At 41.0% G+C, this 144,179-nt stretch overlaps 1 protein-coding gene across 1 annotated transcript; it reads left to right on the forward strand.

Annotated features, from left to right (window-relative positions):
* The first annotated feature begins 39,523 nt into the window (after window positions 1-39,523).
* TOX3 (TOX high mobility group box family member 3) lies at window positions 39,524-113,482 on the forward strand. Its single transcript, XM_082005881.1, has 7 exons — window positions 39,524-39,853; window positions 88,397-88,462; window positions 92,382-92,636; window positions 106,953-107,222; window positions 108,574-108,801; window positions 110,157-110,237; window positions 112,339-113,482. The coding sequence occupies exons 1-7, from the start codon at window positions 39,752-39,754 to the stop codon at window positions 113,074-113,076; spliced, it is 1,740 nt and encodes a 579-aa protein (XP_081862007.1). The 5' UTR covers window positions 39,524-39,751; the 3' UTR covers window positions 113,077-113,482.
* The last annotated feature ends 30,697 nt before the right edge of the window (window positions 113,483-144,179 follow it).

Raw genomic sequence — 144,179 nt, forward strand, 5'->3', positions numbered from 1 at the left:
AAACCGTGTTTATCTCAACCCACGAGGTTTTTCCTAATTCTCTCCCCCGTCCCGCTGTGGGAGGGAGAGTGAGCGAGCGGCTGCGTGGTGCTTAGTTGCCGGCTGGGGCTAAACCACGACACCATCCCTAAATGGAGTTGGTAGTACCTTATTTTTAAATTGTGAAGTCAAGAGCTAATTATTGAATTTGCATAGCATATGGTAAGAAACCGTGAAGCAGTTCCTGAGGTGCACAAACCTTGCATTATTAATCCATGGAATTACTGGGGAAAAATTAATCTTACACAGAAATAAAGAATGGTTCTCAGTTCTTACTTATGATGATCATCTTGATACTTGAAAGCCCCTTAATAGCCCATTAGCAACCCATTATAGCGATCTTTCTGCTAAGGTGACCATCTTCTATAATGACAGATATGATTAAAAAGAATACAGCTTCATAGCTTTCAGGTTGGTTAGCAGTCGATACAGAATGCAGGCATTCAAATGGCAGAAAGAGAAGAAATGTGGATTATTCTTTCTACGAACAAGCTGAGGAGAAAGAAAATAAAAGTTGACTAAAGGACAACTAACTTTTCACTATTGATGTATAGTGCAGCCCACAGAGAAACATGTTTTCACATTCTCAAATGTATGAGTAAAAAACTGCAACAGAAAAATTATTATTATTACCAATAAGCAGCAACTGAAGATACTGGCCTCGGCACAAGGTTCTTGGAACTTTTAGAATTATTTTTATCATTACTTCTTTTCTAGTGGAATATTGATGCTGCAAAACCAAATAGGATAGGTATCTATATGGAAAAAGAGGGTATTTGAACTCTTACAGTCAACACAGACAGTAAGAAAGGCTGAAGATTAAACAGTCACAGAAGGTGAAGTAAGCTGCCGAAAGCATGCAGAAAATTAAATATCAGATCTAGAAATATAATCTGGCTTCTGAGTTCCAGTCATATGTCCTATCTGGGTCAAACCATTACCTCTTGGGGGGCAATAGGTCGGATAATGTCTAATTAGCTAATATTTCGAAGTGGTTGGACCTGGGTAAGTAGTGGTAGGACCTAACACCTATACAGAGATAAAAAGGTCCATGAACTCTTACTGGCTCTGCAAAGAGAACTACAAAGTTTTACATTCATAGTTGAAATTGATCTAGGAGAGTATCGGATATTATATAAACACACTGTCTCTTCACAATGTAAAGTCCTCTCTAGTCATAGAAAATAAAAATCTTAAAAATAAAATCTCTATTATATGAAAAAAACTGAAAGCCAACTTTTAAATTTCACTCTACAGGGAACAATAGAAGTCAATCATTGACGCAGAAAAGCTCAAATAAAGCTTTACTTATAATTTACATCCAAACAACTTACATCAAACATTTTCTGAAGGAGAGAGATGTGAACGACTCATTGGAAAGTGTAATCTCGAATAACCCTTGACCCTCCGCGCTCTCATTCAGGCTGCTGCTACCCGCGGCTGTTCATTTAATGCAAAAGCAGCTCCATTCTTCTAAGGAAGACTTAAATCCATTGCATACTAGCATTATTGGGACATGGGATTAACACACTGTAAACAAGATTTATCTTATCACAACTCATAGCAAGAGACGGCCGTGTAGAACCGTAAATTGTCATGAAGCTGTCTCCTTAATCCTTTCTGCATTCACTTTTATTAGATTTCTTACTGCTTCCTTCAATCATGTTTGCAGATTATTAAAAGTAAGAGTTTGGGAAAATGCAGTCTTTTGAGCTGTCAACTTTGACACTGCTGCATAGACGGATGTCCTGGTTTCAGCATAGAGTACATCTAAATAAAACCCCTCCTAATATTTGCTTTAGTATTTTCTGGCATAGCATCGTGTGTAATTGTGCTGTTAGCTGCAAGTCCCCAGGTGAGACTGGAAGTGATTTCATGTCCCTTACTATGGTTTGATGACTTTTATAATACCAGAGGAACACTTGTTTATTAGAATGTCAGGCTGGGAAAACTACCAGGTTAATATTGAAATCACTTTGCTTTGTTAAATTCTTATCTTAATTTCGATTTTAACACTTCAGGGTTTCTGAGTTTGTCAGCAATAAAGCACCTACAGCAACAAAAACAAAGTAATGGCAAGAACAAGGGAATTGCGTTGAAGGCCGGGGAGGAAGAGGAAGCTTGCTCACTCCATGCAGGCATAAGGGAGACACACACGGGATACCATGCTATGATCAGGGTTCTTCCATAACTTTGAGAAGTCATGACTTTAATCAAGAATGGAAGCAAGCAGGCAGAGCACACCTGTATCTCTGGTGCAGCCTTCTCTCTGAAGCTCAGCATGGTCGCTTGAGAGTGCTGCTATTTTTACATCTGTTTGCCATAGCTGCCCGTGGCCTTGTAGGAAATCTCCCTGCCTTGCCCTGGAAGGAGAACACTCCCCCACCCCAGCTTTTGCTTTATAATCTTCTTTCTATTATTCTTTTAAGACAAGATAACAACCCCTTCTCATTTCAGTTTCTCTGCCACTTATGCCAGGAATTCCTCTCTAGAATATTTAATTCTTTGGTCAGATGGCCTAAGTGCCTTCGTGGTGCTCACTTCCACAGCAGGTAGCTAACAAAGCTTCTTTTACTGACAATAAGGTTTTTTCTTTCTAGCTCCTGCATAGCTTTTCTTCTCTAGAAAGCAACAGCACCCCCAGCCCTCCTTTACAGAAGCCTGGGGAAAAAAAAAAAGTATTTCTTCTTGCTTGCTGGGTTTTTATGGGTTTCCCACTCCTTATTCACAGCTGTTCTTCCTCCAGGGTAGAAGACCACCCATGTAAGCACCTTTGCTGTGAGTCCTCAGGCAATTGTTACAGGCTGGATTGCTTCTGAGCCCCATCAAGGGACTTAATAAACCTCCTTACCGTGCAAGTAGTTAGTATATCGTTTATAGTAAGCTGTTAGGAATAATGCACTACTGCTTCAAAATAAAATCTAATTAATCACAGAAGTGAGTACAAGTGAGTAATTAAATGGAGATAAAAAGTATAATTCACACAAATGACTAATTATTGTCAGATTATTACAATTTTCAAAATCTCTCAAGTACCTAAGTCACTTTTGAAAGTGGCAGTGCAGCTCCTGTGTCACTTAAATAGTTCTGGAAATGTTGTACACCATTGAATCTGTTTTTTGTGTTCATGTTGAATGGTTTATAGGTAGCTATCTCTAATAGTACAGACCAGCCCAGTGCTGGGTCGTTAAATATTAGGCCAATGTTAAACTGGACCGACTGAAATGCATGTCATTGCCGGAGAAGGAAGAATAGACGGTTTTACCGTGCTTTGTAGATATATGTTTTTATGATAAATGATATTCACCTGATTTATATTAATTTGAGAGACCAAGAGTGTAGTGGTGTCAGGATAATTAGAGAGAACTATCTTATGTTTTACAATGAACAGAGCTCTGTTTTCTTTCAGGAGTGAGGCCGGGATATGAGAAGATAAATGACTCTGGTACCATAATACATTTGATCAGATTCATTATATGTGGCTTGACACATCTTTGAATTCTGATTCAATTTGCAAAACGGAGAGGGCAACGTCATCTCTTGGGGTGCATTCAAATAAGCAAACCTTCTGGAATATGCATCTTTACCTGCGCCGGGGGCGTATAAACAGCAAAAGATCGAGATGGCTGGCTAGCGTTCCTTGAAGGGGCGTTTTTCCAATGGTGCGCTACCTTAATTTTCACTCGTGCTTTGGTAAAGGTTTTGACATACAAAATCGCATTACTGCCTGACTGCCCTGCAAGGAAGTTAGCACAAAGGATAGACTGAAGCAGGCATAGCCTCCTAGGAAAGAGCAAAGCCCAGGCGGCATTTGTCTTGTGTTTGCTCATGGAATTGAAGGCTGGTGCTGTATCGGATGGAGGAGCGTAGCTGAGGGGTGGGGCAGGAACTGGAGTGGGATGCTCTCATGAGCTGGTTAGTCCATGTTTAGTTCCCTGTGAAACCTCGCGGGGATCTTGGGCACAAGAGCAGATCCCGGAGCAGAGCAGGTCTTTGGAAGAGAGGAGGCACAAATCTGTCTCCTCCTATTTCTGCCTGGGCTAGCGCTGCACGGGCTTTAGCCCCAGTTACTCCCTGGTCAGATTTAGACTATGATGCCGTGACACCATGTGAAGCACGTTTAGGAAACTTAAAAACAGCTTCTGTTAAGGTTAGGTTCATGTGATAATTGAACAGTTTGAAAAATTCCTTGCTGGTTTGTTTGCTGTTGCACTCAGGCACACCGGGCTGTATATACTATCGGCTGTTTAATGTACCATTACGTCTACTTGCAAAGAGGAATTAAAGTAATAAGGCAAAGAGACTAGCAGTTAGGATAAATCAAAAGTAGGAGTTGCGTCTATTTGGTTCTTCTGCAGTGTAAAAGGAGAAATTACGGTGCCAAAAACATTAAATCTTAATACCTTTTATAGAATGCAAGCTTTAAGAAGAGAAAAGCCATGGTCTTCACAGTGGAAGTAGAAGGAATGAGAAGACTCAGTGGCAAAATAAATCTTTAAATGAAAAAAACTGTTTCACAGTCTGTTCTTGTTACCGTGCTTAGAAGATACTACAGAGGCGGAGAAGGACCTAAAAAGAGCAGTCTGGATCAGTTCAGGGATTTGAGGAACTTAATTACAGAAAGGGAAATCAGGAAAACTAAATCCATGAAAAATGAAAATAAAAGGTGACTCTACTGATATATTTAAAATCCAGAAGGAACAGAAAGCATTGGTATTACAAGACACTCTGTACTTGTGGCAAATACAGGTGGTTGGGGATGTGAATCACTGCTGGAAAAAGGTCAGTATTAAAGAATTAGGGACAAATTTATTTACATGTGGAATATAATGGAAAAAGAGCAAATAGAATAGAAGAATCTGACAATGCCAAAAGATGTGTAGTAAATGGAAGAGGAATTAGCAAAGTATAGAGAGGAAAAGGTGATGTGGGTCACGGTTGTTACATTAGGGGCTAGCTGAAGCTAAACGGGGTAATGCATTGCCTAGTGTTGTATCAGTGCTTCCTAATGTAGTTCCAGCTGTAAAAAATGATCTGGGCAGCTGGGCCACTCCCCAGCATTCACTGTGATGCCTGGCTGCTGCTGCTCTTTTTTGACTTCCATGTCCATAGGCTTTTTCCAGACTCTTTCCTTGGTTGGAAGAGCAGTGAGCAGGGCTTAGCCGTACTGGGTCCAGGAGAAGCCTTTTTGCCTCTAAAAGTAGCATGGACATATTTTGCTATGTCTGCTGGAAAGCAGCACGTCTCAGAGACAAATCATGAAATTGCAGTCTCAGCTCATTTGAGAAGGAATATATCTTCCTAGATGGACGTTGTGGATGCCAGGAAAATTTGGAAGCGTGAACTGCAGACACCTATGCTAACATAGGAAAAAAACACCTTAATAATTAATTATTTAAAAATCTCACCATTTAAAGCTTATTTACAGTCTATGTATAAATGCTGTGAAATATTTCGCATTTCATGTTTCGCCTTCATTGACATATGTTTGATTGTTGTCACCTGGGGTAGGCTAACTTGCACGGTAGAGGATCCCAACTCCAAAATCTTAGACCGTGACTGTTTTCACTAACAAACTACTACAGTATAGCTTTCTGATTGTTATTACTTAGATACGAAGACAAATCAATGGGAAGGTCTGACTCTATCTGATAGCAGTATTGTTAACCCCAAAGCCTCGATGCCAGTTTAAAAAACAATCACACATTCTTAATGAAGTAATAAAAATTGGGTTTCCTTTATTTCCTTTTGATTTCTGAGTACAATTTAGGGAATGTTCCTGTTGCGTTTTTCAGCCTTTTTTCCCCCCAAAAATGAAGTGTAGAAGTATATTTTCTCTTCTTAATGCAAGCAAATCGGCGTGTTCAGTGGGTAGGGCATTCTTATATTTGTGATTCTGCTATGGCCCTGCAGGGTGATTTGGATTAGCAATTTTCCTGTATTTACATGCTTTGCAAAGTAGGTTGAAAGCTGTGGGTGTGAGGTTCTAGAGACCAATCATGTTACAGTGTTTTCCAGATCCAGGAGATTTTCTTCTGGCCCAAATTCCTGATAGGCATATTTCCCGTTCTCTCATGTACACCAAGGAACCACAGGAAACACGGTGTAGTTTTTACTGTCACCTCCCCTAATCCTTTGCACCATTCCTCAGACAGTCTGTATATCTACTGGTATAATGCATTGCTTAGCATTTACCTCTCTTAAGTTGATATAGTCATTACCTTGGCTTCCAGTAGAAGTTTATGCGAGTGCTCCGCTTGTTTGGAAACACTTCATTTCATTTCTCTTCTAAAATAATTAATTGTGAAAATGAAGTCCATATTTTCTATCTCCTGGTCAGTTCTTTTTGGTTAGCCCTGGAATACACCCTTTCCCTCCCAGTGAACAGTATATTTGTGTTTTCCTTTCTGTAACCGGGGAAGACATTTGGAACAGTACCTATTCCTCCAAGTCTTTTCTTTCAGGTTTTTGCTCTGAGTTGGTCTTTACTTGGTTTGCCTTAAATGTAACAATAAGCACTTCTCATAAGAGAGAGTTTCAGAGAATACCAACTATTAACTTTATTTTCCATTCTTCACCCTTATGAAACAGTAGAGCTTCCATTGTTGTTATTAACTACTCACGTCTCTTTAGGTGACAAGGAACATATAAACCATTTTTGAACCCGCTTCTTTAAATCACTGATATTGTTGGTGACGGGAGGGCTTTGCTTCCAAAAAGCTTTTGTTCTCACTCTAAGTGAAATTGCTCATAGCATTTGAAATGGGAACTACAAACTAACAGAGTTTCTCCTTAGCAACTGCTGTCTCTGCCAGTGCACGAGCTGTATTCTGAGATTTGAATATGCAAAATGACTAGGTCAGGCTGTCTTGAGGATATAAAAAATATTGGATGAAGTAAAATTTTGCCTGAAATTAAATTTGCAGAAAATCAAGTATCTGTTATTTAGTTCTAAGCAGATGTTGAAACGGTTTTCCTGGATGCTGTCCTTATAGATAGTGTGTCTTTTGATCTGAAGCCAAGAAAGAAATCTGGATGTTAGTCTGGATTTGGAAATTTTCTTTAAATAAACATATTAGTTAAGTATGTAAATCTGCTTATCATCACTTGAGGAACGTTGCCAGAGTAAGAAACATCTGGAGCTCAATATCAGCAAACTTATTAATTCACATTTTTAGTTTGTTTCACCCAGAGTGTTGTAGGATTCCGGCATCTCAATTGCTTAAGTCAGCTTTATCTAAAAGGCAATTAGTTGTGAGTTCTGTTGTTTACATTTAGACTCGTATGAAATCCACGGAGTATAGTTTTATGGGCCTCGTTACGTAGCTTTCCAGATCTATTCAGAAGTAGGCCAATACACACTGCAGTATGAGTCGATCGGAGATAAAATAATCACGGCTTTGAAACATCGGTGCTTGCTTTCACAGGAGACAGATTCTGAAAATTAATTGTTACCGTTTAGGATTATGAATTACATGGTCTGGTTTATTTATCTGAACTCACCACCGTGTAGTTCCAAGAAAGGATTATTTGACCTGTTCTTGCTAAGGACGTAAGTGCAGAGATCAATACAGCGTTCTGAAATAAAGCTTCCTCAGTTCTACGACCATATTTCCCCTTAAGCTTAAAAAAAAGTTCTCAATCTGGTTCAACTTTAAACCTATAGCAAACCATTTGTATGTTAGAATTTTCAAAACTGATGGATGCTGAGTGTGTTGCTGCGTACTTTTGCTACCATACATAACAGGTTTTATTAACCATGACATGTACCTTGTAGTTACTGAAGAGAGAATGGCTAATGGGTGAAACTTGGTATGTGAAAAGCCTAGCAAATTAAGGAAATGTATTGTTTAAAGAAATATTATTTTTTGGTGGTAAAAAATTAGTATAAATCCCTACACAAAAAGTAGTGTTGAAACTGTGATTCAAAGCCTTAGAACTGCACAAGCAAGCATGGAATTTGCACTCCTAAATAATTATTATGGAGCCTACCTAGTTCCCGTACTGTGTTTGGCTGTGCACTTAAGATGACTATAAAAAAAAAAAAAGGTGCATAAATTTCTCTGTGTATGAATTGCATACACATAATTCTGAAAGTCAGGTAGCAAGACTGATTTTAAGAATATAAATATGCCTTTATTTAATTTTTTGCAGTAAAGTTTGATGATAATGGTATTATTAAAGTAAAGCTTTGTAGACCTGCTGGAATTCAGGAAACGTATGAGCTCCAATTAATATCCTGAACAGATCCAGCCCTTTCTAGAAACTTGGTAACAATGTAAGAGAGTTCAGGTTTGTGCACCTTAAAACTAAAGACTGTTTTACCCACGTGCTCTGGCAAGAGGATATTTATGTTTTGCCTTTGCTCCCACGGAAGAGGACTTCGGCCCATACCAAAGCATTTTGTGAGTTAATTTTTCTCAGGTACTGTAGTTGAGTGAAGTCACAGTCCCGTAGCTGTGGATCAGCTGGTGTTGGTCTTGTGTCCTTGAGCAGATTATATAACAATTTATGATTACGTAGTGCATGATGTGGCATCTGCTGATTAATTCAAATGCGGTCTTACAGACACACCATAATGATCCGTGTTACTATTTTTAATAACTTGATTATATGTAATGGCTTTGGAGCGAGGATTGCTTTGCTGTTGTTTGTACTTGTCATTGTGGAAGGGAGTAGCGATTCAGAGTTTGATTTCCTCGGTGCTGCCATAAAATGAAAGCTAAATAACAATATTAATAATAATTTGGAAATATTTGTCAGGTGGTGACTTTGGTTTCTAAAGATGATTTTCTGTTTTGTTCTTGCTGCTGGTCTGAATATGGAAAGTTACGTTAGGGGAAAAAGAGTTCACCAGTTTTTGATATATTAAAGGGAAAACTGAAATATCTTATGGTGAATCCATGAAAGAACGTTAATATTAACTGAGTGAACAAAGCCCATGGGTATGAGTGTCTATTACTGTTTAAATGATCATTTAAAACATTTAAACATGTTCCACTGTTTTAATAAGTGGAAGTTGCTTCACGATGTACCTGCTGTGTGAGTTAAGCTGTTCCAAGTCTTTTTTCTGACTCAATTAAGAATATAGAGTATCAGTGAATATCATAGATTGATAGAATAGTTTGGGTTGGAAGGGACCTTTAAAGGTCACCCAGCCCAACCCCCTGCAATGAGCAGGGACATCTTCAACTAGATCAGGTTGCTCAGAGCCCCGTCCAACCTGACCTGGAATGTTTCCAGGGATGGGGCATCCACCACCTCTCTGGGCAACCTGGGCCAGGGTTTCACCAATATCATTGTGTCATGGTTTAAGCCCAGCCGGCAACTAAGCCCCACACAGCCGCTCGCTCACTCCTCCCAGTGGAATGGAGTAGAGAATCAGAAGAGTAAAAGTGAGACAACTCGTGGGCTGAGATAAAGACAGTTGAATAGGTAAAGCAAAAGCTGCGCACGCAGGCAAAGCAAAACAAGGGATTCATTCTCCGCTTCCCATCGGCAGGCGGGTGTTCGGCCATCTCCAGGAGAGCAGGGCTCCATCATGTGTAATGGGTGCTTGGGAAGACAAATGCCATCACTCCCAACATCCCCCTTTTCCTTCTTCTCCCAGACGGGGGAAGCTTCCCCCAGCTTTATATGCCGCGCATGATGCCATACGGTATGGGATATCCCTTTGGGCAGCCGGGGTCCCCGCTGTGTCCCCTCCCAGCTTCTGGTGCACCCCCGGCCTGCTCACGGGTGGGGTGGGGCGAGAAGCAGAAAGGGCCTTGACTCTGTGTCAGCACTGCTCAGCAGTGCCGAAAACATCCCTGTGTTATCAGCACCGTTTCCAGCACAAATCCCAGACAGAGCCCCATGCCAGCTACTGTGAAGAAATTAACTCTATCCCAGCCACAACCAGCACACGTTGTCTGTATACTTCTAAATACAGTTGCAGTCTCTCACTAGGGAGTGTGTGCATTGGAATAGAACGTGAGGGCAAGAAATTACTAGCACAGTGTTGAGAAAGTGTTTCCTGTATGAAACACATAGAAAGTGTATTAATTCGTGTCATATCCAGTAATTAAGCATTGCATTACTCTGCATGTCATGTACCTACTTATTTCCTTACAATAAGTTATGTTTCTATATAATAGATTATAATTTTCTACTGGCCAGGATGAAAAAACAGGAGGAGTATAATAATATATATAAAAGTAGTATTTGCTCATACAAGAATGTTTCCTATCATTTGTTTTTTTAAAGGAAACTCAGTGTTGGAGTGAGAAATATCTGTATCCTTATTTTAAAATCCTTTTCACATGCTTCTTAGCATTGGAAAGAGCAGTGGAGTCAAAGTAATCTTCATACTGTCTTTCTTATATACAGGCAAAATACATTCAACAAGGAGAATCACTGCTATTTTCTGTTGTGTTTTTATTTATTTAATGTTATTTCATCTGTGTACAGATGACAGACGTACTGAGTTGGGTTTATGATGTGTCTGTTATTGTGAATCCCATTAACTTCAGGTGAGATACAGTGGTATGCACAAGCTGAAACCTGTTCTTTGAATCAGATTACACCCAAGTGTAGCTTATTTGTTTTTAGGTTAGTTTGGACCCTCTTCTCTTTCTCCTGTCTCCCCTTTCTCAAAAAAGTGAAGCAGCTTACACAAATAGTAGGGGAAAGCTAGTAAATATTACGTAAGGAAACAGTTATCTGAAAAGAAATCTGTGATACAGTTAATAGTTTTTCATCTACTTTGGGCGAAAGACATGAACTGACTAGTGCTCTCCTTGACTTATTTGTTCTTCTGGAAGAAGCATAATAGGAGAAGGTGAGTCATTAGTATGTTAGAGGAAAAATGCAGCTCAGCAGTACACTCTATTTGTGAAGCAGACTTACTGAAACATGTACTGTTAGGAAAATGCTATTGCATAGGCAGTAAAGGTCTAAGAATACATTTCCAGCCCCTAAATGATCAATTGTGTGTGTATAAATGATTGCCAATGTAGCCTTTAGGCTGAAAAGTTTTGACAGAAGTGTTCAAACAACTTCCATGGAGCACTGCAAAGACAAATACTCTTTCTAATGTCATTGGGGCTTACAGACTGTTATTTGCTGAATGAAAATGAAAATGTTTTCACTCACACAGAACACAGAATTTCATCATGTTCCTATATCTCGAATAAGCTGTTGAAAAGGAAGATATTTACTGTAATTCAGAAAGAATTTTCTTGAGTTTTTATGGTGATAACAAGCCCTCTTTCTCTGATGCATCACTCAGCAGATGTCAGCGCTGAAAATGTGGGCCTAAAATGTTTACAGGGAGGTTTCTCTGTTACGTTATTATTTTTTAAAGAATAATAAATAGTGGGTTTTGTTGAATTCAAGGAGGAAATTTGTTGTGACTGTAGAATGTGATTTTGTAAAGGACCAACGTGTAGTAGCAAATAGCCAATGAATCATATTTTCCAAACAAAAAACAGCCTATAAAAAAGATCAAGGTTTATTATGCCTCACTATCAAAGAAAAATGTACCGGCAGGTGCAATGTTAGCAAATTCATGGTGCACTGTTCACTCTTCCACAGCAGATGAATGACTGCCATTGATAGACTGGTCAGACAGACTAGAACAAAATAATATTTATCTTTTGCAGATCAAGGATTCACCTGCTTTCTTTTCCAAGAAGAACATCAAAGCTGGAATGAAGTTTTATTGGATGTGACGCACCTTCATTGTCAAATTGTCAAATGAGCAATGGAGTGACGGAAGGTAAGCTCAGTATTTGCATTAATATTTTAGAGCTAGAAGGCATGGGATTCTTCTGAGCTGCTCGTACTTTTGAGAGCAAGATTGAGCAAGACTCAGTGTTCAGTACCAAGTGACGAGGCCAAATGATTTTGCAAAATTTGCTGCGTGGAAAAAATCCTTTAACTGCTCAGTATTTCTCAGGGTGTGTGCCATGGACTCAGCAATACAGGAAAAAAAACATGAGGTCATCCTTCTGCCATCTTTTCTCTGTCTTGCTGGATACTGTTTTTCTCTATGGGATACCTAACGACTCTTCATGTTTTTCTGAGGGACATTCCTCAGCGTGGTTAAAATATTCTTGAAAACCACAGGTTATCTTTGTACATTAGAGGAGAAGAGCCCATCCACATTGGTAGAAAAGATCTTTGGTCCACATACCCTTCCCCCCAGTTAAAGTGTACCTTTTTAGTACAGGAGGAATGCCATAGTAAAACATTAGTATAAGGCTAGTTTTTGAGGACTATGGATTTTCTTCCACACTCTCAATTTTCTTGACATAAAAAGTACCCTGCCTACATAATGTACTACTTCTGTAAAATTCGGAAACAAGGTAATTCTGAAAATATAAATCTGAGAGCTAGGTCCCTGCTTTGGTTTGATTACAGCAAAAGGTTGAAAAAAAATCTTTGAGTTCTTACTGTGCAGACTAACTCATCTCCTTTTCACATTGGTGTATTTCTTTTATAATACTAAATGTAAATAGGGGCTGGAGAACTGAATCCAGTGATAGCTCCAGTGGGCAATCACTATACTTATAGTAGGAAGAGGCACTAACTTAAAACTATGTGAAAAAAGCAGAAGACAAAGTTGGTCGTCTTATAAACCTAAAGTTATCCAAAGACTTCCAATTCAAACAAGGACTTGCAGAAGTAAACCACTCTTTAAATAAATATTCATTATTCTTCAAAAAAATTAGAGCACTTAAAAAAATTAAGGGGAGAGGTTTTGTTTGCTGCCGTGCTACCTGAAGCACATGGCCTTTGCCATGAAGAAATCCAGTACAGAAAGCAACTTTCTGAGGACAGCTGAATAAACAGAGAGCTAATTGTGTTTCATTTGCAAACTATTATATTTGTGATAACCCTGTTCAAACACTATGATTCTCTACTGTACTTATCTGAGGTAGTTCTTTCTGTGCTGTATGGCCATCTCCTTTCAATATATCTTGTCACATCTCTGATAAAATAGAGTTGAGAGTGATGACAAAACCAGAAACATCTGGGAAATGAAGACAGAAAAGCCAAGTGTCAGATAGCAATCAATGGATCACTTAGGGCAATTATGCTTAGGAAGTGAAAGCAGTTCATATGATGTAATTTGCAGATGATCAGACTGGTGAAGGGAGTCAATGCTGCTTCCCTTAGGCTGTTACGGAGATGTCTGTGCAGATGTCTGTCCCAGAAATGCCACACGTTCAGGAGAAGCTGTCAACTCCCTGAGGTACTACCCACTTATAGAAGAGGGCATATGCCCTGTGGCAGTGCCCTCCATTAGAACAATCTGTATAAGCTACACTGTAAAGAAATAAGCAAACTGGAACAGAATGAAACATGAGCTGTAAAGCGTGGAGAAGTTCTCCTTCCAGTCAGTTTAAGCTTCCTGGCTCAGACCAATATTGACACCTCTCCAGTGACACATAACTTACTCTGTTTTGCCAGGTCTGTCCTTTCCTCTTTGTCCAAATTTACTTTTTTGTCATTTCAACTTAGCCCATTTTCCTTCTCTATGATTTCTAATGCAATTAATTCAGTGATTTTTACTCCCTTTTCACATCATGTCAACTAATACTGTATTTCTCCTGCTTCAGTTTGGCTAACGTTTCTCCTATGCAACAATTCAGCTTTATGCTCCCCCACCATTATTATTTATTAATGGGTTGCACAACTCTTCACCGAGAACCTTGACGTATCTTAAAGACGTTCAATAATTAAGCCCCACAATGAGCCTATAAAGGATGCAATTATATTATCTATTTACCAGATGGCTAACCAGGAACAGACAGAAGTTAGGTAAATTGCCCTGGGTTAAAAGTTGGGGAAAGGCAGCACTGGGAATAGAATCCAGAGTCAGTTGAGTTCCTTTGCCAAAAGCTTGTAGTACTACAAAGTACATATACCAGCTGTTGGGGAATCACTGTGCTGGCCCAGAATTGTCCTGTTCCAGCTTAGAGCTTAAGATCTATTATTGAATAGGTTTTCGAACTCGGTCCTTGCCCTTTTCTTTCCTAAGGGGACAACAGAAACATCTGAACTTGTAAACTTAAAATAAAAGTCTGCCTTTGTTTTCAGGTCTGTCCTGTACAAGTCCTGTAAATTAGTGAGATCTATGCACAGCTGGATTTTTTTTATTCTAAAACGTGTATTAACAGCAAAACTGTTTCAAGAAGAGAAGGTCATTGTCCGTCTGTCAATCTGTCTGTCTACCTATCTTAGTGTGAGCCAGTCAGACCGCCTGTCCACAAGCATCAAAAAGCCAGGCTAGATTTGTTATCTGTGCAACCATCTGGGCTACACACTGAATTCTCTGTCACCATTAAACAGATGAATCACACGTTGTAAATAGCGACTTTAAGGAGTTTTTGCTAGAGCTACTTGTTTTGTGAGGCTGGCAAGTTCTTAAGCAGTCCTTGTAAGATTAGGTCTTGATGTCCAGGTTCATCCTATTGTCATGTGTATGGCCCTCCTCGATATGTAGAATATTGAACAGAATATAACCTGTAGAATATTCCAGACGCAGGTTTGCAGCACATTTAGGGAAGCATTGATATGGGGCTCTAATGATTTTCATGAAGTATTTTAGGATCATTTTCAGTCTTTGGTGGGGGGACAGTGTTACATTGCAGACTCGTAGTCATTTCATGATCAATTAATATACTGTGGTCTTGAAATCTCATTTTAGAGTAGACATTCTTAATCTTGATGCTGGGAATTAATCTACAACGGGTAATTCTTATGATGGACAGAAGTACTGATTCTCTGCTGCAAGAGCTGCAGGCCAAAGCATGATCACTTCTGTAAGGCTGGTTCCATCACCAGGCACTGTGTCCCTGCTCTCACTGTCCTAAACTGCACCGTGCCTGTGGAGGGAGAGCTGGTGTGCAAAATATTGTCATTGTTCAGTTGTAAACATGAAGTAATACCTTTTGGTCCTTTTGCCTTTTTGTTTCTGGTGCCTGCCTTGAACTATTTCTGCGTTCCTGGAAGCTTTCCAGTGTGAACACCGAGGGCAGTAGTCTCCAAGCATTTGGTATTCTCAGCTCATTTCCAAATCTGCAGGAGTTGGTGCGTTCCAGTGCCCAAGGTGGTACCTTGCAGTAGGGCTAGTTGCAGTATCTTGCAGAAACACAGTGGAGTTGCAGAATATCTTTAGGGGCCGTTGAAGGTTTTGGCATGAGAAAGACTGAGTGCTGAAATGTAGATTGCCTTTCCATTTTGTGGAGAAAAAAAAGCTCATCCATATGAAATTATGTTCATAACTGAGGAAAATAAGTTCTTGTTTGTGAAGCAAATGGACAGCCTTTAGAACTGGTTAGACTTGCACATCAGTTACTAGGGAAAAACAACACCTGTGTACAATAATTATTTCTTTAATGAAAGGTTTTCAGATACAGGGTTGAATTCTCCATTTGCAACAATTGTATGCCAGAAAAATTCTGTTGTTGTCAGTGGAATAACTCCTGATTTACACTGGTAGGTGTTAGAGTAAATTAGGTGAATAGAATGTTACGGCAGAAACAGGAGTGTCATTGTTACAGGCGACAGCTTTAACTTTTAAATATATACTTCACATATTCTTACATGATCCATGTCCCTTTAAATGCTGTTTGAGTTAAATTGAGTACAGTTTTATTTCTTGTCTTTGTCTCATGTTTGTTGACTTTTTACTCTCCTTACTACTGTCAAAAACATTTTGATGCTATAAATAAGAGCACGGATTAAATACATTCTTTGTGACAAGCAATGTGCAGTGTATTCACTTCTTTGTTCTAGAAGATGTATTACCTTTTTTATTATTTTGAATCTGCACTCTTCCATTATTCTGAAGATCAGTAGAAGTATATCTGAGACCCAGTTATGAAAAAATTATGTGTCTCTGTGTGTGTATATATATACACATGCATATACATATATATATATATTCTGCTTGTGACAGGTATATATGCTTGCACCTGAAAATATCCACGGTCATACAAACTACAATTTTAAGGAAGTTGCAGGCTCTGTGGTTTTTTTATTTACTAGAGGGGTTCCATATGATGCTGTGATACAAGATCTTGTGTTGTGATGAGATTACATATGATTAATAGAATAACTCAATTAGGCTTTAAGTATTCCGTCTGGCTAAAGAGTTAGGTGAATGAAGGATCAAAACTGGAGAGGTCATCATGCATCGGTTGTACCTCCCTGTGCCCAGGCACTTGAGGACTCGTGTCCTAATTCCTACTGCAGCCCAAGTGTTCTGCAACGTCTGATGTTTTGGTAGGTATGTTTATGATTTACACCGATATGGCCAAATCTTTTTCAGGTATAAGTTGACTTGAGTGAGACTGTGTCTGTTTGCATTAAAAGAAAATTTCACCTGTGATGTGCATTATACCCACTGCACAGGGAGACTGATGCTTTTTGAAAATCTGACCTTGTCACTCCCTGTGGTGCGCAGTACAGTAGGAATTCACTTTCAATAAAACCAAGATACACACAGGAGGAAACATCAAGGGCGATTAGGTATACATTTCAGGTGCAGACAACAAACATTGGCAGACGTTGTTGTATATTTTCAAGTTGTATGTTTTCACCGAATACCGTATTAGGCCCATGATTTGCAGGCAGGAGAAAGACAGAAAAAGAGTCTTTCCCTCTGTAACTGTCTTAGGGCTTTCAAAGTCCAGTGACTGTGAAGTCTAGTCTCATCTCAGGCAATTCTGTCTTGTATTCGTCTTCATTATTGGGCATGCTTCGTATTCTCTTCCTCAGCTCACTGCAGTTTCATTTCTTCATTTTATGTATCAGGAAGCCAGACAAAGTTAGCTCAACTGGGAGCAGAATTTAGACTTTTATTAAGTTAGATAGAAATTATCTCACTCAGTAATCCGTAAAGGTGGTGAGAATTTGTGGGTTTGGCATGATGGTCTCTTTTAATTACTGTGGATTTCTGATCTTTTACATTTCCCTACAGTTTAGCATATAGTTGTGAACTTGCAACATGAGTGTCAAACTCCCCTCTAGTGGTTGCTCTACACAAAGAATAAACATTAATTTAGCTTGATGACAAGTATTTAGTTCTGGACTAAAAAAGATGACAATTCATGTGAGATTCTGATGATTGTACGTAGCAAAATGTTTTGTTTTGTCTTTCTTCCTCTTGTAATGATTTAGTTACTTCACATGTTGAAATACTGTAATTAAAACATAAATCATTGTCAAAGCAAACAAACAAATAAAAACAAACAAAAAGAATTATGGCACTATACTCCGCAAAACGCGGATGTGCCCCTATTGGGGATGGCTTTGGTCCTCTGGATCACTCGTTCCAACAGGTCAGCGGCAATGTCAGGAGGAACAATGCCACTCGCCCCGTGCGACACAACAGAGCCACACGCGGCTCTCTGCTTAGTTGTATTAATGCAGTACTAGTGCTGCAATAATATAAAAGCAAGAATTGAGCAATAAGTGTGAAATAAAGAACTGAGTGTTAAAAATGTGCAAAGAATAGAGTGACTCATTAAGTGTCATTAAGATTAAAGAGTTCCATTTCTTGCTAACAGAGTTCTCAGCAGCAGATTGTGAAACCAGAAATATACTCTACAAGGCAGAAGTTTTTTGCTATGTGTGAAGAGGAAAGATATGGTGAACTTGTATGTTTCTCAGCCATCTGAGCTGTAAATTTGCACCTCTACAATCCTCTCAGAGAATCTGTTAATAACTTTTTGGAAGCTGTTCTGCTCAAATCTTACAAGGCAGTAAGATCGGACCCTGCCTGCACAGGGTCCGTGCATGGAAGGGAAAAAGCCTAGGGATATGTGACTTGGCAAGCTCTTTTGTGGAGGTTTTATTTCCTGGTTTTCAAAAGAAGCCTTCATTCATCCTTTATGTAGATTCAGAATTATTTTTCTGTTTTGACTATATGTCTTACACAGGTACATCTGGTCTTCTGTAAGTGCCAGTTGTGCATGCAGAAGTGGAGACTGTATTTTAAAACTGTAGTTCTTCCAATTTAATTTTCTTATGGTTTATATAGCAGTTACTAATTTTGCCTATTCTCCAGGATAACATTTGGTCAATGCTTATGGTACAGTACCGCCTCTACTTAATTTTATTTAGTAGAAAAAATTTTACTGATAGTGTTATTAGTTTCCTCAGCCTAGAAAAGAGAAAGTGCTATTTAGTAAAAACTTTTGAAACATGTTTTTGCTCACAATCTTGCTGCTTCCTCACAGCTTAGTTTTGGTGATGGTTTGGGTTTTTTTGTTTGATTGGGTTAGGCTTTTTTTTTTTTTTCCCCCTCTTGTGAGCAACTCCGAGTAGTGAAAGGACAGAGTCAACCCTGACTGGCTGCAATAAGCCAAGCACTGGTGTGTGACATTAAATGTACACACTAGAATGTAAGATGCCAATGAAAACAAAACCAGTTCTGGAGAGATAAGGTAATAATGATAGCAAGCATACAGCAAGCATGATTAAAATATACCACAGTATAATACTTGACTAATGGTCTAAAAATACTGCTTTTCCTTAAACTTGAGATTTGTCAGAATAATAAAACAACCCAGCAACCTAGATAAAACTTGGAATAAAGAACCAAAAAAGCACATTTGAAAACATGGGGTATGTTGTTATACCCATAAAGATTGTAAAGCAATAGCTGTGTCAGGTCCTCTTAAAAATAATATGCTTTCATCTTATGTCTTAATGTAAAACCGTCTTTTATAGCAGATGTTCTGGGAGTGCTCCCTCCCTTACGCAATGACAGAAGCATACCAATGCTCCTGGAGAGGTTTACCTTTCAGAACTGACAAGTGTTAAAAGAAAAGGGGGGTGAGAACAGGTTTATAATCGACATCACAGATATGTGGGAAAGGGTTTTAAAATATACTGTGTAAGGGAGAGGAGAAAAATCAGACGCATTAAATAAAATATGTATAAATAGTAACAGTGAAGTCATACGATGATCTTTAGCAAAATAAGCCCCGCTACAGCAGGCCATGAGCAGTGAGAGCCTGCTATTTCTTATGGGATGCAGTGATAAAGAAATTACATACTTATTTGAGAGGAACATAAATAAAGATTAATAGGTTAATGAGTTATTTTCCTTTCATTACTATACTATTGTACTTTATTATAATTGCTTTGCACTCATTTAATTAAATTTGAACTAGGGCCAACACAAGATAATTTGTTTTCCCTGTACTAAACAATGAGTATGCAGATTGGAAGTACTGAAGCAGTAATCAGCCCTCTGTTTGCAACACTTTTCTACTCTGAGTAGACATTATAATTGATAATTTGATTGTTGCAGCACTCCGTGCAATATATTTTAAAGCAACATTAACATAATGGAAATTATGTTGTGTGCCTAATCTGAGTTTTTCACTGTGTAAGTATATGAATCCCATTCTGTAGTGAATTAGGGCACTATCCACTAAACATCCGTACAACCTTTACACGCCTCGTTTTGGAACCTGCTTCCAGTCTCCATTCAGTGTCTTCCCTATCGAGTTATATCACTTAAGTTGAACACAAAAAGAGCAAGAGTCACAAGCTTAAATAGCTAAGCTAAGCATTTCAGTATAACCTGATTTGTTCTGACATAAATCTGTCATTAAAATTAAGTAGTTTTGTATAGTCCCTGTACAATTCTTGCATTGTTTCAAAGGAAGATGTTTGTCCAGTGCATTATAATTTATCTTTCCATTGTCTCTTTTCAGCTTCTGAGAAACCTGGTAGCAACTGACCTAAGTAGCAAAAAAAATTACTTGGCTCAGATATGAAGGTAGCAATTTTCGATGCCTGTAGCATAAACAAAGTCACCTCAGGCTCCCTTTTTTACATTTTTATATATATATTGGACTTACTTAAGAAACAGAGACTATCATTTGTGCATGTTCTACAAGAATTAAAAGAAAGGCTGGGGTTCTGTTTGATCTTGTCTTTATGCCAATCATGTGCCCAACATGCACTTTTAATATGTTGCATCCTGTTGCCCCCAGCACCTGTGGAGGAGTTAGCCTCTATATGTCCTAACCGAATGAAGTCCCGAGAACTGAGGGACAATCCTCAGCAGTTGTGTGCGACCTCAGCAGTCACCAAGGTTACTTTGCCTTTCAAGTGTGGGCCATGAAAAAGAAGTGGAAAAACCAAGTGAAGTGTGATGGCTTATAAAACTCTGCCAACGTTGAACTTTATTTGTTTTCTGACAAAATAAGAGTGGCTTTGCTTGCGTAAATGTTTGAGTCACCTCACTTAATATTTGCCTACTTACTTTTATGGCCTGAAGTGTCCCTGTACTAAAAAGGTGAGTTGTGCGTTTGCAAAATAAGTTCAACTTGTTTGAGAAAGTGTTGTTGAAGAGAGTATTTCACTTACCGTCTTTTAGGACTGAGCTTGCAAAGCCTCCGAAGATCTCTCTTGTGCAAGGAATCCTACTGAAGAATAATCATGATTAGTATTTTGGAGAAGAAGTCATGATGAGGTTAAACATGCCTGTTGGTCTGGTTGGAGAGCACCACCAGTGAGTGCGGAGTGGTCCGGGTTGCCTGCACAGGTGGCTTTTGTTCTGTACCATGTTTCCAAAGGAAGTTTTGAAGGAGACAGGAGGCCCGACTGGCAGGCTTGACTTCACTTTTTTTTTTTTTGCTAATGATTATTTAACATCATTATAAAGCCCAATACATTAGGAGAGATGCCACTCTAACACTGCTGGAACTGACAGAAAATCAGAAGCAGAACAGGAGAAATGAACGGTGTTACATGCATTTAAAAAGGTGTCAGAGAATGCTCCCTGCATCACCAGCCAGCTCTAAAACGACTGATGCTCTGAGAGGTTCCGTTCCTTGCTGTGTCTGGGTCTCTGTTCCTTGAGACTATGGCTATGACACTTTGATCCTTTTAAGCCATGTAATAGGTACTTGAGGAACCCTGACCCAGACAGTCTCTCTCTCTCATACTCAGTTTTCACTAATTTTGATCCTCAAGATCTATTTAAAATCTAGAAGGAATGAGGCGGACTTTGTGTCAGTAAAATGAGACTGAGCTGACTGCCAGCGGTGAGGCACTGTGCGTTGGGAAGGAGCCTGGAAACCAGGCTCCCTTCTGTAAGTCAGGATGTAGAGAGCTCCTGTCGTCTTCATTCAAAGCCTGTAGGCAGGTTTCTTTCCCACCAATAATAGCGCAAAGCACAGGAGCCTTTGTAACTTGTCTACTGTTGGGCCTAACCAAAAAGTCTCTGGAGTCTTAATAGAGGTTGAAATCATCCTCAGTGAAGTTCAGTTTTGCAGTAAAGGCTGGGGTATTTCAGCAGCTTTTGAGTTTCCCAGAGACGGGCTTTGCCTGAGCAAGGAGACATGGGATCCACGGAAGACAGGACAGCATTTAGTCTTCATCTCAGAGTGGTGGGATTTTTCCACACCACCTTAGAATTTGTTACGATGGGTTACGCCTTCAGAAAAACTAATTTAAGTGTCTCAAGCAGAAAGTGGATCATAAGTGCTCTCTCTTTCTATACAAAGCCACTGCTATCAGCCCACAAGGCAAATCCAGGGAGGTTTCTGTTTTCCATTTACCGTACTTTTCGATTGGTTGGTCAGTGGTGTGTATCCTTTTTCAGTTTCTTTATTCCCTCTCTTTCAGACTTGGAATATCATTGCCTGAAATCCTGAGGGTAACATTATAGATTTCTTTTTCTTTCACACAGAAACCTTTAAACATACCACATACCTGAACTGCCTCTCCATCTAGCTTTAATTCAGTCTGGGTGTGTAGCCCAAATCACAGCCTCAACACTACAATATTGCTGCTTTACACAATTTAAAAGGTTGGACTAAAAAGGGAACAAGCCTTGTCATAGGTGCGCATAATAAATATGGCAGGACTGCAGATGTAAGCATCTGAGAATATCTTGATATGAGGTGTTATAACCGAGTTAGGTTATAATTAAATAAAAAAGCACATGGAGAAAGAAAAGCTCTAAAAAACATGAGGATCAAGGAAAGGTATGGATGGAAAATAAAATAGGAGATTTTCCAAGCTAAAGTTTTGTAGCTAGAGAATTATACTTGCCATCCAGCGTGGATATTTACTTGGGATAAATAAAATAGCCATTGAGACTGCTGAAATGCATATATCAATCATCTGTAAGATAAAGCTGGTGGGGAAGATTGAAAGATTACAGAACAAAAGGAAGAGTGTAAGCAAAAGGAACGAAATAAAGGAAGTTTGTGTAAAGAGCTAAAATAAATAAGAGATTTTCTGAATACAAAAAACCCGAGGTCACTGGAGAAAGCAGTAGAGTTTGAGACATTGCAAAGGTAACCTATCTTCGGTTGAGAGAAATGTATTTTTTATACGTGAAATGTTTTGACTCAGTTTTCTAAATGAAGATAAGGATAATACAAATAAAAGACACAGAAACAGAAGAAGAGTAAGGAATTAATATAGACTCTGATACTGACAAAACCCAGGACTTTAAAAAACAATCAGCCCAGTTTTCTGTGAGAAGTTAAAACACTCAGGAGGGGATATGAAGATGCTGAACATGTCATGGGAAATAGTGGCTGGAAATGCCTGATGACTTGACGTATAGTCAAAGACACTTAATTCTTGGCAGATTTTAGATCATGACAGATGATTTGGAATAGTCTGTGGTTACAAAAGAATTGTATAGCAGTTTCCATTATCCTTCTGTACTACGTGCTTTTTTCTAGTTTGCTGTGGAGAGAAGGGCACCAAAACGGGACCAAGTTGAGGTTGGTGCGGAGAAGCAGTGATGAGAGGCCACATCCTCATTCTGTTTGAGTAGGGTATTTAATGGTAAATTTAACAAGTAGAACGGTCGAAGAGGAGAAAGAATCTGCCAAAGCAAGGTCTCTCAGTGCTTTGCTAGTGCTTGTGTTCATCATACCATACATAATCTAGCCCAAATTCTTCTATTAAACATATAGTAAGAAAAATTAGATACACGAGTTTCTGTGCAGGCAATTTTGGGTTGTATACGCTCTTAAGCAATATGTATCCTATTCATCATCATCCCATATCGTTCCAAACACTAGGTGTATGTAAATCCTCCCTAGAAGGAGAAAACAAAAAGATATACAGTGACATTTTTAGAAGGAAGTAGGAGTGATTTTCAGAAGCTGGCTTAAAAATCTGAGAAGACACAATGAACAGTACTTAGGAGAATAGAAAAGACCATGAGCTCACAATCAAGTAAAAAAATGTATAAAATAGGCTTTCAAAGACAGCACAAATCAATGGACAGCAATAAGACTGAAGACTTTTCAACAACAAAAAAAAGGAAGAGCAACAAGAAGAATCATGGCAAACTGTGAAATGCAAAGAGAGGGGCTTCTTGTAGTCTGATATTGGTGAGGGATGACAGTCTTATGGTAATGCTCAAAAGACCAGTCTCTGGTTTTGGTTATTTTTTTAAAAAGTTACTGTACTAACAGACAAGGTTCAAAACCAATGCTGGTATGATACAAGGGCAGAGAGACGTTAGTTATTTGTAGAAGGCAGGTCTGTAGAGGAGAGGAAATTAAGAGGTCTTCTCATTGAAGACCTATTCTGAAGGGAATAGGCGGAATAAATGCTACCAGGTTAGTTGAGCTATTCTGAGATGCAAGAACAAGGGAGTGTGAACTAACAGAAATGTATGGCAAAAATATTTACTGGGAATTTCTTACACAAATAGGGAGCAAGTGCACATATCAAATATTTCACTAATGGCAGCAAGAGGGAGAAATAATTGAAGCAATAATTTAAAGGATTAGTGTATCTAAGGTTTAAAAAATATACACATTTAACATTAGCATGTTTACAGTCAGCTGTTTTCTTTGCAAATAATCACACATAATCTTTTTGCCAGGCAGCTCTATTTTAATAAATAGTAAAAGGTGGCAGAAAAACTTTGAAATAGAAATTGTAATTTAGAGGTGGTCATAATTCTGGTTATTGGAAGTTCTTCTACAGCAATTCCCAGCAGCACAAGTGTGTTGTGTGGAAAGAGGAAGTAAAAATTAGTTCACTAAATATATTTTTGTGTCTACCATTTACCCTGTTTAAAACATGTAGAGCAGAAGGGATTGTGTGATCTATGGGTCATCAGAGGAGTTCTTTGTTTCTTTTAAAAAAAAATTAATTTTACATCTGTGCACAGGAGTACACAAGCATGCACACCAACTAAAATGCAACTCAGGAATTTGCCTGTTGTGGCTCTGAGAACAATTGCGAGAGCACTTTAGGGATGGGTGCTTCCCAAGAGCCTCCCTGTCTAACCAGTAGCTCCCCTTATGCTTCAGCCATGGTCCTCTTCCGGAGCACAGCCCTTAATGGAAAAGTATAACTGAAATGTGAAGTAAAAGGGATGCATACGTGATTTTTTTAGGTTAGAAAAGACAGAGAAAAGCCAACTCCTATTCAAATGGCAGAATGGAGAATTCTGTCTGCAGGTGCCACAGACTGACGTGTGCTCTATTTGTTGTTATACTTAGGAGATGCTCAGAAGCTCAGATGAGGCTGTGTGTTCTTCCTGCAAATGGGAGCCTTTCTGCCAGAGTGATGATGGATCATCAGATTCACTCTACCAGATAGAAAACTTAATCTTGGATAACTGAAGCTCAGGTATCATGCAAGACCACTTGAATTCATCGAAAGATGACCGTCTGTATAGAAGCTGTCAGCAGAGGTCTCTATGGTCTGTCGAAACCTGGATCTTCCATTTTTCCTCGAGAACATGAAGGTGGGCAAAAATGTAAGTTAATAGTAAATGATGAAGCAAACTGAAGAGTGGAAAGTGGTGTATGATTGAAAAGGTGATTGAATATTGAATTGCTGTACGTTGAAGCAGTTAGGAACATTGATTACTGTGGATTTTAAATATTGGGTGGAGGGGGGGCAGCCACTATCCAGGACATGCTTTGACTACATGTGCTTGAGAAATTGAAATACATGTGCATAGCCCTAAGAAACCCTGTAGACTCAGAACCATTCCTGAAACATGCCCGGATTGGGTTTTGCTTCACTCAGCTCATAGAAAAGATCGGATTCTCCCTCCTCCTTCTCAGGCAGAGTGGGTTCCAAATTGGTTCAAATCCCAGAAAACCAGCCTGAAGAATGAAATATTCCTGAATAGAGGGTGTGTGCTGCCTGCGGTACAGATCTGTGCTGGGGCTGCTGCTCTTACGGGCACATCCACCCTGGCTTTAAATTAGGTTGCTCAGCTAGTGATGTAGCCACAGCAGCGCAGAGCCGGCACAGGGCAAGCTGTTTACCCAGTTTGTCAGCCATGGAACAACATTCACATCAGTGAATGCAGTGGAGACATACCCAGAATAAGAATGTGATTTATTCTTTCAATGTGAGAAGCAGCTATATGTTCAACAAAGGCTTCCCTTAGACTAATGGCCAAAGTAGGCCCCAGTGCAGCTCCTCTATAGACCGAGAAGAAAGGATTGTTTGTTGAGGCCCAACTGTCCCCAAAAACCAGTCTGCTGAGTGGATTCCGTCATGTATGAGTTTTCTGCTCGCTTCATTGTCAAGGGTGTTTCCGCAAGCCTGCCATGCACAACATAACTGGGGAATTTACTACAGCACTCGCTGATACAGCAAATAATTCAAAGTCCTGTCACATCTTGAAAAGAACAGATGACTACTATAAACCAGTTTAATATATATAAGATATTGTTTACCGATGGAATACAGGACAATGTGATTTTCTATAGAACCTCTCATTCTCAAGGAATGGCAAAGCATTTAATGAAGGAATGAGTTAGAGTTGTGGTTGTTCAGTCCGGAGCATGGCTGGTTTAGCGTTTCAATACAAAATCATTATGTGCTCAGCAGTAGCTCACAGGGCCATGGCCAGCAAGGGCTGTCGTGCTGAGAGAGGGGACACTGGGCCTGACACTGTCTTTGTCCTCTTGAACTGTTTGTGGTATTGCTTACCCTCTCCTCGGATGGGAACCAGAAGAAGAAAGAAGGAAACTTTTGTTAATTCGTAGCTTTTCCCCAATGCTAGTGACAATAACTTTGACCATGTGGCACCTTTAATAGTTAATTGCAAGGGCTGCAATTGGGTGAGCCCTAGTTTGTATGTAGGAATGCTGTTCTCCACAACTATTTCCTTGGTCAGCGTGTGCATCCTGTATTCCTGTGAAACGAGCATGTGTCCTCCTGTTCCAGTGTGGGTAGCAAATCCTTCCTGAATAGCTGAAACAGCCAAGCAGTGAAAGTACACGATTTGCTTTCCAGGGGCACCCAACTTCACCTGAATCTGAAAGCCATTTATGCATCTAATTCATGTAAACTAATGCTCCTGAAAATTGCTGCTTTTTAAACCCGGTTTATATTATCACTCACTTTGGATGCTGCTTATTTCCAGCCTTTTGGATTGCTCTTTTTATTTGCATATCTCTAGCACTGATTCATGGATGTAACACTGCTGTGTTCTTTGCCTTTCTTAATACTCCGTTTAGGTTATAGTTACAGAAAAGCAAGATCGCTCTTCCCAGCAATGAGGTGTGTCTCAGCAATGTAATGCAAGGACATTCAAGTATGTGATGCAGAGCAAATGGTCATGCTTGCATGTTTGAACTGCACATTAGGATGACTTTGGTGCTTGCACAATTTTCAGTAAACTTGGCTGTAAGTGTAGGATAGGAGTAATTGCTCTAAAAGAAAGGTGATCAGCTGAAGGAGGCAGTGTCAGTCTGGGAAGCTTGCAGAAGAAGGGGAAAAAGTGCATGTATTTAGTTGTCTTAGGTGAAGCTTGGTTATAAAGCACATGCTAGAGCAGAGACCGGTCCAAAAGGGAGTAGAACTGCCGAGCCAGAAGATCACACTGCTCATGCAATGTAAGAAAGTGATTTTGCTCTGTTCTGCTGCCTGCCATCTCTGAATGGCCCATGCAAGTTTTCCATTAGTGGGGGAAACTTATTTAGTTGCACTAGTATTATTATTCTTCTGTCTGTAAATAATACCAATGTGGCACTGAAATTACAGCCTTTGAGATCTATATGGCCAGAAAACAACAGCAGTCGCTTTTGTCCTGTGCTGTTGTCATCAGGGGCACTCAAATCTCTCTCCTTAGTCTGCAGCAGACAGTATAGTTTTTATAATACTCTGGGAACCTGAACCACGGCGTGGGTTAAAGAAAGCCTACCAGAGCTTGCCGAGCAGGTGCACAGCCTTGGATATTGCAGGCAGTGTGGCTCGTCTCTGGACTGCAGGTGCACCCCGAGCCTAGCTCTGTGCGGACGAGGCAGAACTCCAGGAGCAGCGTACCTGCCCAGCGCTGGCCGCGCGCTACCCTTGTACGGGTGCTTTGGCTTACGGTGGCAGCATGCTGTAGGTAGGGAAATGTGGGGTTTCTGGTGGAGTAGCTGGAGGCAGTTTCACTCCAGGATGCCTTGCAGTTTCTCTTAGCGTGCAGCCCTGAGCACAGGCTGACGCCCAGCCTGTGTGAGATTTTGACTTGTTTTTTGTCACATGCCTGATACACTATGCAGGCACTGGCAATGTGCAACTGGCAGGGCACAAAGGTGCCATGGGCAGAAATGTCTGGAATGTGATGGCAAAATGCAAAAAATCTGGAAAGACCTGAGAGGAGGATTCCTCGAGGGACAGGAAGGAGTTTATGGAAGTCACTAGCTACCTACAGTAACTGCTTTGGAGCTGCCAGGGTCCTAGTGTGCATTATTAATGAGGGGCACTGAGTGCCTTTCTTCAGTGTCAGTTTTCTGGTAATTATATAAATACAAATTAAAAAAGAAAAGGGAAACTGTCCATTCAATTTTTCTAATATTTCTACTCGCTGATTGTTCAGGCAGCTTGCAGGTGTCTGGGAGCTTTGTCTTGAATAAATACATAACAATAGAACATTTGCAATATGATTTTCCCCATTTAAGACATCATATATTGAGGCTGTATTAAAGCAGATGTGGGGGAGCTAATAGACTTTTCCTGAGAGCCCTGAATTTGCTCTGCCTGCAATGATACACTTTTTAAGCTGAATTACCACAAATCTTTCAATGAGTGAGTTTCAAGACAAATATGAAACATGTGAATTTTAAGTTACTTGTTGAAGAGTATTCATCTAGAATTTATTGTGCGCAGATAAAAATGAGATTTTGCAGAAGACGATCAATTATTTCCACTTATCCTTCACAAAGAAAAGGAACTACCCATTCTGACTGCTGAATCCAGTAAAAGCCAACTAAAGAAACCCAGTCTACGCATTTCACAACAGTTATTCACAAAAATAGTCACAATTCATAGGCCAGTAAGGTCTCAGGCTTGGAGCATGAGACACGCTAACGGATCCCCTGCTTTGCTCTGCCTGTTCCAGCCCTTGCATATCGTGCAATGGTGGCTCAGCACAGAACCGCAGCCCCTCTCCAGCCCGGGTATTTGCTGGCCCATATATCGTGTGTGGAGCCCCAGAGCAGGACTGGGATCCTTCAGCTCCACAAAAGCTGAATTTCTTCTGGCTGGGCTCAGCTCTCAGGTGGCCGTTGCGCAGGTCTTCCTCCAGTGTGGCTTGTCCTACAGGGCCTCACAGACCAGTAGTTAGAAATGTGAGTGGTCTGGTTTCAATCCGTGTAAGCAAATGCAGATTTCTTGAGAAGACGGTACCCTTAAGGGCTCTGATTCAATCAAACACTTAAGCGTATCCCTACCTTCAGCCGCCTGCGCTATTTAGTTTTCCATGATACATACCTTTGGGGAAGACACATGCTGCTCATGACACTTCGTGAACAGAAGGGCAGGCTGTGTTCATCAACTTATTTTCCCTGCTGGAAATTACTCGTGCAGGTCACCCTTTTACTGTAAAAGCAAGGGAGCAGGAGAGCGTCGGGCCGAGTCCTTAAGGGGGGTTGGTTCTCCATCGCATACAGGACGTGGAAGTACGGGTGAGAGGGTGGGGAGGAAAAGAGCTGCTGCACCCTCATGCTCCTGGGCCCCCGAGCGCTGCGTCGGTCACAGATCCTCCGTGCTGTGGCACGGGCTCTGTGTTCACGCCCTCCCATCGCCGGCCTGCACGAGCCCGCTTTCATGGTGCGTCTCCGTGACCGGGGCGCCTGCCTCCCCCCGCGTCCCGTGGCACTGGCGGCCCCGGCGCCGCAGGGCACCTGCCCTTCGCCCCGCGGGCGCTGCAGCTGGAGCGGGGCCCGCCGTCCCGTGTCCCGCTCGGTTCACTGTGGGCCGAAGAGAAACGTGCGGAGCTGAGGCCTTGATGGGCATCGAGGGCCTCGCAGTTGCCTCAGCAGCCGGATGGATGTCATTGAAAGTCAGAGAAGGCAAAAAAAATCCAAAGCCAAGTTAAGTTTTGGAAAAAGCGTTGTTAAAGAGTCCCTGTTGTAGGAACTGCTTTCAGCGAGATACAAACGCATTGCTCTTTCATTTCTGCAACGGTTCCGAGTTGCTTCATTAATAACAGACTTGTTTTGGAGAGTGACAAGATGGGAACCAGCACCGTAATTACGCGCCGCTCTTTTTGTGAGGACTGCTGTAAAAACAACTGTGTGTTCTCGTTACCTCCAAAGAAAGCAACGAAACAAATTTCTAACACCTTGCCCTCCGTTACAGCTGGACGCTGTTCCAGAATGACATTAGTCATTCAAAAGTGAAAAGGTAACCCATAGAAACGTTATTCAGTAGACCTCATACAAAAGAAGGCATTTCTACTTGCCTAATTAAAGGACAGTGAAAAAAAAATTGCATATTTTTGGCAGTAGTTGTGGAAGTACACTGCTTTTTTTGTCAAAAGTCAGATCATCATAGCACAATCAATTTACAAAAGAAAAATGTTTCCTTTTTCTCCAGTAGGGTAATTAAGAACTTTCTCGCTGATCAATTCACCAAACACTGAAGGAGACATTCTGTGGCTCTTTAGTACCTGGAATTCCTTTTTTTGTTTGTTTTTTTTTCAAAAAAACCAGTAGTATAGGGAACTAATATATACACGGCTTACCTGTGCTCTTTAAATAAAGCAGTGATAATCTTTATCGTGGCGCTCTTGACTTTGTTTCAATATGCTTTTTAATGCAAATTTCCTAATCTAACTTGTAAAACATTTAATATTTAGAATATACTCCTTTAAAATCCATCAAAAGAGGCAAAGCTGCATAACAATGCCTGGTGCTGGAGCATTGTGAGCCTGCTACAAAGGAATGAGGTGATTCTTTCTTTCAGGTCAGAAGGTCAGGCTTCACTGCATTAATTTTGCTGAGTCTCTTTGTTATTTATAACAAACAAGGTCATTTATTTTCATTTCCTTGTTTCTAATTGCATGCATCTCCTTTGGAGTATGAACTCAGTAAACAGGTGGCTGAAATGCTGGGGAAAATGCTTGAAGCTGTTCCAGAAAAAAGGGCATGTCCCACATTGGTAAAGCAATTTGATGAGTTAGAGATTTAGTCATAGCAGGATGTGCACCTGCTTGAAAGCAAACACGCTTCTCTTTGGCACACACAGATACATGCAAATTAAAAGAGATTATTTCACTCTGAATGGTGGGTTGATATTTGATCAAATTTAACATTATATATTTTAAATAAAGCCTTGGTGTATATTAGAGAAATACAATCCCTTTTCAGCTGCTTTTGATTTTTTTTTTTCCACTTCTGTTTGATAAGTATTACAAATGAATGATATTTCTTCACTAGCTGAGCCTACAAAAAGAGTATGTCTCCGGAGGAGAACTTTATCAGAGAATCTTTATGATGAGAACTACCTCCATGCACTGGGAAAAAAAAAAAGGAATAATGAAAAGCTAGGATGTTTGACTGACAAGGAATAAACCAGATCTTAAATTTTTAATTCTAAAAAGAATTCCCACAAATTAAAGGGCACTTATTGGAGTGATAGTAATATGTCTTTTTAATCCAGTAAGACCCACATTTCCATGCAGCCCAAACAGAACTCCTAAATATATTCATGGGCAGCTTTTGCATAGGTAGTCACTGAATTTGCATTTCAAAATACAGGCACTATGTGGCTAAATCTGTGGCTGCTTTGTCCTGAAAGATGAGGTACGTTGTGGACTACCTTGATTTTAGGGACAGTTCAGAATACAGCAGGAAGCAGTAATTGTCTGGCATGACTGAGCTTCTGTTGTTGGCAGTTGACAACAAGTCCAGGGCTGAATCCATACGGGAAACAGAGGGAGCTATTTTAGCAAGACCTTCCATTTCCCCAGAGAATGGGAGGCACCGTGTCCTGTGTCCACAGGCTCTGCGGAGAGCTCTAGGGTTTACGAAACTGTCTCTGAGCAAGGGGAAAATGTGGGAGGAAAGCTGGGGAGATGGACGTGCCACTCCAAGGGACAGTTGTTTTGTCCATTTTGTAAGATTGGGCATATAGGGGGACATTTGGAGGAGGCTCTGCAAGGTCAAGAATCCCCCTGCTCTCCCCGTCATTTGTCTGCAGATTATTTCCTAAGAGCGGGGCAGGGAAGGCAATTTGGTTGTAAGGATTATGCTACAGCTTTCCTTGTTTAGGATGCATACTGTAGCCTTTCTATGAGAAGATTACTGTCCTGGGCTTCTCTTTCCATGCATATGAAAATACACTTTGTAATTTCAGGGAGAAAATATCTTTAAATGGTATGTTGGAGGACAGAAAATATTTTGTATCTCTAAAACAGATAAAAATCCCAAACCTTTCTTTAGCAAAATATTTGTTTCTTGGATGTAATTATAAATGTCATTGTACATTCTTCCTGACTTCAATGCTTATCTTGAAGAGTTCAGTGAAAATAAATTGTTTTCATGAAAGCAGAGAAGCCATTTGATAAACACACTGTCTCAGAAAATTGTTCCTGAAGCAGAGGTCGTTCTCTCACTTTAAAAGAAAGAGAATACATTTTAGAAAACAAGCCAGGCAGCAGAAATAAGCATTTTTTTTGTTTCAGTCAATTCATTTTAAAAAGCAATGTGTAAATCACACAGAAAATTCTGCATTGATTATTTTGACTGCTGTAGAACCCTGGAATAAATGGAGTTGAAATGGACTTATATGAAAGAACATTGCATTTAGTAGCAAGTCGGAGTGTTATTTTAGTACTGATCTTTTAGATTTGGTTTTGTGATCAGATGTTTTATTAAATATTAGCCATTCATGGAAATGAGGGCTGATTCTTTAAGAACAGCTTGGCCCATACTGTTTATGAGCTTGGGGAAATAGTCCAGAGAACTGGATGAAATCTGTCTTCAGCTTTTCAATGTTGAAAACCCAGCCCATTGAAGCATCAAAAAAGAGCGCTCAACTCTATAAACTGAATGTAAGCCTCCTGAATGAAAGTATAGCCGTTCGTTTTAGAGATGTTATTGCAGTCCCTAGATCACCCTTCTAGAAATCTGTTTGTTAATTTTTAATCTGCTGAATTTATGTATGTGTCTATTACTAAGCCCCAAACTCTATTGTACAAGTACTTATAAAAAAGTGTTGTGGTTTTTTTTTCAAGTCTTGGCTAGAATTATGCTGCTATTAATACTGGAGGTGTTAATACGCTCTCAGAAGACTACATCATTAATTAGGAGACCTAAAGGATAACTAATGAGTCCTTTGGAAGACTACTTCCAGTCACTGCATGGATCTGATCTATCCAAATAAAGCTGTATGTCTATAGTCCTATCAAAAGCGGATACATTTTTTGTATATCCTCACATATTCTCTAGCTTTGGTCACTAATTATTTTATCTTATAACTTGTGCTGGTAGAAGGTGATGTTAATGTCACGATAAGGCTCTGTACCATTTGAAAGGGACAGGAGAACAGCAGCATTCTTAAATAATGATTTTTATTTTTAAGGCATGACTGTAAAACTGTTGATGGCTTTTTATCTTAAATCTTGGCAGTGTCTCATCAAGTCCTTCAGTGGCTTCCAAGCAATGACCAAAAGCCCAACCCTTCCAGACCCACCAACAAAAGATGCGCACTGTGGTCACCGAGAGTATACACAGCCACTCCCATGGCTTCCAAGGACAGCCAGGGCACTGCTTCTCCCATCTTCCCAGGGTACCACGCAGGCTCTCAAGGGTAAGTGTGCCCTCTCTTTGGAGAAATTCAGTATTATTGCATTAAACTGACAAAATCACTGAAAGATACTTTCTTGATCGCTCCAGGAACACCACCACATCCTTTTTTAGATGCTTTATAATGAAACATGTTTACCTGAAATATATCAAAGGTCATACAGCTATATGTTGTGTTTTTCAAATTACTTAATAGAATACTGGATGAAATTAAAACCTAAAAACATGTATGAGTGAATCTGGTGCAGATACAAGGATTAAATGTAACCTTTCTCACCTGGAAATACTTTTCACCTATCTTACTAAGACACTTCAGATATGTTTCATTAAAATAATTCTAGTTAGCTTTAGTTCTACTGCAAAGTGAAAGTTTCTGCCCAACAAATTCCTCTAATGCAGAAATTTAAAGACGACTTTGGATTGCTCATGATGAGCATGTTTTTCTGTCAGTAGACATTGTCCTTGTAAATTCCCTTTAAAAAAGTATACGCCAGCAGGGTTTTTTTTCCCCTCTTAATAATTCTTTTACGTTAAAATCAACAAATGTATGAATGTGGAGAGGGCCAGAGGGGAAAAACAAACGAACAGAAACATACCACACAGCTTCCACAAATTTCAACAAATGATATAAATTATATATATACACACACAGAGCCATCTCTAACCAAGTTTTCTTCTCTTGCTTTAAAATGGTATCCCTGGAAGAAGGGAATACATTGCCACAGTTTCCTAGTTTTAGTTAAAGCTTTTATTCTTTAACGCTAATCTAGAAACAACACTGCTCCAGTCATTGTTCTCCTAAAGAAGTTAATTTTTATATTACAGGACAGTTCCTTTTCTGTTTTCAGTACTGCAATCAGTTTGTTTTTCAACGTGGTCTTTATCTCACAATAACTGTATACTAGTATGTCAGGATACTGTAACACTGCAGTCAATAGCAACAGGATATTCACTGTGCCAAAAAGTAATCCTATATTGTCCATTACACACAGGTTATTTTAGAGGGTTGTGGAATACTTTCTTTAAAGCGGCAGAAATCTTTTTGCTGTAACATAGTGCAACAGTATTAGTGGTTGTCTCTGCTCTGTGAACAACTCAAATACTTGTTTTTCTGCTAGAATACGCTTAAAATTGTCATATGTGAGTTGAGGTGGTAAAATACTTCAGGTAAGATAAGAGACTTCAGCAATCCACAAAAACATCAAAGCAGGCACGTGTAAATGTTTGAAAAGCTCAATAATTTTGGTTTTCCCAGTTTCACAAAGTAATGCATTTCCTGACTTGGGCCTGAAAGAAATAGAATTTTCACAAACCAAAAACTTTCAGTTGTGATTGCTTTCTCCCTGCAACACTCCATATTTGTATTTTGAAATAATTATTTGCAATTTTAAGGAATGAATTTTAAAAATGCCTTTTAAAATAAAAAATCCTTTGATCTACAGTTTTCTAGATGCAGCAACTGAGACAAAGAGAAGGTAAATGATCATCTGGCAGAAAGCACTAGACTCCAGTTCCCCCGATTATTTGGCTGCTCCCATCTGCTGGCTGACATTCCCTCCTTTGCTGCAGGAAACATGCTCAGTGACTAATAAGCGTTTATTGATCTCTGCTTGAGATACTTGCTGAGAAATGTAGATATCAATGAATATTTGATCTGAATTAATGCTAAGAACAAAAGTTTTTTCTTTACTGCCTCATTTACACAGGACATTCATGCCTGCATGATCACTTATAAATGCCAGCTGACTCTACAATCTGATGAAAAGGCACTTTAGTGAGATAAACGCTAATGAATTAATATGCTGTTAATCGTACTTCTTCTTAGCCAAAAGTCACCAGTGTAGTTGTTGCTTTGAGGGGTAAGTCAAAATATTATTGATTCTTAGCAGCTGTACTTGATAAGTAGAATATAGGTCTAATTCAAAGCCCATTGCAATCAATTAAAGGGACTTCCTATTGATTCTAGGAGGCTTTAGATTATTTTCTAAACCTGACCTGGTTGGTGCTCTGTCTTTCTTTTCTCCTCCTGTATTCCAGCCTTTTTGTTTTGTGCCCTGTCATCCTCCACATGTGCTCTGGGGGGAAGGGGCTAAGACACTGTTCCTTAACAGGTGATTTCGGGGATGTTGTGTTCCTCCATCTCCTCTTGTTCCTCCCAGTTCTTACAGGAGCCAATAGATGCGGACCCTGCACCGTGAAAATGAATGTCAGATCTTTTTTTTAGTGTTGATTCTGCATTGTGAAACTGGAGTGAAGAGTCCTGGGCCCCCCCTTCTCCCTTTATCCCTCGTTTTCCTGCCCCCTCTCATGTTTGCTGTCTTTTCCAGTGAGGGGACTCTCAGGCCAGGGACACGGGGGTTGCGGAGTTGCAGTCCTTGTGGAGGACTTGGCTGGCTCTCTGAGCGCTTGGATGTTAGGGAGCTGGTGTGTCTGCTCTTACCGCTGAGGTTTCTTCCTGACCCTGCCATTTGCTGGAGTCAATCTCCTCCCAGTGCCTTTGACTTCTGTATAGTAAAGAGAAAGAAAACGTTACCGAGCCTCTGGTGCCGTATCCATGTTACAGACTGGGAGACTGCTGCGGGGTTTGCAAAGTCGTTTGCAGAGGCTGTGAGGGTACCAGTTAAAGGTAAAGCAAATAGGCCGTAACCATTAAACACATTCCCTCGCTACGTCCTGGTACAGAGAAAAGGACTCGCCAGGCTTGTGTGGGAATCAGCTAGGCCTGCAACATTAGGATTTACCTGTGCAAGTCGAAGGGTTTCTGGGCAGCACTGAGAATTTGTGCATGCACATTTTCAAGTTTGTATATGACTGATTAACTCCAATACAATTTCTGCTCTTACATCAGGAAAGCAGTTTGAGTGTTCTTAATGGCTTTCAAAATTGAATTGTCATGATGAGTCAGAAGAAAGTATAGCTCAAGATGGAACAAAGTCACAGTTTGTGTGTTACTGCCTGAATCATAATTGTTGGCATCAGTAGGCATACATTCAGCTCTTTATGGAACAATGCTTTTCAAAAAGTTTCTTTGAAATCGAGGCCACTCAGGACCAGGGAAATTACTGGTGTACTCCACTTACTGAAGATAGATGCTTACTTTCATTAAGCCAGCAGAAAAGAAGGGGATACTTACTCAAAATTGCAAATGCTTCGTAATTCCAACTGCTCTGAAGGAAAAAAAAAATTGAAAGTAGAATTCCAAAGCCATAGTTTTACTGAAGGGCCTTAAAGAGAATAGCTTGAGAGAAGAATTTGTTGGATTCCTTTCAAGTGATATGTACAGAAAGATATAAATACTTTGGCTCATATTCCATCTTTACTGTACTCCTGAGATAAATACATTGTTACTAACAAACAGATTTGATGTCATGTATGTGGATTTGAAGTGTAGCAGAGATTACTCAAGTTTACTTACTTAATAATCATTGAAGAGGAGTTGAGAAAGGAAAACACATGCACTTGCCTAATTTTTTAGTTTGTAAAATTCTCTCTGGCACACTATCACATAAAACTAATATTTTGTTTAAAAAGAAAAACAAGTTAGCATGTATATCCCAGTTTCTCTTCGTTTTCTCTTTAAATCACTCATTAATTTCACTGCAGTCTTACTAGTTCTGAAAAAGACTTAGTTTGGGCACTCGGTAGAGGTGCCGAAGCTAGATTATAGTCAGGAACTGGAATTTTTTTAGTTGGAAGTATCACCAAATTTCTATATTTTAATTTCATAATTGCATAAGTAGACAGTATTTAAAAACTTCTCACCAAACAGTATTTTGGGGATAAGTGTTTTGCCTAGCTGAAATTATTATTATTTTTTTAAATTCTGACTTAGGACATTTCAATTTTACATTAACTTCCTGTGCCGGTGACATTCAGGATGGAATATTTTGGGGTTTTCCTATCGTGTCTGTTCTTTTCTTTTCAGAAGAGACTGTTGGAAACAGTATATTCCATCAGAATACTTAAAATCATCATTATTTCCATCACCATTGTTTGCTTATCTTCTGAATTTAAGATTTCGAACCCAGAGGCGGGAGTTGCCCGCCCTCCACGGCACCTTGGGTGCTTCCCCTCTGCCACCCCCGGCTCCGCAGGCGCCCGCTCCTGGCTGTGGGGCGGAGGCCGAGGCCGTGGGACGGGAGAGGCGCGCTGGGCCGGAGGGCCCGCGGTACGCCTTGTCGGGCAGCCCCTCGCCAGGCAAGGGGGGAACTGTGCGGCAGCCAAAGGGCTCCGTAGGCTGTGCGCTGCCCAGAGCCGTAGACTGCAGCCTTTCAGAGCTCCTTTCAATATGGCAGCGGGACCAAATCCTAAACTTGGAATCATTTGCTGATCATTCCTCACTGAAGCAATTTCCCTCTGAATTCAGTGGGAATACGCTTTCAGATTTCGTTAAAAGTGTAGAGAACCAGAGCGAGGCAGTCTGGAAACACCTGCATTAATAGAGAAGAGCACCTCGAACTTGGTGCCAATGATCTGTTCCTACAGCTGAGAATCTGCTTATTCGAACGGGTACACTTGGGTTTGCAGGAATGTTTGTCGCCCAAAGACTAAAAGCCGGTATTACTTCATTAGCCTTGGTTGAAATGTGTTTGCTGTGCCTGTACGCTACCACTTCTCCATCACTGCTTTGGAGGCATGCTCTAATGCAATGTTGCATTCTAAAACAGATTCAATGTCTTTTTATTTCTAAACAATTTGTTTCTCTCAGGAGCATCAGTAATTTTTGCCACAGGTATGGGGTGTGCTCGTGCGAACACTGTGTGCAGTATGTTCCTCAGCCATTTCCCTTCTAGCAACACGGTAGATTTTTCAGTTTTTTCCCTTTGGTTAAAAATGGTTAACACTATGAATATAAAATTGGATTAGGTACTTGACAGAATATGCCTGTTTTCTTTTCTACTGAGGCATTTACCAGTTCATACACATTTTTCTAGAAAGTTAAATTCTAAATACTCCATGTAAGTAGTGATGTATATCTGTGCTATGTTTAATTCTCTTAGCGCAAAACGCAACTTTAAGAGATCTTTCTTTGCTTCAAACTGTGACACTTCAGCATCAATACTCTGAATAAGGGTGATCTGGTGTCTCTTGTGCTAGCAGGAGCTACTTGTGCCACCATAAATATCGAAAATAACATTTTTAGGAATGGACTTGGGAAGATGTTCCCTTTCTACATTGTAGCTGTTGACTGTTTTACAGCTGGCTCCCAATCTATCCAGACAGCGCAACATCGTGCCTGGACGTGACGTGTGGGGCACTAAGCCCCTGACGCAGCCTTCAGCCACGCGTGGGACTGCAGCACGGGCCCAAGGTATCTGTCCTCGGCAGCCACGGCGGAGATGCAGCGACCCTTCAGAGAAGGCCTTGTTGCTGTTGTACAGTTAAACCTTGTACACTCGTGTTGTCATTGCTATTTTGCAACCAAATGGAGCAAACTGAAAGACAATCTGGGGTAAGTTTCCGGTTGTGTTATAACTGCACAGGAATCGGCCCTAGACCTGAAAGGCAATTCTCTCCCTGTCATAGAAGGGTGTATTTTTATCCTTCTTCCTCACGCCTTGTCTGCAGGGCACAGGTCACGGGGCTAAACTGCCTTTGTACGGCTTTAGTGTCTCCTCCCAAAGTTCTGGAGCAAGACTTTGGGTCGGGAAAGCCCCCGCGCAGGGTCGCAGACAGAGCTGCACCGCGCCTCCGCCTGACTACGAGGGCATGGCTTTGAACCCGCATCCACTGACTCCGAGAGGTCAGGACGGGTTCTGGGGGACAGGCCCCAGTGTTCGAGAGTCCGCTCGCAAAACCTCCCTCCTTCTGCCCCCAGCCTGACGCAGCGAGGCAGCGCCGGCAGCCACTGCAGCGCGCTACCCAAACGCAACAAAAAAGACGGACGGAGAACTGGTGGCAGCGGCGAAAGTTAGTCGCCCAGAAGCTGCCCGGGCCGCGGGCAGGCCCGGCCGCCGCTCCCGGCCCCCCTCCCCGCACCGGCCGGCGGGGGCGGCAGCGGGTGGGGCGGGGCGGGGCGCCGGCCCGGCCGCGGCTCCCGGGCGCGGCGGCGGCTCTGCCGCACTCGGCCCCGCGCCGCGCAGCCCGCCCCGCCCGGCGCTGCCCTGTTGCACCGGCCCCGGGGCCGCTGCCCCCCTCCCCGGCAGCCGTGGGGTGGCTGTGGCGCCGCGCTGCTCCCCGGGCCCCCGCCTTTGGCGGCGGCGGGTCCGTCCGTCTGTCCGTGCGTCCGCGCTGGGCGCGTGGCTCCTTTGTGTACAGCGGCCGCTCCTGAACGCGGAGGCAAAGCCCGTGGCTTGGCACTGAGCTTTTAAAAAACAACCGCCCGCCCCCTCTCTCTCTCCCCCCCCCCCCCCCCTTTCTCTGCTGCCCTCCCTTCTTCCCTCCCCTCCTCCCGCCGAGGCGGACGGGCACCCACCTGGGCTCCGCCGCCCACCCCTTCTCTCCTCCTCTCTTCTCTCCTCTCCCCCTTGTTTACCTGCACTTTTTCGCCGCCGCTTTCCCCCGCCGCCCCCGGGCCCTCGTTCCTCCCCGCTGCTCGGGAAGGCTCGGCGCCCCGCTGCTCCGGTCCCTCGGCGCTTTGCCCCCGCCCCGGGGAAGGCACCTGAAGGTGGATGTATTAACCCTCCCGGCCGTCTCTCCAAGTGCACTTCTTGGACCAAAGCACCGGCATGGATGTAAGATTTTACCCGGCTGCGGCGGGCAGCTCGCTTCCCGGAGACCCCTCCAACCTGGACTTTGCCCAGTGTTTGGGCTACTACAGCTACAACAAGGTGTGTGAATTCCTCGTGCTGCTGCCGGGGCCGGTTCTCCGAGAGTCGGAGTTTGGGGCTACGTCGGGGCGGGGATGCCCGGGGCTGGGGGGTGCCCGAAAGCCCGAGGCGGCGGGGCACGCCCGCGGGGCCGTGGGACGCCCGTCCACGGAAAGTTGAAGGCGGCGAGTGCCCGCGGGGCCGGGAGCGGGCGGGCGGCGCGCCCCTCGCCGCCTCTCTCCCGCCGCCGGCGGCCGCGGCGGGCTCGCCCTGGCCCCCCAGGCCCACCCCGGGCCGCTGCTTCGCCCGGCGCTCGGGCGCTTCGGCTGGGCTCGACACCCAGCCAAGAGCCGCGAGTAACTTTGGGGTACGAATCCTCCTCCCCCGCGGCCAGGGAACAAAAGACGGCTGTAGCCGGTCACTGCTTCGGGCCGGGACGCGCTCAACTTTTTTTCCCCGGGATGGAGCCGCTTGCGGATCCCCGGAGGGTCGGGCAGAGCCCCGAGGGAGCTCGGGCGCCCCTGCGAGGGGCGGGGAAGGGACACCCCCTTCGGCTCCGCGCCGCTCCTCCGGGTGATTCCGGCTCTGTCGTGGCCAGTCCGTAGCTAAAGGATCAACCCAAACAGGAGGGCTGTCTGAAAGCAGCGCAGCTGCTAGCACGGGAAGGTGGCAGCCGCTTTGGTTTGAGGAGGATTGTCAGAGAAGTTGCGGTACCGCTTCGGTCTGTTCACACCTTCTCTGCGGCACGGGTAGTTTGTGGAGTAGACGTTACAGGCAGAAGGGATAGCTATTTCCCAGCGGCTACCTTCGTTTACAAAAATATGCTTTAATGATGGTTTGTTTCAGAAATTACCCAAATTTGAAAAAGGCAAAATTAAGAATGACACTGTGACTCATGCTATTTTGAAAAAGCCTTAGCTGTTTGCCCTGTGATGTGTCAATAGCACATTGAGCTATTAGCAATGAGCCCTCACACATGCACATAAAGATCCCTTTCACACTGTGTTTTTCCTGGTGCTATGTTTGTCCAACCTCTGGGGCCTTTTGTGAGGCACTGTATGAGATGCTGGGGAAAAGAAGGGTGCTGCGCAAAGTCTAAGCTTATGTGAAAATCTGGTGGGGTTTTTTTGGGGTTTGTTTTTTTTTTTTTTTTTAAGAATCCTTTCCAAATGAGTAGATAAAGCTTGATGAACTACAAAGATCACTGTAAGAGGGAGAAATCATGTGGGCTCAAATAAGGAGGTTCAGTAGCTGAAGAAAACTTTCTCCTAGAGAAATTGCTTTTAAATAGATCTCCTGAGCATACTTTTCTGTTGCTCTTTATGATAATCTCCATCTCAGCTGCTGTGATGTTCAAGTTTGTCAGTGTGATTCGGTGGCTGCCCTCCGTTGTCGAAAGGCACAGATCTGCGTTCGCTGGAGATGCAGACCAGCGTTCCGTGGAGCGTGCACAGCTCCTGCCCTGCGCATGCTCGCTGTGCTGAGGCTGTTAGCATGCTGCTTTGTTAGTAGTTAATATAGAAAGACAGAGGAGCATGAATTAAAGATGAAACGTCAACCTTAACTTTGAATGCTGCTAAGGACCTCAGGAGCTCTAAAATGCATAGTAAATGTTCACTGTTGTCTGAAATGCCAACTAATTTTGGAAACTTGCAGCACTTGCTGACAGCATGCTTACTGTAAATTTCACTTATTCAGTAACTTTAATGTGTTATGCACGGTATGCACTTTTGCAGGCTCTGTTGCAGGTTACTGTACAGGTTCGTGGGTTTTTTTAATGTCCAAACTCTTGAATGGCTTATGAAAACCAGTAGCTTATTGTGTCCATTAAGCTGTTGCAAATGCACAGTTATATATAACCTTTTGACTGTAATTCCTTTCATAATACAATGAGAACAGAGCACACATTCAGAAAAAGTCAGAACTAACTAACATTTGACCTATTCAAAAACGCATTTCAGTTGCTGTGCTCCTGAACTTAATTTTGGCAAGTGTCTTGTAGGCCAGGCTTCCAATCTGCAGGAGAAAATATTTTAATTAACAGAGTACAGCTCATGGTGCATGTGTCATGTAACAGATATCTTTGTATGCAAAAGGCCTGATCCGGAGCAGACCGACACGCACAAAGCTGTGTTTCTGTTGCTGTGAGCTCTTGTTTGGTTCAGCTGGGAAAGCAGCAGCATGCTGTACAGGTGTTTCAAGGACAGAAGAGGAATTTGTGAATGAGTTCCTAGAAAGGAGGATCTTAACTGTGTTAATCTCATCTCATTTTCTGCATCGTCTATAACTGCAGGAATCATTGTAAGTTTGCTGGGGTTTTTTGTTGTTTGGTTTTTTTATTACTATTCTGGAAAAAGAGTACATTTATTTTGAAATCTTTCCTCCCTCCCTCGCTTTCTATCCATTCGGTCCTTCTCCCTGTGTTCCTAAGGAAAATAAATGATTACTCTGTGAGGCACTGAGATGACCAGAAGGCAGAGGGAAAAAAAAAAAAAAAAAAAAAAGAGTTGAAATATTTACTCTGCTGAAGTAAATGGGAGAACTGTTATTGATTTTACTGGGGACAGTATTTTACCTCAAGTCTTTCTGAAACTCATTTGAGTATCCTGCCCACTCATCCGTGCCTGCGTCATTGTTAGGAGCTGAATCCATATTCTCCCTGTGACAGTGACATTGCCTGTGACAACTGCCGGGAAGCAGGAAGCGTGGTGGCAAGAGTAACCGCATTGCATGGTTGTATATATGTGCAAAAGCAGAATTATTTATGTGAAATATTCTCTGGCTCGTTAAGACCTGATGGCATATGGCCTACCTGTGGAAAACTGTATCTTGTATCACAACGTCTAAATGAATTGAACACAAAGCCTTTGAGTGCAAGCGCATTGCACCCTGCGAGACGATGCTGTCTTCCACCTGCGTGCTTTAAAGAGGCTTTCCCAGGAGTGCACAGGGGTTTTTTCCCCTTTGTGGGTACAGTGCTGGCAGAAATGTGGCAGGCTGACCCACGAATCCCCAGGCAGGGCTTGGGATCTCTCCTTGCCCTGGGAGCGAGGGCCCAGCGGCGGGAGGGAGCTGCAGCGCGAGTCCCGCGCTTGTAAGCACCCATGCCCGGGAGCTGCCCTGGCCCACGCCTGCGGGCACCCCTCCGCTGGCTTCCTTCTCCACAACTGCTTTTGAAGAGCAATGTTGTGCTTTCCAATTGGTTGTCAATACTGAATAAAGTAGACCTAAGGGTAAGGGATGTCATCTTGGGCATTTTTTGGGAGAGCATTAGCTTTGAGTACATGACAGGCATTTGAAATGGAGTAAAGTACATAAATATCCCTGCCATTATTTGTAGTGCGGCAGTTTCTAGAAGATTCCAGATTGGGATTATTTCTGTTGAGATGGTGTGCAACATGATAAACACGCATAAAGGGTAAAAGAGGAAATAAAGACACAGAAATACGGAGATTTGTCCAAGGTTACACAGTCAGTCACTGACATAATCAGGGCCACAACCAAGGTATTCTGAGATTCAGTCCAGTGGTTTATGCTGAATCTCATTTACTCTAATAGGATTACTTACATGTTTAAAGTAAAGCATGTGCTTAAGTGCTTTGCTGGATCAGGGCCACATTTGATAAGTTTTCAGTGCTGGTGTGAGAGTACATAACTTGACCCCTGCATGTGTCTGCCTGGTGGTGGTTTGGGATAACTGCGATCCACCTCTGCTTCATGGAATTGCATGAGTGAAATCATGGTCTGCCTGTTTCTAGAAGAGTCCTGCTGCAATGTACTAAAAAAAACCCACCAAAAAATAGCTATAAAACCAATAGAAAGTTGAAAGACACCAGCTGTTGTAAAACAGTCGGCTTCTGTTTTGAGCCCTTTTATGGTTCTGCAGATGGAGAATGATTTTGGAGATTTGCTATAGTTGAGTAGTTTTTTCTAAACAAACTTTTTCACTTATTGAGTAAAGTACATGTCTTCTACCAAAAATATTTAGGGAACTACTATTCATCACAGAAAATACATTTCTTTATTAGAGAACCATACTTCTTATAATGCAGTTTGGAAAAGGGGAAAAGAAAACTCCAAAACCTAAACACGTACAGCTCAGTGCTTGAGTTATCATTATATTAAATTTCAGAATCCTTACTTCATTATTTAGCTGTCTGCATTTTATAATGTTTATCTCTTCTACACAGATTATCCTTGAAGGATACAAATTTCAAACATGCGTACCTTTATTTAGGCACTAGCATACATATGTGAATGTCAGAACTTGATGTTTTTGGCTGAAATATTTTGCATTTTACAAAGGAAGCTCAGGAAGGTTATCTTGTTCTTCCAGAGGTAAGGCAAAAACAGCAGTAGTTTAGTAGCATGCTAAAGTGGGGCTATAAGTCATTCCTATTAGTGTGTGTGGTTAGGAAAAAATGGATTACAGTTATGCAAACGATTGAAAATTACTCTTCTTGCAAATTCAGTGTGGCTATATATGCATGGGTTTTTCTTTCATATAGCAGATGGTGTGAGACAATGAGTCTAGGCTGTTCGGATAGCAAGCTCTATGCTCACTCATTACCTGCCCTGCATATATGCTAGTTTACATCTGGGCTCTGCTCTGATGCAGGTGGGGTAGTCTCCGGTGGCTGGAAGCTGATGCGTGTACCTGCAGTCGGACCGTGACAGAGGTGGCTCCGAGTGATGGGAGAGTGCCAGAAAGCACCAAGCAGTGCCCACAAAGTAGAGAGTAGAGATGTGTAAGCAGAGACACAAATATGGGGTTTGCTTTTAAGCAAGGGACTGGGAACTTCTGTTGCAGTATCAACTCAGTGAATGCCCTTGTGTCTTCAGTATTTCCCATTGACCTTCTGGCACATGTGGCAAGTGTGCTGAACTGCTTCTTTCCCAGAACAGCCCTCGCCTGCCTCTGATATCTCAAAACCTCAGGACTATGCAGGCAACTACTGCTGGGGAGCAAAAAAGTTGTCAAAATATTTGGCTGTCCGGTCCAGCACTAAAAATGTTGGATATATGGTTCCCAGTACTTGGAAGAGAAAGTGCGATGATCAGATGAGCGTGTCCACAAGAATACAAATTATAGTTGGTATCCCCACCATGGCTTGCTGTTTTTGAGGAGCAATCATCCCACAGGTTTGTGACATACTTGAAGAGCTAGCTGTGAAAGGAAACCCCGACGTGCCAAAGGCAGCAACGGTGGGAGAGTCTATGTTGCTCAGGATGAGCATGGTGATACTGATTGGATTGTGCAGTGTACAGTTTTGCAGTTGCTCAAGTAATGCAGCTCCTATACTGAACATACCATTTGTTATCAAGACATAAGGAGTTGGTTGTAGACAAAGTATATTTAGTAGAAGTCGTTTTTTAAAAGTATTTTTTAGATGTTTTCATTACAAGGGGTTACAATTGTATTAGTAAGATACTTGTACTAACATACGGTAATATATGAGGAGTTTGAGTTTAATGCTTAGAGGTAGTCTGGAGTACTTACAGTATGTGTGGAAATGAGTAGTGTGTGTGTTTTAAAATAATGATAGTTTACAGCAATCACAGCTCTGACGTGTGCATACCATGCACATGGACACCCATTCACACGCCTGGCTCTAGAGTGAGGAAATACTGACTAAACCCCCTGGGACGAGAAGAGCCTCATTCCCATAGCATCAAACGTTGTACTTCATGCAAAGGTACCGAGTGCAGCCTAACCCTGTAATGAGTTACCATGAATTTCTAATAAAATCTAAAATACACAGAAAATAGCAGCTTATATTCTTCGGCAGATACTTGAGATGAGAGTAGCTTGCGTCGACTGTAAGTTGTGTGACTCATGCGTTGCAGTTTTGTGCACGGTCTGGCAAAGCGAGGCCAATCAAACCGTGATCTTTGGGTTGTGCTGCAGGCTTTTATTAAATTTACAGTTAATACATGCCTATATACTTGTTGAATTCTGACACTCCCTATAAACCTAACTAATGCTATTGAACGATGATAATGTAATTTAAGAGGAGAAGAATTTGTACAGCACTAATCTTACCTTTTTATCTGTAATCACATTTCTACTGCCGTAAAATTGAGTACTGTTATACAGACCTAATGGCAGGGTTGAATTTTCAAATGCTTCAAACTCTTATCTGATAGCCGTCTTCTATACTGTTACCTGTCTGTGTGATGTATTTATAGAGTGCCAGTCACCATAGTATCTTTGCAATGATTGCTACCAAAATTGAGAACTCTGAGGTGAAAATCTAATCAGGACTTTAGATAACAATGTCACTCAGGAGCCTTCTGGTCTTTGCCACTATGCTCCCTTCAGATGAAGACTTTGATGAGATCACGCTTGCTGCCGTGTTATTCATTATTTATTTTTCTAACAAGATTTCTATTTCATATCTTCTCCACTGCATGTTAGCACCTGTCAAACCAATCCAAATTCTGTTTTGAATGTTTTCTCTCTGTTAGTACCTGAAACACTATATTGGAAAATACAGGCATTACAGGGCTGCGGAACTAGCAAAACTGGAAGGGGAGACTGTCGTTATACAACTGCTTCTGCCACAGGTACCTCGCTTCTCCAAACAGAAGTTTCCATGAAGTTTTTCAGACACTTTATCTTCATTTTCATCACATTAAAAATAACTGAGTTTTGTGATTAGAGTGGTGCACACTCAGTTCTGTTGGAAAAGGTGTGCTACTAAAATTGGACAATATTAGTTCATTATTGAAAATAAAAAATGTTTTAGACAAACATCTAATCTAGTTTTCAGTTTGTACAGTTCATGTGCATCAGTTTGCCCAGCAGCCTGCATTTTGTTGTAAAGCCCCATATAAGTATCAAGAGGGGAAAGAAAAGCAGCCCGTTCTCAAAAAGTGCAAGTTGAAAGTATCCCTTAATATCCCTTTAAGTTTGATTTAAAAAACAAAAATCATGGATAGAAGTCTACTTTTTTTTTTTTCCCTTGGCACTTATATCTCAGCTTTGTTTATCCTCATTGGAGACTGATTCCATGTGGGCATCTTTCACTTATTTATACGGTCATTAGATCAGGCTTGCCCTTGGCATTTCATAGGAGAAATTGTTATCAATTCAATGTTTTATATTTGCAGTTGTAAAGTTACAGCCCTTCTTACTGTCTGGGTCACTATGACCATATATTATTATTCCTGACCAAAGACCTGTTAGAGCTAAGACTAAATCTTGTGGAAAAGAGTGGGTTGTGACATAGTGAAGTTAATAATGAAGGGTATGTTGGAATGAAATGCCAGGAGTTGGACTGGCAACTTCTGAAGTAAGGGATCTGTTTGTCTTCTGCTTTTTTTTTTTTTTTTTTGGTGGTTGTTGGCATGACTCTATCTGCTACTGGCTGAAGTGAGAGCTGCAGAGGCAATAGCATGGGTACCTCCTCGCTTTCCTCCTCTGCTTTACAAAGTATGTAATTGATGATTATGTAAAATCATTATGTTGAAGCAGACTATTGCTTGAACAGACACATTTACATAAGGATTTTCTTTTCTCTAATATTCTGGAGAGTTCTGATCAATTGAGCAACCTAACAAAAGGTTGCAAATTTGTAAAATTACCAGTATGGTAGGGTTTGTGGAAAATTAGGTGTACATGCAGATGTTTTTGATCACTTGAAGCAAGTTGTCTTCATCTCTCCATTTGGTTTTCTTCAGAAAAATTTTCAAGAGAAACTCTTCTGTGTTTAGCACTCAAAGTGGATATCGTTTACATTGTAATTCTGTAAACAGTTAATGTGAGGGGGGGACTTAAAAACTAAATAGTATTAGATATGCAAATTAATAAAGTATTTGGGGGGGTGGTTGTGGTGGGGTTTTTTCCCCCCCAAGGAGCCTGTGCATGGAAACTACCTGAGCTGTATGAATCATCCTTTCTATCCCAATGGGACAACTAGTATGTTTAAAGTCACTGAACTATAAAAAGGTTTGTAGGTTCAGGACATGCTTAAACAACACAATACTGATAACTATCTAATTTTGATATGAAAAATTGTGTTAAAACCATGCAAAGACCAATTGCTGTGTAGTGGAGTAGCTTGTTTTCAGAGCAGATCTTGTTTATCTGCCGTTCTTTTCATGCTACTCTTTACAGTTATATAAATAGTTGAATTTTGAATGGTTTAGGATACTGTATTTCAGTATTACTTTGTTATTAATAACAGTACTTTTGTTAAACTGTACTTTTATCAGTAAACTGTTTTGCTGATAGAGGATTAGCAGTCCTCTATTTTTTTAAGCAATTTGCTTTCTTAAATAAGTAAGAATTTGATTAGGCATGGGAAAACAGTCGTTCTGTTTGCTTTAGCAGGTTAATGCTGTTACTTTTGTGGGTTCTTGGTAAGCGTGTGGATGAAATGATGATGATAATAGGTGGTCACGTAAATGTGGGATATCACACTGTTGATTTGTTCTCATGAAGAACTTGATAGTTGTGGTTTCCTGCCACAACCCAACATGGTTCTTTTTTCTCCTATTGTTTTGCTTGATATGGTTTGAAATACATTAACCTTACATTTATTTACAAAAAGCCTACTCTCTACATATGGTGAAATAAACAGAATTTTACAATGCATTTCCTGCTTTTTTTCACAGCAGAACTGTAAGTAAAAACAAGACTGATCTCAGGGCTGTACACTGGACATACCACAAATGTAAACACATTGTGAGGTGCAAACATGAGAGCTTAACTTAGATTTGCACTACAAAGTAATCATTACAGTAAATAATATGTTTATATTTATGTGACACTCTGTAGTTTTCTGAGAGTGTCCAGTAACTGTATTTCAAATGATAAAATGAAGTAATTTGTATCAATTTATTTTGTCTTGCGGAATAATTTGCAAGTGCAAGACATAATTAAATAAAGGGGTTTTGCAGACGCTTCTGCTGTCCTTTCCTTCTGATATTTTTAAAACCTATTTAAAGTTATCTTTATGCTCCCATGGTGGTGCAGCTGAGACCCAAGGAGTACGTGTGGAGTGGTAAATCGGACGTTACGTCATACAAGGCAGCCTGATTTCCTAAATGGTGGCTTGCTTCACTGCGTCCATGAGAGAGAGCTGCCTGTTGTTTATGACGTAGCAGAAGTGCTAGTAAGGAAGGCCACCTTTGTTTTGTTCTCGTACCGTTGTCTAAGAGTTTTTTAACTTAAGAGCTTTGCGTTGGGATCTTGGATGATGTCTGTAAGGTGCGTAGGGTATCGTATGGCTTGTTGAAAATATGTAATTGTTGGTTCAGGGATTTGACAAACTCTACATAGGTGCATTCTCAGTTCTGATCGTTGTCTTACCTTGGTCTTTTTAAAGTAATATTTGAATCAGACATGTGCATCAGCGTCTTCAGTGCAGTGTTTCAGTACCGCATGCTCTCCCAGCCGTCATGCTTTATGGAGATGATGACTTCCTTCTACGATTTTGCCTTTGTGGAATCAGCTTTGTGGGTGCCTTTTCTGTGAGAGGACCCTTGGAGCATGCTCTGCGTCAGCACATTCCGTGGGCAACTTTCCCATGTCCCCTTGGCTCTGCTGCCTGCTTTGGCTTGGACTCGCTGGCTGATGGCACACAGCAGAAACCTGAAATTCTTGGAGCCACCCACAACTGGGACAGAATTTCAGCTGACGTGCAGCTCTGACTGAACAAGGTGAAAGGCAGGCAGTGTAATCTAGGACTAAATATAACTCAGGGAGATTAATCAAAGATCATATGAAAGGAAACATAGTAGTTCTGTTCATTAAATAGCTATTCAAGTAGGCAAACAAACAGCACTTCGGTGTTTTGCATACACAGATTTGTGGTGTGTCCAGTGTACAGCTTAGAGATCGATCTTGCTTTTCTACCTGTAATTCTTCTGAAAAAACAGCTGTACAATTGTATTGTGAGCTTCTGCGTTTATTTTGCCTCAGTCTGCAACTACAGCTTGACCAGTTTAAGTAGGAAAGTGTTTTTCTAAATCTAGTCGGCAGACAACTTGTGATAGGATAGCAGCCTTTTTCTGTCTTCTCTGTTAGAAAGTGTGTGAGTAAGGATGGTGAAGATTGGCTTTGACTTCTATCAGCACAAATACATTGCTGGCAATAACGTCACACAAGTATGCTGCCTATCTTCCTGTATTCTTGTCGCTAGTAAATAGCTGTTTTTCAAGGAAGGTCTCAGAATTTGCCCTTTTGTTAATAGTCTGGCAGAGAGTTTACATACCAGAAAAGAATCCTGATTCTTCACTTGATAATGTATTAACGGGGTGTGGGGTTTGTTTTTTTTTTGAGCTTTGTGTTGGTTTTTGTAATGAAAAATTGGCAGCTGTTACTTCTAGTACATGTCACTAAAGATGCTGAATCAAAAATGTGACTCTTGTACAGTCACACGTTTTTAAAACGCAGACAAAGCGTATTGGTCTGCATCAGCAATAACAATCTTCCACAGCTTGGAAAATGCGGGGAGAGGCTATTTGCTGCTGTGCAGCACACATCGGGATATGTACATCTTCTTTGGAGATCATGGGGCTTCTTATTGCTTATAATTTTGGATTGCTAAATTAACTGAATTCCACTATAGCTCGCTCTCTATCATATTCCATGTAATTTGTGTGTTCATGCAGAATTTTTTCTAAATAAACATTTTTAAGCTTATTCCATTGTAAGGCATAAGTGAGAGACAGTGATGATAAAGAGCTTGATTCGTATTATGACTAACTGCAGGTGAACATTATGTTGTTACGCCTCATTCTTGGTGTTTCTGTGACTCAAAAATAATAATAAACAACTCCATTAAAATACCATTACATTAATAGAGTGAGTGTTTAAAATGCATATGAAAGGATAAAGTCTAGAAATCATAAGACTATAATAGCTATCCATATACTTTTAAGACTGTATAGAGTTATTTGTAGATCTTCTGAGTTTCATTTATTCTCTGTGTGGGTGAGACCTGGTACCAAGCATACACCTTGCTTTCTGCCCCCTGGATGTAACCTTTTTCTTTTAAAATAAGTGTGAAAGTAAAAAAGAAGGAACAATTTCCATGGAGGAAAATCAATTCTGGTCCTTCAGAGTCATCAACTCAGATTGATACCTTGCAGCTACAGTGACTACAAGCAATGCACCACAAATCTGGCACAGAATTTTGGCAGCGAGAAATTTTTGATCTCCTACTTCTTTTTGACCACGGTTTTTCCATTTCTTCGTATTTTATTGAGCCTTGCTGTGTTACTTCGTCTTCCACAGTGCTGTGGAACGAGTCATTACATTCTCTGGTGCCAAAGGAAATGACCGTTTGTTAATTTAGAAAAGGAATAGAGAATTGTCTGTGAAACACCTTAATGAGAAAGAGGGAGTGTGGCTAGGGAATATTGCTAAACTTTTACAATTTGGGGATCAAGTATTTTCAGTCTGCCTGAGTTCCTACACTTCCTGCAGTTCTGTGTGTTGTTTGGTTGGGTTTTTTGTTTGGGGGTTTTTTGGAGAGGGGAGGCAGGGGAAGAGGGTGGAAATACATGTTATTCACATTTAAAGATTTCCTATGCATTTTGGAGAACTGATCTTTGGTTCTTATTTGATGAGAAGAAAGAGACAGGTTTATCTTTGCATCTCCATTCGGTTGGCTTTGGTACCCAGGCAGAGGAGCTCCTATCTGCAGCCTTTTTCCAAAACTCTAGTTGCCAGGGATCTGTGAATGTAGAAACAAGAAATAACAAGATTTTAGATGATGAATCTCAGTATGTATGCTAGAGCAAGGCCAGTCGCTTTATTGATCCCAAGTACTGAAGTTTTCCCTGTGAAGATGATTTACGTTTATCTTAAAAAAAAAAAAAAAAATCAATGAGACAAACAAACTGAACTTTATGTAAGAACTGATTTAAAACATACTAAACTTTTTCTTTCTCATCCTTACTTTCTAAAATCTTCTATGGATTCAAAAGAAATGGGTACAATCCTGCTCTTGCACGTAGGAATATACCCTCTTTGAAGAAGAGAGAGGTTTCTGCTTTTGAATGGAGCTTCATAAACTTGCTGGAAAAAATACAGCTCAGAGAATGTATTTTGAAGTAGTAGTTTCTCGGGCACTGAACTGTTCATTTCGTAAAAGGATAAAGCAACTTCTTTGTACCTGCTGACAAAACAAAGGAGTCAGTTCTGATAATACGGTACGCGGGGACAGGCTGTAATGTTGGTAAGCATTACTCTGGCTGCTGAAAAGCACCAGTTCTGTCGGGCCTCTCACCCTTACCAGAAGCAACACACCTGCCTCACTGGAAATCATAAAAATGGTCTCCAGTTGGTTTTGTCTGTACTTTTGCTCAATAAATGAATCATTATTATGTTTTCTCCAGCTTAGATACCAAATAAAATGAAGCAAAACGCTACATTCAGCTGCTTCACGTTGGGAAGGTGTAGGTAATCTTCATCTCTGAAGTGTGGAAGAACTGACACATAAAATTGCAGGTCTGGCAGCGAACTTGCTTGTGTTTTGTGGTTTTTTTTGTTTTTTTTTTTTTAAAAGAAGTACCTTACAGTTGGAGTATTGATTTTTCTTAAGCAAAGACAACATAAGAGACCTGAACTATCTATGCTTTAACAGTAATACTGGAAACAGCAGGGTGAGAGAGAAGACAGTGTTGTTACAAGCGTGGCTGTATAAACGCGGGCCATGAGCTTAGGCTGGGAATGAGAAGCTTCCAGAGGAGAAGGGTGCTGAGGCAGCCTTCCTGGGATAGCGGGGACGAAGGAGCGGTACTCACTTGTAAGGCTCTCGGTTCATGCTCAATATCATGTACTGTGTGCTTGGCTAAAACAGGGCCCACGGGGCCACTGTCCTTTCAATCTGGTTTGACGTGGTTCTTTTAGGCTTCATGTTTACATTCCTAAACATATGATATTGAAGTTTTGTGATGCGCTCTGTGATCCCGAGTGAGTCTTTGATTTGGACGAGGCAACTGTAGGTGTGATAGTTACTTACAGACTCAACAAAAATTTTGGAGTTATGCATAAAACAGCTGGTAAAGAAAATTCATGTCCGAAGTCTAATTTTATTGTGGAATGCTATTATAAATGAGATTTATGGATGCCGGGGAGATACCTGTGAACATGGAGAGATTGCTTAGTTCTTCCTTCAGAAATGGCGTGCTTTTCCTTGGTGGTGGTGGGGAGACAAAGGCCTTCAGGTGTCTGAGAGAGGTGGTGGAAAAACCCACATCTTGTAGAAGTTTGACAGTCTGTAGAAGCGTAGTATCAAATTTTTAGATGGTTTGTCTTGATGTGGGTGTTTTGACAGTGCACATCAGATAATCAGCTGCTCCCTTACCTCTGGGCTCCGCGCACTGGTATCTGCCGCAGTTCCAAGTTTCTAAAAATAACCTGGTCTCAGGGGTTTGAATGAGAACTTTTGTTTTCAAGAAGCATTTGGACAACGGAACGAAGAAACGCTTCAGAGAGGTACATGAAACATTTGCAAAAATTTGCAGCCCATCTTAGTGTCCGTTTGTGTTCATGAGCAATGCAAACCTGTTTCTCGTCTCTAAAGGTCAAAAAATTGAGAATTATGATAGTGGATATTGTTAGTTTGTCTTTAATCCATGAAGACAGAGCATGTTGTCGTGTTTGTGTAAAAAGTGCCGTCTGCCAGCGCTGTTGTAAATATTCCAGCATAGCAAGAGCAGCTACTACAACTACGTGGTTCTTTGCAGATCTGCTTCTCCACCCCAAGTTTGGACACGTAATTACTCACAGCCTGATCGGTTTGTGTGGCAGAGGGAAAACTCCAGGTCCCTCGCACAGTTGGTATTGTCTGCCATTGTAGGACATAGTGTCTTCATTTTTAAATTTAAGCAAAACTATTGACAGTACCAGTTGTTACTACATATATGATAAAAGTGGAATCACAGTAGAGTAAATTAGGGATTACAGTTAAATTATGGATTGCGGGTTAATATCAAAGGTACATGGGAACGGCATAGTTGCGATCTTTCCTTGAAAAGTCTAGTTTATAATCCTATTTAGGTAGCAAGTTGATACATTTTATACAGCTCCATACATAATTTTATAGAGTATTTGTGCTTGCAGCCATAGTGATGAAATACATATTTTCAGCTAGAGCTGCAAGGATTCTCCTATGTTAGCTTGACTTTAATAAATCAGTAAATTATTTTAAAAGAAATTACATTCTAGAAGAGTTCTTGTATCAACTTTCTGTATGTAGATTAGAAGTTCTTGAGAATGCAGCATTCCCATGAAGTATGCTTTATGCTTTATCCTGTGATGTTCATTTGTATCTGATTTTAGTCCAGCATACAAAAATAACAACATAACTTCTTACCTACCTCTACAGGGAAATTTCTACTGTCCTCTGTGATTATTATTATCTCTTTCTAATTGCTCTTATGAATTTTGTTTGGTGTATTTCCTTTTCCTGGCCTGTTCTGTGATAGCAAAATGTAGGTAGTGTGTTCATTTTAAGCAAAGATTATGTGGTGACTTCCTGGGATGGTCCTCTGGTTGACGTATATAAAATTGAAACTTCCTCCAATTAATTTTCATTGAAAAGTTGCATTAGGTAAGGGTAAAACTGAGCAGAATTTGTACGATAACTAAGAATATCTATAGAATTCTTCAACTGGGGTGGAATTAGCTTAGTTATTGCTTGGAAAAGAGATGGCCCAAACGTGTGGTACAATAGTATGCAACACAAGACAAAGACCTGCTCAATCACAGAGCTTTTTGACAGGCCCTCATTTGTAGCACTGGACGTGGTAGGCTAATGTTTTTTTGGAAGTGATCATTTGGTTGAACCAGTTCCGGGCCTCAGACTCATGGAATATATAGATTAATTATGTAAGTCCAGAAGAAAAACTAAAGAATAGCACATATCCACTAGTTTTGAGTTTTTAAGGGTTATATGGCTCTTCCTGGACACTAGTACCCCCATTTTTAGAGGTCTGATTATTTGCATTTGCAGCATGATTTCCTGGGAATTACTGAACTCCGAAATGTACTTTAAAGATTTGCTGCTGCTTGGTTATAAGGCAGTTTGAGTGCAAAACTCTAATTGTCAGGTTTTATTGCTGCTGTTGCTTAAAATGTCCTGGAACAGGTACATAATTGTGTGCAATTAAAGTGTGATTAAAAACCAGTATACAATTTTTTAAAGAGGTTCTAGCTTTGTCTTATTTTGAAGTGTGAGTTCATTTGTTGGTGGAGTTAAACTTTGAAGCAGGTGGCTATAGCTGATGTAAAAGTTTTCTTCAAAGCCTTAATTATCCAAAGTAATGATTCTTCCTACTTGCATCAAATTGGTAATCAAGTATTCTATCTGGATGAAAAAATGAAAAATAAATTATTTCTTTCTTGTAAAGTGGACTTTAAAAAAGGGGTTGGGAGATCTGTGAGGTTCTTTTAGCATCACAGAACCCTGAAGCTCAATGTCAATACATTTATCCTTGGCCTAATGTATCAAAACCTTTTCGCGGTGCACTGGTTTGAGAGATCCGGGCTGGGGTCTGGCTGGCCGGGAAGCAGATCTGCTGAAAAGGACCAGCGGGGCCTGGTGGATAGTAACATGAATTAACAACCTGGAGCGGGTTCATGGCGGGCCAGAAAGATGGTCAGTCCCTGGCACACTTGGCCTGTGACCAGAGGCTCCGGGGCCAGGACTTGTCCAGCCTGGAGAAGGGAGGACTTCAGGGCACTTGCCAGCAGCCCCAGTACCGGCGAGGAGAGGGAGCCAGGCTCTTCACAGGGGTACATGGTGGGAGGATGAGAGGCAACAGGCACAAGATGAAATGAGAGGTTCGGGCTGCATATAAGGCAGGAAAAAAAAAAGACTTTGAGGATAACGGGGTATTGGAACAGGTTGCCCAAAAGGATTGTCTGCATCTTGATGTTTTTTCAGATCTGACTGAAGAAAAGCCCCAAGTAAGCAGTTCCTGAATTCAGTGTTGCCTGTGCTTTGAGCAAAGGTTGGATTAGAGATCTCCTGCTGTCCTTTCCAACCTGAATGATCCTATGATTGCACAAGGTGAATAGGTAGCAAATTTGGCCCTCCTTGGACTGTTTTAGAAAAACATTTATCGGCAAGAGTGGCCTTGTTTCACCCTTTGCCTCCAAGGTCCACGCAGTGGGAGAGCCAAGCCCTTGTTTCATATGCAGCGCAGCTGCCTTAACTCTGTTGGTCTAGAGTTTGCTTTCAAGTCGAAGAACTAGGTTGGGAACCCCAGTCCTGCAGGGTGTGCATGTGGGTGCTGGTGTGAGAGATGGTAGTTCTAGCAGGTCTAGAACATACGGATTTAATACGGCTGGCTGGATACCTCTCCCTTTGCAGTTGTGCGATAACTCACGACGTCCTAAAAGAAATTGTTTTTGTTTAGCTCCATGTATTCTTGCTGTAAGGGATTGCTCGTTAGAGCCCATCAGTTTGGTTTGGCAGATGTAACAGTGTAGAAAATAACAGTGTGTTAAGACTGTTTCTTTCAAAGTCCAATCTGGAATATGTGTCACTGGTACCTTTTTGTATATGTCACTGGGGTGTTGCTTCTATAATTCATTTTTTTCAGAACTATAGTCATGTGATAATTCAATTTTTATTTTCTGTAGTCCTCTTTAGAAAAAATTCATGCAGAGGAAGGTAGTTCAAGCACCAGAATCTCCTATAAATGCTGTTACTTTTGACATGTAGAAAAAGGAATTACAGTAGCTTAGCGGGAATTTGGAGGTGTAAAGTAGTTTTCCTAGAAAATAAAACTTTTTTGTGGACAACGTCCGTAGAAGGATGTCTCTTGAAGGAATCTTTTAACTTAAGTAATCCCCAATTACTGCAGTCTTCATTTCTTCTTCCTCTCTAGTTTGATGCCAATTACTGGTTGCATGGAGGCTAAAGTGCCCGTGTGTGAGAGGAATGGGCAATGTGGTGAACTTAAAAATTGTAGATTGAATAATTGGATACTTTTTAAAGTCGTAGTTCCAAACTAAATCTTCACAATATGTAATGGTACCCAAAATGTGTGCCCTGAGTGTTTGCACGTGGTAGGGTATATTAGATTCTGCATTTAAGACCACTAGAAGACAGTATCTGATTTACAGAGGCTGGATATTATAGTTGTGAAAATGAAACCCTTTAAAATGTCACATGTCCATGTCCAAACCCTTCCTCCTAATCACCATCTGTGTTGTAGTAGATTAAGCATTGGCTGTTTAGTGCAATCTGAGAGTAGGAAGCGTGAGAATCATCGTGGTAGTGATTCAGTTCATTACTACAAGAGAGCAGCCTAATCAAATTGCTTTGTTTGGGGAGGGGGGACACCCAAACACTACAATTGAAAAAAGCCCTTATGGTTGTCTTCCAAAACCAGAGATTTCATTGTCACTGAGAAAGACTCCAAACACTTAAAGGAGTAGTAGTTTGAAAAGAAAGTATCACCACTTCTCTATCTTAGTACATTTCAAAAGCAGCTTCTTTATTTTTATTACTTTATAATCACATCCATTTATTAATCAGAAAAAATTTGCTTTTCCGGCTTCATAGATGTTAGTCACAGAAGTCCTAGAGAATATGGACCAGGATTTCTTACATCTGGCAAAAACATGGTGCTACCTTTCTGGAAATGACGCTTTCCCTGTGTTCTTTTGTATTAGTTAATAGAAACCCTCCTTGAAAAAGGATACTTGTCAAAGAATGTTTTATGAAACAGAAAAACAGTACTCATAACCCTGTTGGATTCCAAGAGTTATTACATTTTACATCATATACAGTTTATTTTTCCAGATGCCACAGTTCAAAATAATGTATTTTTAATACTACTTGCAGAATTCTACAGATTCATAATAGCACGTGACATGTTAATATCTTCTGTGACATCCTACTGGTCATATCCAACTGTGATAAACAGTTGTATATGCTATAAAAATGACATCTATTATAAAAATAAGGATAATGCAAATGGATACAAACAATCTCTTAAATGTGTAAAGACGGTTACAAATCTTGAATGTTAATCTGAAGGAAAAAAGTACACGCTAATGCTAAGTTTATGCCTTCAGTTAATAGTCCTTTATTCCTCCAGGAAAAAAAAATCAAGCAGCTATACTTTAAATGAATTTAATGAACTGCAAAGACTGACATTTTCACTATAAAAGTCACACTTCATTTAATGAAGTAGTTAAATATTGATGCTGTATTAAAATACCGGCTGAATAAAAATGGCAATATGGTTTTCAAAATAGGAATTTGAGCTGTTTTTTTCTTGTTATATTGAAAATTTCATGAACTGAGAAAAGGGAAATACAGCAGAATATCTCCATAATAAACACAAAGCACTTTGTTGAAATAACATTAAAGTTGAAAGACACAAACCCATAAAAGCAAGGAAATTAAGGCACTGTACTCTTAACTCAGCCTCTTTGTGCTTAAGCACTGAATTCCTTGAACAAATGGATCCAAAGCTATCACCATTCGAACTGCAAGATTTTCTAAAATTCTGGAAAATGAAGACAGATTGCTACCCTGTGCTACAGGTGGCACATAAAAGACCTAGCCATGTGTTTACCCCGGATGAATAGTTATATCATGGTGTTGTTTGATCTTAATTCCAAGTAATTGTGATTTAAGTGCTACATGATTTTGATGGCAGTATTCTGGCTAAGCCATGTTGACTGTCTTGTGGTTTTCCACATTTCCATTGATAATACTTCGAATTTTCAACTTTCACCATAACAATGCAATATTGACAGTGGATAAAGGAATATTGCTGACAAACACGGCTGAGGTTTTTCCCAGCTCCAACACCTATATGACGGTAAAGGGAAAAGAAAACAACAATGAATCTTACCATAGATGTGAGTGGGAACAATGATTGAGTGATGATATGATTGGCTTCACTTTGATGGATTGACTTATGTTGTACTGTACTTCATAAAGCTGTACTAATTCTGCCATCGGGCTTCTGTGTACAGTGAAATACTGAGGATGACATCTTTGGCCTGTTGAAGGCAGTGGCAAAACTCCCATTAATTTCAGCTGTCTCTGATTTCCTTCTCAGTGGCTGACTTGTGAAACAATGGCAAATTGATTTAGTACATTATTACTTTTTTTTCCCCTTGGGAAAGATCTCTACTCCTTGTAAAGTGATTTGTCTCTTGACTTTCATGCTCTTACTCTGAAAAATATGAATTTTAATTCAGGGTAAATATAGTCTCATTTCTTTTCCCTACCTATTATCATGTAAACATCAAAGATGATGGGAGAAAGTGGAGCTATTTTGAAAGTGGTAGGTCATATACACAGTTATATAGGCAATTACCAATAGAAACCAATGATAAGGACTGCAGCTTTCCTGCAGAAGGCTGATGAATTGTTTCTATAACTAGCAGCTATCAGGTGTTTTCTCGGCATGTGCTGGTGGAAATGTGCATTAGGTTTTGTTTGGTTTTTTTTCCCCTTGTATGTAAACAGTTTTTCTTTAAAACAACAACAACAAAGAAAACATTGGGATCTGAAGAATGAATTATATAAATGTATTTGTATTTGGAGGACACGCAGTATTTGTGTTTATAATAGCGAACCTCAAAAATCTTCATAAGATGCTAGATCAGCATCTATTTGCATAGTTATGTCCCCTGGTATTTTGCCACAGCAAGCACTGAAGTGATCTACTTAATAGAACACAAAATTTTGTAGGGTCTTATGTAAAATCACCAAAATTTACCTAGAGTTAATAGAGCATTAAAGAATTTCTTCCTCTCTCAGACATCCTTCCAGAAAAAGGAAGAAAATGGATGTCAAGTAAATGTTTATGCTATTCATTGTCCTTAAGTAGTTCTGGTTCTGTCAGAGCAGTCATGGCTCTTGGTGGCTGATCTCTTTCTGCTTGAGGCAGTGGTCCCACTGACTAGAAAAGGATAAGCTATAACCCAAAGAGAAACACCTGGGGACATGTTTAGCAATCTGTGTCCTTATGTAGGGGAATCTTTAAAGAAAGAATTGCAAAAGGCTCCTGAAGAGATATTTCTATACTGCAGATATTCAATAGTAACATATTAGAATGCTAATATTAAAACTGTAGCAGTGCTGCTGTCTTTAACAGTAGTATAGGGAAAAATGTTTTATTAAACACTAATTTCACTAGTTATTTAAGAAGTAGCTGGCTTTGCACACATTAATCTCTTTTTCTTTTTAATTCAAGGTTGATGGTCTAGGTCTTACGCATTGTATTTATGAATAGGGCACTCAATAACTATGCAAAATATCTATTTCTCCCATGGGAATCTGTGCTTTGATATATTCTGATCCTTATTAAATTTAAACAGGATCAAATTTATACAGCTTTGGCAGAGATTTATTAAAATACACTGAGTGGACAGCTTGTGGGAGTGCAGTGTGCTGTAACAACATATGCCTCTTACCAGAGAATAGTAATTATTGAGGATCAAATAAATCTGTAGGAGGTTAAGTATATATGGAAAAGATATCAATTGTAGTTTTCTACAACCAGACAGAAGCACTGTCTAAAGATTTGTTGCTGTATAAAGAAATGAACCACCCTTATAAAACCCTAAACATTCAAAATGTCATTTACCAACACAGCTAATATTCATCCAATCTTCAAAAAATGTTAATGACATTTGCTCAGTAGCGTTAAATTAATTATTTAGTGCTATTCATCTGCATAAGCAGCTACTGACATTTATACCAAAGTTTTATTAAATGTAATTGAAAACTGTGTTTGTTACAAAGTTTTGTAAATTTCTTTTCTTAATCAGAATCATTGTGTCCTTGGAAAGCAAAATCCAAAATAATGGTTGCAGATTAACCAAAGAATCTTCTTACAGTTAAGTTACGTTATGTAACATCCATCATTCATCCAAAGTTCAGCAATGGTCTGTTTAAGATACTAGATACTTTATGTATGTAGTAGTTTCACTAGCGTAAAAATTGAAAAATTGATAGGTGGGTCAGTAAAAGCAGTAACTTTTGGCATAGCTGTGGTTTGGATGAAGCTTCTGTACTTTGTGATACAATTCTTTAGAATTTAAGAGCTTGAGACGTGTAAGGTGGTAATTTTGTCACTAACCATGGAAAAAAAGACAAACCAACCATCAGTGGGTAGGTGGGGGGCAACAACATATATCCTATCCCCGTCTTCACCACTCCTGGCAAAGAGCTTCAAGATTACGTGTTAAGAACGGAGTATTTGGCGTAATGCATTCAAGTTTGTGAATCTTGGGGAGGTTGTCCTGTGCTTTCAGCAGAGACAGTTGGATGGTTGTGGCTCTTTTGTGGTTTGGATCTTCCGAACAAGTTTTCTGTGGAAGGCCAAAAAAGAAGTCTCTTCAGACACCACACTGGTTTCTTCAGTTACATACGGAGTTTGCTGCCTTGTTTTCCATCAGTCCTCTCTACTGATTATTTCAATCTAGGATAGATTTGGTTTTGAAGCAGTAGTTGAAAATCTGTAATTTTTGTGCTGTAGTAATTTGTAATAAGCCGTTACCATGACTGTTATGAGTTAGGGTTGTTTGAAAGTTAGCGGTATCCAAATAGACTGTTACGTATGTGCATGAGTGTGATTCACTAACACGACCTCTGGGCTTTGCTAGAGATGGTTTAAGCGAGTAGGACTATTCTACTTGCACTTCTCCCTGTGGCATGAAAGGAATGGAGTAATTCCAGCATGAAATGTATTTCTCAGGGCTTATTGTATTAAGAAAGTGACTTTTTAAAGAAAATATGTTTAGATGGAGATTTTATTTGATTTAAAACTAGTATCATCAGAATACCTCTGCATTTTATTATGAATGTCTAGTGAGCACTGTCTAGTTTCTTGGTAAGGAACGTAAAAGATACTAATTTTGGTAAATGTCTTTATCCTTAAGCTATTGTATCCTTTATTAAAAGTTCACTGATTCACGTTGATGTGGATGTGGTACAAATGTAGTTTGGTCCTTATCAATTTTGTGGTGGTTCTTTTATTAGTAGCCCCAGACTTCTTTTGTCCTATGGTTCCAAGCATAGTTCAAGATTTTTCTAAATAACCTAATGAAACCTGATTACTGTAAGCTAGCAAGTGTATTCTCTTAAACTAACATATGTTCTCTTTCTGGCCTTTATTATACAGAAGAAACACTGTGTATTTGTTAAAATAAAAGTCAGGGCATTTGGGTTCCAATCCCATTTCAGTTATTACATTGCTGTATGACCTTGGGCGAGCCGTTTATTGTGCCTGTCCCTCACTGACTTTCTCTATGAAAATAGAGATGATAATATATAGAGACCTCCTGGCAGTGCTCTGAAGCTTAATTCATCGCTATCTGCGGAGGGCTCTGGGAGATCTCTCTAGGCGCTGCTGCACGCATTTCTATACATTCATGCATGTTGTGGCTGTGCGTAACCTATGTTGTTATATATGAAGTATATCTGCATATATAATGTGTATCAGCACGTTTGACTACCGTCCTGTATCGTTATAGCCTATATTGCTGAGCCATCTTGTGAGACTGCTGACATTTTTGTTTCCATTTATGATTATAGTAGAATAAAGATGTAAGAAGTAGGAGCAAATTCTTTTTCTAAAATCCACAGGTGTTTTGACTCAGAATGTCTATTTCTGTGGGTTTCAGGATTTTTTTTAAAAGTAGGTATGCTCTAACAATGTATACATGGATCTTAGTTTACATGGGGTTAATAAAACCTGAATAATTACGGTAAAAAGAGGAATTGCAAAGTCAAATCACTAGAGTAGCAGTCTGCTTACATCATTGTGCAGACAGCAATATTGCATGGCAGGTAGCTGCCCCGTTGTCCTTCTCCGGTTTAAGGCTGTATAGAGTTGAGTAATTGTGGAATGAAACTGGGAATCTGATGTGCTGCAGTCCTGAGAAAATCTTTGTCTCATCTGTTACGTATTTCTCAGTTATGCTTTTTGGTTTCTAAGACAACTAAAGAAAACGCAATGTTTTGCAACTGATTCCTGTTGTGTTTTCTTGGGAATATACTAATTTCCTTTGGTGCAATACAGATGGAGTGCTTTGCTTATAAACATACTTAAGACAGTTTCTAGTTTAAGCACAGGAAATTTATTGTTAAAAAAAGGTAGCTTTATTTGTCGATGGAGACTAGCCATGTTATGCTGGTTTGTGTCTACTTTTATTAAATCTGATAGGAGATAAAAAAAATTGTAAACTTTCTGGGATTTTTGAGTATTTTATAAGGACAATGTTTAATGTCCCAAATCAAACGTATCGCAACAAGTTATTAGGCTATGAATTTATTCATTCATCACAGTAAATCACATTGGCACAGTGGCTTATAAAAGATCATCATCTATATTGATATCTTCAAGGTCAAACAATCACATCGCTTCTTACGTTGAATTGGTGCTACTGTCTATATGCTTTACTGCAGGGCCTAACAGAGAGAAATACTCTTGACTGTATTGAGGGGATTATTAAGGATATATTTTTTTCTTTTTTACTAAAATTTGCTTGACCACAATAGTTAGATGTTTTGCATAATGCAACAAAAAATTGTTTACGGATGTAAAACAGTTTAAGTAATAATTATGTCATGTTTTTTGTGCATGCTCTACGAAGGCAGCGTAAGCTAAAGGTAATAGCCTTACAGTATTTGAAGACAGCTAAGTAAGTGTTCTAAAATGTCAGTGGTTGTGACATTCTGAAAACACTGACTTTCTCTTGAATGATGTCTGTTCACTCCTAGAATCACATTGATTAATTAATGCTCAGATAGTAAAAGTTTTAATTTTGAAGTACAAGACAGTAACTGCACCAAAGACAACATGCTAATTCAAAGGTTCGTGCACAGTTAACAGTGTGCACTGAAATACTTCGTATAGAAACCTAATTGTAATCTAGTATCTGAATGCTGTATTTCTGCAAAGGTAGCATCTTTTGTGCTTTCTGATTTTCTTTTGCCCCGCGAAGTTTTTTTGTGCAATGTTCCTTTTGCAGTGAAGCTAGTTCAGTATGAAAACCAGCGTTGCAAGGCAATGATTTAGAGCAGTATAAATAGTTCTGCATTGAGTATTGGTTCCAGATGCAGATTGTGTCAAAACAAATGTATTCAAAGTCACAGTTTAGAAGAGAAAGAAAATGCAAACCTCTTTAAAACGAGGAGGTGGTTTTTACCTATTAGGTGCCTCATTTTTGGACAGAGGAATGATGCGCAGTGTAAGCAAGGTAATTGATAGTAGTTGAAATATTAGTGCCTACAGTGTATGTGGCATTCTGGAGTTTGTCTCCTGGGCCAACCTCTGTTTCATTCTCTTAGCAAAAATGGCAAGGAGACAAAGGCAACTCCTGTGGCTCTGCTATGATTTATTCTATTGCAGCGCAATTTTCCAGCACAGCAGTTTCTACACTTCCTTCCTCTGTCGTCGGCAACCTTTCGGAAGCTTCAGCGTCACCTTATCTAGCTCACAGGAGTGAAGCAAAAGCTTCTAGCTCTGGACAGCATTGGCTTTCATCTACAGGAAGGCTGCATGTCAGTGCTGGCTTCAGGCTCAATGAGCTCGGTCTGCCACTTGTGCCGTGTGTAATATAAATAAATAGCATATATAACACGAGTTTAAGATACAGACGTTATCTTGCATTGAACATTCCTGGCTTTTTATGCCTTCTCCATGCAGGGCTATGCAGTGGAAATACACCTTCAGGTACTACCTAGATTAAAATGAAACCAGCACCTTCACACCAGAATAAAACTGGATTCAACAGTAGTGGAGTGGGTTCTGAATCCTTACCTGCGTGAAGGAATGGCTCTGGACATCGACTGTGGTCTCACACCAGTGTTAACAGCCATTATTTGTTGGCTCGGAGGGAGCGGCCGTTCTTAAGCTCTATAAACAGTTTATAAAATTCACTAACTCGAAGGCAGTATCACTTATATTTTAAATCATCAAGGTGAATAATGGAAAAAAGTCTCTGTGCAAGAGAATTAAGCAAAAATTTAAAGAACATAAATCTTCAGACTTGGCTTGCTCTAGTGCTACCAGAGGCAGCAGCAGCAGTAGTTGCTGCTCTGTGCACTTGTATGCATGTGTAGGGAGAGGTGTTGAGCTGCACATGAATACTACAGGTACAGCTGAAATAGCTTCATATGACTAATATTCTGCATTGTATAGTCATCCTTGTACTAAGGAAAAAAAAAAAGAAGTCTTAAATTATTTGAGTCGGCCAGATAAGTTACCAGAATAAAATCCATCAGTCATTTCTTATGGGTGGTTGTTTCATTCTGTGATCCTGTAGTGCCAAGAACTAATTCACCAAATAATATTTCTGTCATTTAGAAACCTAAATGGTTTAGACGCTTATACCCTAGTGTGTAGGGCTGAGGTCTAGACAGAAAGTGTCTAATTCCAAAATTATGAGCTTTAAAAATCTCCGCTTCGGTGTTCTTTTCCCTAAAGCCGGTAGAAACCTGCCATTTTTCTCAGAAGTTATACCTAGAAAAAGTTCCTGCGTTTCTACAGGTAGCTAACAATGCCACCACTTTGCAGAAAGCCTGGTAAAGACAAGACCGTGGCTTGATAAGACCCGGATCAAAGCAAAACTTTGTGATTGAGAATCCTGCTTTCATTTGGGGCCGTAGCCTCTGTCCTGGCGCTCGGGTGCCTGAGGTTATGCGCAGGCAGGAATCAAAAGACAGCGCTTCGCAGCTCTGGCCCTAAGCCAGCGGAGGGGACCATGTTTTACACACAGCACTGCTACGCTTAAGCAGCAAACAAGTGCCAGGCTGTCTCCGAAGACAAACTACTGCATCTTAACTCAACCTGTAAGCGTGTGGCTTACTGTTGTTGTTTTACGGTTGTCTAACAAGCGTTAGATAACAGAAGTAGGAGCTTATTTAAAGAGTGGGTTTCTAATCAGCAATTTTCTGTAAATAGAGGCTGTGTGAATATTACTACTACTCTTTTCCTCCTTGATTTGATACCTAACGGGATATTAACATATGACCTGTTGATTAAATTTCGGAGCCTGATTTATCCTTTATCCTTACAGATTTTAGTGCTTTTGGCTTATACTCTTTGCCTTTGGAACAGAAGTCCTTGAAGTTTAGTGTTACCTAAAATCTATATACCCTGTGATGTTAGAAGTTTTATTATTTTCATTAGACGCTCGGGGCCAAGAGCTATAGAGAGGTTAAGTAACTTGATCGAGGTCGTGCAGACTCAGGTGGCAGAATTAGGAATTGTACGTATTTTTTCTCAGCTGTAATTCCATCCTTCCTTTCCAAGTGAGCGTTTCCTGGTACGATGCGAAAACCTACAGGTAACTCTCTTGAGACTGTTGCATGTGTATCAGTGGCTTCCAGGGAAGAAATGAAAAAGCTGCGTTGGACTGTAATCAGTAAAAGTCCCCAGGCTGGTTACAGTTCTCTGGGCTCAGGAGATCGCACTGCAGCATTAAAACTCTTTCCCTCTGCCTCTTTGGCACAAGTTGGATTTTCCTAGGTTACCCCATTTGTGTGTCTGAAGCCTCTCTAACTCTTCAATGAATCATGTTCAAGAAACAAATAAAAGAATGTCTTCCAAGACTGGTGATTCCACATCAGTCCTAACAGATAGGAGAATAACTTCTTGTGCCAGAAAAATAAAAAATTCACAGGAGTATGTTTCCTGTTGGTTATTGCTCAGGGGTAGAGATACTTTCAGATTTCAGTCTAATGTAAATGACACATACCATTGTTTTAAAAATAGCTCAAAATGAGCACACATAGACATCCAGGTTTAGGTTAGCAAGGTTACTAGAGTAACTCTAACAGTAGCATTTTTCATAGGGTATTTGTACTTCTAGAAAAGTGCTTTTACTTGGATTCAACATTGTTTAGGTGCTCTTAATTTTTTTTTTTTCTCTTCTGCTTTCAAGAACAGACCTTACCATCCAATAAGGTGCAAATTAATTTCCTCCAAAATAAAAAGATACCCGAACTACCAGCTAATTGCTTAAGCAATAAAAGACAAAGACATTGCTTTTTGAAAATCAAATATTCTGCTTATGCTTTTTTCTTATGTAGACTTCAAAATACACTAAGCCCTATAAAAACAGGTAATGTGTATGAATGTTTTCCTGAAAAACACCAAAGTGTGCGTTCTGCATCACATTACATAAAATTTGTTACTTGGCATTCAAAATACTGCTTTTTTTCAAGGCAGCTTATTTGTAGCATCTGGATTTTTGAAAATAAAGGATCCATATTTCATAGTCAGTAACATCTGAGGCCTTTTGTAGGTGTCTGGGTAACAAAAACTTGGTAAGGTTGGTGCTTCAGTTCAGCAAATGCCAGAATTCTGTCTTACTCATGTTTGGGTTTTGTTGGTTGGTTGGTTGGTTTTAGCATAGTGTGGTTCCGTGTAAGAAGATGTTCTTCTGTAGACAGTACTTGACATCTTTACTACAGAAATGAGTTTAATGTGCTTTGGAACAGCATCCTGAAAGCGCTTGCTTGAGTGGAATGGGATGAATTGTCCTATCACATTGAGCAAGTGATGGTTAGTGCGTTGCCCAGTGGTGTGACAACTTTCAGGCTTTGGAACTACAGCCTTTAGGGCAGTCTATCTAACTGTAGTAACAGCAGAAGTTAGGACAGTTATCTAAAAGCTCAGTCTTTCAGTTTCATTAGAAAAGGTTAATTATTTTATTTTTCAGAGGTTATTGTTTTGGAGTCATTATTATTATCCCAGAGGTAGTATTTCGTTGTAACAGAGGTTCACCTCAGAAAATCTGGAAGATGGTGCTTCAAGGAGTTATTGTCTTGGCAAGTCATAAACAGATGTTTTGCTTCAAAGCTGGTAGAGTGTGCTGTGTGGAGACGCCAGTCAAATTCCATGTTAACAGAATATTCAAGGAACGCTAGAAAAAGGACCTGTTGATCAGTTCCCCGCTAAAGAGAAGCTGAAAACACCGTGTCAGTGGCACTGTTCTGGAAATGATCATCAGCAACTCCTAGTACAGTGTGTCACGTCTAGAAGTATTATAGCCAGCGTAATAGGTGTTAGGTAGGAAAAAAAAGCCTGAGAACAGTTTAAACGAGCTGTAACAAGAACTCAGGCAGATTAAGCTACTACACTAAATGAGGAAGAGATGCTCAATGAAGTTATATCCTGAGGATGACACGTCAGATGCAAATATATTGCTGCCTCTAAAGGAAAGCAGTGTGGGGGTTTTTTTTAGATTTTAAGTGTAATAAACGGTTGGTATAACTAACTGGTTTGGTGACTCAGGGCTGATTATTGGGGAGAAAAAAAAAGGGAACTTGAATTTTGAAGTATCATGGTTAGAACTCAGCTGTGTAGACCACAGAAGCTGTGTACTTGGTACGCATAGTCATTGCTACTCTCAGGGAGCGCAGCAACGCCCGCCTGCAAGTAGCTGAAAGAGTGGACAAACAATTGTCAAAATCTGGGCTTTGCTAAGCCATACCTGTGGATGAGACTGATGCAGACCATCTGAAATCGTTCTTCCCCCTAGCCCAAGTTGTTCTAAGCATACTGAACTTAACTTGGAAAGAATTCTTTCCCTTGCAGGAACTTGAAATGTGCTAGGTAAAGCTCTCATGGAAATCAACGACTTTCTAGGCACGATGCTATGAAGTGCTTAAATTTTGAACCTGTGCATTGAGGTCTTTCCTTGCAAGCTTTTTTTTTTTATTGATGCACATTTCATAACTGAATGGGTTCAGTATCACAATGCAGTACCACTGTATTTATTAAAAAAATCAACATTTAAAAGTCCAATTTTGAGCAAGGGAGCTGTGGCTGTGCGTCCATAATGGAAGTCCAAGTCTGCATTGTATTTGCAGTCTGTTCGGACGGCAGGCGTTATTGTTCACCACGTGATTAGTTGGCCTTCTACCCCGAATGTACTACTTACTCTTTTTAATGTTATAGTTACTATTAAATGCTCTCCTAATCACTGTTTCTGCTGCCCTGCTAGTATAGCAAGCAGCTCTATAGTCCACTTAAAATACAAATGAGTTTTCTGTGTTTTTTTCTCCTTGATGTCAGCTCGTGTATCATAATGAATAAGAGGAAGAGAAAAGCCATGACAGCTTAAGTTTTCAATGACTTAGTGCTGAACAGTGCTTAAGAAGTTTTACAGAAGGGACAAGAAAACTTAAGCCTTTATGAAAACTTACTCCTTTATTTGTGCTTGATTTTTCTACTGGAATGGCTGTATTGGGAGGAGAATTCAAGGATCTTAATTTTTCACGTCTTCTCCAACAGTAAGAATGTATCTCTTTGAATTTTGCGGAATTATTGTAATACTTCACACCTTGTATAAAATGTCAAATTTTTGCCATTGTTACAACCTCTGCTAATGAAAATGTCCATTAAAGTGCCGCAGATATTTTAAATACACATTCATGCTGTGCTTGAAATCCTGCACATCATTTTCTAAACTGAGCCATTAGCATTGATAGATACTGTTGTTTTGCAAATCTTCACTTCAGCGATTTGTACATGTCAAATTTAACCACCGCACAATACCTATATAGGGTAATCAAAACATCTGAGTTTAGCGTTGTCTATATGCACAGCTCTCGGTATCTCTTTTGACGGTTGATAACAATCATGCTGCTAGATATGTTTTTCACTGTATAATGCAGAACACAGGTCACTATCAGTAAATCTATTCTAATCATGGCTTCTCAGAACACAAATCCATTAACCTGTAGCGATAACCCTGCTGCAAAGATTCGACACACACAATGCTGCGCTACAAATGATAGAGTTCATGGCTGAACTGCGTTTGAAAGGGCATTCTGAATGCAGTTAAGAAAGTAATGTAGAAGAAAAGTTAATGAAGTTTAAGATGAGTTGCCTGCTGTCAAGGTACAACTGCTTGCTGAAGTTTCTACTGAGAGAAAAGCTAATTCTGACTAGAATATTGCACTAATGTATGCATAGCCTAACTCAAGCAATATAGAGTACTTTTGCTTCTTTTTTTTCTGAAGGCGTTTAACAAATACTTCTACAGGTTGCTTTAGTGTCTCTCAGTCTTGAAGAATTGAAGAGCCACTTCATCATCAAGAGCCATAGAATAATTCTGGTATGACAGATGATGGTGATGGTAAAGTTGACGTTATCATAACACACCGTCATCGCTTTTGATGAAACGTTCCACAGCAAACATCAGTGAGCTGTGATGAAAATCTGCTTTGCTTCTCGTTCGACTCTACTTCTTGGAATATCTGGTGTTTGCTTGGGTTTTTTTCCCCCTCTTACCTCTAGCATATGGGGATTCTCCCTATATATATGTGTGTGCATGGCTTTTTGAAAGCATATGAAATGATTGCTTTTTTCACTTCGTCAGGTCTTTTGAGACCTAAAGGGGTGGTTTCTCTGACAGACCTTCTTAGACTTTCATGTAATGTTGTATCTCTTGCTATACATAGGATCATATTTGGGGCTGTGCTGAGATCTCCCCCCCCCTTTTTTTAACAAACCTGCCTCAGGCCTTTTTCTTTCATTGTTCAGTGTTTTGATTTTTCTAGCTCCTGACCTTGGCGAAACAGTTGTTTTAATTTTGTTGGAATCAGGCTTCATTCATGAACCGATTCTGGTAAAATATTGAAAAGTCATTGTCATCTTGTAACCAGAGGCTCCATTTAGAGCAGTTTGTTTCGTTATTAGCTTGATAGTAATCTTTTGCAAGAAGTCACCTCAGACAAAGAGAATTGGTAGGTAATGGACATGTGGCTGATTTTGAGAACCACTGGATCCACAAGCTGATCTCTCCAAGTTGCTTTACGTTGAGAATCAACTGTCTGCAGCAGCTGTAGACTGAACCGCACATGAAAACCTCTTGCGAGGTTTTTCAATCTCCTTGTCATCGTAGGGACCTTTGTTCATTCTTAAGAAGAGTCTGTTCATCCAAAGAAAATGGCTAAGGCCTATGTTGTCAGTGAAGGAAATGTGACAGACTTTGAACTTGGAATCAACACAGAGGGCCTGAAATTTTCGGAATCTTGGACAAGTAAGAGAGAACGCGTTTTCTTCCTTCCAAAGAGAGGCTGTGTGTATTGGTAAAGGCATTTGCAGTCACAGCTACTAATGAGGTAATACTAACACGGTGTAGTACCGGCTTGGCTCGGGTGAAACCTAATGCCACTGATGGCTTTCTTGTGAATTGTCCCTTGTCTTGTAAAAGCCTGGTGAAAATGTTGCCAGGAAGGATTGTGTGCTTGCTCTAATGCTGATGTAAGAACATGTAATTATGATTAAAAAGAAGCTTGGATCAGCATTCCAGCTCATAGACAAGCATTCCTTTCGTTGTGCAGGGAAGTGCACCACCTTATCAGCAGTGACTTAGTTACTACCTGTAATGTCTTCTGTAGCCAAGAAATGAAGGTACCTACCGTAAATACACCCATGTCAGGTCTTGATTTTAAATTGCACATCTGTCAATAGTTTTTCTTATACATACTTTTGGAAATGTTTTCAGTATTTCAGCAAAGTTTCTGATACTTGTAGAACCCTGTAAAATAATGACAGAAAATAAGATGTTCTGTGTTTTCCCTTGAAGTCAGATACAGTTTGAATGCTTTTAAGAAGTAAAAATTTTAGTGCCATGCATCCAACTTAGTATGACTGAAGTACCTGCTCATGAAAGGACTCTCTTTGGTTTATATAAAAGAAGTCTCTGGTCATTTTCTGGTGATCACAGTGAAATCCATCTTACCTCTCTGTATCATATGTATGTATTTTCTGTCTGATTCTGCATTCTTCGCTTCCATTCAGCAATGTTTTCCTGGGTGAGTAAGTTCCTGGTGCGTTTAGCAGCTGTATGGAACCACTCATGTAAGACCTGATCAACATGAAAACGGGTTGGAGAACTTAGTGCCTAAAAGAAATCTACGTGGGTGTATTTTAATTGCTACATTACCGTGACAGTCTACAATATTTATAATTCGAAAGACTTCTTTTAAGAAAAAAAAAGATAAGCGGCTTGTGTGCAATAGAAAAATGGAGTCAATACATCAGATGTTTGTCAGGTAAACACTGTAGATCTACCCTAACGAAGGTATTGCAATTGCATGAATGTCTGAGCTAGCTTTAATATCAAAAGCTTAACACCTTTTGGTGCCTTCAGCCTTCCTGATTTCCCTAAGTGATCATAAAGTTATAAACAGCCTTGCCAGGAGGTCTCTAAGAATCCTGTTAGGAGCTTTTTATTATACTGGCAGATTCATATTGAATTGGTATTCATTTTCACCGTTACAGACTAATCAAATCAGTGCTGTTGTTATGTACCGTTGAAAAAGAAAATAATGGGGATGTAACGTAAAACTGCTAACGTGATGAAGCGCTCTTATTAAGGTAGGTTAAGAATGCTATGGCTGCTTCTTCCAGCTTGCTTCAAGCGGTGACTGAGGGAGGAAACGGAGGGAGTTGCGTCTGTGGCAAGAGGTTACGTACATTCTCATTTGAATGTGTAATTGGCTTTTGATGGCCGAAAGGGTGATTGCTTTGCCCACTGGTGCTTTCTGCCAGGCTGCGCGTTGGTTCTGGGCTGCAAGAACGCTACTGTTCCTGCTGTCACACGCACAGTGCCGCCATCCCCAGTTTTAATGGTGACTAGCGTCTGATGGTTCTCTCTCCAGAAGAAACGCCTCGTATAGTCTTTTATGTTCATCTGAGCTTTTTTCCAAAAGGGAATAGAGTTTTTAGAGCACGTTGTTAGAAAGTACAAGCAGCCCCCTGAAGGTTCAAATTTGACAGGGATGTTAGGAGGCAGGTCAAGTGACTGCCTAATGAAGATGAATGGAGAAAACTGCTGGTGCAAGAGTCACGTGGTGGGCGCTTAGCCCAGGTTGCTGAAAGTGTGATGGAATCTTACGGCTTCATTTATCAGTGTCATATTTGGGCTAAAAGTGAGCAGTATTGTTCTCATTTCTTCCAGATGGATAGGTCAACTTTAATATTTATTGCTCTTGTAGAACATTTGTTTGATGTATTTCCATTAGCTAGGCAATAATAGAAAAGCAGTGGAGAGAAACATAAAACAGCTCCCTTCCTCTTCAGCTGAAATATGGCATACACTAATGTGTAAATATTTCTAAGACTGTCACTGATTTTTTTATTTGATGGCATGATCATATATATTAAGGAGTTTTATAAAAATAATGAAAAAGCCACATCAAGGAAATACAGGATATCTGACTTTTGATGCGTGGTTGTTAATCTTTTAACTTATCATGAGCTTATAATGCCTTTCAGGAGTGGCTTTTGCTTAAGAATGTCAATTTGAGAGAGAGAGAAGACACAATAACGCTGTACTTAAATGATTGTTACAAGACTGGAACAGTTTTAGCAAAATGGTGGCTTGTAGCTAATAGTGGTAACCCCTGATTACTGTTTATTAACTGATTTTTTTTTTTTTCCCCTGAATTTATAGGAATGAGATTCAAGGTGTTTGACGTATATTATTTTATACTGTGGAAGGAAACTTAGCTGTTTGTGAAGCAGGTGTTGTGTTAAGTGCAGTGCAAACATCCTAGCCATATGTTTCTATAATTTAAATTAATTTGGTACAGTCATACTGTTAATCTTTAGTGACTTGTTGATTGGCATTTTGCAGACATATTTCTGGAAGGCACCCAATACCATTTTCTGTAGCCTTTCTGGCAGTAGCAGAGAGTAACATTTCCACAAATTGGAATCTTGTACAGCTCTGGGAAGGGAGCCAAGATTTAAATTAGACAATAACCTCTGCTCTGTATATAGCTTCTATTCTTCAGCTGTAGGGAAAGTGATTTGTTTAATACAGTCAGCTCTGTAGCATATAATAGACTGATATATGAGTCACTCCTTGGCAATGTGTGTTTCTCAAATTTATATAGATTGAACAACTAGTTGGTAATGTACTTAGTTACAGTTGTGCAAACAATAACTATTAGCAGAGCTGAACAGACCTAGAAAAAATTGCATTTGGTTGGTGTTTGCGAAGGATTCTGCAGAACTGTTGGATTTTAGAACAGTCCTTCTCTTCAGGTGCAGAGGAAACAATTTGATAAACATGAGTATTGTTTGAGCTTTGGCAAATCAATAATAAAGCTTTTATATCACAGTTGAATGTTTCTTACATTTTGTATATGGATGCGTGTACGCAGTGTTCCTTGAAAATTAAACTTAGCATCGGTCTGTGTTGTAGCTACATAATTAGGTTGCAGCTCTTTTTGTTTTGCCCTTGTATATTTTTTTTCTCTCTTCACGTTAAAATCTGTTGCTGACAGAATGCAAAGAATTCTTTTCTTTCCAAACAGCAAGGATCTTTTCTTAAAAGGGGAGAGCTCTTTACACCATTCGGTTCATGCTTATTTAAAAGCTTAAAATCATTAGACCAAATCTCGGGTTTTGTCCAACAGAAAATTGATTTTGCTAGCAAAAATGGTGTGGGCCTGAAAGAGAATATTCAGAAATATGCAAATAAGTAGAGATAGAATCTGTTTGAGCAGCTGAACAAAGCAATCAAAATTTTCCCATTGCAAGTTTATTTAGCTTCACTGTGAACATTTTTGAACAAAATTATAAACTGCTGTTAGTGAAATACTTCTTTTTATAGGAAAAGGGGGATTCTTTTTAAGTAGAACTATTTTTAATACTCTACGTTTTTCTGCCAGGTCTGATATTTACCCAATAAAGCACATTGTAAATATTGAACAATACACAGATATATTTCTTAACAGTTTATAGTACGCTGCATGTTCTGGGTGGGTTCCAAGCAGTAGTTAGTATAAATGATATGCCAATCAAAATTATTTTTGCAACTATAACCTGTTATAATGCAGTCTCTTGTCTGAAGCGTCAACTTGATACAAGCCAGATTGCTTTTCCTAAGCTTTAACTCTTACGTGTATAATTTGCCTTGTCCTGAACTAATCTTGGTTCTGTCCCGTAAGCTTCTCGGTAGCGCACGATAGCAAAGCATAATTGATCTGCTGGTTATATAAATCTTAATCATCACTGCTTCCACTAGGTCATGTGCATTTTATTCCTTAGTCAGGAGCGAATTGTGTACAGAACGTCTGACGCACTTCAGTGAGCGAATAAGATTTGTAAATGTCCACCGTGGCCCTTCGTCGTGGTTTAACCACCGTGGTTTAACTCTGTCCCAGCTGAAACCTGGACACCCTTCCAGGCCAGTTTTCTAATAATTCAGCTTCTGTGTGAAAGCTGACTTTTTCGAAAAAGTCCCCTGTAGCCAGCAAGACGATTACTGAAAATTTGAGCATTTCTGTTGGTAAATAAATGCGTGGTTTCATAATGTGCCGGGCTTGTCATTAGAGCTAGCTTAAGGACTTTCTTCCTCAGCTCTTCATTCCTGCCCCCGATGAAAAAGAAACTTTAATTGCATTTACCTCCCCGAATCCTAATGAGTTCAGTGTTTCATTTTCACCGTGGGACCGCAGAAACAGTGGTAGCGGCATGAGCAAAGGGATGCTGAATTACAGAGCGAACAACTAAACAAAGACGTGGGTGGAGATTTGAAGCACGATGCACAACAAGATCTTTTCTGGAACTCGAGGCCACTTAATGACGTGGCTGCACATGGCAGTGCTGATACCATGGCTTTGTGTCACCGGAGTGTCCTTTAGTTTGGTCTTCGCTGCTGCCCATAGCTAAAATTGAATGCTGCATAAAACCATGTTATGGCAGCTGGAGATGCTGTAAATCTCCTTCATTGTTGTTGATGCTCATTCTGAACGTCAGCGACTCTGTTTCGACGACACAGGAACTTCTGGTGAGAGGGGAGTGTGTGAAATTGCTGGTTTTAGTTTCTGATAATTAAAAAAATTGCGTTACTGGGGTTGAAACGCTGTGATACTCACAAGCTGACCACCATTCTGTATCTGCAGGAGACTGAGGTTACTAAGCCAGCAGCGTGGGTTGTGCTTCAGAGAGGGTGAAGAAACCAGAGCAGGGCCTGACTTTCCGCAAATCCATGTGTACGGAGCGAAACGGAGGAGGAGTGAACACAGTAGAAAGAAAATTTGGATTTGAGAATGATGAAGCGTTTCTAGAGGACATGTAAGACATGCCGTATTTACAGAGATTGGGTATTTCCCAGCTTAGTGTGCTATTTATGAGGCACTCGGTGTGTACGTCTCTGTAAGGGATGTGGTCGATACGCACACCCTCACTCCCTCCTTATCCCCTTTTCAGACATGCGGCGTTAAATACTACAACATGGCAGAAACTTTCTTCTTATCTCGGAAGATGATATATTTATATGTTGACATGAAAATTGATAGCCTTTTTTTTTTTTTTATAGTAGCTAGTTTAGCTACCGATGATATTCCAGTTACTGGAATATAGCACACCGCCACTGTCAGATTCAGATGGTACAACCTGATTTACGTTGGCAAATAACCCCTCACCATTTTTTCCCTGGTGAGTACCACTGCAGATTTCTGGTTTTCCTACATGGCCCTTACACAAATTATTTTTTGGCATTTTGATTTTAGGAGAGATGTGGGGCATTTGGGGCTTTAGTGTATACACACACCCCTATATGCACACACACGCATATATATACACATATATACATACATATATATAAAAATATATATATACTGTTCCGTGCTGTTGGGAAGGCAAAGCCATAAGATTGTATGGGAGACAAAGGAAAAAGACCTTTTTCTTTAGAAGTGGTCTGGAATTATGAGATTAACTTAAATTTAATATTCACTGTTACAAGCTGTCCATTTTTTCAAAATATGAAAAAATGACATTTATATGGAAGCAGATCTAAATACGTATGCTTTGAATTTATTCTAGATGCTCTCAAAATCGTGTTTTACAAGATCTTAGTTCTACTATGCAAAGGTGTCTGATCTCTGGGAAATCTTCTGTTCTAAAAGTCGTGTAGAATTACAAGGTTCAAAATAAAAAATAAATATGAGACAACTCCCAGTAGTTTGCAGCTAGTTATAGCAGGCATCTGCCTGCCAGAAGCACACGGTTATGTTACAAACTATTATTTAGTTCCATCAGAATGGTTTCTGTATCAAAAATACAGAAAATGCCGGAAGAAATGTTTCTGTAGAGCTCAGCTCACCATCATGCCATCAGCTAATAAGGAACACTGAAGAGTGCTACATGAATATAAGCTTGTGACTTTTCCCATTTGACCTCCAGTTATTAACCTGGCGTGTGATTAACAGGTATTCCTAGGAATATCTTGCATAATTTCTCAACATTCAGACAAAGAAAGTTCATTAAGAGATTACAACAAATTCATACATCTAGTTCGAATTCATACTAAAGCTAAATCTGATTATTTCACGTTCAACTTCTTGCACAACTTTGGTGTGAATAGTATAAGACACTGAATTATCTCAGTCCACTGAATTAGGAGAATATTTTCAGAGCTTGAGCAGCAGAAATGCCGCTAGGATCTGGTGTCTCCTGTACTTCAGTAAAAGAAACTCAAGAATTTGCATGCGTCAGAGCTCAGGCTTGCTTACACCAGGACATGAAGTGTAGTACTTGACTATTCAAGAGAGCTTTTATTACCATTTTTAGGCATATATTAAAAAACCTTGTTGATTTTTTTTTTTTTCTAGGGCATCTGAAAATTATGAGGAGAAATTACATTACTGAGAAGCCTGTTGTGCTTTTTAATATGCACTTCATTCTAACACTAAGTGGTCGTTAGGATTTTGAACCATCAGTGCTGAAGTTCACCTGAAGACTTGAGAGACCTGGCTTTTGTATGGTGCTAGACATCTCTAGCCCTGCATTTGTGAGGCTGGGCTCAGGTTGCATTTGAAGTAAGACCATAACCAGAGCAACCTGATTTTTCTTAACTGACGTTAATTTGCTTAATACAAGTTTTCAGTATTTTAGTTTTCATGTTTTGGTTTTGGTTTGGTTTTGATTTTTTACTACTGGGAGTGAAGGTTTGATTGAAACTTTATTCATTTCAGTCGTCGTAAATGGAATTTGCCGTGTACCCTTTGTGTGTCCTCAACTCTCGGCAGAACCTCAGGGGCTGCAATCGATACCGGCAGTAATTTCTGTGCCCACTTACAAGAAGAAATACACTGACCCAATTAGGTGAAGAAAATGCTAGACTGTAGTAATGGGTGAAAATGCAATTAAAGTAGGTTACTCACCCACAAAATGAAGTTTCTGCTACCCAAAACATTGCCTTTAGGTTGGAGTGAAAGAGTGGGAAGCTAAAGATAGATAAATTAAGCCTGATTAGTCTCTGTGGCATAAATTAGGAATACAAGCTAGCATGAGGGATTATTCCACTCAGGTTTAATTCTTCTCTGCTGTTACTGCAGAGCATTGTATCCAATTCAGTCTTGCATGTTTAAATAAAGTTAGTTGTTGATGAAGACTCTCCACAGGACTCCCTGCTGTGGGATTTGTAATCCAGCCCCAACTAAAAATAGCTGAGAAATCCTCCAGGTTTAAGGTTGATGTAAGATAAAGAAACAGGGGGAAGCGATGTGTTATGTGCCTGTTTCCAACATGCATCTGTAATCTAGATTATATTGACACACATAGCTTTTCCAAATTGGAAAACCTCTTCATCTGAGGAAAATTCCCAACTCTTGCGCGTGTCAGTCGGTTTGTTGTACAGCCCCTTCTCTTACAAGGTTAGCATATGAAATCCTTGAGCCTCATCTGTGCTTCCCTGCTCTTCCCACGTAGAAGGACATTGCTGCTTGCATGCTGCAGCGTAGAGCTTCGGCGAGGGCAACCGCCGCCGACTCCCGCGCTGGAGTCGGTGTGTTTCTGGGTGGCTTTTCTCTCCCTTGCTTTGTACAGCCGTGCGTATAATGAAGTAGGGTTAATGCAGACTTTAAAAAAAAAATGCTACTTTTCTATTTGATTACGATTGGTATTGCTAAAGTGGAAAGTATTTAATTTCAGAAAAAATTGCAGGAACCCATGGTATCAGCCTGACTGAGAGTTCAGATATTTCAGATTTTATGCGTGTACCGATTTTAGCCTGAAAGTGTCTTGACTAATCCTCCATTATGATTATTATAAAACGTCTACATCTGCTTCACCCTTTCTCTATCAATTTTGTATTTAAAACTTGATATAATTTCCTAGTGTGGTAGAGCTGAATCACTGTCTAGAATGGAATTTAGGATTTTCGCTGGAGTGAGTGAAATTTGATACAAGATTCTAAGAAAAGCTACTTACAGCCCAATTGCAGTATAATCACATCACTTTAAATTCGTGTGAGAAAATGTTACAGTAATCTTGAACATAGTGATACGAAACTATTTCTTGGGATTCTAAGAATAAAATGCTGTTGTTATGTTAAGAAATGCTTAGATTCAATGCTTAGACAATTTATATAAAATAAATATTGGGGGGAGACATGATTAACACCTTGGTTGTGTGAACTTAATGCCTCAGAGAGGAAGGTGAAACAGAAATGTTCATACGGCGAAAACGGTTCTATATTTATGCATTTTTTCCCCTCAGAACAAACTTAAAATATGCCGTACAGCAGTTAAACTGTTGGGGGCAAAAGAATACGCAAATAGAGGTGTCGAGTCAGTCTTACACCCCTGCTGAGGGGGTGGTAAAGAAGGGCCCTTAGTGCTGACCTTGGTGTATTAGGGCAGGAGGGGGCTTGGTGCTGCCTTCCCTCAGGACCTTGCTGGCTTTCGGGTCCCACGTGTGCTGGAGGACTCCTGTCCCTGAGCGGGGCACAAGGTGGTGGCCTGCAGTCACGGCAGCAGCTGCCGGCGGCGGTGCTCCTCGCGCAACCTGGAGGCGCGTGCGAAGAGAGTTTGGAAGGGCAGCCCCAGGATCGGGTCCATAGATTTGGGTTGGGTCTTTCTTGCAAGTTGTTTTGCAGCGCCACGTGTACATGTTGAGACCGTTTCGAGAGGCTGCTGATCTTCTTCCATTTGGTAAATGTCATGGAGAGTAGAGACATTTCCCCCTCTCTCAGGGCCGTGGAGAGGGAGCGATTGTACCTTACGCTTGCTTCGGTTCTTTAGAGCTGTTGTGGAAAAAGGCATAATTTAACTGCCATCTGTCCTATGATGTGATCAGAAGTAAGATCTTATGTATAATTTGAGCTGTTTAGAGAAATGTAACTGATAAAATACATACATTGAATGGATGCTGTGAAACTGCGTATTTGAGAAGACCTTTTTCATGTGGAATCCAAATTGCTACCAAGCTGTAGAAAAATATGTATCGACAAGAGACCTAGCCATGTAAGTAAGCTTTTTTTGTGTTTTAGCAATATATTCCTTCCGTGACATTTATGTCTAATCTGGTTTACTCCAACACGAAGTACGTGCTCATGAGAGTGATCACAAAAATGAGTTTGTAGTTCATCACCGCAAACATCTCTAGATTAGAAGGTAAAGAAAGGAAACATGTTTGTTAAATATTCGTGTATTTTTAAACAAATACTTAAACTACAGTGGCCTCTCCTTGGCTTTGTTACTGAACGTGTTTATCTTAACGTTTGGTCTCTCCTGTATTTTAAGCTTCAGGCAACAACAGGATGTGATGATGGTGAACGTACTTCAGAACTCTTTGAAGTAACATCTGTAGATCTTGTGGAGACGTTTTTATGTGAAACTTAGTGGGTTGGTCTAAGCTTGCTATTTGTATTAGCCTTCTAGAGAGGAAAACTAGTCTTAGTATACGTAGCTGGATGCAGAGATATACCCAAATCCATGTTTGAGTCTCCATTTTACTACCTCTGAAGCCAAGGTGGGCAAAATGGAAAAATCCATTCATGTCTACAAAGAGCCAAAATGGTAAATTGAAGCTCTTTGAACATGTGACAGCAAAACGTTTGGTATGTTTGTCTTGGAGAGAACTTTCAAGATTCAGAGGAATTTTATAACACCTTAATCTTGTATAAATATTAGGACTAGGACTGCACTTTGGACCACTTTTTAATATTTATGCATTTCAATATAGAATAAGTAGCATTAAAAATCTGGCATGTATTGAATTGCCTTGACTGTCAGTCAACAGAATAATAGCAGTGTGCATATTCATACAGAGTTACTTCTTGCATATAAAAACTTCTATAGACTGTATCCTTCTTAAGAGATCTGAAAGTGTCTAACATGAGACCATTAAATATTCCTTTCATTGCTGTTCCTAAGACTCGCACAGTATCACACTTGGCAAAATACCATCCAGTTACTGCTTTTGGCCATGGAATTCGCTGAAGGAGTTCATATTAAAGAGTTTGGCTGGAATTAGAGAGATTAAGTCAGTGCTTTTTCTTGTTATTGTCGAAGTTTTTATTTGCTGGCTGAAAGCTTTTAAAGTAACTTCAAATATTTTCATTCTAACTGCTTTCCTAAAACATTAGAATCTGTAATATCTGCGAACAGTATGTCCGATGGAGATTTGAGGATATATGAATAAAATATAAATGTCTATTTTTCTTTAGGATCTCGCTCAAGTATTTTATCCCCCTGAGATTTTTTTGGGCTCTAAGTAAAGAGTAGAGAATGTGTGTGTATACGTATATACATACGTAGCCACACGTATATAAGCATATATATAGCACGATAGTGTGCCAATTAGTGTGGCAGATGTTTAAGGCTCAAACATTGGAATCAAAACGGTCCCCTGAATTAAAGGCGTTTAAGATTTTAAATATCGAAAGACTGTCAAACGTATGATTGTACAGATACTTATGTGTAGATTCAATAATTAATGATCAACTAATGCGATTATTCATTTGCCTAAAATGCAGCATTGGGGATGTGACTGCAAAACTGGGTACTTAAATTCATTTATTTTAACACTTTGTGCTCCTGTCTGTTGTTTGGTTGCTCATCAGCGACGCGTTCTTAAGCAGATTAGGCTTTCTGGTGTGAAATCCCCCGTAGGAACTCCGGTTGTTTTCGCCGGGGCCTGCGTTTCCTCCTGATCATCGCAGGATCCCGATCCGCTGTTTCAGAGAATCCTGATGTGGAAGAAACGGAGAGAGAGAACTGTCATGTATTAAGTTGTGGTGGCCAAAGTCACTGAGGCTAACGCTTCCCGGGTAGTTTTTCACACGTACATGAAGATCTTTCCTAGAAAATTTGTAGGCAGAACCTAGCAGGCAATGAACCCATTTCCAGAGATATTATATACTGAAAATAAGAGTAGTGCTGTAACCTGTCTCAGAAAGCTGGTTTCAGTTGTGCTATCCTATAATAATCACTAATGGCAAATTTGCTGTAAGGGTATGAACGGAAAGGTTCAAGTATAAACTGGGCATATATAACACATGTTACCTAGCGGTCCGGTACTTCAAGAAATTCTTCAAAAATTGTATCTTTGATGTAACTGAGATACATTATCTTACTTGGTCCCAAATGGACAGCCTTTTGACCACATCATTTGGTCCACCTCTCCAGCTCCTTCATACTCAGCGACTCGATCCTTAACCTCCGATAGCCGCATGTTGTCTGTGGTAAATAAGACTTCTCGCATCCGGCAGTGTGTGTGGTTTCTTCCAAAGTTTTAGCACCCTGCGAGAGGAGTACAGAAGTTTCTGTACAGAAATTCTATGTAGACAGTCCTGCATTCATTCTGAGATAAATTTACTTCTTTATTTACAAGGTTTTAAAATTCAGGTTTTTACAAGATACTCCATTCACTTACAACGATATAAATCCCTAACAACTTCAGCGGTGTTGCATCCCTGAACCGGCTACTAAAGTCTGCCTCGTTGTTTCTAGTAACAAAAAAAGAAAAATAGAATACTTGTATTTTATAAAATAATATGAATACCACCTACTGCTACTGAAGTATTGAAACTGTCATGAAGGACTTGCTCTTCCAGAAAAGAACACTCTGCTCCTGGTAGGAACACATCATGCTTAAAAGTAAAGCCTCTACAGAGATTAGCTGGAAATCCATCTAGAACTGAAACGATTGGAGAATTCTCATCTGTTATTTTTACCTTCATTGAGAAAATAAATCGTGTTTCCTGATAAGAAAAAGACCCAATATTTACTATAATATATCTGGTGAGGACACTGCTGTTCGTAGATGGTGATAGTTCATACTATTTAAAAAAGAAAAAGCCCCCTCGCTCATCCCTCCTCCCACTCTATCTACTGCTGCTGCCAGAATAATTTTAGTGTATATTGTTTTGTTTGGAGTAATCAGGCTGAAGTAGCATTAGTCCAGCTTCTCATCTTTTAATTACAGACAGTTTATTGTCTATGCTGTCCCACTTTCTGCATGGTTCCCCACCAGCCAGCTAGACTTAGCAATCTCCATTAATTTAATTTGGCATTTCATTCAATCGGACAGGCTGTGAACATGATGATTTTTTTTTTTTTTTAAATAACACAATGCTCATTCTTAATTGATGTCCTTATCAGACATTGTATTTGCCAGAGCTGTAATTATTGGTCAGGCAGCAAAATCAAATCTGCCCAAATGCAGTGAAGATGTTCTCCGGTGAAATTATTAAGATACAGTACTTAGACCTGCAAAGTAATTTAGTTTTGGTCTGTAATTACATCTTTTGGGATCGTTATCTTTCTTTATACTCATAAGGATAGTGTAACCTCAGAGGAATTAATTTGCCAAATATGAAGATAGAACTGAGATCCTTGCCATAATATATATTTGTGCAAGTAGATACTATTCCGCATAAAAATATGAGCGTGCTCGCACTGTAAAAGAATGGCTTTATTAATGGCCATATTTTTAAAAATACGCCTTCTAATTTTCCTGCAGAAATACTGAAGTGTGATCAGTTGAGGCTGCCCTTTTCCATAAGCAATAAACTGGCATCAGAAATGATAGAATTCGGATGTGTAACTGTCTAAAATACGTATGCGAGCAGCTATGCAGTGCTGTGGCAGAGCCGGTTTGGAGCTCGCTCTGCGGGCGGTAGTGCAGCATCAAGCCAGTCAGAATTTTGTATGGAGATAGCGTCCTGAGAAACTTTAGATGTGTATTTTGACTAAACATTAATAATTATGAAAGGACTGTTAGTGTCATGATAACTAGGTCTGAATTCTGTTTTGCAGTAAGGGTTGGGCTAGGACTTTCCTTAATAAAAAAGGGTGGGGGGAGTGTATTCTGTAATAACTATTAATTTTTTAATTTATTCTCAGATATATGATATGTAGCCTTTGAGTACAGAATTGCAGTCATTCCTTTTAACCAAAATGTAAGTCTGTGGATTAGTTATGAGAAGGTGATAAAATGTGTGTCATTCCTGTTCTGGATATATTTTGTTTGAATTTTTCATCCGGGACATTTATTCACATGCCATGTTTTTGGTGGTATTCTCTGCTGGAAGAGTAACCCTTCCAAATGGTTTCTTCTTCCTTGCGTTTGCACTACGAAACTAAGCAACAGTATTATACGAAGAATTATTTAGAAAATCTCGTGTATCTGCCTGATGAATCTAATTTTACTGTTGAGCATAAAAATACTAGTATTTTAAAAATTCATTTTTTGTTCCATTGAGACGCTCAGACAAAAGTCTGGGCTCCTGTGTCCCTGCTTAAGAAAGATGAATAAGGCTAGATGCTGGGCTTCAGGTTTGGTAGTCAAAGCTAGGAGAAGAGCCTCAGAAGCTTTTTTAGAAAGAGTCCATTTTCTTGACATTCTTTATGCAAGGTATTAGCAAGCAAACGTCCGGTCTCTGTCACCAAAGTCTTCGTGTCGGTTCGTAGGCATTTCAGTAGGGCCAAGGTTCGATGGCCCTTGCAAGGTGAAAGAGTGGAGAAGTGAACTTGTCGTAGTTTTGACGCGGTGGTTTGCGTGAAGAACGAAAGCCGTGATTCACCGCGAATCCAGGAGAGGTTCCGTTTGTTTGCAGCCCGGTTCATGAAAACAGCATGTGCGTACGGTTTCTGCTGCTCTGCTGCGGCAGGAAGTTGCGGTACTCGTGCTTTATTTATTAAAACTTAAGACGGAGTTTGATGAACTCCTGGAATCGGAGGAAACAACTAGGAGTTTGTAACCCAGAGGAAGCTGAAACGATTTTATTCTTCCGTAGTTACACAGCAAGGATGCTCAGCGGTCTTTAGATGCAAAAGTTTACGCAAAACCTTGCGGCGAGGCAATCTGCAGAGCATCCCAAGGGCAGCACGCAGCGGAAGGGGAGCTGCACGGGGTGCTGGTCCCGCGGGAGTGCGCTCGGGCAGGGCCGGCGCCGGGTCTCGCCTGTAATTTGAATGCCCGCTGTCCACTACAGGGGTGCTCCGAGGGGTTTATGAGGGGTCTGAGCAAGGGATCCTTTAGAAAATAAATGGAGAGAAATGTTGACTGCAACAAGAGTCGTTTCACAAAACACGTCTTTCCCAAATTATTTGACTAAAATAGACAAGAACCCCTTGTTCTATTTAGAATGATTTATAACTGTTCCCAGCTGATCACAAAGTGTTTCTAAATTAAAAGCCATTAATTATAACCTTATATAGAGACAAAGATATGCAAGAAGTGCTTTGTAATTCCAGCTCTGTACTTCAGGTGAGAGCTTTTTAAATTACTTGGACCATTGGAGCCACCTGCTTGACTAAACGCCGAGGGCCCTGTGTTTCGGTACTCATCAGTGCATTGCAGTGTTAACATTGTTACTGATTTTTCTCATTTCTCCAGGGCAAATACTAATTAATGGATACAATTCACAGCTGATTAGCTGTAGTTTCTTCAGTAATTACATTCGCAGACTAACTGTTCAGAAGAGGATTTCTAACCCAGTTCTTATTTCACTCTAAGCTTAATTTGTTTTTTGAATTGTTTAGGTCCTTAAGATAATAACCATTTTATTTTCTTTTGTTGTTATAGATACCATTAGATAACAGGGAAGTTTAATCTTAGAAATACTCGCTGATAATTGCTGCGTGCCTTCAATGGATTTCTAGTTCAGAGACGAAACATAAATTTAAATAATATTAGTTATGATCCATACTAACAAAAGCCTAAATATGCCAGGTTCTGACATCGGTGCCTCAGTCATATTCCGTAGGGTCTTAAATATTGTAGCCCAAGAACAGAATGGATCTAAGGATATGTACTTGCAACTTTTAGCTTTGACATTCCTCGTTACGTCGTTTGCTTCCACAGTCTTAATAAAACGGGAAATTATGTTGTCACGTTCCCCTTGGTTTTACTTTAGTAAAACAAAAAGGAGGAAAACCACTTGGCAATCAGAACAGCAGTAGCTGTGCCATGAGGAATACACGTAGATCAAAACAGTGTAGAATTTTACTTTTCAGGGTAAAAATCAGCTACTTTTCCATTTTGAAGCACTGGAGCCCCCAGGAGGCTAAGCACATTAAAATAGGGTAGGGTTTCTTCCCACTTACTTACCCAGCGTTCGAGCTAGACTTGCCTGTTGTGCCTTCGCACCTACGTGTAACTTGAAAACCTGATGTCGGTTTTTTTTGTTGCTGTAGAAAGAACAGCTCTATTGGAGCCGTTCGAGTTTTTCATGTATTTCCCTCTTAGTTTGCCCCTGAAAAACCCTGTCCTGTCGATCTCGCTGTTGAGCTGAAGTACGGTGTCTTTGTGCAACAAATCCACACACACACACACACTTACATGCCAAAATGGTAAGTTGAAGGCGCAATTTTGTTTGAATTTTTTAATCTCCAAAAATGGGTGACATCTGGGCTTTTAAAAAATGGAGGACATTACTTGAGTGTCTGCATAGCTGTGGGTAACGGAGTCTTAATAGCTTTGAGGCAAGCCTACGTATTGTGTTAAGGCCTCTGTTGCTTAACGTGTTCTAGGTTGAAAGTTCAGCATGGTAAGTACACAAACGGAATTTCATACTTCAGAATGAGGAATCTCATCTCATATTCCTTCCTTCCCATGTTTGTCTTCTGGTTTTGTGGATGTCCTGTTTTGTCAGTCAGGCAATTCATCAGGTACCCGAGGCTCCAATTCTTTGCGTCCATCTTCCTTTTTTCCTCCTCTATCACTATACTCATCACTACAGTTTCCTCCCCCCTTTTTTTGTTTCCTCCTTTTAACTTGTGGTCTTATTTTCAGAAATGGATTTTTGAGTTTTCAGGGAAAGACCTTTTCTTGAAAGGAGCGCTCTGGCCCCTCCACGGCCGTAGGACACTGGAGGAACTGGAGAGAGCCGGGGTCTGCAACGCTTCCCTGCTCAACACAGTCAGGCAACAAGTGCCGCAGTGGCGAATTGAGCTGGGGCAAAGCGGTTCTACGTTCGGGACAGGTTCAGCCGCTCTGAAAGCCCAAGAGAGTTTCTTGCTTGGAAAGCTTGATCTGTGCAACTGCAGGATCACCCACCCTCATGCACGTGTTGCAGAGCTTACGTTGCTGGTGGTGGTGGTCGCGGTTGTGGTTTGCAGGCGGCAGGTCCCCAGGCAAGATAAAACAAAGCCTTCCTGAAAAAATCTGCTTTGCAGAACTCGGAAATGGGGGTTAAGGGAACGCTGCTGAGCGTGGCTGTGACAGCAGTGGTGTGGCAGGTTACGGCAGGGACGGCACAGGGACCGCTCGCTCACTCGATGCTCGTACTTTGCGGCGCGCCGGCTGCCGGCTCTGCAGCCAGGCAGCGGAAACGGGAAGAGGTGGGAGCCCGGGGTTAGGGTTTCGGTGTAGCTGCGCGGCAGGCGCGGTGCCTGCTCCTTGAGGCGCAGGCTGCAGGCGCCTGCCTGCTCCGGGAGCACCTGCAGAAATCCTTGCCTTTAGGGGAACAGGCACACCAAGTGCCGGGTAATCAGAATGGTGCTAATCTTCTTCTTTTCTGTGCTCAGTCTGTAAAAGAAAAAGTACTTCTCTTCTTCAACAAATGTTCATACTTGAGAACTTGGAGGAAACGACTCTATGGCATCCAGGAGGATCCTTTCAGATCACTTGGGTGCGAGAGGAGTTGCACCTCCGTGGGAGCAAGTGGGTACTCGGCCACTCCACCCTGGGTGGATCTCAAGGCCTCAGCATGATACAGTTTCTCTGATCTGCAGAATCTTCTGGTGTTAATGTTCTCTGGGAGCGTGGGAGCTAAGCTGGAATGAAAGATAGACGAGGGGGATTGTTTGGCTTCTTAATTTTGTGGGGAGAAGATGGGATTTTAAGAACAATGCCGCAGATTCTCGTTCTTCCCCTTATTGACCATCATCTCTTTAAAACAAGGTCTCCTGGAACGGTAATACACCGGCTACTTCTAGCTGCAGCAATACTCCGGATCAGGATCACCTGCAGAAATACTGTAATGTGCGTCTACTGCTTATGTAGCAGAGTTGAAACGTCTTTTCTGGAGAACAGTCTCTTTCTAATGGACACTTGATTTCCAAAGTCACCTCTAGGTCTGTGGAGTGACTTTGCTACATGGATAAAGGAAGCTGGAGAGATACACTTGAGTATCTTCCATGTACAGACCTGGGGATGCAGAGTATGTAATAATAATAATAATAATGTTGAGTCCAGTCGTGTTCTGACTTCAAAGAACATCTGCAAAATTACATCATATCTGTTTGTTGTTTTGTTTTTGTTGTTTTTTTCAACTTTCTCTATGCCAGTGATGGGGTAAAGAAAAGTTTGTCATGGCATGCATTAAAATCCAAATATTTATTTTTCTTTCAGTTTGGAAACAATAACAACTACATGAACATGGCAGAGGCAAATAATGCATTTCTTGCTGCAAATGAGGTAGATGTTTTTCTTTTTTATCTATGCTCATATTCTGCTGTTTGCGGTGATAATTTAACAGACTTTGAATGGATGAAGAGTGAAGTGCCGAATTTCTGTGTGTTTTATGGAGCACAAAATAAAGACTTTAATGAGAAAGAAAATAACCTGATAGCTCTCCATTACTAGTCGATTTAGCTGTCCATAAGGCTGTTACTTACATAGCATGTCAATAGAAACAAATCCGCTTTATGTATGAAAAAAATTATAAACAGAAGGGAACAAATAAAAAGCACAGTAGGTCTACACTTTGAAAGCAAGCATAGTAATAGTCATTACTAGCTAGGGTGCTAGTTTCTGTTATAGACGCAAACATTTTAATTTGGGTTCTTAATACTCTCCTAAGTTAGAAAACCAAAACCAACTTTGTTGCCTGAGGTGTATGTGATTCATGAAGGAAACCTCTGACCAGGACCAAGAACAAACCCAGGGGCCGGGCTGGTGGGGGCTGGCTGGGCTGTGGAGGTGTGATGTATTTATCACTGCCTCGGAGAGTGGCAACAGGAAGAAGGTATGGCAACTACAGGCTCCACGGATTTGTTGCAGTGGTGCCGCCTTACAGCCAGTTAATAGACTATCAGCGTGCTAATACTCACCCCAGCTCCAGACAGAAGCACCTTTTGCTCATCACCAAGAACCAACAGCTCTTATTCGAAAGGGAATGATGGAAAGTGCAAGATGGAGAGCAAGAACTAAGTATTTATCTAGGGTGCGTGCCATACATGATCTTCCCAACAGGAGGAAAGGTTAGAAAACTGGGCAGCCTTGATTTTACGTGTTGTCCGTGGTGATTCAGTCGCAGGTATTCTTACACACTTTTTAAAAAAGCGATCTCGGAGCAAATAAGCAGAAAGGTGTAACAATAAATATGAAGGTTAGAATTAAAAGTCGTATTTTATGAATCATTTATACAATGGTCACCATCTCTTTTTACACAGCGAGACTGCTTAGATAAGGGAATATTGTTTGGCACTAGCTCCAGTGTTATTTGTGATAATGAACACAAACCCCATCTGTAATGACAACATGATGTTTCTTTCTGTAGAATTTCTTTCCTACATTTGAATCAAACATTGATGAAAGCTCTGCTGCCAGCAGCTGTTCAGAGACAATTTAATTCCAGCTGTGATAATTCACCGTGTCAGACATTGGCTGTTATATGTTGATACAACAGTTCTCCAGATTTGCATTTTTATCAAAAGGAACAAATGTTTTGAACATTTCAGTACAGATGGCATTTAACCATGCACACAGTTGTGGGGTTTTTTTTGTCTTTTTTTAAATGTGTAAGATATAAATATTTGAAAAGTTAATAACTTTAAAAAACGTGATTGGTAAGATAAATCCCACAAATGTTATACCATCTTTTGGTCATAACAGCACCTTTCTGTAATCCCAAATTGCACACTATTCAGGCTCTTTTTACAGACTGAATAGCCCAGTGATTTGGATTTAAGACTACTTCACTGAGGGGGTTGCTTTCTTTTTAGATTACGTCTATTTTATCCTCAATCTTAGGTCCGTTACATGCTTTTTAAAAAAGGTATATACGTATTTGGACAAGTTGTATTGTGAGAATTAAATTCACGTTTAAAAAATATTACAGTATTAATCAATTTGCTCTCCTATTTGTAGTAAGTGGTAAGTAGTAAGATGAATGCTTCTTTTCTAAGTAAAAGATTGTATTATTATCTGTGTTATATATTTGCACAGCTGTCCTAGAGTTATTCTGTTAGATGGGGGAAAAGATACGGTTCTTATAATTACTACTATCGCATAAATGCGTCAAGTAAAGGGAGGTTCAGACGTGCTATAATAATACTGATTTCACCGAACCCTTTTGCTTGAGCAAGGAATAAAAATACGAGTAAGTGTCAGCGTTCATATTAAAGCGTGAACCTAACTTTGCAATTACTGCATTACAATGTATTTAATTATAGTGTTTTTACATGAACATGAGCGTAGCTTTCTCGCTGTGATTTTGGGCTTGAGCACTGCTGAGTTAGAAGCCCATTTTATTTCTGTAAATAATGCCTTGAGAGTGTAATCCTAGAGCACATTCAGGCTTAGAAGCCGCACGTTTGCTTTATGTTTCCTGTCTCAATGTCATGATTACTACGACCCATTTTAAAGCACCTTAAATATTTATTGAAATAATATTTCAAGTGTTAATTACAGTGGTAATGAAAACAGCCAAATGCCACATATCAAGAATGAGTGTTTATCCGTATTGTTAATGTGATATGTTAGATTTCATTAAGCAGTAATGGGGTAGCAAATGAGTCACAAATTACAGTTGCATCTGTTACTAGACCACATTAGTGCCAAAATAACTGCAAATGCAGCCATAGGGTTATCTTCATTAGCCAACCACTTCTCCTGGCCAAGCCACCCTTTGTGTCTGTGAACTAAGGGGTCCACAGGAAGAAAAATTCACACCTTTTGTAGATTAGCAGCGGGGAAGTCAAACGTCTCCCTAACCCGGGCCCAGCTTTCACATCCAGAATTAAGTTACAGCCTCGCAGATCGAGCGCGATGGGTAGCGTCTCGGCAGACTCCGACGGTACTGCAGGCTGCAGCAGTCTGGGACCTCATCATTTCTGGTGCGAGACCAATAATGACAGCTGACAGGTTCTATATGCAAGCAAAGGTTCTTCTTGTGTTTCAGTTTCCATCTTCTCTCAAGCGGTTATTAATTTATATCATCATTAACAGTTTGAAGGATGACAATTTGCAGCAGTTAATGAGATCTTTCACCGAACATACCATTTTTAAATTAACTGGCATTAAGTCACTCTTTCAAACAATGTAAATAATACATCAAACAGTTCTCCGCACCCCCCAACCCCAATCCCGAACTAATGCAAACAAACAAATCCCAGAGCAGCCTTGCATGTCCAGAACAAGACAAGAGTGCCTATTTCAGGATTGCCAACTGCATGGTTTGATCAAGACAGGCCTGATTTGGGTACGTGTAAAATGGCCCAATTTCAAGCGCTGAATTTCCATTATTAAGTAGCAGTGGACCTGAAATAATATCTGAAAGTTCATTTAACTCACCAGAAATTTGCGTAGGCATAGCTCATTTGTTTCCCAAATAAAAGTCAGCACCGTCGAAGCCAGATGCAGACTCTACGTGAATGAAGATTGCCTTTGACGGACGCGTGCGCGCGTAGGAGCACGCACGGCCCCTGAAGACGACTGGCTGTAAATGTTTTGCTCAAGGCATCTTAACAGGTGTTTGGTTTGTAACAAACCTACTGTTCAGACAAAGCTGGCTCGCTTCAGCAGGCGCTGGGAGCTGCTGTAGTCACCCCCGCTCCTTTATACGTGTCTCTCCTCCGAATTACAACCCTTGTTTAAAAGGGTGCATTGTACTTTGGGATGGAAAAGAAAAGAAATACAGACCAGGGTTAGAATATTTCATGTTTACGAGTGGATAAAAAGGAAACAAAGGGTGTGGAATGGTCAGTGTTGAATTAATGTTGTGTGCGTGCTACAAAATTGTCCGCATTTTATGAAGCGTGAGAGTAATGTAAGCTGTTTGTGCTATTTTGTTAACATATCAATAAAGTGGCAATTTGTTATACAGCCAAATCCAATGTAGCTGATATTCAGACTAACAACAAAGACAGATGTTGCTAATTAAGTACGCATTAAAAAACTGTTAATACTGATACTCCATTAAAGCCATATGATAATGAGACTTAAATCTTTAATCAGAATGATCCACAAACCCCTTCAGTATATGAAACTCAAAAATTTTGTTGCGTATAGAGTTTGCATTTGAGAACAAAACAAGATTTGGACCGCAGCTCCGGAGGTGGGTGATGAGAGCAGTGTGCCCTAACGTGGTTTGTCTTGTCCTGTCCCTTTCTAGCAGACGTTCCATACGCCGAGCCTTGGGGACGAGGAGTTCGAAATCCCACCCATTACTCCCCCGCCCGAGTCGGACCCTGCACTGGGGATGGCAGATATACTGCTGCCCTTTCAGGGCCTTGGTGACCAGCTGCCCGTGCAAGGAAATGACTTTACACCTCAGTTTCCCCCCCAGAGCTTGGATCTTCCCTCTATTACAATATCCCGAAATCTCGTGGAGCAAGACGGCGTCATCCACAGCAATGGATTGCATATGGTAGGTCCGGTTCTTTGTGTGTTTCCGTTGCCTATTATTGTCTGTCAAAGCAGACTTTTGACTGTCAAATCTACAACGGAGATTTGTGTCATCTATCAGTTTTAATTGACCTCTCGGAAGAACTGTACGATTTCTTGGTACCGTAGCCTGACCAAGCATTTGCCAACGTACTGTATCACGTGCAGGCATATTCTGTATGAATGATGACACGTGTTGTCAGTGTTATGAAATGCTATTATTCAGTTCCCTAAGGCAGTTGGCAAATGGTTAAGGGTTTAATATTGGTGGATTCAGGAAGATAAACATGGTTGTTAATGTACGGTGCAATGCTATACCACGTGTGAACAGATCTCTTGTGAAGAAGCAGTCAGGCTTTATAAACACAGAATTTTAATTTTGGGAGTGGATTTGGAATCCCATATCCATTGGCATCATGTGCATACCAAGTGCCGCTAAAGATCAAAAATGTGTTATATAGTTGGCACTGGCGTCAAGACTTGAAAGACCATTGTGTTGGCCGGGGTGAACTACAGCATTTAGAAGGAATTGCTTGTCTGTATTTCAAGTATGGGACCTACATTTGACAGCCATCAGGATATTTTGAAAATGCAGTATTGAGAGTAGCTCAGAAGGGGAGCCAGACACAGTATGCCAGCAGTAAAAAACCGTATTTCCCTATATTCTGTATATTCCGTGGGCTAACTCTTTATAAATGGGAATCGATTTCTTTTTTTTAAAACACGTAATAGAAGTGATAGGGATATATTACCTTGACCATACTCAAAAATACAGGGCCATAAAAAGACTTTTTTCTGTCCAGTGCTCTTGTTGACTAGAAAGACTGTGGCAGGTTGGGCCTGCCGGTTCCTGTTGTTTTCCTGTTCCTGGGCTGTTTCCGAGCCCTCCAGAATGGGGAGGGACGATCCGGGTGTGGGGAAAGGCTGAGTGACGGGGACTTGTAGGCTAATTCCAGTGATCATTCCTGTTAATTAGAACAACCAAAACCAAGGCTGTATGGGGACTTCTCCACCTTCTATACACATCGTATGGTTGTGAGCTCAGTGGGAGGGTATACGAGGCAGTTTCTGCTTTCTTGTTGTATTTCCCTTTCAGCTTTGGGGGATCTCTCTGCTTGGGTTTCTCTGAGCTTTGCGCAGTAACGTTCACAGCCCCAGTGATGAGACACAGCTGTGAGTCCGTTTATCATACTTAGCATTTTAAACTCAACGGTTACGATCAGAATTAGTTTCTGTATTCCATATTGAAGACAGCAGATGTTTAGCTTGAACAGATATTTTACATCAACTGTATTTTTTTCTGATTAGCTGTTTTATATAGGATCTTTGCTAAACTTGTCGTAGTGAAAATACAGATTTACTGCTGGACTGTGGTAAAGATCGTCGTGTTGTCATGTTACGGTTTCATGCAAATCTTTCTTTCTTTTTTATTATTCTGGCAAGCAAAAATTAATTAAAGATTTACAAATCAACACACAGCAAATATTCCTCTGGAATTCTCCAGGCTGCTGCTTTGTTGCAAATTTTAATATTTCCTTTGAGGTCATGAAGAGCAGCTAGCACTAATACAGAATTAAGCACAAACTACTCACCACTGAGGAGGTACAGAATTCAGTAATTCCATAGAAACAAAGCAGAGACTGCCTAAAACAAGCCTTAAAGGATGTGATGCTTCTGTTCAGATGCCATTTTGCATGGGATTTTGTATGCACTGGACACGTTGGGTGACTGCTAAAGAAAGATCAGATTAACGAAACCTGAGAGTCGGGAACGTTATGCCTGAAAACTAAAGTAATAGAGCGTGTGCACACTGAATCCAATGAAACTTGCTGAGAAATACGTAATAAATACCATAGGCTGGATCAGTCTTGTGTTATGAGTATCCCCTCGATGTCATTAAGTGGTTTGTAGCCTGACAGTTTTGCCTTTTAATTTTGCATCCTTTCATTGAATGTGATTCTCCCATGAGTAAGTGCTGTCACCTTAGCAGTTCCAACCAGAAGAGGCCTCTTGGTTAGGTCTCTCTTCTCCCACCTCTTCCTCCACTGGATAAGAGCCTTTACGTCTTTTCCTTTTTTCCCTAGACTGTGCAACGTAGAAATTAATGGCATGGTTTACATTGACTTCAGTGGTAAGAATTTGTTCCTGTATACGTCAAAGAGAAGATCTAGAGATCTTATCCCAGTAGTCCAGTGGTATTTTCTAGGGTGACGGCTGCTTCAAAGCTCTGGGCTGGGAACTTTAGTTTTGCTGCAGATAATTGATGAGGGATTGAGTGGTTTGATATGGAGGAGCTGCACAGGGAGGTTTGTGTGTCAGACACTTCCCCACAACTGCTTGATTTGTTTTATACTGTGAGATGGAGTCCTGCAGTTGTTTATTAGTCAGTTGTCTTTTTCTCTTCTGCTCATAAATGCTGGGTAGCTTCAGCAAGTTGAAAAACATTAACAGAGGGTTCTTGCATAGGTTTGCCCTGAATTCATAGAGCTCTCTTCAGTACTCAAATTTTCCAGCAGTTAATCTGTATTTCAAAAATAGAAAATGAAAACATTATATCATATTTTATGTGAAAAAGTGCACTTTATTAAACTGGTAAATATTTATTAATAATATTAGAATTAATCTTTAAATTAGACAGTTCATGAATTACCTTGCCTTGGAGCTATAAAAACTTTATTGCAGCAATAAAAAAAATGTAAAGGAGGCATTTTGACTATGAAATTTCATTTCATGGTCAATTGAATTTACTATATCTGAAAGAACTAAAGATGGGGTTGTAAAATAATTATGATGTTCGTATACGCTTACAGAACAATGTTCTTATCCAGCGATATTAGGATAGTCTTATTTAAAGTCTGTATTAATAGTGTATTGCTAATCAGTAAAGGTTCTTTAGCTGAATACAAACTTAAATTATTGTAATATGAACTGCATTGAGTTTATTGGTTATCTCGTGAAGCATTAGAGAGCTTTACTGTAAGCAATATTTAATTTAGATAAATGTAGTCCTACCCTGTTGAAAAGTCCGGCAGAAGAATTTCACCTTGAAAAAATGTCATGAGATTTTAAATCACAAATGTTGAAAAAATAAAATGGGCTTGGACAGAAGTATGATTAATACTGTGTGTCTTTGGCTTTTTTCTATGTACTACCTGACATGTTCACCTATAAACTTGAATGCAGAATCGCCAGAGGCATGGTTAAAAATAGGTTATGTCAAGGTTCTCCTGTGTCTCCCTTAGGGTATGGAGTTGGCTAGCTACCTTGTAATACTTCGGCAAGTACCTCACATATTTCCCGAAGGAAGACCAAAAAAACCAAAACAAAAAACCTCCGCTATCTTTTGAACATAGTCTTTGCATATTTATTATAATTGAAAAAATCATTCATGGTGCAAGAAAGATACTACTTCTCAGAATAGATGTGGCCTAGCAATAATTAAAAGATCGTATGGATGAGGTAACAATTGTTCACACTATTAGGAACAAAGTAGGGGTTTTCCTGGTATACAGGACCTGGATCCAGGCACGCTGATTATACTATGGAAAGAGTGACAATTTGTCACAATGCTGATTAACTTCGTTTTTATTGGCAGCAAACACAGCACATTTATCTTACTTAACAGTGTTCTTCTACTTTCAAAAGCATAAAACAGCAACAAAAAGAGGAGATAAAATGGAGGCAGTTTAATTAATTTTCATATATTAATAATATGCAAATAAAATCCTGATGCTCAAAAATGAGTCACTGAAAAATGGAGTGCTGATGTACATTTGACTTGAAAGAACACATGGATTTACATGATGCAAATATTATCCCTATAAATACTTGAATATAAATAAGTGGAAGTCAACAGCGATATCCTCATTAAAAATCAACCCCCGATATTTTAATTGGTGCTCTGTTTTCTGTTGAGCTGGCCACAGAAAAATTATTTTAATCTGCAAACTGTGGCAATTCTGTAAAACTACAACTTGTGCTCCTGAGGGTTCCTTTTTTTAACACCTCTCTATAATCTGCCCAGCCTGCTGAGTAGCATTGACATCAGTAGTACATCAATTTCAGAAAGTGGATTATTTTTACTAGACAGCTATTGTGACATATTGGGTCAGTCATAAATGAAAGATATTCATGCAAGCATGCAATACTTGTAATGAAGTCTCACTCTGACCTTCTGTATGATTGATTCTGTAATTTAGTTTTCTCAGGCAGTGCCTGAAATGAAATGAAATCATGTTGAACAAGTTTTGAATACCCACAGTGCACCAGGAGAAGAAAAATCTGCAGCCCCAGAGGCTTGAGAGAGAGCAGCTGAACGATTTATCTCCATGCTATTATAGCCTTTGCCAGCATTCAACATTTCTTTTTTTTTTTTTTTTTTTTTTCTTATTTGGCTTAAGTACTTAATTCTGCAGGTAGCTGTAAATGGGAAAATAAAATGCTGTTCAGATTTAAAATGACAGGACAGGAGTATGTGCAGGGGACTGATAAAATATCTTGAATAGAACTGACCTTTCATGTAGCTGAAAGTTACTGGGGGATTCATCCTCATAATTACCATATAGATTATTTTTATTTCTTTCCTGCAATGAAACATTTCAGAGAGCAGTAGTGCTGATTGAATGAAAATTGAACTTGTTAACATTCTTTTCAGCTTAGCCTGTTGTACATAACAGAAGGTTAGCTTTGATGAATTTCAAAATTCTCTTTCTGATATCTAAGAAACAGACAGTAAAATAATTGTCTCTTTTCAGTCTGATTTTTTTCTTTTATTCCAAAAAGCACAGCTGTTACAGAAACAGACTGATAATTTTACATATATTGCTCCCTATATTACATATGCTGCTAGAGAAAACGTGTTCCCTATTTGATGAAGATTTGAGCTGGTTTATATTTTATAATTGTTGCAGTGCTGCCAGTGCATTCAGGATTCTGCACAGATAAGGCTAATTCATAGTGGAATACGCTCGTCCTTAATTACGTTGCTACTTAAGAGTGGCACTGTGCTCAAATCAAAGGCATGATGGTGACTATTGCTTTTATTTCAAGAAAAGACTTTTTAGATATACAGCTCAGTGGTGTGGCTTTGAAGACCCGAGTTGCAAATTTGAGCTTATTGAAGGCTGCATACAACAAATAGTATTAATGTTTCGAAACAGTGGTGCCTTTTACGTCAAGGTCTAAATCTTTTTCAGTAATTTAAATTCCCAAATTACTAATTAGCTGTTAATGAATAGATTAACAGAAGATTGCAAGAAGAAAAGCTTAAAATGTTGCTTTAAAATTGGCAAAAACCAGTTATTTCACTACTCACCTGACTGTGTGCCTCTAGTTTATATGTTCGATTTTACTTTGCAAAGAAACTTATTTGTAAATCTCACTTTTGGTATCCAGTCTGTAATCTCCTATCTAGAGAGAATGGAGTAGGTTTTCAATTAATACAATGTTATAACAACATCGTTTAATGCGTTGCAGATGAAGCAGTTATTTCATGGGTCATTAATGTGTTTAACACCTGGAACGGTCTATTAAAACAAGCCCTTGTTATTGTTACGAACATGTTTATTGTCATCTTCAATAGAAAACATACAACTAATTCCAGAAGGTTTTAATTATACATTTATATGAGTAGCAACAATTCTTACTAGAGATCGAGATTATCTTCAGGGTTTTCTTATTTCTACTTTCTCTTTGATTACTGTGGTGGATTACTAAACTCAAGTTTCAGATCAGCAGTGTTAGTCTGGTTCGTATCGGACCTTCCCCGCAGAAGGGGTAGCCGTTACCGCCTCTGGTTTTACCAACTCGTGCTGCCAAGAAAAATTAAGCTCAGAACTAAGTAATCCCAAATTAAACGATGCTCTGGCGGCTCCGATCAGTGACGTTTGGCTGTACACAGAACCTTTCACGTGGTGGCGGACGCTTTGTAAAACCAGACCTTGGGCACTCGGTTGGGACTTCCAGCTCCGGTGCCCGCCATGAGCTCAGCGCTGGCTCCTGCCTGCAGAGCTGAGCTGCGTGCTTTGCCGATGAGCTTTCAAGCCTTTACTAGGTCCTTTTTTTTGTTGTTGTTTTTTGACTGGTGTATAGTTAAATATTTTGTTTTATGTCTAGTGATGTAGTTGTGCACTTTTTTAGTTACCTTTCAGAGAGCGTATGTGCACAGCCCGGTGCGCCTCGCGGGAAGGCGGACAATGGGCTCAAGACCCTGGAGGCAACAGGCAGCGGTGGCTTCTGCACAGAAGCTACATGCTCGGCCTTTAACGTGGTACGCAGACGGTGCTAGCCGGATGGTGTGCTAAATAATAGGGTTTTAATAGTGTGTGGATTTTCGTGTCCTCAGTGACATTGTAATACTCGGTGTGGGTAATATAATCACTTTTCTGAGAGACATGCTCTTCCCTTCTTTCTCATCCATAGAGTCTGTTAATGAGCTGGTATGGCTGAAGAAGGAAACGTATTTTGGTGTTCTTTTCAAAAAATAGGCAACTCATTCCTTCATAAGAAAGGACCTGTCCATAGGAAACAGTGGCAGCAGTTGCTGAAGACACCTATGTGAATAGCAGGTACTGCTGCTGCTAAAAAACCAAAATAATTTAAAAAATAGATGCAAGTAGGTTATTACCTACTTGTTGAGAACATGAGGGACTTTAGCACGAAAGTTGGCAGAACACTCTGCGAAAACAGATGTGACTATTTTGTATTAATAATGCCTAAATCAAGATCCATCAGCTCCAGAAAATATCGTGAGGTGCCGTAAGAATATGTGGAAAATGATACGCCCCACTGGGGAAGCTGTCGGGAATTGGAGCGGAAGCTGAACCTCCGATACCCCTAAGAACCGAGCTCAGAAGGAACGCGGACGTATATGCCCATGGACGCCAGCTGTGCATTAAGCCTGGGCCATGGCTTTAAACTCTTCTGCCTCCTGAGTTTAAACTCTAAAATCAGGTGCCGCTTGCTTAAGCCAGCCAAATGAGGCAGATGCTGCAGCTGGTCTGGATTATGTTGTACCTGGCCAAAGGCTTTGTTGGGTCCTTGTTCCTGGGTCGTTTGAAAACTTCCTTTGAAATTCCTGCTACTCTCTGCTGTTACCACCTGCATCGTTTCCCCTTGGACAGCTTACCCAGTACTCAGCCTCCACTTCAAGTTCTCAAGCTGTAACTAAACGCTAAGTCTCTGTAAGAGTTTTAAATTGTTCTGTGTTGTCAGGTAGCTGGAAGAAAAAATACCCGGCTCTGGTAACACAAAAGATAATGAGACTTACTGTTCCGATTCGCTTTAAAAACCAACAACCACCAAACAAAACCCAAACAAAAAACTCCAAGCCTCCCAAAAACCCAAAGAAAAAATATACCCCCCCAGAGCATAGCTACCAACACTTGTAGTGATTTTTAAACAAACAAATGCCATGTAACCCCCAAGTCTGTCCCCCCTATTCCTTGCACAATTTTTGTTACCTTTGATAACGTTTGTTAGTTGTCGTGCTTCCTTGCAGCCTCTCCCCACGTTGCTTGCTGCATAAGAAGGACCTTTGAAGTTTGCCTCTGAAATTGTAACAGAACTGCTAACAGCATTTATCGGCCGTTCTGCGACTTAGGGCGTCTGCAGCGTGCCTCCGCTGTTTGCATACAGCAGACCCGGGCTCCTGCTGCCGACTTGGAGAGAAGCTCCTCGTGCCGACAGGCGCATCCGATGAGAGCCCGGATCTGTGCTCCGAGTCACACGTGCGTTGTGGTCACGCTGTTGGGTACCTTGTCCAAAAGGAGTGAGATTCAACATGCTTTAAAGTATGGTAGATGTCTGGGGAGAAGAGAGTGGAGAATCTGTTTTTAAAGGCCTCTACAAAATGGTGTGAAGATTAAATGATAAAGAAATTGTGAATTAGGCGATGCTAAAGCACCAGTAGCAGCTACTGTGGGTGGGTGGAGGGCTATAGCAAGCCTGTGGTGCCGTCCACCGGCAAGAGCAGACACTCTTCCAGGGCAGGACCCCACGGCAGCCAAGGCAGCCAAGAAGTATTACCCCTTCAGCCCACTTTGGGGGCTGCATGAGGACCCTACGGGGTCACAGGGTAGTAAACGGGTGAGAACAAAGCTCCCAAACAGCCAGCGCCCCATGCGCGGGTGGCGGGGCATCTGCGGTGAGAATTATAAGCTACTCGGAGAAATGTCTTCGTCTCTTAGTTCGGTAGTTGTGTGATTTTTGTCCTAGCTATGAGCTTTTAGTACTTCTTTGCCACGCAGCGCAGCATTTTGTTAGGGATAGCTGGGCGTGCCGTGCACGAGCAGCACCAGTAGCGGCCCCGGGGAGCCTGGTGCCGGCGCCCCGGGCAGCGCTGGTCTGCCAGGTGCCCAGGCTGGTTGCCCTTGGCACCTTCTTGCTTGGAATCACACCCGCGGGTGCCGCGCTGCCGGGCGGCCGCGTGCTCCTGCTGCCCGATCCCCAAATCTGGTTCCGTAGCAGAAACGCTTTTAACCGGGGGTTTGGCGGGCGCCCAGCGTCTTGCCCCCCCCAGCAGCAGGTCAGGCTGGCTGCTCGGCGGGCGGCCCTGCGCCGCACGGGAGCGTGAGGAGCACCGGCCGCTTGAGGGGTCTCTGCAAAGGTGGTTGCAGATCAGGCCCCAAAGAAAAGCAAGGGACAGTAAATCAGAAAGATTCCTATAAAACGCATCAAACTGACTTGGAGGTTGCAGCTGCATAAGAAAATTCTGTGATACAGCAGGAGATGGATTTCTAGAGACTTCTGAGATTGCCAGAACAAAAGGAGATAGTTGCTCAGTTTTGAGAAATAAATCAGTGGGCCCTCGTGTTTGTTGGTTTTGGGGTTTTTTTCTCTTCATGTCCCTCCTCTGGCTTATGTGCTCCATGTGAACAGAAAAGAGTAATTTTTGATGTGGTGGGACTGGGGGAGCACACAGACCAAGAAATTGCCTGTTCTTCATGTTCTTCAGGCAGCAGAATGTGTGTAAGCCTCCTGCCACCAACTGATCTTTTAGATCCAGCTGCAGACATCATTTTTTTTTCCAAACTGACATGTACTGTTTGTTGTAGCTTTATTTGGGAATTAAATCAGGTAAGGGTTTCTTTTCTACACAGACGTGACGTAAAACATGGGCGTTTTCTCATTGCCAGAGAAAAGCTGCTGCTTGCAGTGGATCTTCTGGTCACTGCAGTGTGACAGATCTGTGACTGATGGCAGGATCTGAGGGGGGGCGAGGAAGGACACTTCGGTGGTGGCAGTACCAAGTGCAACTGTTTTGTATTCTATTAAGTAAGGATTTAATCTCTGACAAATAAAAGCATCCTGCAAGTTTGATTTGTTCTGATTGGCAGTGAATTCCAATCTTGTAAAAATGTAGATTAATGGATTCTTTTATGTATACGTTACTTATAAGAAAGAGAGTATTGAGGATTTCTTCTAGAGATACGCTGACTTGCCCAAAAGTAACGGGAGGAATTCACAGACAGGGACTACTGAGGATTTCACTCTTTACATTGCAGTGCATTTGCTTCAACTTAAATACATCCTTGAAAATATTACATCAGCTTACGTTACATTGACAGTGATGAATTCCCAAGCCAATAGAATATACAATGTTTTAAGTCAACTTCTGAAACCAGGGCACAGTGAGCGTAACCATAAATGTTGGGTTTTGCATAGTTATTTTTGTTGGTGGATTTCTCACTTTCCTTAAAAAACCAGCTCATGCAGCACGGGGCCAGACCCCAGCCCTGCATCTTCCTGTAGGCACTTCCATGGGCTCGTGCTGACGTGGCTAGAGTCTTACTGGAGGTGTTGCCTATTGAAGCGATTGAAGGCTGTAGGCATTGATTTTAATCAAGACTTCAATATTACTCAAAATGCTCTAAAAAGACATTTCCTAGTTATATTTTTTTAAATATCATGTTTCTAGAGATTAAAATTATATCAGGGTAGAAATCTAGGATTAAACTATTGTATGTAAATGATTCTCAAAATGCAGGTAAGTGGAAATCAGGGTATCTCTCAATGGCTGGATGCATTTATCTGTCAAAATAAATAGTAGCTGTATTACGAGCTGTATTAACTACTGGATGCTTAATGAGGTGATAACAGAAGAACGAACTATCTTTTATTACCCTAATTTTCCCCTTAGTACTCAACAATATGTTTTGCTTTCGCTGGCTCAGGTACAGCAATTGTTGAAAAACACCTTTGATAATACTGTATAAATTAAAGCGTGGGAGTTGGCACATTCCTTTTTTTTAAGTCTCATTACTCTGTTCTTTGCTTTCCAGTGGCTGCTGAAGAATCGGTATTTTATCACTTTTTGAGAACTTACACTTTTACAAATCAAAGTGTAAAATAAGCTATATATTTGGCATATGCCGTGAGACGCGTCCTTTGGCTATGTGACTAAATAGGACTTTGTTGGCATGACTGTCTAAATAGATTAGAATAGTTGAGAGTGGAATAGTTTGATGGACGGATATCCTTCTGGTTCCTTTGATGAGGCCGCCTGTGCGTCGAATGCCGAACATCTTTATAGTGTGTGTGATGGGAGCTGTGCAAGAGAGTGGTGACAGAAAGCCAAGGTGCCTAGATACAGTCACCATAAAGTTGTTTTGAGAAGGGGGAAACATTTTGGACCGTATTTTGCTTCTGTATCCATGTGTGTAATTGAAAGGTGGCTGGCACTCCCCGCAGTACATGGCCCCATACCGTAGGTTTTTTGCGGCACTCGTGTAGGATAACAACAGAGGCGTCTGAGACAAAGTCATTTCAGTCTGCAGAGGACTCACACAAGTTATTTCTCTTTGGTTTTCCGTTTCACACATTATGTCCTTGCTCAGTTGTCACGCTGAGTAAAACAGCGGTTGAGTTTTGCCTGACTTGTGTTAGAATCACCGAGTTTTGCCAAGCCTCAACCCAAGACTGTAAAGCAGATCAGACTGCATCTAAACTTGATTCTGTCTGCATGAGAAGTTAATGAATTTTTGGCAGACGTAATGTGTCATTTTTGCATAATGTTACAAAAATTGTGAATGCTTATAATACTTGGGTGTCCCTTTTACTTCTGGTGAAGTTCATGCAAAAGAGGTCATGATATTCTCTAAAATTTTCGCGGTATTCTCAGTGGGTTATTTTGAAGACGTGAGCGCTCAATTTTGGTGTAGTAATGTAATTAGGATGGCATGTGGATGTTTTAGTGCACTTGTATTTCTATGCGTCCTCCTGATAGAAGATGATTTTTGTTGTTAACCGTTTTTTTGATAAACGTTGTGTGCATAATGAAATGTTACTGATCCTTTTGGTTCAGTATCGGTCTCTGTGGTGTAAGGGAAATGATAAGAGTTGGCATCATCAATGGAAATTTTGTTTTCTTGATTCTAGATTCCTCCTTAGAAGGTTTTGTTTGCTCAGGAGCTATATACTAATGCTGTGGACTTTAATTTTGGTATTGAACTAGCTCCTCTACCTTCTTGCTACTTGCCAAACCACTGTACAAACGTAAAAAATGGTGGTTTTTTAATGTTTGACAAGCTTCCTTGTCTGAAAGCTCTTCCCGTAGGTACCACAGGTTGTTGAGGCCCACAACACTGTACCACAAAGGAAAAAAATGAAATTCTCATTCCTTTCTTTGTGATTTTTTTAAAACAAAAAACCTTGATTAGCCATATAACTGAAATTCAAAGTGCAGAAAATGTATTGTTTGTCATTACCATAATATGCACATATGATATAAATGATAAAGATTGGAAACGATACAAAAATTTTTCTTTTATATAAGTCTTATCCGTTTGGTGCTAGATAAGACAGTTAAAAAATGTTGTTGTTCCCACTTCTAGCTTTTACTGGAGTTTTTAAGATTAAAAAAAAAAGCTTAAAAAATTAGGAAAATATACAGAAAAGAAAAACTGGAATTAAATGAATGTAAAAAGCACACATAAGCATCAGTGTCAGAAAAAGCAACAGTTAAGAATTCATGGGCTTGTGTATAAAATTAGATTCTGGGTCAGTGCAAGTCAAGAGAATTTAGTCTCAATAAAATCATAGATGCAACCAAAATGACAAGAGTTGGGTTACAAACCATTTACTCCACGTCATCACATTTTGTCGCCTCAGCGTAAAGGCCAGAAAGGCCTGTGTTGTGTAACAAAAAAGAGGGACCAAAAGCTAGTCTTTTAGATGTAGAACACCTCCAAGAAAGTACTGCCTGCAAAATAATGAAGAAAGTTAATTTCCGTGAGAGAAGGTCATTCTGATGATCTCCACCTCCGCTTTACCAGCAGAGTTTTTCTTCATGCAATAAAATAATGTCTGTAATCTAAAATGAATGGAGTAATACGCAGAAAGTGATATCCTTTTACGAAAGACTTGGAATGACTTCCAGATGCCACTGCCAATACAAGTCATAGTCAAAATGACACTATAGTTAACGGTAGTAAATTTTCAGAGAAAGGTGCCCTGAGGCAAACGGGCATTTCAGTCACTAAGTCTGATGTTTTGATCTTCCTGTATCAAGTGATCCACTTTTGGCACATGCATTCATCTCTAAGGAACTACACTCCTTTACTGAAAGTATCAAAAGAATTTAAGAAGTAGGAAAAGCAGCATGGTGTGGTATGGATGATAAGCCAAGCTGGCAGTGGCTTGGAAGGCACGGGGAACATGAGGGTGAGACGTAGTGCATAGGATCTGTATCATGAGCCCGTGGGGTTAACGTCCCCTGCATTGGATCCAGGTGCAATACTACATGTACTTTTATGCTAAGAAGGATCTGTTTTTTCTGCGTAGGCTTTGGCAGGAAGGCACGTGAATGCCAAACTCAGAATTAATATGATGCATTGCTGTAGGGAAGCAGCGTGCAGCAGCTCTCGCGCATCGGATGGACGAGGCAGGGCGCGCGTCTTCCAACGCGGTGTTGCTTCTTTGTGCGGCTGCACTTGTCCCGTCCAAGAAGGGGTTTTCAGGAGCACAGACCCACCGCCTCTGCTGAGGGAAGAGTAGTAAAAAGGAAGAGAAAAGTCACGTGGGCTAAACTTAGCTCTGTGCTGACACAGATTTTTGAAAACTGCTTTGGGCTTGTCCAGGCTTAGTAATGAGAGCGCTGGGGTGGTCAGACTCCGTTGTGGAGGTCTGGTGGGCGGTGTGCTGGGCTCCCAGCATTGCTGTTTTCTTCTGTGTCATTTCGTTAAGGATCATCGCACCTGCTGCTAATTGCAATGTAGGTTATTAATAATGAAAGAATTTTCAAAATCTAATTTATTTCTCATGTTTCTGTCTGTTCAAGCAATGGCTATAGATTAATCGGGTTGCTGAATGAATTTGTGAGCTATTTATTCTCTTCACTTACCTAAAAATCTTCTTTGCTGTTTAACTGTTCCTTCATTGTGTATTGATCCATGCACGGTTAAAAAATAACAAAACTGAGTTGTTCACAGGCAGATTCCAGTTGACTTTAACTTCAGGGTCTTGCTTCTTTTTATTTAGAAATGTGCTAAGTGTTGTGCAGATGTAGAAGACGACATAGTTTGTGCCCTCGAGAAACAGCGGGAACTAAACCGTGCAAGCACTTGAGTTTCCGAGACATGAAGTACAAGCAAAATAAAGTTGGTGATTGGTACATACCTTGCCACTTCCACGTGTGTTTGGTTGTTGGATTAAAGATAAAAACATGTAGTTTTGTGTGGTACTTGTGAATAAGGATTTTTAGGAGCGATTAGGATTACTTGAACGGTTCTCCAGCACGCTGCAGTGTCTGCACTCGAGCCCGGGCAGGGCAGTGTTCTTTGTTTAAAACAACTTTAAAATCCCACTCAGACAGGATTGTTTTATTCCTGCTACTGTTACTAGTAACAGCTAAGAATAATTGAATGTCAGTGAAGGAAGATGCTTTTCTCCACATATATATATATATATTCATTCCCTCCCCGTATTTGTTTCCTTTCTGCACTTGACAGCAGTTTGTGTCTTCTCAGTTGCAGTGTTCTCCCTGTATTGTCAGTCAGCCTGTTTCCCTGTTGTTTATGTGGGAATTTCAAACTGCATCAAGAGAAGGGATGTTTAAAAATGGGGAAATGCAGTTTTTATTCCACAAAAAAAACCCACCCACAAGTGGGGAAGAAGTGAAGTCCGGGAAAAGTGTGGTAACTGTTGCTGCGTTTAGTTTATTAAAAATGCATTTAATTCATTGAAAAGAAACGAAACAACCTGCAAGTTGACAGTGTCGGTTCTGTAAGCCTGTGAAAATAACTTTACCTGATAATGCTCTGTGGTCACTGCTAACGACTCAATGTGTCTCAATCTCTTTTAGGATCAGAGCCACACACAAGTTTCCCAGTATCGCCAGGATCACTCTCTGATCATGAGATCTATCATCCATATGGCAGATGCTGCTCACTCGGGAATTATGCCTCCTTCTCAGCTAACCACCATTAACCAGTCTCAGCTAAGTGCGCAGCTGGGGTTAAATTTAGGAGGCACTAATTTGCCACACACTTCTCCCTCCCCTCCCGCAAGTAAATCAGCCACTCCTTCCCCATCCAGTTCTATAAATGAAGAAGATGCAGATGAATCAAATAGAGTAAGTTATTCCGTGCACTGCAGTGAGTAAGCTTTACATGTCTATGCGCTATATTTTCATGAATGTGGCAGTATCATCTTAGCTGCAATGTGGTCATATAAAATACAAATGTTACAGTATAGTGGAATATGATTAATTTGCTGTTTAGCTTCTTTATTTAAGAAGTTTCCATAATACCTCCATAATAATAAAGGTGAGAAAATACATATATATCTCTCTATAGATATATAGATATATAGATATTTGGTCTAACAGTCATAATTCGTTTCAGATTTTATAGATCTAGTGAATCTCATTTTGAGATCCATCAATGTCATTTTGATATTCTCTGGAGTCGTGTAAAACAGAGATGCATTTAGAAATAACATAGGCTTTCTTCTAACTGAAAGTTTAGTTAATTTACATTTTGCTTTAAGTAAATCTGTTATAAAGGAAAATTTTATCAGTAAAATAAAGCACAATTGTTAGTATAGCAGTATATTTAAAGGGCCTCATTTAGGCTGTTCAATGAAAGGTTTTCTCATTAAGTTAATGGAAATTGTGCATATGGAAAGATCATTGTACTGGATCCTCAAAACACCGAAGTAAGGTGACTGTGGCGGGGGTATACTGAGAGCCACTTTATCCCCTTGTTGCAGTAATCTGTGCGTGGTTGAAGAAAAGAGGGTACGGGACACGAGGCGCAGACAGGGACCGGGTTACCTGTAATCCCGGCTCTGCTGCCGCGGGTTCCCGTCCCCTGCGTCAGGCGCGGGGCGGGTGCCTGGCGGTACGAGGGAGCCGGCGCTGCCGCACGGGCACCTGGCGCTGCACGGGCAGCGTGGAGGTGGGCGGGGGACACAGTGGGTGTTGGCTGCGGGTGGAGAGAGGCTGGGGAGTTGCTGCTGCTTTTCGCCTGAAGGATAGGCTTCCTAAGCCCTGGCCCATCTCGAAGTTGACAGTCTAAATCTGGGAATCAGGAGATGCCTCCCGGCTCTTGTCCTTTGAGTCTCTACTGCTGAAATTACATCTTATTCAAAATACACTCTAGATTAAATCTTAATAATTTTTTTAATACAAATTAGCATTGGGGTGTACTTTTTCAGGTCAAGCTCGTAGGATTTGACTCTCTGAGCCATGCTTGCAATGAGTAAGAACTATTCATGCATTTAGTTCCAGTAGATCTGATGAGATAAGCCGAGACCGAGTACTATTTGGTAGGAGAAAGGCTTGCACAACAGGACTCTCCAAAATACTGCCTACCTAGTAGCTTTATCCATATGTTATTAAGCCAGACTCTCAATAATTTTTCTGAACTAATCTGACTTATTTCATGCATACATTGACTGTTCTTGTTGTTACGGTTTCTTAGGCTACTGGAGAAAAAAGAGCTGCCCCGGATTCTGGCAAGAAGCCCAAGACTCCAAAGAAGAAGAAAAAGAAAGATCCCAATGAGCCACAAAAGCCAGTGTCTGCATATGCCCTTTTCTTCAGGGATACACAAGCTGCAATTAAAGGGCAGAACCCAAATGCTACCTTTGGAGAGGTTTCAAAAATAGTGGCATCTATGTGGGACAGTTTAGGAGAAGAACAAAAACAGGTAAAAAATTGATGCAGGGTTGTCAAGTAAAATAGTTATCCTTGTGAAAAAATCCTACCTCTGCTCGATGAGTGGACCATGCTACTTGCTGATGTAGACCTCTTACCCTGTAGAGCTACGCTGATTTTTGAACTTGCTGAAGACCTGGCATCTGAAAAGCATTTTGTTATAAGAGCCAGTAGGTAGTGTTAAATGGCTGTATTTGTCTTTAAATTCTCAAGGGCAGTTTGTAAAAAAGCTCAGGTGATACTGTCCTAGAGTCCTGTTAAGACCATCTTTTGATGATTCCTATTTCAAAGCTCTTGTTTCCTATTAATCAGAAATTAGAAAAGGGGAAGGTGCAGCACATTTACCATTTTCCTTTGATCTGCCTTATGGATTTGTTACAAAGCGTGTTGATTTCCAACCTTTGAAGCCAACCCTCTGTGCCTCATTACAATGTCGTGTGTGAAATGTTACCTCCAACTCAAACTCGGTACAGAATGATGAGTTTTGTTCTTCCTTGAGGGTTATTCTTCGTTCTGTACACATGTTAACTCCTGCGCATGGATTGAAGGGGAAAAAATAAAAATGCTTTGAGGCTGTTTGCCTGTTGATACTCTGTGCAGCTCCCAGTAACAGTTAATGAAAGCAGCGATAGAAGAATACATCCCTGAATAGGACACTTTCTGGCAAGATAGGAATGATATTTGTTTGTGAAATACATTTGGAAGCTTTTAGTCTGATGTAACAGATGATGGTGAACATGATTCAAAGGTGAACTTTAAATTTACTGATGATTAAAAATGCAGATTAATTCATTTTTGCCTGACTGTTCTTGTTTAACTCAATGGGATTCTCTCATACTGGATTTAGGGGAGAGTAATTTTCCAAGCTCTATGAACCACCTTTTCTAAAGGTTTAAATGGTTTTTTTAATATGTAGCTCAAATATTTGTTTAAAAAATACATTGCATCAGCATTTTTTGCTATTTTCTACTACTGCAGATACCTTTCAGCATCAGAAATACTCAGTGTTCTTGTATCCCTGTTACTTAGAGTCATTAAAATATTGTTTCCTGGGGAGGCAAAGAGTGCATAGGTAGTCTTGTCAAACAGTTGGCTGCTCTAGCAGCTTTTTTTAGTCACAGTAAAGCAACATAAATTGTGGTGCAAGTCCAGTGAGTCGACATGAAAGTCCGTAACCACCTGCAAGAATATTTAGATCTTTCAGGGAAGAAAAAGCCCATCTAACAGTAGAGTGTTTTCAGGTTCATTGGTCTGTGTTTTTTGGTTTTTTTGCAAATGATTTTGAGAGCTTTCTGGCAAAAACGTCTTCAGAATTAAAGTTGGTGAAATTGTGGTCTCTTTTAATAGGTATATAAAAGAAAAACTGAAGCTGCCAAAAAAGAGTACCTAAAGGCACTTGCTGCTTATAGAGCAAGCCTGGTTTCTAAGGTAAGCCCAATAATGCCTTCAGCGTAATGCAAGTTAGTTTTTGGCCACGGTGTTTCAACATGGCGGGGGGGGTGGGTGTTACGCAAAATAAAAGTCGAATCCTAGGATTTCTGTAATACAGCTCTACGAGACGTTGTGCTGCCGCTTGAACCCCGCTTGGTCTCTGCAAAAAAAATTTCATCTCTCTAATGCCACAGTAATGATTACCAAACAATAACTTTGTAAATGTACATCTTTATCTATGGAGGCGAAATAATGCACTTCATTGCAAAAGTAAAATTCAGTCATGGAAAATATACTGACCTTTGACATTACCGTTTTCAAGCTATTAGCGGAGTTTTGTTTTTCCTCAAGTGCTACTTCTCGAAAGACGGACTTGTTTTGCGTCGAGCTGGAGAGCAGTTATTGTATGACAAAGCTTAAGTATTTCTTGCAGGTGAGGGGAAAATTACGTGGTGGCTCTGAATTTGGAGAGCCAAAAGGATTAGCTGGCAGTGAGCCACATGGACTATTTTAGTGGATCCCGAGTTAAAAATAAAACTCGTGAAGAAAACTAAAACTCTGCTGTCTTATTTGAGAATGTACCTTTTTAACCGGCAGCGCTACAGTGGTTGTAGATCTGTTGCATCTGAATACTTATGGCCATCTAAAATATGGCTAAAAATTAATCAAGGTGGTTATTTCTTTAACAGTATTTCATAAAGATCAATTACAAAAATAGCTTTGATCACAAGAAAGCAACAGAAGAAAATGATTGTATCTTGCTCCTGAGAATACTTACTGGAATGTACAACACCGTAGTGCTAGTAAATCACACGGAAAGTTGCTGTGTATTTTAATTAATGCTTAGAAATACAACAGCAGAAATCAGACGTGCATTCTTGAAAGCTGGAAGATTTCTTCTCGTGTTGAGAAGCTGCGTTCTTCTGTTGTCTCTATGACTTAGATAATATTCTCAAAGCCTTTAGTATCGCTATGCTACGTTCAATGGCAGCTGGAATTGTAAATATCTTTGAGGGAATTTAATTTGTTAATCCTAAATTGCCTTCTCAATAACATCAGAAATCATATTTTGCCCCCAAATCTGTGGGACCTGGGCTGCTGAGTAACTTGTGGGAAGACTGTAAGTGGAAATTAACACTTAAGACGTTCTTGCTGTAGCTTTTTCATCTGAGGTTGTTGCTGAGAGTAGGGATGGAATAGACACTTTCTGCATCATAATTTGACACATTCTAAAGTAAATGTCTAAAACATGTCAGTTAATTGTTCTGGCAGAGACTTTTTCTCTCCATTGTCTTTATACAGGGATTCTAGGCGACTATTTTACGTGTCATGTACAATGCAGATGTGTAAAACTGAGGGACGAATCCTACCTTTGGCGCTTAAATCTGTGTGATTTAAATATACGTAGTATATTTAAATATACCTAATAAAACTATGCCTTCAAAGGCACCAGAATGCCTCATTTATTGCAGTAGGCCTCTTTGGACAGTAGCTTTCCCACAGGGGTGTCTCCTCAGGACGCTGGAATTAGGCAGGATTCCCCGAGCAGGACACGCCGCTGATGCAACGGTACTGCTTCCAGAGCGTTCAGCTGGGCGCCTTGACAGCGTTCCCGTAGACTTCTGGCTCTTGTCGGTACCTAGGTCTTGGTGCCATAGGTGCAAGGAACTACAGCAGGCAAATTAAAAGAGTTGTTTGGGAAGTTCTGTTGTTTGTACACTGCTCTTACACCATGCTAACCGGCGACGGGGCTGTTCTGCTCAGATTTGTCTCCCAACGAACAGAGTTTTTTTGAAAACATAGATATAGAAAGTGTGAGGGGCCCTTTTTAGCTCTTTCAGCCGCACGATGTACGTGACGTCTGTAGCTTTCTGGTGTTGAACAAGTTAGGTTTTTTTTGTCTGGGAGTACCTGTATACAGAGACAGAGGCGATGTAACGGATTGGTGGATCAGCGATCCTTTCCAGATTGCTGATCGATCTTTTCTGATAGAAAACAAAAGACGAAAAAGTCTGAGTCGCTGTGACTTTTCTTTCCGTGTAAGCAGAAAAAATGTTTTTTCTGTTGCAAATACAATGAATTTCTTTTCCAAACACAGGCTGCTGCAGAATCTGCTGAGGCCCAGACAATTCGTTCCGTACAGCAAACGTTGGCGTCCACAAATTTGTCTTCCTCCCTTATTCTGAATACGTCTCTTTCGCAACACGCGACAGTATCGGCATCTCCTCAAACTCTTCAACAGTCCCTTCCCAGAGCAATCGCTCCAAAACCTTTAACCATGAGACTGCCGATGAATCAGATCGTAGCTTCTGTTACCATTGCACCAAACATGCCAACAAACATTCCAGCTCCCTTGATAAGCTCTATGGGAACAAATATGGTGGCAACGCCGTCTTCGTCTCAAGTCAGTCCCTCACTGCAAAGCCAGCAGCACCAGATACAGCAGCTCCAGCAGCAACAGATGCAGCAGATGCAACAGCAGCAACTACATCAGCATCAAATGCATCAGCAAATACAACAGCAAATGCAACAGCAGCATTTTCAGCACCACATGCAACAACACTTGCAGCAGCAGCAGCATCTTCAGCAGCAAATTAATCAACAGCAAATGCAACAGCAACTGCAGCACATACAGCTTCAGCAAATGCAGCAGCAGCAAATGCAGCATATGCAACACCAGTCACAGCCTTCTCCTCAGCAGCATTCTCCGGGAGCCTCTCAGATCACTTCTCCCCTCCCTGCCATTGGGAGCCCTCCGCCAGCACCTCAGCAGCACCAGTCACAAATACAATCTCAGACACAGACTCAAGTATTATCACAGGTCAGTATTTTCTGAAGATAGATGGTCTTGCAACATGGCTTTGTGTTGATGGAGGGGGTAGGGGTAAACCATATTTGGCTGAAAACTGTAAATTGTTGATGGTAGTTATGCAGGGATGCATAACAGATCAAATGGTCCTCTAAAGTGTCTATTAGATAGGCAATAAAGAACTACAATGTAGCTGTGTATCATCTTTTAGCTGACTATAAATCATTTTGTTTAAAAAAAAAAAAAAAAAGCTGTGCTCTTTTTCATGTGATGCCTTTTTAATTTATTTAAGCTTTACCTACAATATGTGAATCAAATGGCCTAATAAATACCTGGACCTTATGACTGCAAAATGGCCTTTCAGAGTTACACGATATAACCCTTCTTTCTCTAAAAGTGAATAATGCACTTCAAGGCAGTATGAACTCATGAAGCCCTTAAAGCACAGTTGTAACTACCTGTAAAATGATGATTGGATTTCATACAATCATACTTGTATGACATGAGTTAGTTGATGGCATTTTTTGTCATGAAAAAATAGAGTAAATCACAGATCTTTGCCAAAGCTCTTAATTTGTTTCTCTCCTCAATGTCTTCAGAAAAACAAAGGCAAGTAACTGAACTTCAATGTTTGACCCGGCCTTTCACATCGTTTCTCCAAATAAACCTAATTTACCCTCTTACGTTAATTCAATTACAGAACAAATGTGAATATTATATTCTGTGTCGAAGTGATGAGTTTCAGATTTAATACACTGTATTTTTAAAAGGGAAATGCACTTAAATAAAACTGTTATTACAGAAAGCTAAGATGAAAAATGCAAGAGTTTTTAATACGCTGTAAAACCAGTAGAATATTTAAATGAAACTCCACAACCGAATAATCAATGTAAATATTTTCTTTAAAAGTTGTAAGTTTTCATATCATGTGTTGTAAAGTTTTCATAAATGAGGCTTTAATGTAAACACTGGTAACATGAATTATTAATTGCTACATTGCTTATTGTGTTTTTATGCTGTTTTATACTTTTTTATGAGTTACGATAGCAGCAATTAAGTTGTTTGTATTTTGCTTATCTAAAATAAATGCTTTTATCTTGCTATAGAATAAACACATTTCAGTAAAACCCATGGGCATAAGTCTTTGATACAAAAAACAGAAACGTTTCCTTATGAAAACGCTTTCTTGGAAAATGTATTTAACTTCTTGGATTTCTATTTCATCAGACGTTCCGGGTAGATAGGTACCGATGGGAACCGAGCGTGCGATCGGCTCTCGTATCCGTAAAGCCGCGCTGCTGAAGAGTCGCGTACAACTTCCCTGAGGTTTCTGCGCCTTACTTCCGAGAGGGAAAGCCCTCGGTAGAGTGACAAGGCGTTCGCGGCACGTTTATCCGCAGGAACAGGACAGCGAACCTGGCCCTCGGCACTAGCGTTCAGAGGTGCAAATAAGCACAAATTGTGGTTTTCTTTAGATCTTTGACTTTCAGATGTAAACGCAGCTACTGCCGAGGGCTCCCCGTCTCTAAGCCCCTAACTCTGGCTGATCCCGAGTTGTCTGACTTAAATTTATCATAAAAGTAGGATGCGATAGAGGAGGGGTGGAGAGGGCAAAATCCTTGTGGAGGATTTGGAAACGGTCATGTCCAGTGTGTTGTCAGGATATTGGTGATGTTTGTACATTTCTCCTCTTGACAGAGAGGAGAAATCCTTTATTTTCTTCTTTCTCCTCTTCGCCTGCAATAGCTGTGCTGCGAGTGCCGTCTGACCACTATCCCCAGTTGTCTTGCATGATTAATTACAGCATCTGTCCTGTCAGAAGCTATAATGAAGAGGTCTTGATAAAAATTGCAAATTACCACTGGCAACAATCTTAAACTGCTTATGATAAAATGAAAATTAAAACCAGCAAGTGTCAAACCTGAGCAGAATCCTAATCCTGTTTGTGGTGGTGTCCATGGCTACCACGCGCAGGCCGCAACCAAAAAATAACGGAATATAGATCCCAAAAAGTTGCAGCCAGGCTTGAGGGAAGAGGTACAATACCATGTGAGTTTATGAATAATGAATTCAGCTTTCAATATTTCATCATCCTCAGGTACTCTGTTTATTATGTACAAATATTGAGCAGCAAGAGATTCTAATTATAAATTTATAGATTTCTTGGAGCAGAAAAAACCGTGTATAAATTGAAGCTTTTCATAATAGGTGTTAGTTGACAGCTACCCGTGCTCGTAATAGCCTTCGTATGATATCTAATAATGTCTGGGGCGGCGGATGTTTATTCCAAGCGCGAGGAAGCCTGCCCGCGCCAGAAGTGGCACGGCGGAGGATGGCTGGGAGAGGATTTCGTGTGTGTCGGTTTTAACCAATGTTACATAACAAAGGGAACCGTTTTATAGTGGTTTTGAAACCTTTAGACAAATGTCTTCAGAAATAATTGCTAAACTGCATGTGACAGTAATTGTGTATTAGTTCTATAATTGTCATTTTGAAGACCTATGAAGTATCGTTGGAAAAATGTCACTAGTGATAAGAGTTAATTACAACTGAAGTCTGTTTTCAACTATTTGCAGCGAGAAGCAGGTGTTATTACAGTCATTAAATGATTTCATAAATCCTGGGTTTTTTCACGTTTCATTAAGAGCTGCTGAACTACTGATGGTCAATTCCAGGAAAAATAGTTTTAATTACTGCAGCTAAACAAAATTAATCATCAAGCAGGACTGTACGTTTTAAATATCAAAATTTGAATCTTGAAAAACAGGAGCATCTCCCTGCTTGCTACAAAATTATATTTCACATTACCCACAATAGCATATTGCAGAACATCTTGTGTTTCAAACTGTGCAAGTTGGTGTTCGTATTCCCTAAGTCTAAGTGAGGAACTTTGCTATCACAGGTCATAAATAAAACTGTTAATTTAAATCGCTTAATATGCAGTTTATACAGGGAAAACGCAGTATCCGTACGATTTCATCGTCGTGCACGGTTTAAAGAACGTTTTCCTTCCTATCATTTACAAGCACTTAACTGCTCCCTTCTTTTCCCAAGGTTTCAGATGCTTTATCACCCCAGTTAACCACATTCTACTTTCACATTAACCCAGGTTGACACATGATGAAAGAACATAAGGAGGTTTAATTTTTAGCTGACACAGGGTCATTAGTTTGTAACTTGGAGAACAAAGGCTTTAAATACCTCTCTGCAACATAATCTCAATTTTATATTATCACCTGACCGTTGTGGTTTGCAGGACAGATGGATTAAATATCTCAAGTTTAACCAGAAGTCTTGCACTGACTCTTTTCAGTGGGGATTGGCTATTTGAATGGCTCCTTTTCCATTTCGCACTTCACGGAGTATTTTGCAGCACTGGACTTCGTTCTAACCTTTCCCTCCCCCCTTTGTTTGGCTTTTGTTTCGCAACAGCTGTTATTATCGTTTTTGGTCAGCTGTGATTGCTGGAGGCAAAATAGGACCAGATGGTGTTTTGCTATGCATGAATGGCGAGTTAGAGGAGTTTAGATTGAATAGGCCAAGTTTGAATGGTGTCTATGCACCACCTGCCCTCTTCAGCAGCAGCGTACACATCATAGGAGCATGATCTGCCTCAGACCTACTAGAATTGGATGGGAACGGAGCGAGCCTCGTTGGGTTTTCTCCATATTTATTGATCTTCCATGCACTAACAGCATAATGCAGTACACAGTCAATTTGAGTTAATTGGATGTGACGCAGCATGTACATGTAATCTATCACTGTCGTCTCCTGGTACGCTTTAGGTTTTGCTGCCGCAAGAACGTGCGGTATTAGCCTGCATTAATAGGCTAAGTGGATGGAAGCAAAACGGGATCGGTGCACGGCGTGATTTAACAGAATATACCGTAGTTTTAAAATGATACCCTTGAAACTGCCAGGGGTGCAGTTAAATGTGAACGTTTCGGCTCTGAAAGACTGGACTCTGTATTTTGGCACGGAACAAAATATACCTCATTCCCATACTTTTCTGAGAGGTTTGCCAGTGATGCTTAAAGGAACAGCTGACTAAAAGTAGGGAGCGGCGTCGGTAGCGATGCGCTGGTGCCCTTCGGAAGGGGGTGGCTGCTTCCGTGGAGGAAGCTACTTCGTGGCAGGAGGGATTTCGTATTAAGCAAATTCGGATTAGCAGCCCCTAAACCACAGAAATTAAAGTTAGCCATCGAAATTGAGTTTAGAGTAGCAAAGGGCTGCTTTGGTGTCCTAAAAGTGGTCATAGAGGTAGAATTTAAACGTTGGCGAAATTTAAGATCTGTGGCGTCCTTTGTTAAGGTTGACTGAGAGACACCGGGTGTGCAAGAGTTGTGTCTGGACGTTACGGAATAAAATACACAGGTTACAAGTAATGAAGAAAATATGTAACACTAACATGTAATACATAAATTGCTTAAATTGTTGCAGCAATCGGATGTTTAAAAGCCTACTTATGCATGTAACTGGGGGTTGCGATCATGCTCTGCCCAAGTTGGCAGGAACTGCTTGCTCGGTGTCTTTGTCTGTGGTGTCAGGTAGCCGAGTGAGCTACTTTATTATGAAAATTGCATTCAACTGAAAAAATGCTAAATATTTTCGAGTGCCTGTGGGAAAAGCTAGGTTTGTATTAAAGGATTTGGTTGCTAAAGTCACCAAGAAGCTAATGCTCATCAGGTGCATCTGAGGGAGAGAATTTTCAATTATAATACTAAAATCTTTCAGAAGAGAACGTATGGCTTTGAATGAGCTGCCCTGACAGTTCAATAGGCTTCGCTGCGGATTTGTAAGATACTCTGTTTACCTCCGTTAAAAAGTAGAAGTGATGTTTTAAAGAGCGGGCTTTGTCCAAGTTCTTGGAGCATTAACATCTTCAGCCCCTGCACAAACCAAAGTAGTGCAGAGTGCTCTCACAAGGTTTGAAATGAAATTTGTTTTAATCTCCTGGGTAAAAAAAAGTTGAATGGATATTACACTTGACGTGGTGTAGTTATATGAGCACTTCCTACAGGTATCGTTCATTCTCTTTCCCCTCTGGGAGCATCTTTATTGATGCAGCCGCCATTGGTCTGTTATTTTCTCCACACTGGAGCTGTTGCATTACTTTAACTCTGCTGCTCTAATTGAAACAGAAAGGCTTTGATCCAGCAAATCACTTAAAATGAGTGGATAATTCATGTATATAAGTAGTAATTTCATTAAAGTGACTACTCGCATGCCCCGTTACAGAGTTGCTCAAGTGCGTTCATAGATCGGGGGTCTAATTGCTGAACGCTGTATTTGTTTTCCAAACGGTTCCAAGTAGCGATAATAAGAATAATCAGAACCTAGAAGTAACATAACCTAACGTACGTTTTCTGCGTTTTCTTTCATTAGGTTCTATTCTAAACAAGTCACAGGTCTGGTTTTCAAGTGCAGGTATCTAACCTTTGTGCTGGTTCAGTGACTGCGCATCATCGTAAGCGTGTAAAGAATTAACCACCTGACTGGCGACTTGTATACTCAGCCATTTAGATGGGTTCCTACTCTGCACAGGTCTGAAAAAACCCGCACCTGGATCAGCAGTCACAGCTCTTGACCCAGCAGATGCCTTGACCAAATATTTGTATTTACAAAACAGAGAAGCAAATGCAGGCAAACAAAGCACCATTATACCCGCTGGCAATATCTGCGAAACCTAAAGGGTATAGTTACTGCAGGCTGGTTTATTTTTAATGCTCGATCCCGGAGCGTACTGATAGCGTAAAGTACATAAACAATAAATCCCTTGTGTTACACCGTTCTCGCTGGTGGTTGTAGGTACCCGATTTGGGAATCGGTCTGGTGTTCCACGAATCATGAGAATTGGCCGTACAGCCTGGGTGTTTGAACAATAATAAGCAGCTGTACCATTGCTTGATTTCTTTCTTGCTCCTGATTTTGGAAGTGTCTGAAAATCAGAGCTGACGGTTCTGCCATAGCAGCTGCTGCTCAGGGGGTTCTCACTGCTGCACCGATGTCTGTGCGCGTATGTGTAAGTGAAAGCCGGTAGTAGCCAGCGAGCCGCGCGTGTGCTCCGGCCTTGCGCGGAAGCGAGCGCTTTGCTATTGACTTCGGCGAGCCGGCACCAAACGGCTGTGGATTCACACTGCGGCATCAACCACGTCGCGTGCCCTGTTCCTCCCAGCTGCTTCTCGCTTTTCCCGCTGTCCCTTTGCACATTCCCCTCTGCCCTGCTACCCGGAGCAGCAGCCGGGGCTGCATCCCGCCCGCCAGCTCTAGCCCCTGCTCCTGCCTGCTCACTGTCCTTGGGAAGCTCTTCCTGAAGAGCTCCTCCTCTTCCAGACCCCCTTCTTGTTCCTGATGATCGCAAGGAAATTAATAAATAGTCCAAATACAGGATATTTGCTCAAATGAAGAGATGTCCAGGTGCGTGCACTTAATTTCATGTGGAAAATGTATAGAATATAGGTAAAAATGCGGCATGCGTTTGGGGGTTTTTGGGGGGTAATATTCTAGCTGCTTTGCAGCATGGGCCGCCGAAGGATTTGGTGGCTGTCGGCATACCGTGGCGCTGGCGGAATATAGGTGAAGCTGGTGATAAATACCATCCTTGCGTAAACAGACTTGCTCCCTTACAATACTGTGGCAGATAAATCTGTAAGTGTTTGGGTCCCAGCGGATAGCGTATTACGGCAGATCTTCAACTCCTGCGTAATTCCAGGCGTCAGTTTAGAGGTGCTTGGGCTTCTGTAAGGAATGAGCAGCCCTTCTTTTTTATTCCCTTTTTTTTTATCCCAATGCAGACGAAATCCTTACCCTTCACTTCAGAGAGTAGCCAGAGCTTGCTGGCAGACTTGGACAAATGAAACATCTTTGAACAAAAATAGTCATAAAAGTGTAATATTCTCACATTGGCTTCTGTTGAAGTCTGCTGGAGCTGTACGTGGCTTTGCACCCAGGGCTGAGTTTGTTCTGATTATGTCTTTCCATATTCAAAGCTGCCGATCAGCAAAAAATCGATCGATAGGTGATTCTGCGTCTCTGCCAGCTCAGCCGCACGACGGGCAGATCCCCGCCGGGTTCTGTGGCCGCAGCACAGCGGATGGACGCGGCGGGCGCGAGTCCGGCCGCGCGGGCTCCGTTCTCATCGCGTTTCACGTCACTTTAGTGTCGGGAGTCGATGCAAGGTACAACTGACAGCTTCAGAGGGAGCGAGATCACCTCTTCCCGGCCCTGTCGCCGATCGCTTCCGTAGCGGCAGTGGCTTTAGCGGGGCGGGAGGTCGCTGCTACGCCGTTAGGCCAAGTTCTCTGCGTAAGAACCTCCACTGAGCACCGGACCTGTTAAAAATTAAAACCAACTTTGCAGCGTACTCGGGGCTAAACAGGAGGTCGTGAAGCCGGTAGAAATAATCCCAGTGACTTCAGGGGACTTTGGGTAAGGGCTTAGCTGAAGCTGGGCACAAAAATGCAGCCACTGTGAACATGCTTGTAGTTTTTTTAAATGATGTAGGAATAATTCTCGCAGAAAGAGAGATCATTTGAAGGAGAGGGAGGAACAGCAATTTTCTCCTGAATTGAGAAAATGAAAACTGTTGGGTATGCGTTGCTATCACAGCAAAGTGTTTCTATCCAGGCTCAGTGCTTCAGTGTGTAAACAGCTTCCACTGAAACCTGCAAAGTGACTGTGCAGCGCATCTGGGAAAATACTCATGATTTAAATGCATTAAGCAAAATGATAATGTTATTTGGCTTTGGTTAATCAATAACAGAGGAGAAATTGTAACACTTTAGTTTGATTAACCTTCTGCCATACCACACAAAGTCAATGAAATCAGAAATGGCTTTGTTCTTTCTTTAAATTTGCATAAATTATAGTGGGTTTCATTTCTGGGAGTGGTTTTTTTTCCCAGATCGTTATCTGTGTATTTTATCTGAAGTTTGTTTGTTGCTTTAGAACAACGTATTTGTCCAGTGGAGACAAAATACGCACTTTGTTTGGTTCCTTGAGGTCAAATTCTCTTGAGGAGAACAAGTGCGGGTTGTGTAGCTGTCAAAAGAGGGTTTAGTGCTTGACCCTAAGAAGCATTCAAAGCCCAGATCTCTCTTTTCTTATTGCTTTTCATTTTCATTGTTTGTACTTTATACTTAAGCAGGGGCCTCTGCAGAGGGGAAAGCCCCTGCTTTGGTATTGACAACGAGCAGCTTTCTGCTGAAACGCCTCAAAAGCTTTTCACGGCAAGAATTTGGGCACCACCGCCCTGCGTCAGCCGCCGGCGCATAATGACGCCCGCGCATGGAGGGCTTGGGGCCGGACGCGGTGCGCGCGTGCCGGCTGGAGCCCCGGGAGGACTGGACGGAGGTGGAGTCGGGGACTCGGGGCACGTGAATAAATGTTCTGGCAATAAGCAGAAAGTACTGGAGGTGTGGAAGCCTGGATGCAACGAGGCAGGAGCGTGAATCGAAAAGGGCAAGTTGCCGAATTAGCGTAGTTTAGAGGAAGATGCAGACAATAGCTGTTTAGCTGGATGCTCGCTGAAAAGTTGACGATGCAGTTTTATATATCCGTGCTCAAACGGAAATTCTGTCTTACGTTTTCTACAGATGGTGTTTAGATAGCGTACACAAACTCAGTGTTAGAAATAGCCATGGAAAAGCCCAAGCTTTTGTATAATTATTCACAGTGACTATTGAAAGCGTAAGTACTGTATTATATTTTATTTTACAGAACTACAGGTGTCTTAGTTGTAAAAAATGCAAAATACTTGTAGTATTCCGAACTGCACACGAGTTTTGGCTAATGTACAAATGTAGTAAAGGTGGATTTCAGGTCCTTTCCATCCCAGTTGCCAAGGCGTTGGCCTTATCTTTTTTATCTCGGGTAGTAACTCACAGTTCTCCAGGGCCATTCCGAGGCAGCCAGGAGCACAAGAGGACCAAACAAACAGATGGACCGAGATAACACGCACTTGAGCAGTGGACGAAGGTCACCTCTTTGGAGAGTTACACAATTCTTGTGCGAGCCTGTCCATGGCAGGGCCACGGCTCTCACACGTGGTAGTTTTGGGTCCTGCCGGGAGGCAGGGTGGGGACTCCACGGGCCCTCCTGTCTGCTGGTAAAGGCATGAAATGGAAGTAATCTTATGAAAAGCAAATGATGAGATATTTTCTCCTCTACGTATCCTGGCATACGCTACATAGACTACGTATTCTGGGAAAATTTGCACCCTTAAAAAACCCTAACAAGAAGTTGCTGCCCTTTGGAGCAGAGACTCCAAATAAGCATTCGTAGGGGGAAGCATGGTTTTAATTACACAGATCTCCAGCCAGCATCTGGGAGCTGAGGAAATGCAAGGGTACATGAGCACTCTGTATCAGCATCATCTGCTTCAGCAAACCAGAAGCATTTCGCACGGTGCTGTCTCGACAGAGAACACAGGCAAATCAAAGTTAAGTCAAGAAACCGTACAAAGAAGAAACAAAATGGCTTTCGGGTTCTTTGCAAGTACCAAGAAAAAGTGTATTTTCTCTCAAAATTGTGGACTGCGTGAGCTTTTATGTGCAGAAGAAAATCCTTCAGAATTGTATTTGTTGCTCGTAATATTCGACTGGGAATAACATGACCGGCTTGCGGAGTCCCTGCAGGGCGCAGTGCACACATAGACACTGTCCAAGCTACGTTCTTGAGGGCAAATGTTGCGTTCTGTGGGTTACCACTGCTGCAGCGCTCCTTTTTATGCAGACTCGAGGCCATACAATTTCTCCGAAGCCTGTTCTCAACAGCCAGCCAGTCCCAGCCAGGCAACGTCCAGCTTCCAGCGCTCTGTCCTGCGGCTCCCAGGCGCGCCCGAGGGCGTTGTCTGAGCAGGGCGCTGCGGGGAGGATGGACTTGCCTGAATGGGAAAGCTCTGTCTGCTGTGCTGGTGGCCTCCAGGGAGCCGGCGGCGAGGAGGGGCCCCGCTGTGGCCGCTGCGGAGCCGGGCCCGGCCGCAGCCGCTGCCGGCAGCCCCCAGAAAGCGCGCAAGCTCCGGACCCTGCAGCGGCGTCAATGGGTAAGCAGAAGGAAACAAGTGACAGCGGGTGACCCTTTTTGCTTTCAAACACCTTCACCAGAGGACCCAGAGCTACAGCCAGCACGAAGTTACTGCGAAGGGCTAGTTTGATGCGCACGCAGAAAATGTCGTGTGTCCTCCATAAGATTAAAAGCGGGGGCGGGAGAAGGAGGGACTGGCGAGAGATGACTTCCAGCCTCTAATCCCGCACTTTCGACTGTTCGATGTTCTTCTGTTTTGGTTGCGAAGCGTTACTGTTTAAAGTGCAGCGTCTTGGGGTCAAGGATAGGTTGTTCTTGGGCTGGTAGATGCTGTAACGTGGCACCCATCTGTCCCGCGGCCGCTGTACACTACTGGAAAATAAATGGTGACAAGGCAACGAGGAGAAAGGTGGGACTCGGTGTAAGTGGCTGGAGATGCCTACAGAAGGCGGCCGGTGGCTCACTGCCGTCCTCCCTGTTGGTGCAGTTTGGTGAGGGAGAAGAGGAGCGTTACCAAATGGACGCTCAGCTGGCTGATCTGCTCACGGACGTTGGGACTGGGATTGCGTACGGGACGCGAACCGGCTGCCCCGGTTGTATTTCAGCCCTTGATGTACGCTGCAAAACCATGTGTTCAAGCCCACTGATACGCGGGTGATACTGATTTGGCATGTGTTTAGATGTAAAAATCTGCGCAAATTTCGATTTCAAAATAATTATAAACTCTGATGAAAGCCCCGATGAAATCAAACCCGTCTGTCTGCCACAGGCACCGGTGCCCACTGTCGCCCTTTGAACCTGGAAATAAGCTAGTGCTATCTGTGGCCCACTAAGAGACCATTTCTGGTTGCCAGCATCCTGACTACCTTGTTCCTCTTGGATTCAACAACTCTTAAGCACATGCTTAAAGTTAAGATCCTTATGAAGTATGTTCCTCAGTAGGAAACATAATTAAGATTTAAGAACAGTAGAAAAGCCTGTAACTGCTCATAATCCATCTCATCTTTCTCCAGACCTTGGAAATAGAAATAATGAGAGTTCCCAAAGGATTTAGTACTTACTTTTATTTTAGATGTGGGTTCTGTTAAGGATTTCACTCCATGAAAGTGAAGTGAGAAAAAAAGTTTGTTAAAGAGGTTTTTGTTAAAATTGAAGCAGCAGGTTAAATAGGTGACTTCATGAAAAGCTGAACCAGGTGACTATTATTCTCAGTGATTAATTAAAGTCTGGGATGTTTAAGTGCTGATTACTGTGCCTGTTTCTTTAAAACACCCTCCTGGGTTTCCTGCGTGGAAAAGCACAGGGTAAGTGGCTGATCGTCTGCAGCTCGGGGCAAATATTGCTGTGGTCAGGTACTGAAAGAAACCGAGTCCTTGGAGCAGAGTAGATAGACGATTCCTCTGTGAGTTAAACAGCACTTGAATAAAGATTCATTAACCCATTACAGGATCACATATAGCGTTTCCATGCTGTGGTTTTAGTTCAGGGCCAGTGGGGTTTTAGACATCACCTCTTGAAATCAATCGTAAAGCTCCCAATGGCTTTGGTGCTACTGGACCAAATCCTGACAGAGCAGCTTTGATACTTTTATTAAGTAAAAGAACTATTATAAGTCAGAGCTGTGCTTAAATGCCCGCCGTGAGCCAGGTGAAGGCAGCTTTGACGCAGGGCCCAGCGCAGCCCTGCGTGAACGACTGTGAACAACACCAAGCTTGGGGAAAATCTGGGGATGTAGTTGGTGTTGAAAGAATTGATGCCGTTTCCCCTTGAAGTACGGTGTGATTCACCTGTTTGTGAGTGCTGTGCCTTGCCCCCCACACCTAGGCAACCGAGCAGCTAGTCATTACAAAAAAGGTGCTGTCTCCACCATCCTGATACTTGGTCATGAAGCCAAATCAATGTTGCTATTGCTTTTTGTCCTCACACAGCAGTGGCATTAGATTCTCTTCCCCGCTTCTCACTTTTGGTCCCTATACAGTTCTTTAAAGCGGTACAGGTTTGCTTAAAAAAATCCCAGCAGTATAAACCAAACCCAACTCTTCATTGAAGTGTTTTGAACATCATAGCTGCTATTTACCATCTTTATTCATCTTGTGTTTAGAGAGAAAGCCTGTCTTGATATCTTGAAGGCACTTTTAATGAGTACACATCATGAATTTCCCAATTGCTTCTAGATTGAAAATGATTTCCTTTCTATTTGTCACAGAATCATCTTATTTTACATTTTAAAAGGTGTTTGCACACCTCCCTGGCACCTGGATTGTAAGTGATTATTGGGTATTGTAGTTTGCAAATGAAAGCTGGTAGAATTTACTTCAAGCCTGTTCAACTAAATAAAAAAGTTAACTTCTGCTAAAAAAAAAAAAAAAAGAACAAAACTGCCATATAGGAACTGTACTCTCAGCTAAAGACCTGCTCTGACAGATTCATGAAAAAGGTCAAATCCTGCACTCCGTGCCTGTAAAGCACCTGCACCAGCCACCCCATTGCCCTTGCAGACCCTGTAATCCAGCTGCCCGACTCCTCCTGAAAGGCTGCTAAAAGTTCACGTGGGCTCAAAGGATGGACAGGTCGCATTTACCAAGGAAAATCCGTGCAGGTTTATTCGACACGAAGACAACATTTCTGGCTCGGGAAGCCCCCTGATAAAATTTGTTGAAGACTGGAAGGCAGTCCGGGAAAACACCATGCTGTGCCTGTCTTGTGCTGACCCTCGTCCCACGGCAGCTGGTTTTGGACGCTGGAGAATGGGCTTTTGCTGTGCCTATTTTTAGGTCTTACGTTTAAAGGACTGATTTTAAAACCACTGCAAAGGTGACTGCAGTGTTGTGAAGTTTCAGGATGGGGAAGGCAAAGCTGCGTTTTATGAACAAACTCCACAGGAAAAATCTGTGAAAAGAGGAGGCTAAGCGGGAAACTTTACTATATTGAGTTCTTACTGTCTTCCAAGCCTTGAGCCTAATTGTCGAGCACCGAACAGTAACTACTGTTTTTCTTTCTTTATCAAAGTGTAAATACATGAGGAGAATTTCCTTATTTTATTTTTCAGATATTACTAAAGTTGAGTACCACTCGGCTTTGACCTAACCCTGCTCTGCCAAACTGGCTGAGTAACGCTCGGTTTCGGTGGGAACAGAAGGAGGCTCCTGCCTGTAAGGCCGTCGCTGCTGCTTGGTCCCCACTCATCGGGTGCTTTACAGACCTTCACAGTTCGGTGTAAGAAAATAGTGAATATTTTGGTCATAAGCTTGTAAAACTTCAGTTTGCATTTAAAAACATTTGAAGTGAAGAGGAATAATGGACTTCCACTGCCCACATCAAATAGATAATTAAGAATAAGAATATTAAGAAGCTCAGTTTGAAGAGCTACTGATTCATTTGCTGCGAGCTACTGTGAGTAAGGTCTGCAAGGAGGCAAACAGGATTACAGTTTAAAGGTTGTAATCCAACGGGTTAGAATTTGTACCGTTTCCCATTCTCATTACATTTGCAGGAATAAAGCCCTTCTGCCACACAATTTAGCAATTAGTAGGGTAAAAGTGATTTATCTTTTCTGTTGTTAGCTATTTTGACAATCATACAGTCAGTGTCAGAAAGCAGCCAAAACGGTTGTTATTTTTAATGTAGGTTGATGACATGCTTTACTGTCTGGGCAAACATGGCAAAGGGTGGTAGGGAAATGAAAATCTTGCTTCCATGGTTTAACAAAATGAAGAAAGACATCTGCAGGGGAGCAGCATGCTTCCCACCGTCCCCCTGGAGAGTGCAGGTACCTCCAGCATCGCAGGTGACGTGGTTAAGGGCTGCTGGTTTTTCTGTGTGGTTCCCCACTCTCTGAGCTCTTTTCAAGTGTTCCCACTCTGAATCCAGTTGGGTGGGTTTGTGGTCAGACCGCTAATAGTGGCCTTTGAAAGGATTCCTTGGCATGGGAGGCTCGGCAGAGTCCTGGCAGTTCCTCGGGCTTGAGCAATGTGATGCTGGTGCCTAGGTTCTACCGTACAGTCTGCTCAGTGTTCACATTTGCAGACAAGGGAGCAGAGAAATGATGTGTTTTTTCGCTAGCTATCACATATGGCTGTTCAGTTGTTGTGTGAGGTCTTTACAGAGAGATCTAAGACTTGTTTTCCAAAACTCACCAGCAGAGAATATGATGGCAGTTCTTATTAGGAAACAAACACAGCTCTATTTATGCAGAAAAGCTGTCTGTTCGTTAATGATCTTATGTAGGTAATAGCTAGCAGGAGTGATGGTAATTCATTGCTTGGAACACATTTACCCAAAATACTTGTGCTTATTTTCAGAGAAGATGACATACACTGACTTGTTCAATACAGATATAAAGAAATATCTGTTGTGTTTTACAGAACAACTGTCTTTATTCTCTCTTTTCCTTTGTCCCTTGAGCTTTAGAGTATGACTATTTAATTAAAGATTGAATGAGAGACCAAGTTTAATTTTTTCTAAACAATAAACTCCAACATATTCAACAATGTCTCATGCCTTCCTGGCATTTTGACGTACGCCTGCAGCAGAGAGTCTATTGAATTTGGTATGTGACTAAAATCTAACAAAGAACACTGTCTGCTGAACTCTAAATCTGCTTGGTTAAATCGTTCAATGTGCTGTACAAGTTGTACAGCTGAAACTGAAAATAAGCAGAGCCCTTACAAAACACAGCCAAGAAGCAGCTTAGCTAAAATTCTTGAGACACAACTTAGGAGCTTTAGGTAGTTTTGGCAGTACAAAAAAACCACCAAAATTGTTACTTTATATGAATTAATCTTTTCTTTTTCTTGTTACTTATCACTACTCCATTCCTACTTAAATTAAAACCGTGAGAAATATGTTTGGTTGGAGCCTTGAAACCAATTACCACAATGCTTGTTGTTTGGGTAAATACGTTATTGTAGTGAGCACCCTGTCCGACTGGGACATGGGATTGGCTCAGCATTGACATCCATACATTTAGACAATAAATTCTTATTGTGCATGATGTAAAAAAAAAAAAAAAAAAAAAAAAAAGCCCTCTACTGAAAAATAAAAGTCCTTTTTTGCATTTCCAGTACATTTTTCTGTCAGACTGTGCTCTGCAGGGGAGACACTTCCATGTATTGGCACATTGTAAATAACAAAAAAACCAATAAGACAGTACATTATCACATTTAAATAACAAAAAAAGAAAACAGGAGGCAACACCCACTGAACTTTGAGACATCTCCAAAGACTACATTTCATGCTAGATAGGGCGCAGAGGAATGGGCAAAAGAAGATGAGAACACTCTTAGAAATCGGATTAAACACTCTTTGTTATAAATCCTGCACTAAGGATTCATCTTCGGTCAAACTGTTGAAAGCAGTGATTGGAAATAAAAAGTGAGGATATTTATGAGCTGTTTAACACAATAATCTGAAGCCATGTTAAATCTCAATGATCTGTTCCACGATCTCTCCAATCAGGAGATTGCACCCTGAATCATATTGGGGCAGTTATAACGAAAATAGTAGGTGTCCTATTGCTTTTTGGTCAATTACCATAGTTAATGAATGAAGCATTTTTTTAATTACAATTTAATTACCCAAGATTGTTCAGCTCACTTGCAGCATCTGTTTTTCTGCAAGGGCCTACCTTTGAACCCAGTTTTTAACAAGTAGGTCATCTAGAGCACAAAGAGCTTGATCCAGCACCACGCACATGAACTTCTGTGCCCCGAAGGATGGGAGAGGAGCCCACGGTCAGGGGCTGCATCCTCTCGTGTTCCAGCCTGTAACTATTGCATCCACCTCAGAGCTGAAGTCTTCCCACCTCCTCACGTTTTGCCAGCGCCTTGTTTCTCAACACTGTGTTTTGCAGCACCGTGTTCCTTTCCGCCAATGACCGTGACCACCGGCAGCAGCAGGACGAGATTAATATAAATATGGCCTCTGGTTTCAGGCTGCGACTTCTGCACATGTGTAAAGTCAGTTGCGTTAAGCATCGAAGAAAGAGTTCTGCTTAAGCACTTCCCCTGGACGGCTGGCCTGACTGCTCGTTCTGTTGCTGTACCCAGCCAAAATGCTCAAGCAGTACTATCGGCCTGAGCGCTCCCAGCCTGGTGGGATCTAGCCCGAACGCGAGGAACCCAGCTCTTGCAAATGGGATGTCAGGACGCCACAAGAGCGCTTCAGTGCCCTAGGTAACCTTGGCATATTAATTGCAAAATATCCTTACGGCTCACTGTGCAGTAAATACCTGTGGTGCCGAGATGCACTCCTGCTACCGGAAGATATCAGCTTGATAAATGAATTATTGAGTAAAACTCTGTGGTCAGACCAGGTAATCACAGAGATCCCTTCTGGCCTTAAAATCTATTATCTTAATTCTCATTTACTCTCAGGCCATTTTACCGTCCGCTAGCACTATAAATGGGCCTTAAGGTTTGAATATTTATATCCCCTTTGAGGTATCTTTATGTTGCCAGAGTGATGCCTCAGTAACCTTTGTGTGAATGAGAATGAGAAGTTCTGAATCCCTCAATTGCCATGTTGGAAGTTGGCTCAGGGGCTGGGGTTTTGCTCGTTCCTGTGGTTTTCCTTGTCTGATCACTACATGTAGACTGTTTTGAGAGTCCTTGTTTTAATATTTTATTAACATCGATTCATATAACTTTGCTTATGCCTTTTGTGCTAGGGATTGACTAATTAGTGACATAACCAATAGATCCGTCTGCCTTTGGCACAGTGCTCAAATCAAGGTTTATACATTTCCCAGGTGTGATGTGAAATAATACCAACCTGTGGAGAAGTGAAAAGAAACCAAACAGTAAATCTAAAACGGTCTGGGCTATCAGCTTGGAAACGGGTCCTAATGGCCCACAGCTGGACATCAGATGTCTCTGGAGTGTCGGTGAGTCTCAGCTGGTGCAAAGCTGCGTGGCAGCAGGAGCTCGGTGTGAAAGTAGAACTGCTTGACCTCAGGGCTACCTACTAATGTTGTTGTGGCTGTGGCTCCAAGATTGTGCTTCCTCACTGAAACCTGCAGTATAGGATGGCCCTGATGAGCAACACGTTCATGCATGCTCTAGGAGCAGCCTCATTTTTCTTGTGGTCTAAACATGATCTAATAATAAACAAAAATTCATGGTGGGTGCTTGGATTAGATGAACATCTGCTCACTAAGCTGTTTTTAAACTGTACAGTGGCTCTTCCCTGTAAGCTTTTCACTTGGATGAAGAGATAGTAAAGAAGAAAAAAAGACAAACAAAAGAGAAATTCAAGTGCTCCAGATTCCTGCTGGATGAACGCTGGCGTTCAGCCCTTCCCAGAGCACAGCACACTGCTGCCTGCACGGAGCCCTTCGCACAGCTAACGCCGACCCAAATGCCTCCTGCGGAGAGGGGCTCTTTCTGTTTCATTGGGGATTGAATGCAGTGTTACAAGCCATGACTTATGTCAAGAGAAGAGCTGACACCCGAGGACAGATTCCTCTGTTGCATAATTCCATAGCTGAGAAATGTGCCAGGGAATGCAGAAGTATGACCCAGACTTTTCCAGCTACTTCTTGTAGTTTTCATGGCCCGGTAGAAAATTGTGACAGCTGGAAGTGAGGAAAAAAATTGGAGCTTTATTGCTTTCCAGGCTAGTCAGATGGCCTTCGGCAACTGTTGTAAGCAGTGAGAAGTGGTCCTCTTAACGGATCTGTCGCAAACCTGTGGACTTGCTCTGCCTATCTATCACCGCAATTGTTCTCCTAGGCCCAAAGTGCTCCTTCGGGGTGCCTGAACGGTAAATGCCTCCGGGATCGTCCCACTTGCAAATCCACAACTGTGTTCAGACCATCGCTCAGTGCAAGGAATGGCAAAGTGGGACCGGCTAAGCCAGCAGCTACATATCTGGGAAAGTGCCATTCATTTTCAGCCCAAACGTGGAAGCTGTTCAAAGTAAACAGCAGGGAGTAACTTTTGTTGCTATTGGTTTTGGGTTGTTTTTTTATTTTTATTTTGAAATATGGGAACTGTCAGCCCTCATCCCCATGCGGTCCAGCCACTCCCGCTGCCCACAGCTGGTGGGGACGGGTGGTTGCAGCGTGGTCTGGCTGCCCAGTTTGGAGACTGGTGCGGGGTCCCATGCTGACCCCGCTTGAAGCAGGACGCAGGGCTCAGCACACCGGGAGTATCGATCGCGGCAGCACCCAGCCCTGTTGCACAAGTGCTTTAATGAGGCAACGGGCTCCGTAGAGCTCATGGCTTTGGATTACACCGTGTCGCCTTCTGTTACACTGTGTGAAGCCCTAAGCCAGGCTGACATGGTGTAACTCAGGGGACCTTGATGTGGAATGACATTACGTGATGCAGTGTGTGAGAAAATCAAAGTTTGTCTCTCCTGGCGTCGAGCAATCGCTCCCCGCTTCCGCAGCAGCCGTGCAGTCCAGCTTTCAGTGGGTGATAGGCAGGGTAGGTGTTTGGAAGAACTGGGATATTGTCATTAAGCAATTTAAAATCTCATTAGCAAATTTTCATAAAGTGATAATGCAGTGGCAATATTAGCCTTATTAATCCAATATGAAAGTCACTCTCAGGATAGAGAAAAGCGCCAATAAAAGCCTTTCATTTTGTACAGGCTAACAGCACATGCACCAGCATGTTCTTAATGAAACGATGCAGAATTTTAATCTCCCAGAATGAGTTCAAAGCTTTGGAGTACAGTGAATTAATACCAATGGAAACAGTTTTAAAGGTTCACTTTTACCTTCATAACAACTGCCAGTACTTGCTCAATTCAAGAATTGTTTGCTTTAAAAGAAGCCACAAAACTAAACACCCCCCCCCCCCCAAACTTCTCATTTAAGCCTGACAGGCAGAAGAGATGTGTGTTGTTGTGTAGCTCCAGGTAAAAGCAGCACCTAGAACTGTGTTTCAGTTGCTAGGACGACTAACCACTGCCAGACACTCAGCCCCGCTGACTGCAGCAGGGAAATCAAACAGTGTGTGATGGATCAGCTCAACCGTCAGCCTCGGTGGCAAAATAAAAGAGCAGGGCTATGCTGATTTCTGGACTATGTTCACACTTGGCCAGTACTTGCCTGAAGAGAAAAAAAATAGGCCCACCATCTATTTCTAATTTCATCTTCAGCTCTTCAAGCTTTTTGTAAGGAGAAGAACTCCAAGTTGGTCTGCATATCGATCTTGGTCTGAATATCCAAGCGTTGATCTGAATATCCAAGCGTTGATCTGAATACCCAAGCGTTGATCTGAATACCCAAGCGTTCATACGTTGGGCAAGCCACGGGCTTTCCTCTTGCTCAGTCATTTTGCTCACGGTACAGGATCTGTTTTGTAGACTGCATCACCTAAAGCCCATCTGAAGCCAGAAGCCACGCCTCACCCCGCGGCTGATGGCAGGGGAATAGGCGCAAGGCCGCACAGGCCCTTCTCCCACCGCCCAGCCGGTCCCGTCCTGGTGGGTCACGGCGAGACGCAGCAGCCCTGCCGGCGAGGAGGTGAAGCCCCTCTGCCAGAGCAGGCGTCTTCGCGCCGTCCCCCGCATGGGTGTCTGGCCATGAACTCAAGCTAGCAGGCAAGCGGACACTTTGAGGGAGGTGTATGATCAACTGTATTGAACGCCAGGCTCAGACCCGCGCCATATCCCTGCGGGGAGCATCAGCTGGGGCTGAGACGCAGTGCAGAGCGCTGCTGGGTCCGAGGTGGGGTCAGTAATTAATTCTGGCAGCCTGTACTCTTACAGATGAGGGCTATGTTATGCACAACAAGTTTAATTAGGTGCTGGTTTCTCTTTACTGTTTCATCAATTAGTGCGAGCAGGTAAAAAGATCGGTAGGACGGGGTTTTAATTGCGTGGAGAACATCACTGCCATTATTTATCCCATGGTCAGTCAGGTGGTTTGTGCTTATAAAAGGGACTTGGAAGTTACAGGGCTGCTGCTGGAGCCCGGGGGAGGCTGGTTAACCACTCGTGGCGTAAGGGATGCTGCTCGCGTGAGTCAGCGCGCTGCGGTTTTGTCAAGAGACATAGATAAAGGCTTCCTTAGAAGTAATCAGTTTCTTTAGTTTCATGCTGCATAAAGAGTTTCTAACTCTAAAGGCTCTTTTCATGAATGGGAAAATATGAAATCAATTCCATTTATCTGAATGAATCTTTCAGCATGCTCAGGGTTTAGTGAGGGGGCACTGCAGGCAAAATGTAACAAATGCAGTAGCATAAAAATGATTAAAACGTGATGAGCAAGGTGATAGAGGTGAAAAAAAAAAGAGAGGGAAAGATTTGGAAAAGTGAAAACAAGAAATCTACACGATACTAAAGGGTTTGTCGATTTTTCATGTTTACTTGTTCTGTGCTCATAATTTTTTGGTCCATCATCAATCACTGTCAATTTGAAAAAGTGCTATACTTAGGGTCATTTATCCAGGGCTATTGGAGGCTAAAATTATGCAGTTTCAGTCAAATATACATGAATAAAGACTGTCATTTCTGATTAATGACATGTGACTTCAGTGTCTTACAGAATCATCTTGCCATCCAAGCTTTACAAAGAGGTTATTATGTAGGGCCTTTTCCATAATATATCTACTTTTCCTCTAAGAACGCTGCGGAAGCCATTTTGCTCACATTAAAATCAGCGCTTGATATCCCTTATTACGTCGGCGGTAATTGCTCCACAGATTTTGAGGTTGCCAGAATAGGTAAATTTTTTGTGGGACTTGAAATTACGTGAAGATGGTTACCGAGCTTGAGGCTTTGGTGCTGTTCCATAGTTTGTTTTTTATTTCAGTTGTAAGAGAAAGCCTAGTCCTTTACTGGAAAGGAAAAACATCCGTATAGAATGCTAATCTCACGCAATTCATTCAAAAAAGCGCCGCACGTGGCATTCCAGCGTGAATCAGTGTTTTCTGTGATTCGCCATTTCCCTGACCTCCCCGTGCGTAACGCAGCCCTCACGCGCACTCGCCTGAGAGCGGAGAACGAGTGGGAGTTTATAACTTAAGGGGGTGTTAGAAAGCGAGAGCGGGGGGAGCGGGAAGGGGGCCGCAGGACCCTCCCCACCGCCAGTTCGTGCCCACGCTGGCGCCGGCGGGGAAACTCTCGCGGCCGCCCCCGAAGCAGCGCCCGGGAGCGCCGGCCGCGGCCCCTTACAGCCTCCCGGCTACTTCCCGCTCCTGCGAGCCGACCGCGTGGAGCAGCCATCGGGCGGGCTCTCGCCTTCAAAGCTGTTATTTCACCCCAGGACAGATCATCCCTCCGGCAGGAAAGCTTCGCTTCGAGGGGAAAGGGAGGGAGCGTCGTTTTGCCGTTTTGCCTCCCATCGCTCGTGGCAGGGGCAGGCTTTGAGGTCTTGCCAGAGACCCTGGCGTCCCTGGGTGCCCGCAGAGGATGCTGCGGGGAACGCCCGTGCTGCTGTGCCACTGTGGGGGCCCCTCTCTTCAGCTCTCCCTGGTACCAACAGCAACATCAGTGGCTGCAGCCCTCCAGATTCCCGTTTCTACAGCCGGTGTGATGGTGGTTAGGCTGCAGCTGTATTTGTTAGCCATCATAACCTTTTTTTCCTGGTAGTTGCTGGTGACAAGTGCTGCTCCATCAAAATATGTATAAGGGATTCTCTGAAGCCTGGTTCTCATATAGAAACCTGGAATTTTTTTTCCCTATTCCCTGAATGCCATTAGCAAGACACACTTCTTCACTCGGGCGGCCATAAACCAGAGGAAAGCGTGCTGAAGGCCAGTAGTAGCAGAGGAACTGGAGCGTCTGCTGAGAGCCCGGTTGCCCATAGAGCTGAGCAGGCAGTAGTGCAACTCCTACCCTGGGTCATCCTTTAAAATAATCTTTTAATCCCCCTGGTCCTCAGAGAAAAATTCCGCTGAGTAAATATTCCTGCCAACCACCTTCCCTGGCCCTTCTTTTCTCTGTATACCCTGCACATATGACTTGATACCAGCAAATTAGATGATCCCAGGTGCTGTGTATTTGGGCTTGTATTTTCTAAAGGAAGGATTTTCTGGTCTTGTCTTAAGCCGCTAGTAACAAACCCAGCAAAGCTGCAAGGTGAGCTTGGTGCAGAGGCGGTGGGTTGCACAGAAGGCTCCCAGGTCCGTTGCTGCTGGTGCATCTCTTCCAGGCCTGGGACTCCACATCGCTACTATTTGCTAACTGTGCCAAAAAAACCTGCAGTATAGCTCTACGTATCTCTGCACATGGTAATAAAAAAAGACTTGGGATAGTCCAGTAGAAAGGCCTAAACAGCCGGGTGAATCAATATTTATCATATCCTGTCAGAACAGAGCTACTGGTCTGGACTCCCCGTGGAACCTCCTAGTTTTACCACTTATTGCTCTTTTTACTATGGTTTATAAAACTGGACTTTGGAATTCAGATGAATTCCATACAATGAATGAGAGGAATGGCAATACCAAGGAGCATAAAAACTAACATCTGGAAATTTATTAAAAAAAAAAAAATTCTTTCTCTAAGGCATATAATTTTTTATATTTCTCAAGATTAAGGTAGAACTTTGAGTTGCTGTGTAGGTGCAGAACACATTTTACACTTCTACCTTTCTATTTTGTTTGTTCAGATTACTTTAACTTTGTTGGGAATGTCCTTTGACCCAAATGGAAACACATTTTTCAGAAGAAATGCTGAGCGAGACAGAGTGCTCCTTGGGAACCGTGAATGTGCTATGAGCTGAGTACTGCCCCTCGGGAAGTGGTCCATGACAAAAAAACACACCGGAAGATGCAAGCAGCTTTGGGGTGAGATGGGTTTGAAGCCCATAACATCTCTAGGAAGCTCTCTTAGCTAATTTCGCAGTTGATTTTTTGCTTCTAGATGCTTCTTTTGTAAAAGCCTTCTGTTGTTCTGCTTCCTGCAATATTTGAGTAGCTGAGGTACAGTTCTTCACCTTCCCCTCCCAACCCAACTGAAGGTTCAAGTATTATCCCTGTAGGTTGCAAATTTTGATCACTATCCAAATGGTCAAACAGACTAGGTTTAAAGGAAACTTCTCTAAACTGAACCACCATTTGTCTGAAAGTAAAATGTTACTTCCTTCCATTTCTTTTGTATTTATTGTTCATGGCACTGTTAGTAGAGAAAGACCCACGTGTTTGGCTTTGATAATTTACCTAGTGTTTAGTGGTTAAGAGCTACAGACATGGTCAATGAGCTAATTCAATTATCTCTCACCTTCTGCTAAGTGATGTGTTACGGTAACATGTTTGTACAGGTCCTAAATGGCAGCAGAACTTCATGTCATGAAGCATGGTTCTGCTAGGACGTAGCAGCGGCTGCAGGGGTAGGCAAGCATTTTGGGAGAGCTGCTATGTAGTAACTGCCTCAAGACTTTGGATGCTGTCACCACATAAATTTATGACTGTGTTTCCTGTAAATTAGCCTCCATAATGTACATAGGATCAGCATTTGTTAATGTATGTATATGTGTATTAATGTCTGTGAAATGTGCGCACAAAAAATGCACACGGGTATAATGTCTACTATATGCATTAGTGTCCCATTGCTAGCAGTATTAATGGATAAATTTACCTACTGCAAAAAAGGGTAGTGCTCAAATGTGAATGTCTTGCTAGGAAAATAAATTACATGGAGGAGGAGAAAATAAGAACAAGAGGGAAAAACTCAAGATCACAAGCCAAAGGAAAAAGATTTGGGGTGATCCGATAGACAACAACAATAAGAGTAGAGAGGAATGTGCAGAACTTTCTGTTTGCGTTGCGTAGTGCAACATTGTCCTAGTTTATGCTATTTTTTCTCTGCAAAGCCAATGGTATCCAGAATGATAGCATGGTATAGTTGAATCAACTCTCATCCATTATACTTAAAGACCACAACACAGGGCATCCGTAATATAGGACTGTACATATTTCTTGTGGTTCTGATACTATTAAAGCTACTTAAGTGTCATGACGTGTTTATTTATGAGATCATCAAAGCCACTTAATAACTTTCTTTTGGTTACTTGTTTACATTTGTGTAGTACAGAGCCAGATTGTGCAGCCCACAGACACATCAGTGAACACTTACTCATGCAAGTTGTGCCACTGACATAAGGGTTTCACAATCTGGCCCGTAACGTATCAAAATACATGAGGCCAAGATCTTATCACTTACAATCATGTAAATCTGGCTTTAATCCATTTAAGCTCTGAGTTAGGTACCTAGATATAAATCAATAAAATTTTGTTGGCTTCAGTATTTGATTCAGTAGAGCTACTCTGATTTATGTTGAGAAGATCAGGTCCATTAGATTTGCAATTTAGAAATGCATTTGCTCCACTGCATGTATAAATGTTAGGATAGCTGAGATTAACATCGCCACCAAAAAGATTATTTTCAACACTGGCTATTTAAAATATCTCTTTGCACAATATAAACAAAGAGAATTATGTTAGTGTTAGAAGCAAGAAGGTTTAAGAGTCACATATGTCTTAACCTTTACCCTGGCTATGAGTACATCAGTTCCTACAAGATGAACTGCATTATAAAGCAAATAGATCTGCTTTAAAGAAAGGTCAGGACACATGTTCGGCTAAAATCTAATTTCAGTCTATTGCCCTATAACCTACTGCTCTCTGGAATACAACAGATATAATAATAAAGAGCCTGCATTTAATTATCTGTGATATAAAGCCTCCTTATCCCCCTGAGAATATTCACAGGAATAATAGAAGGTATTCTCAAAACACTGTATTTACTTCTGTATAGTGACTGCATTCTGTTTTAACTGTCTTTCCCTCTTTTTGGAAAAATTATTCTAGCACCTCTTGTACCCTTAATCCAATGTCATATTACTTTTATGCCCTGAAAGACCAGATGGTTTTACAGATCCAAGCAAACTGCATTGCATGCCGTTAGCTAGTGGTAGGTTCCTGCGAGCATATTAAGAGCAAGCTTTGCTCATACTTATGCATTAACTGTTTGCTGCTGCCTGCTTTTAAGATGAATTACATTAGGATTCAACTGCTTAATATTAACATTAATTTTTCCTGATACAAGCCAGAAGATCTTTAAAGTGAAGGGTACTTGCCACAACCTCTGTGTTAGCCTGGCAGAGAAACACCTAAAGATAACGTGTAAACTTAAATAAAAGAATAATTAAGATGGGCTTGGTCATGTTATAACGGATGAGCCATGCAGTCCTAAGTCAGCATGTCATTTAGGAAGGAGATAGACGGCAAGTTAGCTTTTAACAGTGAACATTCAAGCACCTGCCTGAATTATTTTCAGGAAGCAAAAGAGAAAAACACCGGTCTAGAGCTTAAATCTAAATGAGGAAATCTTTGTCTCATGTTTGGCACTGCATATATCATTGCAAACAGGCATGTACAAACTATATTCTGAACTGGTATCAACTGGTCTAATTACTGAATAAATTAGAGTAACTCCAACAAAATACAGCAGCTGAGGATCAGGCCTGAACCGGCCATAGCAATCCACCTCACCTGGGTCCCAGGAAAGACTGTCCTGGAGGATGCCTTGAAAGTAAACGCTCCCTAAGGATTAGCATTTCAGCAGAGTTTAAGAGGTTTCTGATTTGAGTTTTGCAAACGGGTAAGGATCGATTCCCTATAGTTTGACTCCGGAAAATGGCCGAGCTGATGGCATTCATAGCGCACACTTCTGCCTTCGTTCCTCCATCCATCACCAACTCCACTATCTTAAGATGATTGTTCAATATGTGGGTGCATTAAAACTTCATATATATTTATACATATACTTCCCTGGAGTCTTTTCCATGGCAGACGGTGACAGTCATTTAAGGTAGTATTCTGTGATCATTTGGAACTCATCATTCCCATTGAAGTCCAGGGTGTTCTGCGAAAAGGAAGAAAATGATGGGAAAGGAAAGGGAAAAAAAGGAAAAGGAAGGAAAGGAACAAGAATGGCTCCTAAAGTCTCCCAGAAAAATGAGTAGTCTGAAGTCCTACATCTGTGAGTAGCTTGGGAATTGGATTGGAAATGCCTATGAAATTCTTACACAAAAAGATGTGATGTTCTCTTTTCTTATGAAGTGTCTTGCAGTGTCACTGTCTTGTTGGAACATGCTGCTTTGGTTGAGTTTATGGCAGAAGCTCCTCATAAGAAGCACATCACTTTTGGTATCATTGCGCAGTTGACGTTACATCCGTGAAGGTCCTCCCTGCTGCCAGTTGCCCAGCAGCTGAAGCACATGGAAGGTCTTGGAAGAACCAGATGATTAAATGTTTTGCTATAGGCTCTGCCAGGCACTGCATGGTGATGAGCTCAATAGCACTCTTTGAATTTTTCAAGAAAAATAAATCACAAATAAATACTTATGTCAACTGTTTCAGTCTTGCTGCTTACCAATTTCCTGGCCACGTATCTCCCAAAGGGCTTCACACCTGGTGAAAAGCCACAGTACAAAACGACTTGCTGGGCCACTGGTAAGTGCAGAGTTATTTTTTATTTTTTCATGTGTCTCTTGCAGGGATCACCATGGGGCCCACTTTCAGTCTGGGATTGCTCTAGCACGGCTCCTTATGGAGGAAAAGGGTTGAGATGACCCACTGGGGGGGCTCTGAGCACCCTCCTTTGTGGGCTTTTTCTTGTCTTGTTCGCTAAGTCCATAGAACTGTTGCGATCTGATGCACTTTAGAAGTAGAAAAGATGTTAAGGCATATGACTGTGCTGGTGAATCTGGTTTAATCGTACCCAAAGGAGAACAATAAATTCCACCTAGAGGCAAGAAAAATGCCTCTAATTCTCCTTTAGGGAGCATCTATATAACTAACTTTCCTGTTCCGGTGCAATGAGACCCAGCAGTCTCTGCAGACTCTTCTTTTACTGTTTCAAGTTTTCTCAGAAACCTCAACACTTCCACACAGGAGAGTTCCTTCTGGGGCATTAAAATACAGATCCCTAGGACCTCTCTTCCATTTCTTGCAAAATTAATGGTAATTACCAAGAATGATTAGCAGGTTCAGTGCTTATTAGTCTTACTTTTAAAAATTCTGAAACAAATGTTTTTTCTTCCACTGTAACTGATCATTTTAATTTCCCTTCTTTGTCTGTAATAAAAATTGACGTTAAAAGATGCCCGAGGCAGTGTAATGAGAAAATGAAATTAGTTTTTCAGTTGGCTGGTCAAAAGCATTTTATACACGATAATAAACAGTTTATTTTACTCTTTTGCTTATGACATAATAAATGATAAAAACATTTTCTTGAAATAGATATTGCCTACTTTGCTACAGAGAGCTCAAGCTGGGATCTTTTCCGTTCATAGGGTCACATAAAAACTCTGAGGAATGTCTGCCTTCTTGATCTGCTTTTCTTAACCTTTTTTGGAGTCGTAGACAACAGTGGTTCTCCACACTGAGCATGACCAAAAATTTAGGGTTTTTTAATTCCTTCTTGAAGACCTTTCTCAGAAATGCAGGGTCAATTACACTGTGTAACCTAGGAGTAAACCTGTGTCAAGGCATTTCTGAAGAGTGGCTCAGGCTTTTATACAGTATCCTTAGAGCCAAGCCAAACCCTGTATATTTAAACCAAATCATACTGTCTCGTTTGCAGACGGTCGAGCAACAGAGGGGGCCTGAGCAGGAGCACCATGCAGCCAAGCAATCCCACTGCACTGGATGAGCCCATTTCTTCCCCTCTGTCTTTAAACTTGGGGAGGAGGGGAAACTGGGGTTGTTAATGGTTTGCATAAATTCTTGATTGTCAAACTATCCACTGATTTCTGAGGCCATATCGAGAATATTTGCAGATAAGGAGAAAAACAGGCTCAGATAGTTGTTCAGGGTCCAGTGGAAATCTGTCACCACTTTGAGATTTGTCCAATTTCAGCTACTGACCTCTGCATTCATACCTTGGGTGAATTGTAAAAGCCTTTTCGTCACAGAAGCTCTATCGAAGTGAATATATGAGACTCCTTGAATTGTTTAGATTGGTTTAGATTGATTATAGCAGCTTCTTCAAAGCAAGAAATCAAAATAGGCTAGTGGTGAGAAGAACACATAACATATTGATAAATGTAGTTACATATATGAAATGGGCAGAAAAAGAGAGAAAAGCTGAGTTTCTCACATATGATTCTTACAGTTCTTGACAGCTCGAACTCCCACATGCTTGAATAGTTCAATACTGGATTAGTGTGATGCCTGCTTGGCGGATCCTGTGGGGCATAGGCTCGGCAAGAAACACATCATTCAGGATTTTGGGGACAGCTTGTAAACTGTCCAACACTACCGGCAATCCCACTCCAATCAAAGTCAAACTTGAAGATGGAATGAGTAGGGGGGAAAGAGATGCTCTCTTATTTGTGCTTCCATAATTTATGTTCTAAATTGCAATTAGTCTATTTCTGTAGGATAGTGCGAATGAAAGATTTATTTGTAAAATAATACAAACTACTTTGAGCAAGCTAGAGCATGCTTAATTACAAAAGCAAGAAGGAAAATCAGAATGGACATGTAAGGACTGGACTGAAATCCTGGTTATTTATTTATTTTTACTGAAACCCATAGTAAAACTGCCTTTATATTGAATAAAGCCAGGGGGTTACCTATAAATATCCAGGCCTGATTTTTTTCTGTGTTTAGGGAAAAGGAAGATTCTCACTAAAGTACATGCAAAACTTCTTTTAAATGGCAAGCGACCGTGTTGAATTATACTCTTTTGGTGAAAAAAACAAAATAATCCATTGTTAAAAAACTATTGAAACCTTTGGGCTCTTAACAACTGCACCAGTAATATTAATATTCCTGTTAACATCTTACTAGTGCCACTTTTATTATGTGCCAAATAGTTTTCACTAGAATAATCAAGATATAAGAGAAAAGAACCTGTTTGCGTATTCCTACTCATATTCATTTTCCCATTGACATTACTAGGAGTGTTCACAAAAGTGAAGATTGCATTTTTGGTAAGACTAGCCTAATGTAAGACATGCTGCATCTATATGATGAGTGAAGATCTTAAAATAAAATGTGGGTGTGAGTATGGGTATGTATTAGAAACAGAGACCTGACACTGTGGTGCTCATGAATCCAGCAAACCAACCTAGGTCATAATGCAATAGGTGGAAAAGGAACATCAAGATTCAAAATAAAGGATATCGTAAGTTTATGTAGGAAAGACTTCTCAAGTGGTGACCTGCTCCAGTTCCTGAGGGGCAGACACACTATGCCAAGGTGGGTTTTTTTGACAGATGTTTTGAATCTTCCTCAAAAACCTCAGCAGGGAGAGCCATTGCATCTTCCACTCCTTAAGGGGCTGCCCAGTGCTCCCCACCATAACCATCACAAATGATTCCTTTCCCCTGTGCCAGTGTGTTCTACAAACTTTTGAACATTACTGCTGATCACCTCTCAGTGTTCTCTCTCTCACTCCTTCTTCCTTCTAAACAGCGCAAGTTTAGCTTAATTTTTCTTCTTGAAATAAGTGGAATTCAAACCCAGCTCAGGTGCCACTTCTCAGCGTGATATTATAAGGATAATTAAACAGCAGAAAAGATTAACAAGGAATACAGTAATCTGTCCATTCTTTAACGTCCTTAAATCACAACGAACCTGCTGGCACAAATGCAGACTACTTGGATGGATTATTGGGTGAGAGTCAGTGGCCTTTGCTCTGCTCGCAATTACAAAACTTGTTTGGAAACATGAGCTACGGATATTTCACAACTTCTAGGAAGCAGCTCACTTGTTGTCCAGGTGACTGTGTCACTCTTCACATATGTGTATGTGAGGAAGCCCCAGGAACATGAAAAGAAATGTGGCCCTTTTACATTCAAGGTCTGTTTTCCCTGCTGAATAATGGACTTCAGTGCACCCCTGATGGGATGGGGTTGTGCAGAGTCTGACCATAGCCGCACTTCCCCAGCTCTAAATCCAAACCTGAAAGGGTGTTTCTTTGTCTTGGCCCCAGCACAGACCTAGAGATGGTGGAGGAAGGCAGGAATATGAAATTTCAAATCAAGCTGATGCAGTAAGACCGATTACCTAACTTACATCTTGAAATTTACTCCATCTAACTACCAATGAATTATCTTTTGTTATTCTAGATATATTTCCTGAGAGCGATCTGATTTTGAAGGCGATGAATACTTCCTCTTAAATTTCTCAAGATTACATACTTATCCAGGAATTTCCTTCGGACACCCAGAAGACATTTTATCAAACAGGAACACTGTGGTAGCAATAGCAAACTTGATCCTGTATAGAGCTATAATTAAAATAGTGATTGTTCCACAGATATTCCAGTACTTTTTTCTCCAGTGATGAAAATTGAGTGAATTTCTGAGGAAAACATCATTCATCCTATATATTCCTTGCTTTTATAAGACCTTAAATAAACTCTAAAATCCTGCAGGTTGTTTGTTGGGTTTTTTTCCTATGCAAAAATTGCAGCTGTTTCCTAACTAATTTTCTTGAAAATGAACAAATTTATATATTAGCTAAAATAACATCTACCTCTGCTTAGCATTTGATATCAAAATTTCATTTTAGAGATATTATCTCCAAAACAGTTTATTTAACTATTTAATTCAGGTGTTTGTTATAAGTTAGATGACTAATTGAGTTGAGAATTTCACCTGGCTGCCCCTTCATGGGGTGTGCAGAAGAGGTCATGATATTTTCCACATATCTCTGACTTTCAATAATTTTCCAGGAAGTCCAAGTACGAGCAGAGTGGCCTCTCTTTTATTTTAAAACTCAGTTATAGAAAATAGAAACGTGGGAGGAAAAAAACCCAAACTTTCTTTTGAGAGGAAGCAACCACTTGTTGGCACTCAGTATTGCTTCTTCCTTTCCAGGTCAGCCCCCACTTGTGTGTGGTGTCCATATGGATGAGGTTTATGGGTATATATGCTCTTCTAACATATCAAAATATTTACCTTGTGCATTTCAGTGCAACATCATTAATTTTACTAACCTCCTACTCTCAGTAAGTGCCAGCTGTCTTTGGGTTTTCAAGGCACTCGGATCTGATAAGTGAGCTCTTGTGTTAGCACTGTGACAGTCAAAGGTCCATGTCAGGTCAGGACCTCTGCTCTGTGGGAGAGATAAACTGATTTAAAACTACCAGAGGAAACAAGTAACGGGAAAAATGGAATTTATAAAGCTTATGAAATG

Source organism: Phaethon aethereus (assembly GCF_964289735.1).
Source record: "Phaethon aethereus genome assembly, chromosome: 13".
Lineage (NCBI taxonomy): Eukaryota > Metazoa > Chordata > Aves > Phaethontiformes > Phaethontidae > Phaethon > Phaethon aethereus.

Bases quoted from the DNA above. Each gene is read 5' to 3' on its own strand.
- TOX3 (XM_082005881.1), top strand. From the start codon at position 39,752: ATGGATGTAAGATTTTACCCGGCTGCGGCGGGCAGCTCGCTTCCCGGA. The intron at 92,637-106,952 runs GTAGGTCCGGTT...AATCTCTTTTAG, and splicing joins ACAGCAATGGATTGCATATG to GATCAGAGCCACACACAAGT. The intron at 110,238-112,338 runs GTAAGCCCAATA...TTCCAAACACAG, and splicing joins GAGCAAGCCTGGTTTCTAAG to GCTGCTGCAGAATCTGCTGA.